A 144,179-nucleotide genomic window follows, 5' to 3' on the forward strand; every position below is an offset into this window, starting at 1 on the left:
CATTTCGAGTCAAGTGCGCCTCTTCTTCAGACCTTCTTCGAAACGTTAATTGTTTCTCTCTCCACAGATGCTGCCAGATCTGCTGAGGACTTCCAGGACTTTTTTGTTATTTCCAATTTCCAGCATCTGCAGTATTTTGCTTTTATTGTTATTCTCTGACAATGAACGAGAGACAATGGCTGGAATATTTTAGCCCCTCCCACTGGCGCAATCCTCCGGTCCTGCCAAAGTCAACGGACTTTTGGCTGGCTCGCTGCATTTTCCGGACAATATGTGCTAAATACTGTAGTACAATTTTCCAATAAAAGAGAGCTGGGGGTGTTTGTGTACAAATATTTGAAGGTGACATGATGGGTTAATAAAGCAGCTCATAAGGCATTTGGAAATAGAGGTATAGAGTACAAAAGCCAGGAAACGACTCTAAGCCAGTATAAAACACCAGTTCGATCCCAACTGGAGTATTGTGTCCATTCTAGACACCAAACATTATGTGAAGTCTTTCGACAGGGTATTGAAGAGATTTAACAGAATGTTTACAGGATTGATCGATTACAGTTAGATGGGTAGGGCTGGACAAGTTGAGGTTGTTTCCCTTAGAGCGGAGAAAGGTAAGGTATATCGTCTACGAGGAAAGAATGAGTCACTGCTCTAAAGACTGTGATGTAGTCATTACAAGTTTAGTGGATTACAATGGATGACCAAAGAACAAGGTCAGTGTAACAAACTACTTAATTACATAACCACATTACAATGTTAAATATGTTTCCACACTTAATCAGCTTTGGTTCAACTTTCTTAACTTATTCCAATTGTTCCACATGTCAAACTAATTATTTTAACTGCTTCGGGGTCCTGTCATTTTGTTTCTTTCTGCTTTCTCCTGACAGCACTGACTCTTCCTTGAATAAAATAATTCCTCTAGGCACCAACAGGCCCCTTGTTATTCATGCAACTAGTTAATTACGTTTAACTCCTCAATCCACTCCCATCCATCGTGGTGGGGTAACATTGAGGCCTTGATTTCCACAAGATTGTGCACTTTGGGAATTTAGAAGGTGTTGCTTGGCTGTTAAAGAAATTCAAAACAAACCCAGGATGTCATTTAATTCTAAAGCCTATTTTTATAATGTATAAGAAATGATTGTTGTAAATGGAGGTTAGTTGAGCTCATTAGTGAATCGAGCTCAAAAGGTTCAGGACCAATGCAGTGAAACAATATACAGCCGACAGTGTATTGGTTTGTATTTATAGGACACTTTAATATAAGGCAAAAACAAACTATTCTGACCTTGGACATGCCTCAGTTTCCAGCATTTCATATGGTGGTGAAATGAAAGCTTTGGAAATGCTGCTGGAGAGGAACAAAATATTAATTCCCAGTCTGAAACACCTTCTTTATTAAGGTAGGTTAAAAGTAATTGTATGCTGGAGAGAATTGTAGACATATGGATGATTTGATCAAGATTTATAATATGATAAAGAGATTAGGCTGTGTTTGAGAGATAATTGTTTGGATTAAATGGTTAAGGGAACCGGAGATCACAGTTTTAATTTGTGAAGCCAGATCTAGGGTGGATATCAGGAGTCGAATCTTTTCTGAGAATAATGAACCACTGAAAAAGGTGGCTGGCTTGAGACGGAATTGCTCCAAATGAGCGCTAGACTTGTTTCTTTTTTATAAATATATTTTAGAGTACCCAATCCTTTTTTTTTCCAATTAAGGAGCAATTTAGCGTGGTCAATCCACCTACAAGGCACATTTTTGGGGTGAGACCCAGGCAGGCACGGAGAGAATGTACCAACTCCAAGCGGACAGTGACCCAGAGCCGGGATCGAACCTGGGTGCTCAGTGCTGTGAGGCAGCAGTGCTGACCACTGTGCCGCCCGCTAGACCTGTTTCTGGCCGGGACAGCAATCACCTCACTCATTCATTGCGTTGAATGATCAAGGCCAGAATGATCCTGATTAGTTCAGATCATCTTCGGGAGTTGGAGAGGGTGCACTTTCAGGGAGGGTAGTAAGTGTATGTTGCGAGGGGCAGTCTGAATGGGGACAAAAGGGTTTCCCCCTGTCTTGGTATATTTGTAGAAGTTACTTGTCATGGCATACAGTCACATCTCCATTAAACATTATCCCACTCTTCATCCCTCCATGATAATATTTGTTTCTTGGTTAACCTTTGGCAACTAGGCTTACAGCCATTTTCTCTGGAATTCCTTATCGCGATCCCTCCATCTTGCTATCTCCCTCACTCCTTGCTTTCAGAAACTTCCTCCAATCGCCTTCTCTTTAGCTTTGTTCCTGCAGCCCCAGCAACGTCTCACTACAATGGGCAAGACACATGGCTAGAGATTCTGATGTTTTCCTTGAAATGTTTACAGTCACCACTTCACAAGGCAAACTTACAAGTGGGAGAAATGCACTTTGCTCTATTTCCTTACTCCTTCTCCAGCCCCCAGTTGCCCTCATTCTCTGCATAGCTTCTTGCTGCCCCACCCTATCCAAACTCACGGTACCCAGGATATCTTATTCCTGCTCCACCCCTCCCCTCCCCATTAAATTACTGACTTCTCAATTTCCCTTCCTGGTCCCCATGCTAGCTGGCATTTTAATGGCTTCCTTTTCTCAGGTATTTTTCAATTCCCCTTCAAAAGAACAATCATTATTGCCATCCTCAAGAAAACCACCTATGCTGCTCCCTCACGATTGCTATAATCTTCCTTTCCTCTCATTAAATATGTTGCCTGGCAGATTGGTGCTCCCGCTGTACTGGCACTCTCATTTAATTCTCTTCAGTCAGCTTTCTGGCTGTCTGAAATGGCCCTAACCAGAGCCACACACGATATCCACTATGGTTGCGGTGTGTTAGGCATCTTTGTCCTCGGAGTTTTCGGCAGTCGTTTGATTATTCTTGTAAGATTTGAGTCTGGGAGACACACATTACTCAAAAAAGGGTCTTGAGCTCAGAAGGATTTTAAAGTAGCTTTAAAAATAAATAAACAACCTTTATTGTCAGAAGTAGGCTTACATTAACACTGCAATGAAGTTACTGTGAAAAGCCCTTAGTCGCCACATTCCGCTGTTGGAGGGGGGCAGCGTGAATCCTGCCCCGCCGCCGGCTGCCGAATTCGCTGGCGCTGGATTTTGGGCAGGGGCGGGGATCGCGCCGGTCAGAACCCGTTGGCAGTGCCCCCCCGGCGAGTCTCCAGGCCCCAATGGGCCGAGCGGCCGCCCGTTTTTAGGCCAGTCCCGCCGGCGTGGATTAGACAAGGTCCATACTGGTGGGACTTGGCTTTGAGGGCGGCTTGACTCGGGGGGGCATGGGGGAATCCGACCCTGGGGGGGGGGGGGACCCCCACGGTGGCCTGGCCCGCTATCGGGGCCCACTGAGCTGCGGGCGGGCCTGTGTCGTGGGGGCACTCTTTCCCTCCACGCCGGCCTGTGTAAGACTCCGCAATGGCCAGTGCGGAGAAGAAACCCCCTGCACATGCGCAGGAATCACGCCAGCGGTTCTCCGCATGTGCCAGAACACGCTGGCGCTCCTGCGCATGCGCCAACTCGCGTCGGCCAGCGGAGGCCCTTCGGCAGCGGTTGGCGCAGCACCAACCACTCCAGTGCCGGCCTAGCCCCCGGAAGTGCGGAGGATTCCGCACCTTGCGGGCGGCCCGACGCGGAGTGGTTCACGCCGCTCTTTGGCGCCGGTACGGCCCGCCCAGCCGATTGCGGGAGAATCCCACCCCAGAATTCTCAGCTGGTACAGGAATTGAACCCGCGCTGCTGGTCTTGTTCTGCATCGCAAACCAGCTGTCTAGCCCACTGAGCTAAACCAGCCCTGGGAGAACCAGCCCTATTGAGAAGCAACAGTTTACATGTAATGCATAATTTAAATAGACAGAAAGAAAATGTGGCCCGTGACAGGTGAGGGCGGTTTACCCATCAAGGTGGACGAATGAACGGCTGACGCAGACTGAGTGATGGTCTCTATAGCTGATCGATGGTGGTGGCAGCCTGTTCTACTTTTTATCAAAGTGTTTGGGGTTCGTCTCTGATTTTTTTCTGTCATAAATGTTTGGAGTCATAGATATTTACAGCATGTAAACAGCCCTTTGGCCCAGCTTGTCCAGGCCGCCCAGTCTCTATCACTAAGCTAGTCCGATTTGCCCGCATTTGGCCCATATCCCTCTATACCCACCCTGCCCATGTAACTGTCCAACTGCTTTTTAAAGGACAAAATTGTACCCGCCTCTACCATTGCATCTGGCAGCTCGTTCCAGATGCTCACCACCCTCTGTGAAAATATTTCCCCTCTGGTCTCTTTTGTATCTCTCCCCTCTCACCTTAAACCTATGCCCTCTAGTTCGAGACTCCTCCATCTTTGGGAAAAGATGTTGACTATCTATCTTATCTATGCTCTTCATTATTTTATAGACCTGTCTGACAAAGGCTGCAGCCAGTATGAGCGGGATCCTCTGGTCGCGTCCGGCAGCGACCTGAAAATCCCATCCGAGGTCAATGGACTCCTCCATTGTCCGCTTCTCGGCCGTGGCATTCTTGCGATGGGCAGGGCGGAAGAAGCCAGCCCTATGTTTCACTTTGAAAAAACTCCTTTCTGCCAAAGTGATCTATTTTTCTTAAGAGCCTGGTTTCAATCTTTTCTCAAATTTGTCTTTATGTATTGATCGTGAGATCCAACCTTGTCAGGAATGTCTGCGCTCGAGACATGCCCTTTGCCAAGATAGTTGGCCTCTCCGGTTCCGCAACCAACAAGCTGCGGTGGGATCTTTCTTCGTACGATTTGTACAATATATTCTAAATTTCTTAAGATCTTATCGTTATTATGCAGCAATTCTGGTAAATGCACATTGTGCACTCTCTCAAGGGCCTTTCAACCTTTCCTAAAGTGTGGTGAACGGAACTAGAATCCTTGCTTTTTGCTGACATTTTGTTGATGCATTTGGTGTTCTTATTATTCCAAATAATGGTCAAAGGAGTCGAGGTGATATGAGGAAAGGAATCTTCACCCAGAGGTTGCTTGGAATCTGGAACGACCTTCCTGAGAGGATGGTGGAGGCAGGTTTGATCGAGGTATTCAAAAAGGAATGTGCAAGGTTACGGGGGACGAGGTAAAATGCTCTTTTAGAAAGTCTGTCCTCATGGGCTGAATTGTCTCGATCTGCACTGTCAAGATTCTGTGATTCTGATTCTCCAGTGCTCAGTTTGTGGCACTGCATCTGAAGGAAATGGATTCAATTCCTACTGCAGAGACGGGCACAGAAATCTAGGATGACACTCCATCGGAGTACTGAATGCGTTCTGTCTTGCTGTCTTTTGGGTGTGCTGTTAAGGCCCAATCTGCTGTCTCAGGTGGACATAAACAAACTCATGACACTATTTTGAAGAGCAGAACAGTTATTTCCAGTGACTTGGCAAGTATTTATCCCTCAATTAACATCTCAAAACACATCCCTGGTCATTTTCCCCTTGCTGTTTGTCAGCGTGCTGTTTACAAATTGTGTTTATTACATTACAACAGTGACTACTCTGTCAAAAATACTACATTTGTTGCAAAGTGCTTTGGAACATACTGAGGTCGTGAAAGGTGAGGTGTGTTTGTGTGGCACGGACTGCGCCCTGCAGCAATCTGCTCTGAGACTTCGCCAGGTGTCAGTGCAACTTTTTATTTGAACAAACGCTCTGCCAATACACCTGCTGTATGTGTGCCTTCTTGGACTGTATTCATTCTTGTTACGTTCATTGTTCATTGTAACCGAGAATTAAGCACTTTGTCTCAGATCAGATTTTAGGAAGGCTTTCGAGAGGGTGCAAAAAAAACATTTACGTGAATCCTTCTGGGAACGAGACTTCAGCTATATGACTTTCTTTTTATTCTGTCACGGGAGGTGGGCATCGCTGGCTGGGCCAGCATTTGTTGCCGATTCTTAATTGCCATTGCGGTTTGCGAGGCTATTTCAGAGGGCAGTTAAGAGTCAACCGTATTGCTGTGGGTCTGGAGTCACATGTAGTCCAGACTGGGTAAGGATGGCAGATTTCCTTCCCTAAAGGACATTAGTGAAGCAGATGAGTTTGCATGACAATTGATGATAGTCTTGTGGTCACCATTACTGGGACTAGGGGTGCGATCTACCAGCCTCATCACGCTGGGTGCAAAAATGAGGTTGGATAGTGGGAGAGGCCGAAATCGTGAACCACGCTAGGTGCTGACTGGTATCCAATCTAACCGTCCACTCCCTTTGGCAAGATCCGGCATGGCGATTGATTGATTGATATTTATTGTCACATGTACCGGAGTACAGTGAAAAGTATTTTTCTGCGGCCAGGGGAACGTACACAGTACATACATAATAGACAAAGGAATAATCGACAGAGTACATTGACAGTGGTGCATCAACAAATAGTGATTGGTTACAGTGTGGAACAAGGCCAAACAAGAGCAGCATAGGGCGTCGTGAATAGTGTTCTTACAGGGAACGGATCAATCCAGGGGAGAGTCGTTGAGGAGTATAGTAACTGTGGGGAAGAAGCTGTTCCTATGTCTGGATGTGAGGGTTTTCAGACTTCTGTATCTTCTGCCTGATGGAAGGGTCTGGAAGAGGACAAAGCCTGGGTGGGAGAGGTCCCTGGTAATGCTGTCTGCCTTCCTGAGGCAGCGGGAGGTGAAGACAGAATCAAAGGGAGGATGGCAAACTTGTGTGATGCGTTGGGCTGAGTTCACCACACTCTGCAGTTTCTTGCGATCTTGCCGAGAAACCAATAATCACCAATGAAGCCCAATCTCCTTACCATTAATGGGAAGGACCCCTATTGAACGGCCACCCGTGATTTAACCATCTCCCCAGTGAGCGGGCATGTGGGTGCCGTATAGTACACCTTTTAAAAACGTGAAGCTAGCAGAATGGCTGCTGTGAGGATCCGAAGAGGTGAGTAGCCATCTTTGAATTTGGGCAGTCAGCCCAAGGGCACTGGGGCCCCTGGGCTGGAGGGCAAGGGGCTCAGCACCCGCGAGTCCAACATGCCATGCCCCGGGTTGAGTATACCCATAATGGGGGTAACTCTAGCTGCTGCCTGTCTGTCCCATCGAACACCCCCATGACAGAGCCCCATCCGTGGTAATATGGTGAAGGTCACTTTAATTCCCACTGACAGTGGTGATCGCTGGCTGCATAGCTGAAGGCTATTACTGTGGTGAATGTGATTCACACGGGATTATAATCTGTATATATATATGTGTCTATATTGTAAGTGCAGTTGCACTACCCGACCACCAGGGGGAGTAGCTCTGGGAATACTTGAGAGTTGTACTGGGCTTCTCCCTTGGCTCCGCCCAGGACACCTCCCCCGGGAGCTGCTGTATAAAGATCAGTGCCACAGGGTCAGCCGGCCAGTTCACCGAAAGTTCAACGGCTAACAGGCTGGCTCTGTTGTAAGTATATTAAAACTGCTATTCTAATCCTACAAGCACGTGTCCGTAGAATTGTTGGTTCCAACAATTTAATATACTTGGGAAACAGTCGAAGAAAATCATGGAAGCAGCCCTCAAGCCCGGACGCCTAGAACTCGACCCACATGATGCAGAGCTAAGGACATTTTTTCCCACTGGCTGAGATGTTTTAAAGCCTACCTGGCAGAAGCCAGCACCGCCGGAACAACGGAGGAACAAAAACTCAGCCTACTGCACGCGAGGGTAAGCCACAGAATCTCCACACAGCTAAATCCGGCCGGTTCTTACACCGCAGCGCTGGCAATATTGGACAAAATGTACGTTAGGCCCATTAACGAGGTTTATGCACGCCGCGTGTTTACGACTCAGCGGCCTACAGAAACGCTTGCTGAGTTTGTACGGGAACTGAACAATCTTTCCAATGACTGTAATTATCAAGCCGTTACCGCGGCTGAACATAAGGAGCTTGCTGTGCGGGACGTTTTCGTAGCGGGCCTTAGATCTAACTATGTGCGCCAAAGACTGCTAGAAAAGGGGGCCCAGGACTTAGACACTACTGTGGAGGCTACTACCACTATGGAAGTCTCCTTCCGCAGCCTCGCCTCGTTTCCCGCAGACCCCGCGACCTCATCGTGGTCCCCCGTCCAACAATCCCCCCAAGTCTGTGCCGCACGGCCCCCCCAGCTACCGCGCTGCCAAAGCCAGTTACTCTGCTGCCCCAGCCAACTACTCAGCTGCCCCAGCCTGCCATTTCTGTGGCCAAAGCCAGCACCCGCGGCAGCACTGCCCAGCCCGATCCGTGACCTGCACCAGCTGCGGGAAGAAAGGCCACTATGCCAGAGTGAGCCTCGCGAAAAGGGCCCCAGTTTTTAACTCCACAGAAGAGAGAACAAATCGCTCCCAACACCAGCGGGGCCCGAAACGCTGCGGCCTATGCCCCGACTCCACCCCCTCCCGCCAAGTGCGATCCATGGGGGCCGCCATCTTGGCAAACCCCCATCATGTGGCCGGCCACGTGTGACTCATGGGGTCCGCCATCTTCCTCGCCGCTCACCACATGCGATCCACGGGCGTCATCTGCATCGGAAGGCTCAAAGCTCATCTGAAGACTACGACTTCCCCGGGCAATCATCACGCGGCCAGCAACTCAACGCGGTCACCCTAGATCAATCCCACCCCAAGCACCTACGAAGTTCGATGGCGGAGGTCCAGATCAACGGGTACAGCACGCCATGCCTCTTTGACTCCGGGAGCACCGAGAGCTTTATACATCCAGAGCTGGTAAGACGCTGTTCGCTTTCTATTTTTCCGGTGAGCCAAACTATCACCCTCGCTTCGGGCTCCCACTCAGTCCAAATCCAAGGACGCACCGTCGCTATGCTCACAATTCGAGGCGCTAGTTATTCTAAATTTAAACTTGATGTCCTGCCCGACCTCTGCGCGCCACTCTTATTAGGCCTGGATTTCCAGTGCAACCTCAAGAGCCTCACCCTCAGCTTTGGCGGGCCCCTGCCCCCACTCACTATCTGCAGCCTCGCCACGCTGCGCATCTCCCCACCTCCTCTCTTCGCCAATCTCACTCTAGATTGCAAACCCATAGCCACTCGCAGCAGGCGATACAGGATAGGGTCTTTATCCGATCGGAGGTCCGACGGCTGCTCAGTGAGGGGATCATAGAGGCCAGTAATAGTCCCTGGAGAGCTCAGGTGGTGGTCGTCAAGACCGGGGAAAACTTTTGCATGGTCGTCGACTATAGCCAGGCCATAAATCGCTTTACGCTTCTAGACGCATATCCCCTCCCCAGAATTGCAGACATGGTTAATCAGATCGCCCAATATCGGCTATTTTCCACGGTGGATCTGAAGTCTGCATACCACCAGCTCCCAATCCGCCCGGAGGACCGCCACTACACGGCGTTGGAGGCCGATGGCCGCCTCTTCCATTTCCTCTGGGTTCCCTTCGGCGTCACTAACGGGGTTTCGGTGTTCCAACGAGCAATGGACCGAATGGTAGACCAGTACGGGCTGCGGGCCATGTTTCCGTATCTGGACAATGTTACCATCTGCGGCTATGACCAGCAGGACCACGACGCCAACCTCCACCGTTTTCTCCAAATGGCACAGAAATTAAATCTCACTTATAACAAGGAGAAATGGGTTTTCCCCACAAACAGACTGGCCATCCTCGGCTACGTCGTGGAGAACGGAGTCCTGGGCCCAGACCCGGACCGCATGCGCCCCCTCTTAGAACTCCCCCTCCCTCATTGCCCCAAGGCCCTCAAACGGTGCTTGGGGTTCTTTTCATACTACGCCCAGTGGGTCCCTCAATATGCGGACAAAGCCCGCCCACTCTTTAAGGCCACACGATTTCCCCTGTCTGCTGAGGCACGCCAGGCCTTCAGCTGCATCAAGGAGGACATCGCCAAAGCAGCCATGCGGGTGGTGGATGAATCCACTCCCTTTTCAGGTTGAGAGCGACGCCTCAGAGGTAGCTCTAGCAGCCACTTTAAATCAGGCAGGGAGGCCCGTTGCATTTTTCTCCCGTACCCTATCCGCTTCAGAACTCCGACACTCCTCACTCGAGAAGGAAGCACAAGCCATCGTGGAGGCTGTTCGTCACTGGAGGCACTACCTCGCAGGTAGGAGGTTCACCCTCATCACCGACCAAATATCGGTTGCCTTTATGTTTGACAACTCTCAAAGGGGCAAAATAAAAAATGATAAAATCCTTTGGCGGAGGATCGAACTCTCCACCTATAGTTACGATATTAAATAGCGACCGGGGAAGCTTAACGAGCCCACGGATGCCCTATCCCGCGGGACATGCGCCAACGCACAGATCCGCCATCTGAAAGCCATCCACGTTGACCTGTGCCATCCAGGGGTCAACCGGCGCGCCCACTACATCAGAGCCCGAAACCTGCCTTTCTCCAACGAGGAGGTAAAAGCGGTCACCAGGGACTTGCCCGATCTGTGCGGAGTGCAAACCGCACTTCCATAGACCAGACAGGGCCCACCTGGTCAAGGCTTCTAGGCCCTTTGAACGCCTTGTGATCGATTTCAAAGGGCCACTCCCCTCCACTAACAAGAACATTTATTTCCTCAACGAGTTCTCCCGATTCCCTTTTGCCATTCCATGCCCTGATATGACCTCCCACACAGTCATTAGGGTCCTGCATTGTGTCTTCACCCTGTTCGGTTTCCCCAGCTACATGCACAGCGACCGGGGTTCATCCTTTATGAGCGACGAGCTGTGTCAGTACCTGCTCGACAAGGGCATCGCCTCGAGCAGGACTACCAGCTATAACCCCAGGGAGAACGGGCAGGTGGGAAGGGAGAACGCGACGGTCTGGAAGACCGTCCTGCTGACTCTCCGGTCTAGAAAACCCCAAGTCTCCCAATGGCAAGATGTCCTCCCAGACTCACTCCACGCAATCCGATCCCTCCTCTGTACAGCTACAAATCAAACCCCTCACGAGCGACTCTTCATTTTTTCTAGGGGCACTACCAGGGGAGTCTCACTTCCGGCGTGGCTGAGGACACCAGGCCCGGTCCTCCTGAGGAAGCACGTCAGGGGGCACAAAACTGACCCCCTTGTTGAAAAGGTGCGCCTCCTCCATTACAACCCCCAGTATGCATTCATGGAGTTCCCGGACGGTCACCAGGACACAGTATCCCTTCGGGACCTGGCACCCGCTGGATCCAGCCCCCCCCCCTACCCCCCACTGAGGAACCCCTTACCCCGTTCCCTATGCTGCCGCCCCCTCGCGCCCCCGATTCCGCAAGCTCACCCCACCGGTTCCACGCGCCAGAACCAGCCCGCCCCCAGCGCCCCCAGTCTCCGGTCGAGCCAGAGGTGTATAAAGTTCAGACGAGACCCGCCTCGGAGTCTGCGATCGTACCCCAGCTCTCAACACCCACCCAGCCACCGCAAGAGGCTGCAACCCCGGTGCTCCGTAGATCGAAAAGAACAATTCGTCCACCGGACAGACTAACTCTGTGAGCCACCACCCCCGCTGGACTCTATTTTTTTCACAGGGGGTGAATGCGGTGAATGTGATTCACACGGATTATAATCTGTATATATATATATATATATATATATATATATATATATGTGTGTGTCTATATTGTAAGTGCAGTTGCACTACCTGATCACCAGGGGGAGTAGCTCTGGGAATACTTGAGAGTTGTACTGGGCTTCTCCCTTGGCTCCGCCCAGGACTCCTCCCCGGGAGCTGCTGTATAAAGATCAGTGCCACAGGGTCAGCCGGCCAGTTCACCGAAAGTTCAACGGCTAACAGGCTGGCTCTGTTGTAAGTATATTAAAACCGCTATTCTAATCCTACAAGCACATGTCCGTAGAATTGTTGGTTCCAACAATTACAAATTGGGAATGGGCAATTCTAGTAATGCGAGCACTGCACAGCTCCCAAGTGGATTCCCGTGGGTAGGCAGTTGTTACTGCCTAGCATCTCAATCAGACTGTTATACCTGGACATTCTGCTTGAACTTTGGAGGCAGCAATACCACAGAGGCAACAGCCAACATTCAAACACCCAAGAGCTGGGCCACAGCACTGGCGACATCCCTGCGACCAGAGGGTGGGTGTGTGGACTGGGGAGGGAACCAGTGCTTGGTGCATGTAACGTATCCTGCGTGTGTCTGGGGTACAGGGCCTGGGGCCCGGTGCCAAGGGTGCGTGTGCAGGCTGTGTTGGATGGTGCCATGAGAGATAGCAGTGGATGTGGGGGTGGGGGAGGATGGAGGGATCTGTGGGTTTGGGATGCAAGCCATAGTTGATTGTCTGTTCCTCACCCTCTTGACAGATATGACATTATGGATGATATTGTGGACCCCACGGAAGCTGTCCTCGCAGTGCTGCTGGCAGGCCAGGCGGTCAGATGCTGCAGAAGATTGCGGCAGCAGTGTTGACAGAGGCCCGAGGCTGTGGCCCATGTGCAGGGCCCTGCCCCACACTCTGATGACCTGGCTGCCCACCAGGCCAGGGAGGGAACGAGAGGGGGAGGTCAGCGACGGCCCAATGTGTGCATGAAGCCACAGATGCCCTGTTTGCCTTTGTTGCTAGCTACATAAACTTTGACCTGGACCAAGCCCAACAAGATGCCCGAGCAGTAGGATTCCCTCTGCTGGGATGCCCCAGGTCCAGGGAGTAATAGATGACATGCACACCGTCTTGCACACACCGGGCTTTCTGGGAGCCCCCTAAATCAACAGGAAGGGGTTCCACTCTGTGAACATCCAACCTGTGTGTGACCATCACTTGAAGATCACGAACATGTGTCAACACTTTCCAGGGATTGTGCATGACAGCTACATCCTGGGACACTCGGAGATTCCCGGCATCTTCGAGTGAAACCCCAGGGTGACCAGGTGGCTTTTGGGGGATAAAGGGTACTCGCTTAGGACCTGACTAATGGTAACAGTATGGAGGCCGGTGACTGATATAATGGGACTCATGTAGCCACCTGGGCTGTCATTGAACAGTGCATCGGACTGTTGAAAATGCCGTTCCGATGCCTCGACCACTCTGGTGGTGCACTTGCAGCACACCCTCGGGAGGGTCGCCCACTTTGTGGTGGTCTGCTGTGCCCTCCACAACCTGGCACAGCAGTGGGGCAATGTGCTGGAGGTGGAGGAGGAGGAGCATGCGGCCACCTCCAAGAGGGAAGGCGAGGAGCAACTGGACCAGGAAGGGCTGGAGGATGAGCCCGCGAGTACCCACGAGACCAGTTGGAGGGTGGGGAACAGGTGGCGGAACCGTCCATCATGCCCAGATGACCAAGGAGGCCCTCATCCTCACCCACTTCTCATAGGATGTGGCTTCACCTACCCTTCATCTTCATCTACCCTTCATCTTCATCTACCCTTTTCCCATCCCTCCCCCACCCCCATTGCTCTGTTCCACCCTCCAAGTGTCTGTGTTACATCACTCCAGGGTGATGGGCCTGTGTCGGCACTGTCAGTGGATCAATATGCAAGGTGATGATAACCCACCGTGAGCTGAGCTCTGGTGCTCCTCAATCTGTGCCACAGTCTGACTCCTGTCTGTTTGCTGACAGTGCGCACACACCCATCACCTGCACATTGAATGCTTGGGTGGGGAGGGGAGAGACTGGTCCAGTAGCAGGGAGCCTGTGTGGCGTGGGCCTGGGAGTGTGGGTGGTAACTGGGGAAGGGTGGGGGAGGGGTGCAGGTCGGCCCACAGTGCAGAATAACCTGACAGAGTCTTCACATGTCTCTGGTGTAATATTTCACAATGTTGTACAATCGAGACCCCAACTGTCCCTCGCCCCTGATGCTGCCGATGGGAGGCGGCCTCCCACTCCATGCCCTATCAGTGATCCTCAATGTGCTTGGCCCTCTGTGCTCTACCACTACGTCTAGGTGTGTCCCCAGGATGCACTCAGGTGGTAGAGCCAGGCTGCTGTTTGCTACGTTCTGTGTCCTTTGGTACCCTTGGGGCCCTCTGGAGAGCCTGGGGCTGAGGTGCCCCTGCCAACTTGGCTGTGGCACATGCCTGGCCGTGCCACCCTGTTCCGCACACTGACCCCGAGACGTGCCCTTGTCGGGCGGTTCGACTCGGGAGAGCTGGTGACTGGCATTGTCTCCCTGTAGGGAAGCTCCGTGTCGGCCTCCAATGCTTCCTTCTCCCGATTGGTGCCCATAGGACCCTGGGGGTCACCTTGAGACGGAGGGACAGCTGGATGGAGCTCCGGATGCCCTGTGTCATTTGGCTCTGGCAGCTCCCCAACGTCCGCACGATAATGTCAATGCCCTCTGCGATGCCCCTCTGTGAACGAGCCATGCTCTGCAGCACCTTGCCAATGTCCATCTGCACCTGGGACACTGTCCTCAGCGACTGGGATATACTCTGGAGCGCCTCAGCAATGCCTAACTGAGACTGGAACATGACCTGCAGCACCCGGCAAGGTTTTTACCTGAAACTGGGACAGTCCCCCAGCGTCTGGGACATGCTCCACAGCGCTTCAGCAATGTCCATCTGAGACCGGGACATGATCTGCAGGCATGTCCCCAGCATCAAGGACATGCTGTCGAGTCCCTCAGCCATGGCCGTAACTGACTGAGCAATGCCTTGGACACCACCACACATGATGCTGATGTCATGCACCAGGCTCTCCATTGCGGTTGCCACCCTAGCAGCACTGGCGGCCCAATCTCCTGTGCCCTTACCCTTTGGGAATCCTCCAATCAGCTATTGACTTGCTGGAGTGTCACTGACATCCCCCTCTGAATCTCACGGCTGTACCATCTCAGCTGTGGGATAGCCTGGTCCAGAGGCTCGGCATCTGACTGGCACCCAGTTGGGTCCTGGGATACAGCAGACCTCCGACTGCTGTCTTCCCGGACATTCCTACCTCCATCTGATGTGTATCTGGTGTTCACCAGAATGTGCTCCGAAGCTAGTCCACTACTTTTGCCCACCGAAGTGTCTGTCTCTGCGCTGGTGAAGGTGGGGATGACGGCCATGACTCATCGAGGGTGGCATTCTCGGAGCTCTCCTTTTGAGGTGTTCTCTTAATCAGTAGGGGATGGAGCTACCCTGGATGGGCTGGCTATATCCAATGGAAATCCTGTGGGAGAAAGGACACATGGTAAGTGAGAGGAAAGGATCATCATGCTTACATGAACAATTCACGTGTGACAGGTCATCTGGGTAGGGGCCGGTGGATGATCACCTCTGTGGCGTCGGTGACTGATCAGTCCTCAGCCACACCCACAACATTCAGGTCTTATTCCTTGTAGGGGTTGAGGACCCAAAGGTCTGTCAATCGCCCCTCCAGCCCCCTCCCGGCCTGGGACCGTTCCCGACGATTATGCACTAACCACTGTGGTGATGAGCATTATGAGCCGAACTCTGCATGCTTCGCTACTGGGTGGGGGAGGCATGGTGGGTGACTTGCGTGGGAAGCACTGCCTGGCATAGATGGGTGCGCTGGTATGTACTATGTGGTGCTGATGGGCACGTCATTGTGCCGGGGAATGGTGCCTGGCGCAGTCACTGGGAGACTGGTGCCAGGTGCAGAGTCGCTGGAGTGAGATGGGGTGGGGATGGTGGGCGGGGCCGGTGCCAGGGGGCCGATGTCAACTCATCATGTGGCCTGATGGAAGTCGTTGAGCTTCTTGTGGTACTGGGTGGGGGTCCTCCTGGTGTCATTCTCTGAGCTGACGACCAATTCCACTGCCTCCCAGGTGTCACCAACTGCCCTGTGGCTGACCCTCCGCCTTCCTCAGGGAAACAGGGTGTCCCACCTGGGCTCAAACATGCCAGGCCAGGTTGGCATCCCTGAATTGTGGGGCTGGTCTACACGGTGGCATAGTTGTGTGCTGTATGGGGTTTGCACTGCGGGATTGGTTTAAGTGCTGCTCCCCCTTGTTAGCCAGGTGCTGCCAGACGTGGGCTCGGCAAGTCAGTAGGCGGTACAGACATTTGCAAGGTAAAGCCTGTGGGGCATTGTTAAGTGGCTTAATCAACATTAGATACTGGTGCCAGCCTCGCCGCATTGGCCATCGGGAAACACCTGGCGATTGCCGCTCGCTACCACACTGAGAACGAGTTTGCACTCGGGTTTCAATTTCAGGTTTTTATTAATTGAACTTTAAATTCCACCAGCTTCTGTGGATATATTGGGGCAGTTCTCTTTAGAGAAATGAAGGTTGAGGAGAATTGATGTATCTAAAATCATGGGGGATCTGGACAGATTGGGAGAAATTGTTCTGATTGGTGGCAGAGTCATAGGCCATAGGACATTGATACAATGGGGCTGGTTTAGCACACTGGGCCAAATCGCTGGCTTTGAAAGCAGGCCAGCAGCACGGTTCAATTCCCGTACCAGCCTTCCCGAACAGGTGCCGGAATGTGGCGGCTAGGGGCTTTTCACAGTAACTTCATTTGAAGCCTACTTGTGACAATAAGCGATTTTCATTTCATTTTCATATAAGGTGATTGGAAAGAGAACCAAAGGTGATATAGGTAAAACTTTTCTACGCTTTGTATGTTTCGGATCTGGAATGCACTGCTTATGAGCGTGGTGAAGGCAATTATGGTTTTCAAAAAGGAACTGAAAATAAAATAAAATTGCAGTGCTATGGGGAAAAGGCAGGGGAGTAGCTCTTACAGATAGGAATGCTAACTACGATTAGATGCTCTTCTGGAGATTTCATCACACCACTTGCCCTGTGCTCTAGCCAAATGTCACTCAGCACATCCATCCTTGTGATCAGCTGCTTTCCTACACCAACTGGAAAGCATTACCCAATTGGATGATGCTTGACTGTCAGCCGAACAGTCCACTCCGCCCTCTGCATTTTCGATATATTTATATCTGGTCTCGAGAAATGTTTAAAGAAAGTGAGAATGTTAAAACATTTTTTTAAATGTCCGGAATATTTTTCTCCAGCTTATGCACAGATTGATCTTCAATTCCTGGAGACTCTCGATCAATATTGGAGGATTGGCAACCCTAGTTACAGAGAACCAGCACAGGCATAATGGGGAGCACAAGGGCAGAACGGTAGAACAGTGGGTAGCACTGTTGCTTCACAGCTCCGGGATCCCAGGTTCGATTCCTGGCTTGAGTCACTGTCTGTGTGGAGTCTGCATGTTCTCCCCGTGTCTGCGTGGGTTTCCTCTGGGTGCTCCGGTTTCCTCCCGCAAGTCCCGAAAGACATGCTCGTTAGGTAATTTGGATATTCTGAATTCTCCCTGTGTACTCGAACAGATGCCGGAGTGTGGAGACTAGGGGCTTTTCACAGTAACTTAATTGCAGTGTTAATGTAAGCCTACTTGTGACAATAAAGATTATTATTATTATTAAATGGCCTCCATCAGCACTGTAACCATTCTATGACTGTGCTTTTTATTCCCCATATGCCAACATTGCTTCATTGCATGAGATTTTTGTTTCCACATCGGCTACATTTACATTTTTTTGAAGAATAATTTAACACACAGGGTGCAGTTGGAAAGCTGACATGGCAAATAAATGACTAAACTGCACTCAAATGCCAATTTAAAAAAGATTGCACCCAGTTCACCTTTAAGGGAAACTGACGTCTGATTGGCACTCGCTTGATCCAATCGGAAAGCCCGTGACGACAAACCATCAATGCCCAATCAGCGACTCCGGAAGGCGGGTCCTCAGCCTCTGTGACGCAACACGCAGCAAGATGTGATTGGCTGCGTCCAGAAGCAGTGACGCCATTGGCCGATGGAGTAACGTTGTCATTTGCGGTAGATTTAAAATCCATTTGGAGGCGGAAGTGGGGGAACACGGGCTGGTGTTAGCAGCATGGGGATGGATATGGATTGGGTAAGAGAGGGAGACTAACCGTACCGAATACCACCAAGGGGGAGGGGAGTCAGAGGCTTTGAACACCGAGAGTTAGGGTAAGAATGAAAGGGGCACTGTGTACTGTGAATTAGAGAGAGAGAGAGAGATACCCAGAGCCAGGATACTCGGAATTGGGGTGAGAGAAAGAGTGTGACTGGACCCTGTGTACTGGGAATTACTATTTGAGATAGAGAACGAATAAAAAAGTGATTTCACCCTGTCTATTAGGAGTGAGAGAAAGACCAGGATTAGACCCCAGATATTAGGATTGAGAGAGAGACTGGGATTAGATCCCAGATATTAGGAGTGAGTGAGTGAGTGTGTGTGAGAGAGAGACTGGGATTAGATTCTGGATATTGGGAGTGAGAGAGAGACTGGAATTAGATTCTGGATATTGGGAGTGAGAGAGAAAGATTGGGATTGGGCCCTGGATATTGGGAGTGAGAAAGACTGGGATTACACCCTGGATATTGGGAGTGAGAGAAACAAGAAAGAAAGATTGATTTGGCCCTGCATACTGGGGCTGAGAGGGAGACTAGACTGTATACTCTGAGTCAGGATGTTTGAGAGAGAGAAACGGTAGATCCAGTTTACTGAGAATTTGAAGGAGAGAGAGTGTCCTGTCTACTTGGAGTTGAGCTGAGAGAGAGAAAGAAAGAGCCCTGCATGCTGCTGGCAGTTTTGATTGGAAAGGGAAAGACCAGACCCTATGTATTGGGAGTTAGACAAAGAACTAAATGAAACGTGTTCACTTGTAGGGATGGGTATGTGAGAAAGGAAATTTAAAAATCACTCCTTGAATTCAGTCATTGACAAGTGGAAGCAACAGCATCTTTTTAATTGAGTTCTCAAGTGCTGGATGGGTGCTATTTAGATGAATAGGCAATAACCCTGGACAGTTCCAAGCTCTGCCAGCTAGACTTGGGTTTAGTGAATCATCGGTTTGGGGAAGCTATGCCATCTGTTTGACCGGTTTGAGCCAGAAAGAAATCCATGGATCTGTAACCTAAACGCAGCCTTGGTATTTGACAGCTTTCGCATTCACAAATCCTAAGTGGTAAGTGAACATACAGTGAGAATCCAATATTTGTGTGGTTTTATTTTGACCACTTTTAAAAAAAGGAATGGACTGATTGTATTGGTATTGAGTGCATTGGAATATTGGTATCTGGTTTTATGATGGGGATTGCAGATTGAAATGGCCCCATGCAGCTTTTAGAGCTGTAGTCCATGCTCCACATTCATTAAGTATATTTGTTTCTGTCCTTCAAATACAGTGTTATTTGTGATTATCTAAACTATCTATAATTTAAACTGTTCTCATTTATCTATGCCTTACTCTATGATTAGTTCACATGACTATCTGTGTCGATACATTAATTACAGGTTATCTGGTGAATATTCCACTAATCAGTTGGTGACCATGTGACAAGCCCAATGGAGCCTCTACAATTTTTTAAACTAAATTATTTCTCCAGTTTTATCATCGCTCTCCTGATGTGAGCGTTTCCTGTTGACGTGCTGTTCCATCTGTGTTGTCCAGCATTTTACCCAAATTGCTGTTTTTTATTTGTAAGGGTATTTGACATGGGTGGAAAGCACCTTGGCTGAGCCCAACCTGGGCTTCAATGAGATCTACCCTTGTTGTATTTTCCATTGAAGCCATTGGCCTTCAGGAACTGTGATTAATTTGCATGTTCCTGATCCAGGGACAAATCTTCCTACAGCTCCTGATGCCTCCTAGTTGAGGTCTCGCAATCCAGCAGTTTGATCTCTCTTGCTCAGATCCAAACTGGGTTGTGGTTAACTCGCTGTCCAGTTGTTTTTTATTTTGTTGGCCAGTTTAGCGATCATTGAAAAGTAGCTGTTTTAGATTTAGCCTAGGTTTTAACTTGTGGCCACTGTTTTAAAATTCTGAGTCGCCCTTTTTAGGACAGATGAAGGGAATTTTCTTTCTTGACTAATTCAGCTTTGGAATTAGAACATAGAATTCTGCCTCAAAAGGGTGTTTGGGGGAGGGGGGGGGGGGGGGGGAGAAATGTCACTGAATATTTTTAAGGTGGAGGTAGATGGATCCTTGTTAGGCAAGTGAATAATTGTGGGTATATGGTAATGTGGAATTGGGAATACAAAGTGATCAGTCGTAATCTTAATGAATGGTGGAGCAGGCTTGGGGGGGGGGGGGGGGGGTGGTGGCTGAATGGCCTACTTCTCCTATTTCGATTGTTTAGTTTTAAACGAAGTTACTTCAGTATCTAATGACCCGGTAACAACCTTGTCTGCTTGTGTATGACTGCTGTACGTGAAGTTACTTTCACTGTGCCAACAGTGCACTGTTCTCGTGTCCTGGTAGTACTTCACATATGTGAGTGCACAATTGCATTTTGTAGAGGCTGGAGTGGATAGTACAAGCGAGCCCTGAGATCAAGTGTGGTGTCGAAAGAGTCAAAACTTGTAACAGTCATGGGTTCAAAGTGGTGGCCACGTTGCACCTTATGAAGGAGTACGAATGTGGGATGCTGCATTTTTTGCTGTCACTGCATAGGAGTCTTACTTTATTCCACATCTCGTACCAGGACATTGTGTTTTCATGTTACATTTATACTTCTGGTTATAAAAAAACATAAACAACAAGCCATTCAGACTCCCGTGTAGCTGAAGCCAGCAATTGATCCATCTCCGGAGAACCAATTGGCTGCTCTCCACACAGATGCCAGAATAAAGTAAACAAACTGAGATTGGAAAACGGGCAGAGGAATATTTGTGGATATGTTGGAGTGGTTCTGGAGTTAATTGGTCAGTCATTGCAGCACAGAAGGAGGCCATAGTGCCCATAGAGACCATGCTGGTTCCATGCAGCGCAATCAGTCTCTTTTTTTTTAAAACAAAAACATTTAAAAAATTTTTTTAAAAGGCATATATTTTTAGATTGGCGTTAACTGAGGCAGCACAGTGACACAGTGGGTTAGCACTGCTGTCTCATGGTGCCGAGGTCCCAGGTTCGATTCTGGGTCACGGGTTCGATCCTGGCTCTGGGTCACTGTCCGTGTGGAGTTTTCACATTCTCCCCGTGTTTGTGTGGGTTTCACCCCCACAACCCAAAGATGTGTAAGCTAAGTGGATTGGCCATGCTAAATTTCCCCTTAATTGGACAAAAATAATTGGGTACTCTACTCTAAATTTATTAAAAATGAAATCCAGTCCAGAGCCAGAACCGGGGTGTTGGGAATGGGTTAAGAGACATTCCAATTACATGTCAAATTGATGTTTGTATGCAATAATTGACACTGATATGTAAAGTGGTTGCAGGTGGCACTTCTGGTGTGTAGTGATGGGAGTTCTGCATAGAGTGCGTTAACGGAAAATGAAGGTGTTTTGGGAAAGGAGCAGAACTCTCAGCAGCCAGAAGCTAACACAGGGAAGGTTAGCAAGTTGTCCAGAATGATCAACTATTCTGACTTGGTTGAAGTAGCTCATCATGCGATGACTGTGGGTGAAGATGGACATCTCCCTTTCTGATGTTGTAATTTGGAATGCTCCAGGGACAGAGTCTGGAACTGCACCTCGAACCCCCAACTTCATCCCCAGTTACTACTATTTTCAGTTAGCCACATTGATTAACCGCTTTGCAGGACTGAACATTATTGTATGCGGCTTGCATGTTTTACAGAATAATCTCTTTAAAGGGTGATACATGTCAACAGTCACATCCCAGGAAACTTTGGGTGAATCCATCTCTTAGAGGAGCGGGCTTCATAAAACCTCATCTTTTTACATTTTTTTGGTGGCATGGAACAAATCTTGCTGAACAGAGAGATGTGTTTCAGAACCTTTTCATCTTGCACTCATCAGATCAAACTTGAGTGTTTGCAATTTGGCAATCAAAACAATTTGTTCAATCACAACAATTTATAACACAGGAGGAAAGGAGTGCTTGCCAATAAATTAGCACCCTTTCTCCTATGGTACAAATTGTTGTCATCGTCTGAAATTTGGCACTCTTTTGTCCTAATGAGTGCAAGGTTAAATGTTTTGGCAGCATGTCTCTCTTTTCAACAATATTCCAAGTTTGACATTTTATTTTCCAAGCGATCATTTCTTTCTCTGGTAGAAACCTATTGATGCTATGTTTCCCCAGCACCCGTGAATGAATTGTATCACTGAGATCAATGAAACTTTGCCTCACCACCTTTTTTCTTTTTCCTCCCCCAGGTTATTGGAATCTGTACTGCAATGATGGAAGAATGTGAAGATATTTCCATGGCTCTCAGTCCTGACTTCTGTCCAAGTTTCCGACTATGTTCCAAGAAGTTATTGTCTGTGATCCAGGACACCAACTCTTCCATGTCCTTCTCTCCTGAGCCCATAACCTCGCCTAACTGTGCGCTCAACATGAGTGCTTTGAGCTCTTGCGATGGGTAAGCAAGTGGTGTGAGGGATCTACTTTCTCTTCTGACATGCCAACGCACAAAGATGGAGTTGTGAGGGAACACATTGATTGTTTTGTTCCACTTTGGTATATGTGAGAAGTCCGGGAGGAGGGGGGGGGGGGGGGGGGGAGAAAGAGATGGGGAGCTGGATGATATCTCTTAGAATCTGCAGTACACTCTGCCAGTTGAATTGGATTTTTTGGCAGGTCTAGGATATAAATGGAATAACCATAGAGGTCTACCGCACAGAAAAGGCCCTTTGGTCCATCGTGTCTGTTCCAGTCAAACTATTCTAAGCCCATTTTCCAGCACTTGGCCCATAGTCTTGTATGACCTGGCATCACAAATACACATCTAAATACTTCTTAAATGTTATGAGGGTCCCTGCCTCCACCACCTATTCAGGAAGTGAGTTCCAGACTCTCAGCATCATTGCCTGAAAGGGTGCTGTTAGCTTCTGGCTCCCGTTGACCCTCCTAACCTTTAAGAAGTATTTAGATGTGCACTTGTGATGGCAGGCCTGTAGTTTCCTGGTTTATCCCTTCCTCCCTTCTTGAATAATGGTACCGCATTGACATCCTCCAGTCCTCTGGCACCTCTCCTGTGGCTCGAGAGGATTTGAAAATTATTGCGAACCCCAACTATTTCCTCCCTTGACTCATTCAACAGCCTAGGACACAAAATGTTCATTTCAAAACCTACCTACATCCTCTGGCTCCACGCACAAATGACCACTGTGGTCCTTAATCGGCCCTACTCATTCCTGAGTCATCCTTTTACCCTAAATGTACTTATAAAACAACTTGGGATTTTCCTTTTATTTTACCTGCCAGTATCTTTCATGTCCCCTAATTTCCTTTTGCACACTCTATATGCCTCTCGGGCTTCTGCTGTTTTGAGCCCTTGATATCTGCTGTAAGCCTGCCATTTTCTCCTCACCCAATTCTGTAAACCCCTCAATATCCAGGGTAAACTGGATTGGTTGACCGCACCCTTTTTCTTGATTGGAACATGTTGGTCCTGTACACTCCCTATTTCTTTCTTGAATGTGTCCCACTGTTCTGTCGCAGATCTGGCCAAATCATATCTGATTTTATTCAAATAGGCCTTGCCTCAGTTTCGAACTTTGATCTCAGGCCCATCCTTGTCCTTTTCCATTACAATCTTGAATCTAATAGAGTTATGATCGCTGTCTGCAAAATGCTCCCCCACTGATACTTCAACCACTTGCCCGGCTTTGTTACTTAAGTCCAGACCCCTCTCTTGTAGGATCTTCTACATACTGACTTGAAAAGTTCTCTTAGATGCATTTTTAAGAATTCCATTCCCTGCAAACCGTTTATGCTATGGCTACCCCAGTTAATGTTGAAATTCCCCACTATCACTACCCTGTTACTTCTGTTGCTCTTTATCTTTATTAATAATAACCACAAGACGCGAGTATGTTTGGGCAGCACGGTAGCACAAGTGGATAGCACTGTGGCTTCACAGCGCCTAGGTTCGATTCCCCGCTGAGTCACACTCTGCACTTTCTCCCCGTGTCTGCGTGGGTTTCCTCCGGGTGATCTGGTTTCCTCCCACAGTCCAAAGATGTTCAGGTTAGGTGGATGATACCATGATAAATTGCCCCTTAGTGTAAAAAAGGTTAGGAGGGGTTATTGGGTTCCGGGGATAGGGTGAAAGTGAGGGGGTAAGTGGGTCAGTGCAGACTCGATGGTCCGAATGGTCTCCTTCTGCACTGTATGTTCTATGTTCCATGTATTGGACAATGACCACACAACTAGTATATTATTGTCTATTATTAAACATAGGCTTGGTTCTATACGTAATAATCTACACGCTCCTACACATTAAACTATACCTAACAGGTTAAATGACCTTTACTTAACTTTCAAGTGACTGGCTCTGTGCAGGTTAGATAAGGCCTTTATCTGGTTCCCCACATGTGGCAGCTGGAAGTTGTCAGGTGCGCCTGGTCTGCGGCTCGTCCTTCTGGTAATGATCGTGATTCCTTGAACTTGGCTGATCGATGTGCTACAATTGGTGGGGCAGAGGCTACTCCCAAAAGAGACATAAATCATGGCTTCATTGTCTTTTAGCTGGCTTGAATTTTCCCCGTCCCTTTTGTGGGCAGTTTCTGGGTCGCTGTCAATCGATTCCGCAGGGCTCCACCATCTGGTCACATCCAATCAGGGGTGGGCACTCAATGGCCAATCCTGGGAGGGCTTCGAGCAGGAGTTCAGTGCCGCCTAGTCTGGAAGATGATGCGATGGACCTAATGGTCCCATTGTTACTTTAATCATCCTGAATGGTCCTGTGATGAATGTTATCAGTAGCTGATATAATGGTATCTTACCTTTAATGCATTGGCCCTTTAAGACCGGTCTTGGAACCCTCCAGGAAACGGTATAGAAGATAAGGCTCACTCAGGCAACATGTGATGAGCACATTTCTCGGCTGCTGTACAGTTCTCAGATGATTAAAGCCCTTGAATCATCTATCTTCTCTCCTGTGTCGTGATTGAGGGTATCACGGGTCCATTTGCAGGTGTGAATTCCTAGCATACTTCTGGGCTGCAGTTTGCAAAGATACATGCTGCAATTTGTCTGTGTCCCAAACCTGACCACAATTTCCATCATTCTTTGTGGGTGGCCATTTTAGATGGCCACACTTCTCTGAAATTTGATTACATAGTTGCTCTTCTATTTCTCTCGGACTGTTAGGGGGCCTGTGGAGCACTCCCCCTCCCCACAGGCACAAGGTTGAAGAGCCTTCGAAGATGTCATCCCTCCTTACTGCTGTAATTGATTCCCTGATCAAAATTGCCACACACTCTCCTCTTTTACCTCCTTGCCTATCTTGTCTGAAGATCCTGTATCCTGGAACATTGAGCTACCAATCCTGCCCCTCTCTCAACCATGTCTCAATGACAGCAATGATGACATCATATGCCCACGTTTTTAAAAAAATAAAATAAAATAAATTTAGAGTACCCAATTCATTTTTTTTCCAATTAGGGGGCAATTTAGCGTGTCCAACCCACCTACCCAGTACATCTTTGAGTTCTGGAGGCAAAACCCACGCAAACACTGGGAGAATGTGCAAACTCCACACCGACAGTGACCCAGAGCCGGGATCCAACCTGGGACCTCAGCGCCGTAAGGCAGCAATGCTAACCACTCCGCCATCGTGCTGCCCCTTATGCCAATGTTTTAATTTGTGCCCTCAATTCAGCTGTCTTTTTTGGCAGACACCTTGCATTAACATACATACCATCCAATCTTGTCAAACTCCCTTGTGACTTAACGTAGCTGGACATTCTATACCTTCCTGACTCACTAGATGTCTCTTCTAATTTTGGCCATGCATCTATCCCTGCTGAACTTTCTCACAGGATCACCCTCCCTAACAGTACTAGCAAACTTCCCTGCAAAGACACTGGTCCCATTTTGGGTTCTGAAGTAAACCATCTGCCTTGCTCAGGTCCCACAATCCCCAGAAATAGTCCTAATGTCTCAGAAATCTAAAGCCCTCCCTCCTGCGCCATCTCTCCAGCCACGCATTCATCTGGTCTAACCTGCTATTTCTATACTCACTATCACATGGCACCGGAAGGAATCCAGAGATTACTACCTTCTGGGTCTTGTTTTTCAATCTATTTCGTGGCTCCCTAAATTCTATCTTCAGGACCTCATCCCTTTTTCTGCCTCTATCATTGGCCCCAGTGTGTACCACAATATCTGTCTGTTTGCCTTCCCCCTCAGTATGCCCTGCAACCATTCAGTGACATTCTTGACCCTGGTACCAGGGAGGCAACATACCATCCTGGAGTCTCTTTTGCAGCCACAGAAACACCTGTCTGTTCCCCTTACAATTGAATCCCCTATCACTACAGCCCTGCCGTTCTTCCTCCTCCCCTCTTGTGCAGCACATTCACCCATGATGTCCTGAAGTTGGTTGTCACTGCGTTCCCCTGCACAGTCAGCTCCCTCAACAGTATCCAAAATAGTATAATAGAATCTACAGTGCTGAAGGAGGCCATTCAGCCCATCGAGTCCGCACCGGCCCTTGGAAAGAGCACCCTACCCAAGCCCACACCTCCACCCTATCCCAGTAACCCCACTTAACCTTTTTGGACATTAAGGAGCAATTTAGTTTGGCCAATCCACCTAACCCGCACAGCTTTGGACTGTGGGAGGAAACCCGAGAACCCGGAGGAAACCCACGCAAACACTGAGAAGAGCAGACTCGGCACAGACAGTGACCCAAGCCAGGAATCAAACTGGGACCCTGGAGCTGTGAATCAACTGTGCTAACCACTATGCTACCATGCCGCCTGAGGTGTGACCACCTCACTGAATGTGCTAACCACGACTTGTTCAGTATCGTGGATGCTCCACAGCGAATCCACCCTCTGCTCCAGCGCCAAGATGCGGTTAGCCAGTAGCTGCAGTGATGGACACTTCTGGCACATGTGGTCATCAGGGACAACTGAAACTTCTCTGATTTGCCGTATAGGAGGAACATAGCTCAGGTGCGTGATCACCTGCCATGACTACTCTTAAGCCCCTTGTTTACACCTTTATTAACAGAAAATGAATATCTATAAGAACACTATTTACTTGCTTCCCTTGCAATAACTTCATTTCCAATACCCTACTTTGTTTACTTACTTAATTTTATTATAATGACCCTGACTTTCACTTATTTGTACTGTTTCTCAGTTAATCCCCTCTTTCCACCGCTCTGCTATCCCGGTTGCTGCTCTGCAATCCTACTCCCATTATTTAAATGGTCATCGCTCTGTCACCCCCGCTCTTTCAGTCGTCACCGCTCTGCCGGTCCCAGTATTTAAACTGAATGATGGTGGATGCTTTGTGTAACTTCGCAGCACCAGGCCAAAGTTCCCGATCTGCTGGGGTTGTTGAAATCTGAGAAATGTTTAATGTAACATTAAAGTGGGAATGGTGCTTTCTGTGGATCGCTGATTTTCCCCTTGCAGGGCCCAGCTGGGGAAAGGTGATATGGAAGACCATGATTGATGTGGAGACAGGAATGTGTAATGATCCTTATTAAGCTGTTCAAATACCTTATTTTCAGAGCTCCATGCGGCTACAGTGACATTTCCCCTCTTTAATCTTTTCCCATCCTGTGCCCTAGCTTGACCTTTGCTATTTTGATTTCAATCAGCTGTATGGTGATTGAGGTGACGGTTCTGAACATAGAACCCCTACAGTGCAGAAGGAGGCCATTCAACCCATCGAGTCTTCACTGACCTTTCAAATGAGCATTCCACGCGCAACATTCTTGCAACCCCATAACCTAACCTGCACAGCACTGGAAACTTGAGGGGCAATTTATCATGGACAATCCACCTACATCTTTGGACTGTGGGAGGAACCCATGCAGACATGGGGAGAATGTACAAACTCCCCCTGTTACCAGTAACCAAAGTTTCAGTACCAAATCCTCGATTCTGGAAATCTCTTCCTAAAGCGCGGATTGTAATCATCTACAACTTTTGGTCTTGCTCTACTTGTCTTCGGAAGCCTCCTCAAAAGTTCCTTCATGAATTGAGCTGCAGCTCACTTGCTGTAACTGCCCCCTCACTTCCTTTTTAAAAAAATAAATACATTTAGAGTACCCAATTATGTGTTTTTTTTTCCAATTAAGGCGCAACCAGCGCATCTTTGGGTTGTGGGGGACGAAACCGACGCAGACACTGGGAGTATGTGCAAACTCCACACAGACAGAAGCCCGGGTTTGTACCCGGATCCTCGGCTTTGAGGCAGCAGTGTTAACCACTGCGCCACCGTGCTGCCCTTCCCTCTCTCTTCCTGTCTGATGCCAAGTGCTCTTCCTGTAAGGAGTTCTGGGGACTTGGGTCAAGTGCAAGATGCTAGCTAAATGTAACTTGCATTTTTGTTGCACAGGTTATACATTTTGATTGATTGTTAGACAGCCGTCACAGCAGCTTCATACCGAAGTGGTTTGATAACTGAATTGGAGCATCTCCCACTGAAGGATAGATACTGGTTCAAGGTCAGCAGTTAATGCACTGATTTTTAAAACCATAAGGATGGTATTGAAGAAAAGAGAAAGGGAGCTTAGTGTAGTTGACTGGCAGAAGGATTGTGTTTTGAGATAAATAAATAACACTGAAGATTGGATTATTTAATTAAACCCGTGTAATTGAATTTCCTGAAGACAAGGACATTATGAAGTGTGCTTCAAAATTGCCCAGCTGTTAGGTCCTCTGGGATTGCTTTAATGAACAAAAACTGACAAAATAAATGTTATTACATTCCTGGTGGGAGCCCTGTCGGTTAGAGAAGTTTTTTTTTGTAACACCAAATTGTACATGACTGAGGGCCATCACCTCACCTGTCACGAGGTGAGAAAATGGAAGATTCAATTAGCATCAAATTCCAAGTGAGCCCATCTTAGTTGGGCACCTTCTGAGTAATATTACTTTTGGCCTAGTTCAGGATTAGCTTCTGTTTTGGGGAATCCTTTTTTGAAATGTGGGCATTTGTTGTGGTTTGGTGCCTGGCACACTTTAGTGCCTGAGGTGACTGGGAGAAATTTTAAAAGAGGAATATGTTTCAAGTGGAAGGCTGAGGAGAATATGCAGAAGCTGTTTGGAAAAGAGGTTGCAAGCATTTGTGTGGCCTGCTTGTATTAGAGAAATGCAACCGGTAATGATGGCAGCTTTCAAGTGAAAGAAAGAAAGAAAAGCTTTGGAACAAGAGATATTATTACAGGTGTTTTTATCAGGGTGAATAATTTTACACAAGGATTCTAGCAACCAAGGTTAGAAAATTTATATACAGGCTTTTTACCGAAAGCTCAGCAATAGATAAACTTAAAAATCGGAGGTTGTTTTGAACTGGCCGAGAAAATTAAAGATTGATTAACTTCCCCTCTGGCTGAAGTCAAAGTCCTCCAGACGCTGCATTTTTTTTTTTTTTGAAAAAAGGAAAAATTGTGAACAGATGAGTGAAATTTACGGGTAGTATGACAATCTGGAATTGATGTTCCAGGTGTGAAACACTGGTTTTGGGGAGTGGGCAGAAGTATCCAGTGTTGAAAAGAATTGTGTTTCCACTTGAGTCGAAGGGATTCAAGATCGTGACGGTGTGGTTTAAAGACATTTCTCACTCGGCAGTAAATTGGCAAGAAGTAAGTAGTTTTTGTGAATGAGGGAAGATCTGTTTGGAAAAAGTTGAACTTTGGTGCAGCAATTTATAATAATCTTTTAGCATCACAAGTAGGCTTACATTAACACTAATGTTTAGAATATGCTACAGCAAAATGGCATTGGTTTTGTTCCCTGTTTTGTGGTTCAATTGCCCATAGCCAAAAGCTTCCAATGATGAGATGCTCAGTCATCATTTATGAGCGAGAATTAAAAATTGACGGTGATGGTCAAAAACATAACAGCAAAGTTATTGTATGAATTATAGCTAAATGGCATTTGTTCTCTTTCAGCGAGACTCCAAGACGTTGCCTGGACATGTCAAATCTGAGTAATGGAGTGGAACCGTCTGCATCCCCAGAGTTTATAAGCAGGGGTCAGTACTATTTTTCTTCAACTTTTATTGTTCCTCATGCAAAATTCCAAAGCACATGTTCCTGGGGCTATAATTATCTCTTCGGAACAATAACAGAGAACACCCAGGCAGAATCTGTGGAGAGAGAATCTGAGTTTAAGAACAAATGCGCTTTCATCAGAATATACCTTTTGAGCTTCTTTCTGTGCCCGAATTTTCAGAAGAGGATTGGGTGATGCACAGTGCAAGTTGAGGTTTTAAGACTTTACAGAAAAGAAAAAACGGCTTTCACCTCTGTCTTAATTCTCAATGATAACAACTTAAAGATTTATTTATGTTGACATTTAATTTTGCGGCGCGATACCTATTTATCCAACTACAATGAGTAGAATGCTAACTTATTGTTTTTCAGAAATAAATCCAATGTCATTGCTTTGCTGTTTTAGGGCTGAAGGGCTATTTTCACACTACGGCAAGCTTTCCTCAGCCCCGAGTCAGCATAGTATATTGCACCTCACTCGATTAGCTTGTGTGGGCAAGAGCAGAGACTGTAGGGAAAATGAACAAACAGTACACAGTACCATGGTGCAGGGGGGCATTCAAATGGGAGAAGTAAAAAAGAATGTAGTTGTTAGGGAGATAAATACTTTTTTTTTTGCGGCTGCAAAGGTTTATCCTGAAGACTGTGGTGCCTGCCCCAGGTGCCAGTATTAAGGCCATCTCGGGGTTGGAGAGGAACTTGGATTGGAAAAGGAAGGATCCAGTTGGTTGCGGCACACGTGGGTACCAATTACATGGGTAGGACCAAGAATGAGGTTCTGCTTGGGGAATATGAACAGCTAGGGGTTAAATTAAAAATCCGATCCACAAAGCTGGTAATTTCTGGATTACAACTGTGCCACATGTATATTTGTATTGGATAAATAGAATCTGAGGGAATATGTGACTCGTAGATTGGTGTGGGAGAAATGGGTTATGATTCATGGGGCACTGGCAACAGTAGTGGGGAAAGTGGGAGCTGGACAGTGGGACAGTCTTCACCTGAACCGCACTGGGACTGGTGTCCTGGGAAATTGTCAACCAGGGCTGTAGAGAGGGCTTTGAACTAAATAATTGGGGGTTCACATGAGGGGACATTTGGAATGTTAAAGAGAAAGGACAAGGAAATAGTGCAGGGTAGCAAAACGGGCAAACATAACCAGACACTGAAGGACTGAGTGTAAAAACCTAAGAGCGTACCAACAAAAGTTCAGAGTAAAAATTGTTAAAAAATTACAAAATTGGAAGCTCCATATCTGAATGCATGTAGCATCGCAACCAGATGAATGAATTAATAGCACAAATAGAAATAAATTAATATATGATAACCATTGCAAAGATATGGTTGCAAAGTAACCAAGGCTGGGTGCTGAATATTAATAATGATGATAATCGCGTATTGTCGCAAGTAACCAATGAAGTTACTGTGAAAAGCCCCGAGTCGCCACAGTCCGGCACCTCTTCGGGGAGGCCGGTACGGGAATTGAACCCACGCTGCTGGCCTTGTTCTGCATTTCATGTCAGCTGTTTAGCCCACTGTGCTAAACCAGCATCTAATCAAGGATAGTTGACATTTTTGGAAGGACTGAAAAGAAAGAAAAAGGTGGGGTTGCTCTGTTAATAAAGGATGAGATCAAGAAAGTCATGAAAATTGATTTTGGCTTGTAAGATCAAGATGCAGAATTAATTTGGTTAGCAATAAATAGCAAATGATGGTGGGAGTCAATTATAGGGCTCCTAACAATGCTATACTGTAGAACAGATTATAAATCATGAAATAATGGGGGCCCATAAGAAAAGTACTGCAATAATAGTCGGCAATTTTATTTTAATGAGTGAACTAATCAAATTGGCAAAGGTATCTTGGAAGATGATTGTAGAGCGTATTCAGGACATTTTTTTGAACAATATGTTCTGGAACCAACCAGAGAGCAAGTTTTATCAGACCTGGTAATATGTGAATGGGTTAATTAACTACTTCATGGTAAGTGGTCCTTTTAGGTAAGAGCAATCATAACATGATAATACTTCAGATTCAGTTTGAAGGTGAAAAATGTGAGTGTGAAACTAGTGTCTTTAATTAAAAGGGCATAAATGCAGTTTGCTAAAATGGAATGGTAAATATATTAAAAGGTGGAGAAACAGTACCAGATGTTTAAGATATTTCATAATTCTTAACAAAAATATATTCCATTGAGAAAGAGAGACTCTGAGAAGAGGGCATCATCCATGGATGACTAAGGAAGTTAAGGATGGTATCATTGAAAGAAAAGGCGTACAATGCTGTGAAGTTTAGTGGTAGGCCTGAAGATTGAGAATTTTTTTTGAAAGCAGCAAAGATTGACTAAAAATAATTAAAGAAGAAAACATGAAGTATGGGAACAAACTAACAGGAAATATGAAAACGGACAGCAAAAGCTTCGATAGTATATAAGGGAGAAGTAGCCAAATGATTGAGCCTTGGGAGAAAAGGGCTGGGAAATTAAAAATGGGAATAGGAATCAAGAAAATGGCAGACTTTGAAAGCTATTCTATATCTGTACTCTCAAGCGAGGACACAAAATCTCATGAATAGTAGAAAATCGAGGCAAAAGGGAGGGAAGAATTTCAAGCTATCCCAGAAAAAAAGTAAATGGAAAACTAAAGGGCCTTGATGCGACCAAACCTGGAGTATGTGTGCAGTTTTGTCGTCTTATACTTGCCATGCAGTGAAGGTTCACCGGAATAATTCCTGGGATGGCAGGCTTGTCACGCGAGGAGAGATTGGGTTTTCTGGGCCTGTGTTCACTGAAGTTTTAAAAAATAAATAAGTGGGGATCTAATTGAAACGTATAAAATTCTGACAGGCTGGACAAACTGGATGCAGGAATGATGTTTCCCTTGGCCAGGGGGGGTCTCCAGAACAAGGGATCACTGTCTCAGGATACGGGGTATGCCATTTAGGGCTGAGATGAGGACAAATCTCTTCACTCAAAAGGGGGGTGAACTTGTGGAGGCCAAATCACAATGTATTTAAGAAAGAAAGAAATAGATAGATTTCTAGACATTAAAGCTGTCGAGGGGTATGATGAGAGCAGGGGAATGGCATTGAGAAAGCAGATCAGCCGTGATCACATTGAATAGTGGAGCAGGCTTGATGGGTTGAATGACCTACTCCTCATCCTATTTTCTATGTTTATAAAGGTTGACAAATCCTCTGTCGTGAGGGCCTGCATTGCAGGGTCTTGAAAAGAAGTGGCTGGAGAGATAATTGATGCATTGGTTGTAATCTAATACTGTAATGACCTCTAATTAGCATTATTGGTTGACCAATTGGAGTATGAGCTCCCTCAATGATAGCTCTTTGAGGGGGCCCATATAAGCACCTGTGTAGGCTTTGTGATCCAGTCTTAAGTTGACTGGACTGCTAGCAGCACTGTTTGGAGCTGCTCTTTTATCTAGTTATTGGAAATAAATATTGGTGTGGTGACGGGACTCCTGCCTACTGTGGATTATTACAGTGGCGACGAGGTAAACAAAGAACTTTGCGGAGACCAGCTGCCGCACTCTGAGGGTAAGCCTTGCTATTTCAAAAATGCCGTTTTTTGGGAGGTTGGATGCATTCGACCCGACTATTGAGGACTGGTCCCAGTATGTGGAGAGAATGTGTTACTTCTTCCGGGCCAATGATATAATTACGGACGAAAGGGGATGGGTTATCCTGCTGTCGGCGTGCGGACCCTCAGCTTTCGCCATTATACGTAGTCTAACTTATCCCGATGCGCCGGACACTAATTCTTTCCAAGAATTAACGGAATTGGTGAAAGAGCATTGACAGTGATAGGACTCCTGCCTCCTGTGGATTATTACAAATACAATTCCCTAGATTCTGGAAAGTTCCCAGCAGATTGGAAAGAATCAAATGTAACATGACTGCTGGAAGGGAAACCAAAGGCAGGAAACTAGGCCAGTTAACTTACCGTCTGTCATTAGGAAAATATTGGAATCTATTATTAAAGAAGTAGTAGCAGCACAGAGTACAAATACAATCAAGCAGCATCAACATGGTTTTATGGAAGGTAAATATTTGAGTTCTTTGCGATGTAACTAGCTAGGTGGAGAAAGGGGAACCAGTAGATGTATTGTATTTGGATGTCCAAAAGGCATTTGGTAAGATGCCACAAAAATGATCACTAGACAAGCTAAGAACTCATTAAGTCGGGGTAATGTATTGGCATGAAGGTCTGGCTAACTAACAGGACACAGAGTAGGGATAAATGATTGGTTAACTGTGGAATGTCACCAGGAATCAATGGTGGGGCATCAACTATTTACAATCTACAACCACATTTTCTGACCATTCGAAGATTCTCCACTTTACACTCCATCCATCTTGCAATAAAGTCTAACGTTTCATTTGCCATCCTATTTGCTAGATGTACCTGCATGCTAACTCTATGGGTTCACAGAAGGTTCACAGCTGATTCCTGGGATGAAGGAGTTTAGAAGATGAGAGGTGATCTTATTGAAACATAAGATTCTGAGCGGGCTTGCCAAGGTGGATGCTGGGAGGATGTGTCCCTTCAAGTGGGAATCTAGAACTTGGGGGGCACAGTTTTAAAATAAAATAAGGTGTCTCCTATTTAAGACACATGTGGAGGAAGGGTCGTTAATCTTTGGAATCCTCTTCTCTAGAGAGCAATGGAGTTGAGTTGGACCGGTTTTTGATTGGCGAGCAAGTTATGAAATGTGGAGTTAAGGCCATGATCTTATTGAATAGTGGTGCCATCCCATGGGGCTGCACAGCCTACTCCTGCCAGATGATCTTATGAAGGTCTCCTAGTCTTTTAAAAAAAAATTATTTACAACAGGGTCCTTTTTGCACATCATATGAGGCACAAACCAATCTTAAATTGTTGAGTCTTCTAGACTCTGGCCTAAAAAAGGCAATTGTATTCTAATCTGAGAAGTAATTGTTTAAGAAGGGTAGCAAGGATGATCCAAGGAACTACAGGCTGGTGAGCCTTGTGTCAGTGGTAGGGAAATTACTGGAGAGAATTCTTCGAGACAGGATCTACTCCCATTTGGAAGCAAATGGACATATTAGCGAGAGACTAAGCGAGTTTTGTGAAGGGGAGGTTGTGTCTCACTGACTTGAGAAGAGTTTTTCGAGGAGATCACAAAGATGATTGATGCAGGTAGGACAGTGGATGTTGTCTAGATGGACTTCAGTAAGGCCTTTGACAAGGTCCCTCACGGCAGACTGGTACATAAGGTGAAGTCGCATGGGATCAGGGGTGAGCTGGCAAGATGGATACAGAACTGGCTAGGTCATGAAAAGCACAGAGTAGCAATGGAAGGGTGCTTTTCTCATTGGAGGGCTGTGACTAGTGGTGTTCCGCAGGGCAGGACCTTTGCTGTTTGTAGAATATATAAATGATTTGGAGGAAACTGTAACTGGTCTGATTAGTAAGTTTGCAGACGACACAAAAGGTTGGTGGAATTGCGGATAGCGATGAGGACTGTCAGAGGGTACAGCAGGATTTAGATCGTTTGAAGACTTGGGCAGAGAGATGGCAGATGGAGTTTAATCAGGACAAAGGTGAGGTAATGCATTTTGGAAGGTCTAATGCAGGTAAGGAATATACAGTGAATGGTAGAACCCTCAAAAGTATTGACAGTCAGAGAGATCTAGGTGTGCAGGTCACTGAAAGGGGCAACACGGGTGAAGAAGGTAGTCAAGAAGGCATACGGCATGCTTGTCTTCATTGGCCGGGGCATTGAGTATAAAAATTGGCAAGTCACGTTGCAGCTGGAAAAAACCTTAGATCAGCTACACTTGGAATATAGTGTTCAATTCTGGTCGCCACACTACCAGACGGATGTGGAGGTTTTAGAGAGGGTGCAGAAGAGATGAAAATGAAATGAAAATCGCTTATTGTCACGAGTAGGCTTCAATGAAGTTACTGTGAAAAGCCCCTAGTCGCCACATTCCGGCGCCTGTCCGGGAGGCTGATACAGGAATCGAACCGTGCTGCTGGCCTGCTTGGTCTGCTTTAAAAGCCAGCAATTTAGCCCAGTGAGCTAAATCAGCCCCCTACCAGGATGCTGCCTGGTATGGAGGGCATTAGCTATGAGGAGAGGTTGAATAAACTTGGTTTGTTCTCACTGGAACGACAGAGGTTGAGGGGCAACCTGATAGAGGTCTACCAAATTATGAGGGGCATAGACCAGTGTGGATAGTCAGCGGCTTTTTCCCCAGGGTAGAGGGGTCAATTACTAGGGTGCATAGGTTTAAAGTGTGAGGGGCAAGGTTTAGAGGAGATGTACGAGGCAAGTTTTTTTTACACAGGGGATAGTGGGTGCCTGGAACTCGCTGCCGGAGGAGGTGGTGGAAGCAGGGACGATAGTGACGTTTGAGGGGCATCTTGACAAATATATGAATAGGATAGGAATAGAGGGATACGGACCCTGGAAGTGCAGAAGATTTAAGTTTAGACGGGCAGCATGGTTGGCACAGGCTTGGAGGGCCGAAGGGCCTGTTCCTGTGCTGTACTTTTCTTTGTAAGGCAATTGCCTTCTAATCTGCAAAGTTTCCTGACCACACAACTAACCTGCGATTGATCTGAGCTTCCATTGGCTTCCCAACAATTTAGGATTTGGGGGTGGCACAGTGGTTAGCATTGCTGCCTCACAGCGCCAGGGACCTGGGTTCAATTCCGGCCTGGGGTGACTCTGGAGTTTGCACGTTCTCCCAGTGTCTGCATGTGTTTCCTCCCAGTGCTCCGATTTCCTCCCACTGTCCAAAGATGTGAAGGTTCGGGGAATTGGCCATGCTAAATTGCGCCTTAGTGCCCAAAGATGAGGTGGAATTACAGGGATAGGGCAGGTCTATGGGCCTGTGCCTCGGTAGGGTTCTCTTTGAGGGTAGGTGCAGATACAATGGGCAGAATGGCATCCTTCTGCACTGTAGAGATTCTCTGATTTTTGTCCTTTTACATATCTTTATTTTGCTTTAAACCTACTAGAGTTTATCCAGCAGTGTAATTGCTTAAATCACTGCTGCTATCATCTGTCAAGATGTCCTGCATTGTTCTCATTAAGCTGAGGGGATGAAGTGATGATTCCATAGGTCCCTGCAGTGTATTGAGCTGGAACTAATGTTCAACACTGACCTAAAGTCATGAGTATGAATGCTTCAGTTTTGTGCTGTGCTGGCCTTCATCTTCTCCAAAGCTGGTCCTGCGCTGGTTCTCACTGTAACCTGATTCGAAGAACAGTAGAGTCTGACTCTGACTAGCTAATTCTAGCAGAATTGCAACTGCTGTCAGAAAACTGAGGACAGCTGTAACTGTAAGTGGGGATAAGAGGTTGGGGAATGGGGGGGGGGGGGGGGGGGGGGGGGGGAGGAGGAGAGGGGGGCGGGGAGGAGAGGGGGGATGGCAAAGAGGTAATAACTATATCCAAGGCACTCTCTTTCTTTGTTTCAGGTTTGTGCCTTGACTCACCTGGTCTAACAGATGCACAGTGTGGTGAATTGTAAGTAATGTTCAAAAGCATTGCCGCTGACTAGATGAGACTTTGAACAGGATACACAATAGGAATCAACATAGATGGGATACTTCGATCCACACGCAAATGATCATGGACATAGCAGCATTCTGGTTGTACAGCCATTAGAATTAAACAGTTTATTTGCAAAAAGAAAATCCATTTGTTTTTCCCTTGTATAACAAGAGACGCTAAAGATGGAAAAGTGATTTGGAGCATCCAAGTTTCCAAATTGACCACTTGCTCACAAAACCTTGAATTTGTTCAAAGACACTTTTTTTTTGGAAAATATTTTATTGAGGCATTTGTAATTTTAACATTTTGAACCGAGATCCAACACGTACAAAAACCCCACAGTAACATACCCAACTCCCCGAAGCATAAACCCCAACTATCATGGTCCATGTACCTACTCCATCCCACGGTTCTCCCTCCAATTGATTTCCTACCCTTATTCGTTACTTCCACACACACACACACACACACCCACACCTCTGCTGATGGTCAATTCTCTTTCTCTTCCCCTTCCCCGCCTCCTGGATCTTAAACACTCCAAATATTGCCACCTGTGCACTCGGGACCTTTGACATGACATCCAAAATTCCCTCTGCCTATGACATGCCCAAAATGTACATGATTCGGAGGACCCCTGCCCCCACCCACACCTGTCCTCCACCTCCTCAAAAAACCTACTTATTAAGGCCACAGTCATATGAGCGCTGTGGACAACTTTGAATTGGATCAGGCTAAGCCTGGCACACAACGAGGATGCATTGACACTCCTCGGGGCCTCCTCCCATAACCTGTGGGCAGCATGGTAGCACAGTGGTTAGCACAGTTGCTTCGCAGCTCCAGGGTCCCAGGTTCGATTCCTGGCTTGGGTCACTGTCTGTGCGGAGTCTGCACGTTCTCCCAGTGGCCGCGTGGGTTTCCTCCGGGGGCTCCAGTTTCCTCCCACGGTCCAAAGATGTGCAGGTTAGGTGGATTGGCTACGCTAAATTGCCCTTAGTAACCAAAAAAAGTTAAGTGGGGTAATGGGGTAGGGTAGAGCCTTGGGGTTAGGGAAGAGGTATGGGCTTGGGTAGCGTGCTCTTTCCAAGGACCAGTACAGACTGCACTGTAAATACTATCATAACCCAACTTCCAACTCTTCCTCCCACTTCCTCTTCACCTCCCCTATTGGAACCCCTTCGCACTCCCATCAGTTCCTTATATATTTCCGAGAACCTCCCTTCCCCGACCCCTGTTTTTGACATTACTTTATCCTGTAGCCCCCTTAGTGGGAGGTGAGGGAAGCACAGGACCTGCCTCCGGACAAAATCCTGCACTTGTAAGTACCGAAACCCATTTCTCCCATTGCAACTCAAACTCTTCCTCTAGCTCCAAACTCTGGGGAAATCCTCCTCAATGAAAAGATCTCCAAATCTCTTGATCCCTGCTTGCTGCCACTTCCTAAAGCTTCCGTCCAACCCCCCTGGTGATTATCACAGATCGGTGACCACACCGACGCCCCCTCCATATGCTGCCTCCATTGCCCCATACTCTCAGGGCTTCCACTACCATTGGGCTTGTGGAGTACCGAGCCGGCGAGAACGGCAGAGGTGCCATTAACAAAGCTTTCAAACTCGTGATGCCGCATCCACTCGCTCCCACACTGACTCCTCCCCCACTACCCACTTCCTAACCATCGATATATTAGGCACCCAGTAATAGTTAACTAAATTCGGAAGGGCCAACCCCCATGCCCCCCGTTCAAGTAGGACCTTCTTCACATGCAGGGCTTTCCCAGCCCATATAAAACCTGAGATCGACACATACATCTTCCTAAAAAAGGCCTTGGGTTTGAAATTGGGAGACACTGAAAAACGAACAGTAATCTCAGGAGGACTATCCTTTTCGCAGTCTGTACCTTCCCCGCCAAGGACAGCGGGAGCATGTCCCACCTTTGGAAGTCCCCTTTCATCTGCTCTATCAACCTGCCCAAATTTAATTTATGAAGCTGACCCCAGTCCCTTGCCTCTTGAATCCCCAGATATCTAAAACCCCCTCCCACCACCTTGAACGGCATCTCCCTCGGTCTCCTCTCCTGCCCCCTTGCCTGGATCGCAGAAACCTCACTCTTGCCCATATTCAGTTTGTAACCTGAGAACCGGCCAAATTCCTCCAATATCCCCATAATTGCTGCAATCCACCCCCGCCAGCGGGTCCATTATGTAAAGGCGCAAATCGTCTGCATAGACCTTGTGTTCCACCCCCCTCTCACTATCTCCCGCCAAATGTCCAATGCTCTCAGTGCTAATTGCCAAAGGCTCTATGGCTAGGGCAAACAGTAGTGGGGAGAGTGGACACCCCTGTCTCATCCCCTGACACAGGCTAAAATATTCTGATCGCACCCGGTTTGTCCTTGCATTTGCCACCGGTGCCTGGTATAGCAACCGGACCCAATCCACAAATGTGTGGCCAAGATCTTTGCCAATAATTTTGCATCCACATTTAGCAGGGAGATTAGCCTATTCGACCCACAGCTCTCCGGATCTTTATCTCGTTTCAAAATAAGGGAAATCGATGCCTGCGATAACGTTGGGGAGAGCACTCCCAGCTCCTTTGACTCAGTAGAAGCCTTTCCCAAAAGCGGCCCCAACAGCTCTGAAAACTTTTTATAAAACTCAACCAGGTATCTGTCTGGTCCTGGGCCTTTACCCGATTGCATCACCCCCAACAAGTTTATAACCTCCCCAAGCCCAATTGGAGCTCCCAGATCCTCCATCAACTCCTCATCGATTCATCCATCCTCGGGAACTCCACCCCCCCCCCCCCCCCCCCCCCCCCCCAGAAATTGCTTCATCCCCGGCTGTCCATACCGATTTATATAATTTTCTGTAAAACTCCCAAAACACATCATTCACCCCCACTGGATCCAGTATCCCTCACTTTTCCGGTCTCTCTTGGTGCCTCCTGTTTCCTCAGTGGTGTGCCAGCATCCTGCTAACTTTTTTTCCCCGTATTCATAAACTGCCTCCCTTGCCCTCCTCAGCTGACCTACCGCCTTACCTGTGGACAGGAGCCCAAATTCTAGCTGCAGTCTCTGGCGCTCTTTCAAAAGACCGTCATCCGGATACTCCCCATACCTCCTGACACATGTAAAATTTCACCTACCAGCCTGTCTAATTCCTGCTCAGCCTTCTCCTTATGGGCCCAAATTGAGATGAATTCTCTCCTGATATCCGCCTTCAGTCTGTCCGAAACCACCCCTGCCGAAACCTCGCCGGTGTCGTTCATCCTTGTGTATCCCCGAATGGCCTCTCTCACCCGCTCTCACACCATCACCACCGCAAGCAGCCCCACATCCAACCTCTATTGTGGGCGCTGGGCCTTTCCCTTGCTAACTTGCAAGTCCACCCAGTGCCGGGCTTGGTCTGACACCACTATTGCTGAATAGTCAGCATCTACCACCTCAGCCAGCAGCGTCTTGTCCATAACGAAAGTCTATCTGGGAGTACACCTTATGCACATGGGAGTAGAACGAAAACTCCTTACTACCAACACCATGGCCATTCCCTCCAGTTTCCCACTAACCATAACATATCTACCCCCCCGCCCCGGGTCCGCTTCTATATTCCTCACCTTGAACGCCACCCGATTATTAACCACGATCGCCATCCCCCTCGTTTTTAAAGTCTAACCCTGAATGGAACACCTGCCCAACCCATGCCTTCCTTAACCTAATCTGATCCCCCACCTTCAAATGTGTCTCCTGCAACATGGCCACGTCTGCCTTCAGTTGCCTCAAGTGTGCAAACACACGGCGCTTTAGACTGCCCCATTCAGTCCCCGAACATTCCATGTGACCAGCCTGGTCGGGGGCACCCCTCCCCTGCCAATCATTCATAGCCTCTCCAAGGCCAGTCTTCAGCCCATGTCCCGCACCTCGTCTGGCCTGCCCTCAACCCTCCTCCACCTTGAAAGTCCCCACCCCGTCAACAGTATAATATCCTCCTCTCTTTCCTCCTCCTCCTCCTCCTCCTCTCTCCTCTCCCCCCCCCCCCCCCCACCACAAACCAAAGATCTTCAGCTCACCCCTTACTTCGCTTCTGTGAACTAGCTAGCCTAGCAGCCCCTGCCCATGGTGCCTAGCATCCTACTCCCCACTGATTCCCCTCCCCCTGCTCTTAATGCAAACAGTCAAAACAAAGGTAAGAAGTAAAAACAAACAAACAATCCCTCCCAAGGTCCGAACATCAGGACCCACCCCTCAACCCTTAACAAAGACTGTAAAGCAGCCTAACCCAAAAAGAAACAGAAAACATAAAAATGAAAGGAAACCCAAACGCCAAAAACCCAAAGTTTTTCACAGTACATGCACTCCACTTCTCCTCCATCAAAGTTCAAGGTCCTCCTACTCTTGCAAGTACATTCGTTTTCATGAAGTCCACTGCCTCCTCCGCTGAGCCAAAGTGAAGCTCCTGGCCCCCATAGGTCACCCATAGGCGAGCCGGCAAGAGTAGTCCGAACTTTGCACCCTTCTTGTACAGGGCCGACTTGACCTTATTAAAGTTCGCCCTCCTATTCACCAGGTCCTGATGCACACTAATCTCGACTCCTTCCCAGTTGCATTGCCTCGTCTGCCTGGCCCACCTCATAATACGTTCCTTCTCCAGGAACCGATGCAACTGTACCACCATTGCCCACGGCCTGATCCACCTCCAACGGCTGGTCAAACTCACCTTCCCCAAGCAGCTTCTCCAGCATCTTCCCAACTTACGCACCAACATCTGTTCCTTCGCTCCCCTCTGGCAGGCCCATGATTCTGACGTTCTGCCTAAGAGAACTGTTCTCCAGGTCCTCTACTTTCTCCAGCAGTCGCTTCTGCTGGTGTAGCATCAGTCCCATCTCCGCTGCCATTGCGGTGGACTGTTCCTCGTGCACCCCCATCAGCTCCTCCAATCTCTGGATCGCCTGTCCCTAGGCTGCCAGTCTCGTCTACATACGGTCAAACACCACCTTGATTGAGTCCACTGCCTGGGCCAGGTCCTCCAAACTTTCCTTCCGCTGCTGGGTGAACTTCTCGTTCAAGAAGCTCACCAACTGCTCCATCGATCGCAGGGCTGGACCCTGCCCCTGCCCATCCGCCATCTCCGCCTGTGTTGCCAGCTCTACCTGACTCAACCAACTGGTTTGCTTTTTTCCGGGCACTTCTGGTCCGCCACGCCACAAACTAGGGCTCACCCTCTTCTGGTCTCACTGCTACACCTTTTTCCTCCAAAATTCCTGCTGCAAGCTGGGGTAAGGGCCACAAAAAGACTACCGCGAGTGGGAGCCACCAAATATGCGACCACTCGCTCCATGGCCGCCACTGGAAATCTAAAGACATACTCCTGGATGCAAACCAAACTCCTATTCCCTTTGGAGGCAGGAATCCTGAACAATTGAACCAAATTCATGTGTTGGGAAAGCTGATGTGGAATTCTCGCACTTCAACTGTGGGTGGCACAGTAGTTAGCACTGCTGTCTCACACACCTCTGGACCCTGGTCAATTCCAGCCTCGGGTGACTGTCTGTATGGAGTTTGCACTTCCTCCCTGTATCAGCGTGGGTTTCCTCCAGGTGCTCTGGTTTCCTCCCACAGTCCGAAGATGTGCAGGTTGCGTGGATTGGCCAATCTAAATTGCCCCTTGGTGTACAAAAAGATTAGGTGGGGTTACGGGTACAGGGTGGAGGTGTGGACTTGTAAGTAGCGTGCTCTTTCCAAGGGCCGGTGCAGACTCGATGGGCTGAATGGTCTTCCTGGATTGGATTTGTTTATTGTCACGTGTACCGAGGTACAGTGAAAAGTATTTTTCTGTGAGCAGCACAGCAGCTCCTGCACTGTAAATTCTATGATTCTGTTTTCTAATTGTTGCGCAGTGGTTTTTTTCGGATGTAAACTGTTACCACCCTCGTTCGCTTTCAATACTGCTTCCTGGCCACTGCCTCCTCCAAGAAATGAAATGCTGACAGTGAAATAAGACAACAGACCCTATGGACTATTCACCAGGTCAGGCCCGCATCTGTGGAGAGAGAAATGGAGTTGAAAGTCATCAGAGCTGGGAAAAGTTAGAAATGCAATGGAGTTTGAGGAAAGGGGGAGGGTGGGGTTGGGGGGGTGGGGGGGGAGAATACAAAAGAGAAGGCCTGATAGGGCAGAAGATAAATTAAATGACAGAAGGTTTTGTGGTGCATGGCCAAATGGAGTGGTAATTGGACAAGTAAAGATACAAAAATTGTGGGAGGTGTGAATGGCAGAATGAAGAACAGCTGCTGTCTGAATGTGAGAAAAAGAGCTGAGACCAAAAGATGCAAAGAAAAGGAAGCAAAAAGGCGCAGAGATTATGATCTGAAATTGTTGAACTCCGCATTGAATCCTGAAGACTGTAAAGTATCTAATCAAAAGACGAGGCGCTATTCCTCAAGCTTCACTCTAAGATTGTGGTAGGCAGAGGACCGATGTTCACATAACAGAAGAACAAGAACCAGAATTAAAATGACGGGCCACAGGAAGCTCAGGGTCATGGTTGCGGACAGAATAGAGGTGTTCTGCAAAGCAGCCACCCTGTGTGTTGGTCTGCACAGTGCAGAGCAGACTGCGTGGTGAGCAGCGAATACAGAATACTACACTGAAACCACGCTAACTTCATTGTTTCACTTGGAACGGGTGTTTGGGGCTTGGACATTGAGCAGGAAACTACAATGCTGTCATTGATGCACTTTTTATGTTAATATTAGCTAATGTCAATTTGTTTAAGGCCTGGAAGAAATTATTCCCTCTCTCCACCTACCCTAAGTAGCTACTTCATTTAAAAATAATGCAGTTTTTTTCATTTTCATCTGCTTAATGACCCTAACAGCAGTTTCTCACCATCAATGAACTTGTGTTTCTGCTGTGATGCCATTCCTGGATTTTGTTTCTATCTCGACTCTTGTGCATCTTTGTAACTCCTGGTCTCCTTCTCAGCAAACCGGCAGTAATTACCCTCTGCCCCAGCTGCACTCTGTGCCGACTGCCCTGAATAGGCCTCTGCAGTGGGTCCCCAGAGCAGGCTAAAAGTCATGTTTGGTTTACTGCCTGTACCTCTTTAGAGAGCCCTAATGTGATTCAGAGCTAACTTTTACTTTGTTACAATGCAGAAGGAGGCCATTTGATCCATCGTGTCTGTACTGGCTCTCCAAATAAGTATCGTGACTCTGCCATTTGGTTGCCTTTTCTCTGTACCCCTGCGGATTGTTTCTATTTAAATAATCATCTATAATACCCTCTTGAATGCCTCAATTGAACCTTCCTCCACCACACTTCCAGGCAGTGCATTCCAGACTCCAACAACTCATTGGGTGAAAAAGTTTATTTTTCTCTCATCACATTTTCTTCTTTTGCAAATCACTTTAAATCTTTTGCTCTTGAGTTGGTGATCCTTTCACCAGCAGGAGCAGTTTCCCCTTGTCTACTCTGTTCACTCCCTTCAGGATTATGAACCTCTCTATCAACTCTCCTGAGCTTCCATTTTCTGCAAGGAAAAGTCCCAATCTCTCCAATCTAGCCTCGTAAAAGTTTCTCAGCCCTGAAACCATTCTTGTAAACCTTTTCTGCACTCTCCACAATGTGTTCACATCCTTCCTATAGTGTGGCACCCAGAGCTGTACCCAGCTGAAGTCTAACTAGTGTCTTGTACAAGTTCAGCATCACCGTCCGGCTCTTGTACTCTATGCCCCTATTAATAAAGCCCAGAATACTATATGCTTTATTAACTGCTTTCTCCACCTGATCGTCCACCTTCAATGGTTCAAGTAGATATACATCCAGGTCCCTCTGTTCCTGCACCACTTTAAATTTTATCCTTTTATATTGTCTGTCCCTATTCTTCCAACTAAAATGCATCACCTCTTACTTCTCCGCATTGAACTTTATCTGCCCACTCCACCAACTTGTCAAAGTCCTTTCGAAGTTCTACACTGTCCTCTTCACAGTTTACAATACTTCCAAGTTTTGCACCATCTGAAAAAATTGAAACTGTCACCTGCACACCAAGATCTTGAGAATGTCCACCCCTGCTCCCCTCTCCTCCTGCCCTTCAATGCTTGAGGCAATCTGATTTCTCCTTTGCCAATAAAGAAGCGTTGAGGAGATCAAGACACCTCTTCACTGCAAGTGGGGCAGAACTTGCCTCAGAAGCTTGTATGTTCAGGTCCAACGCCAGACATGACCACGCCTTGGCTAACATCATGCAGTACTGAGAGATCATCATGATGGATCCTATAACGCAGTCTCCCTAGATTGTGGGGAACAAAGCATTTTATTTGACCATAGTTACTCTTGAACCATCTGTGAAATGATTCTGCAACTGTTCCCTACTGCTGGCTTTTGTCTCTGGTGTAAAGTATAGCTGTATCTCTTCTGATATTTGTTTTTTTTATATACAGCAAGCAGCCCATAGGAAGAACGCAACTACTTCTGGTAAGAATCTGCATTGCTAGTGATAAATAACTCTTGGGGAGGGGCAAGGAGCAGAGTTGTTTCCTCCTATAGAAGCAAATGGCACAAGAGCTGTTGAATTTGGCGATGGCACTGTTTTGAGAGGTGGGCATTGACATCTGGATAAGAGTGGTGTGAGATGGGAAGAAGTCATTTTGAAATTTAAATCCTACCTTTGTATTTAAGCTTTCCCCTCACTTTCGGTTTTGTCTTTTGAATTGAAAAGAATTTCCCAGAAAGCTATTATTTTATCCATGGGTTTTGGAATGTAGGATTAGATTATTTTTTTTTAAAAAAACTGGCGGTTTCGAATTTTCCTGAAAAAAAAAAATATGTTTCTGGGGGAGGGGGGAACCCTGTGTAGTGCAGGAATAATCAGAAGATGGGGCTGCATTGGTGGCCTTGTTCTAGCCATGTCTTCCAAACAAATAAAAGCCCCGGTTATCTGCGCATGGTCACTCGATCAAAATGGCTTTTGCTCTTTAAGGGGAGGGTGAAGCAGAAAGAAAGAAACTGAAACCGATTATATTTTAAGAATATGTCCTCCAAGCAGTTGACCCTTGTCCCGGAACCTGGCTCCTTACTCTACCTGTGGTGGAGAGTGTGGTTCAGACCTACCTTCGAGGAGAGAAGAATAGTTGCTGTAGTATTTATTGCTCATACACTGGGAATTGGGTCAACACTCTGACAAGCAAAATCCCACTGGGGATTAACACAGTGGTGTGGTGGTTGTGACTCAAGAGATTGAGAGTTCAGATCTCGCCTCCGATCTAACCACAAAGTTAAATCTGGTCATTTTGGGTTGGGATCCAAAATATAACCTTTTCAAAACAACCCGACTGTCACTTTTTAAAAAACTCAATGGTCTTACTAATGTCCTTTGTGCGTCACAGACTTCCACAGCATATCCCATGCGCAATGCCTCTGCAACATATAAAAGGTTAACTCAGCTCTAAGGTTAACCTGGTGGAAAATAAGGCATAAAAACACAGTTAACTCCAATTCTGCTTTGTTTAAAAAGTATATGTATATATTTAATACATTTGCTTTTGCAGCCAAAGGTTCTCTGCAGCAGTCCTATGTTCGGAATGTCTGTCCCTCGGAGCCTAGTCCAGAACAGCATGGATTTCGGAAGTCTGGGATACAACAAGGAAAATGTAAGGAGTATATTGCTTCTGAATTTATTTTGTTGGAAATGTTATAGTACAGCACAGTGCACATCAAGTTGTGTGTGTGTGTGTATATACTGATTTTCTTTTTGGACTATTACTGCAGTTAGACTGTCAAGGTGATAATTTGGAGCATTTGTCTGTAGCTGTCTAAATGAATGAAAGCAAACGGCAGGTCTGGCAACATCTGTGGAGAGAGAAACAGTGTTAATGTTTCAAGTCGGCTAGTGCAAGTGACAAGTGCCTGCAGGATAAATAGCTTTTTTTTTAAATTTAGAGTACTCATTCTTTTTTTTTCAATTAAGGGTCAATTTAGCATGGCCAATCCACCTTGCCTGCACATCTTTGGGTTGTGGGGGTGGGACCCATACAAACATTTGGAGAATGTGCAAACTCCACATGGGCAGTGATCTGGGGCAGGGATCGAGCCTGGGTCCTCAGCGCCGTGAGGCAGCAGTGCTAACCACTGTGCCACCTACGTGCAGGATAAATATCTGTTTGCATTTTAGTTACAGGTTGTAGAGACATAGGAGTTTACAGAACAGGAGGTTATTTTGCCCTCTATCCCTGTGCTAGCATTTTTGAAAGAGGTGTTGATTCAGTACCAGTCAGCTGGTGGCAAAGTTGGCAATGATAATTGGGGAAAATTGAGCTAAATTTTATAGTTGATGCTGAAACAATAAAACTAAGAACAAAGAAAATTACAGCACAGGAACAGGCCCTTCGGCACCCCCAGCCTGCGCCGATCCAGATCCTTTTATCTAAACCTGTCTCCTATTTTCCAAGGTCTACTTCCCTCTGTTCCCACCCGTTCATATACCTGTCTAGATGCTTCTTAAATGATGCTATCGTGCCCGCCTCTACCACCTCCGCTGGTAAAGCGTTCCAGGCACCCACCACCCTCTGCATAAAAAACTTTCCATGCACATCTCCCTTAAACTTCCCCCTCTCACCTTGAAATCGTGACCCCTTGTAACTGACATCCCCACTCTTGGGAAAAGCTTGTTGCTGTCCACCCTGTCCATACCTCTCATAATTTTGTAGACCTCAATCAGGTCCCCCCTCACCTCCGTCTTTCCAACGCAACAATCCTAATCTACTCAACCTTCTTCATAGCTACAACCCTCCATCCAGGCAACATCCTGGTGAACTTCCTCTGGACCCTCTCCAAGGTTGGGCACACCAGCCCCCTCCCTATCCCTGCCCTCGTTCCAGGAACACTCGTCTCACCCTCGGAGTCCCTGTGCCCACACAAATCCCGTGATACTCCTGTTGACGCCTCCTAAAAAGGCCCTTCGGGATAAGGATTGGAAGACACTGGAACAGGAACAAAAACCTCGGGAGCACCGTCATCTTAACGGACTGCACCTTCCCCGCCAGTGACAGCGTAACATATCCCACCTCTTAAACTCCCTCCTCCATCTGCTCCACCAACCTTGTGAGGTTGAGCTTGTGCAGGGCCCCCCAGCGCCCAGCCACCTGGACCCCTAGGTACCTGAAGCTCTTCCCTTCCTGCTTCAGTGGGAGCCTACCAATCCCTCCTCTTGATTCCCCCGTTGCACCACAAACAACTTACTCTTGCCCAGGTTCACTTATACCCAGAGAAACCCCGTATTCACTAAGAATCCTCATCACCTCCGGCATCCCCAACCCCCCCCCCCCCCCCTCACCACCGGTCCGCCACATACAGCAACAGGTTGCCCGCATACAGCGACACTCTATGCTCCTCCCCACCCCCGCACCAGGCCCCTCCAGTTTCCTGACTCCCTCAATGCCATGGCCAGGGGCTGAATCGCCAATGCGAAGAGCAAGGGGGGGCAGGGGGCACCCCTGTCTCGTCCCCGGTACAGCCGAAGTACTCCGACCTCCTCCTATTTGTGGCTACACTTGCCATCGGGGCCTCGTAGAGCAGCCTCACCCACCGGATAAACCCCTTCCCAAACCTCTCCAAACACCTCCCACAGATACTCCCACTCAACCCTAGTCAAAGGCCTTCTCCGCATCCAGTGCCACCACTATCTCCGCCTCCCCTTCCATGGCCGACATCATAATGACATTGAGGAGCCTTCGCACATTCGATTCAACTGCCTTCCCTTCACAAAACCCATCTGGTCCCTCATGAATGACCCCGGGCATGCAATCCTCTATTCTAGTGGCCCGGATCTTTGCCAGCAGCTTAGCGTCGGTGTTTAGCAATGAAGACGGCCTATATGACCCGCACTGCAGAGGGTCCTTGTCCCGCTTTAGGATCAAGGAAATCAGCGCCCGTGACATAGTTGGGGCAAAGCCCCCCCTCCCTTGCCTCGTTAAAGGTCCGGACCAACAGAGGGCCAACAGGTCCAAATACTTTTATAAAATTCCGCCGGAAACCCATCCGGCCCCGGCGCCTTCCCCGACTGCATGCTCCCTATCCCTTTGACCACCTCCTCCAGCTCGATCGGCGCGCCCAGTCCTTCCACCTGCTCCTCCTCCACCCTCGGGAATCGCAGCTTGTCCAAGAAGCGCCCCATTCCACCCCCCTCCACCGGGGGTTCTGACCGGTACAGTTCCCCATAGAAGTCTCTGAAGACCCCATTAACATCTACTCCCCTCTGCACCACCTTCCCAGCCTTATCCGTCACTCCCCCAATCTCCCTGGCCGCGTCCCGCCTTCGGAGCTGGTGTGCCGGCATCCTGCTCGCCTTCTCCCCATATTCATACACCGCCCCCTGTGCTTTCCTCCACTGAGCTTCCGCCTTTCTGGTAGTCAATAGGTCGAATCTGGCGTGAAGGCTATGCCTCTCCCCCAGCAATCCCTCCTCTGGGGCCTCCGCATATCTCCTATCCACCGGCACCATCTCCCCTATCAGTCTCTCCCTCTGCTCCCCCCTCTCCCTTTGGGTTCGAATGGAGATCAATTCCCCCCCTCATCACCGCCTTCAATGCCTCCCAGACCATCCCCACTCGGACCTCCCCGTTGTCATTGGCCTCAAGGTACCTCTCGATACACCCCCAAACCCTCTCGGCCACCTCCTCATCTGCCAGCAACCCCACCTCCAAGCGCCAGAGCGGACGTTGGTCCCCCTCCTCCCCCAGCCCGAGGTCCACCCAGTGCGGGGCATGATCTGAGATGGCATCCTCCACCCTCGAAACCAACCCCCTGCTCAGGACAAAAAAATCAATCCTTGAGTAGGGACCTTATGTACGTGGGAGAAAAAACGAGTACTCTCCCTGCCCTTGGCCTTGCAAAACCTCCAGGGATCCACCCCCCCCATCTGGTCCATAAATCCCCTCGACACCTTAGCCGCCGCCAGCCTCCTACCCGTCCGGGACTTGGATCGATCCAATGGGGGATCCAGTACCGTGTTGCCCCCCCCCCCCCCCCCCCCAATGATCAGGCCCCCACCTCCAGGTCCGGAATGCGACCCAACATACGCCGCATAAACCCCACATCGTCCCAATTTGGGGCGTAAACATTCACCAACACCACCCGCTCCCCCTGCAGCTTGCCACTCACCATCACATATCTCCCGCCACTGTCAGCCACCACATTTAACGCTTCAAGCGACACCTTCTTCCCCACCAGGATCGCCACCCCCCCTACTCTTCTCATCCAGCCCTGAGTGAAATACTTGGCCCACCCATCCCTTCCTCAGTCGAACCTGGTCCACCACTCTCAGGTGTGTCTCCTGGAGCATGGCCACATCCGCCTTCAGGTGCGCAAATACCCAGGCCCGTTTGACCGGCCCATTCAGCCACCTCTCATTCCAGGTTATCAGCCGGATCAGAGGGCTCCCTGCCCCCCCCTCCCCTGCCGACCACCGGCCAGCGTCCCCCACTGTGCCAGTTTCCCACGGCAGCAAACCCCCCCCTCTCCAGCACCCACTGCATCCTCCAGCTCCTTCCTGACCGTTTCAGCAGCAACCCGGTCACCCCCCCCCCCCCCACCAAGGCTAGGACCCCTCCTATCAACACCCCTCCCTCCATAGCACTCCCATGAACCAGCTAACTTCTGCTGACCCCGACTCCTCCCCACGTGGGACTACCCGTCCTCCATCGTGCCCGTCAATGGGTCTCTCCCCCCCCCCCCCCCCCCCCCCCCCCCTCTTGCGAGGGAAAGGAAAACAGCCAGGAACGACCCGCGGTTTCGCCCTGCCCGGCCCCGCCTCCTCTAGGGCAACTCCCATTGTCAGCCCCCCCCCTCACCAGCTTCCCGAACTCCCCGTTTACCCCCCTGCCTGAACCCGTCCACCAGACTCCTACAGAAAAACCCATACAGAAAAGACAAATTGACATGGCCAACCCACATCTTACATTAAACCAAGCAAATACAAATACAGTATTATACAGCATCCCCCATCTTAGACCCTCAGTTTGAGACCCTCAATTTCTCGGCCTGCACAAAGGCCCACAAAGGAATCAAAATAATGGTGCCGATCCTTACAGGTGACGCGCGGACGCGCCGGCTGCAACATGCCGAACTTCACACTCCGTCTATGGAGCACCGCCTTCGTCCGGTTAAACCCGGCCCTCCGCCTCGCCACCTCCGCACTCCAGTCCTGGAAAATCCGCACCTCCGTGTTCTCCCACTTGCTGCTCCGCTCCTTCTTGGCCCACCGGAGCACGCACTCACGATCCACGAACCGATGAAACTGCACCAACACCGCACGCGGCGGCTCGTTCGGCTTGGGCCTCCTAGCCAGAATTCTGTGGGCCCCCTCCAACTCCAGGGGCCCCTAGAAGGACCCAGCCCCCATCAGCGAGTTTAACATAACCGCCACATAGGCCGCCAGGACCGACCCCTCCAGCCCCTCCGTTAGGCCCAGGATCCGCAAATTCTTCCTCCTCGACTGGTTGTCCAGCTCCTCGAACTGCTCCTACCATCTTTTATGGAGTGCTTCGTGCATCTCCACCTTCCCCGCCACGGCCTCATCCTCCCTTTCGGAGGCCTGCTTCTGCAGCTCCCGGATTGCAGCCCCCTGGGCTGTCTGGGTCTCCATCAGCTCCCTGGTGGTTACCTTCAACGACTCCAGCAGCTCCAACTTAAGCTGCTGGAAACAGTGCAGCAGAGTCGCCTGCTGCTCCTGAGCCTACTGCCTCCAATCCTACGGGTCTCTGCCTGCCGCCATTTTGTCTTCCTTCCCCCGTTTTTTCAGGGGTGCTTTCTCCGTTTTTCTCCTTACCCCACTGCTGGTCCGGACCATAGGACCATAGAGGTCGACTCCTGTCCTCTTCCCACGTCGGGATTTGCCGACACAGCTCCGTAGGGGGCCCTGAAAAGAGCCCCAAAGTCCGTTTCAGCGGGAGCTGCCGAATGTGCAGCTTAGCTCCGCATTGCCGCCACCGGACGTCTCCTGCCTGGTGATTGTTGCACGATGCCCGTTCATTCGTTGTTGCAGTGTTTGCACGGTCTCACCAACGTACCACGCTTCAGGACATCCTTTCCTGCAGCGTATGAGGTAGACTACATTGGTCGAGTCGCACGAGTATGTGCCTGGTGGGTGGTGTTTCCACGTGTAATGGTGATATCCATGTCGATGATCTGGCATGTCTTGCAGAGATTGCCCTGGCAGGGTTGTGTGGTGTTGTGGTCGCTGTTCTGAAGGCTGGGTAATTTGCTGCAAACAATGGTTTGTTTGAGGTTGCGCGGCAAGTAGTGGAGGTGTGGGGATGACCTTGGCAAGATGTTCATCTTCATTGATGATGTGTTGAAGGCTGCGAAGAAGATGTCGTAGTTTTTCCACCCCAGGAAAGTACTGGATGACGAAGGGTACTCTGTCAGTTGTGTCCTGTGTTTGTCTTCTGAGGAGGTCAGTGCGGTTTTTTGCTATGGCGCGTTGGAACTGTCGATCGATGAGTCGAGCGCCATATCCCGTTTGCACGAGGGCATCTTTCAGCGTCTGTAGATGTCTGTTACGTTCCTCCTCATCTGTGCAGATCCTGTGTATACGGAAGGCTTGTCCATAGGGGATGGCTTCTTTAATGTGTTTCGGGTGAAAGCTGGAGAAGTGGAGCATCGTGAGGTTATCTGTGGGCTTGCGGTAAAGTGAAGTGCTGAGGTGACCGTCCTTGATGGAGATGAGTGTGTCCAAGAATGCAACTGAATTTGGAGAATAGTCCATGGTGAGTCTGATGGTGGGATGGAACTGATTGATCTCATCGTGTAGTCGTTTCAGTGATTCTTCGCTGTGGGTCCAAAGGAAAAAAATGTAATTGATGTATCTGGTGTATAACATCGGTTGAAGGTCCTGTGCGGTGAGGAAGTCTTGTTCAAACTTGTGCATGGAGATGTTGGCATATTGAGGTGCGAATTTGGTCCCCATGGCTGTTCTGTGCATCTGGATGAAGAATTTGTTGTCGAAGGTGAAGACGTTGTGATCTAGAATGAAGCGGATGAGTTGCAGAATTGCGTCTGGAGATTGGCAGTTCTCGGTGTTGAGGACTGAGGCAGCAATGCCGTTGTCATGGGGGATGCTGGTGTAGAGTGCCGAGGCATCCATTGTGACGAGGAATGTTCCTGGTTCAACTGGTCCATGGTTGCGGAGTTTCTGTAGGAAGTCCGTCGTGTTGCGACAAGCTGGGTGTACCTTGTACGATGGGTTTCAAGATGCCCTCGACGTGGCCAGAGAGATTCTCACACAGGATCCCATTGCCTGAAACAATAGGATGGCCTGGTGTGTTGGTCTTGTGTATTTACAGGAGGCAGTAGAGATCTCCAATGCGGGGAGCACGTAGGGTGCTCTGAAGGTCTGGATCCAACGTCTTGATCAGTCTGTGTTGGCGGATGTGTTCCTTGGTTGGATCTGCGGGTAACTGTCTGTCGTGTTCCTGGTTGTTGAGTTGTCGGGTATACTTTGCAGTAAACTGTTCTGTTCAGTATGACGGTGGCCCCTCCTTTGTCTGCTGGTTTGATGACGATGTTGCGGTTGGTCTTGCGAGCATGGATGGCGTTGTGTTGTGCTTGGGTGACGTTCGGGGCTGCCTTGTGAATGCGACTGATGAATCTGGCATTGACACGACTCCTGATGGCTTGAGCATACATGTCGAGTCTAGGGCAGCGGCCTTCCGGAGGGGTCCAATTCAACTCTTTCCTCTTCGGTTGCCGCATCACAGATCTCGCGGTCTGCTGTTCCGGTTCATTGGTCGTCTCCTTGGGTTCGCTGTTGGCCTCTTGGGGTCTGTGGAAGAATTCCCGGAGCCTCATTCGCCTGATGAATTCCTCTGTCTGCCGCGAGACTGATGGGGTCCATTTTGGTGGTGGTGCAGAAATTGAGCCCTCTGTTATGTGCCGCGTACCTGGTGGGTGGTGTTTCCACATGTAATGGTGGTATCCATGTCGATGATCTGGCATGTCTTGCAGAGATACCTCTTCATTCACCTGAGGAAGGAGCAGTGCTCCGAAAGCTCATGTTTGAAACAAACCTGTTGGACTTTAACCTGCTGTTGTAAGACTTCTTACTGTGCTCACCCCAGTCCAACGGTGGAATCTCCACATCATGGCCATAAAATAAATCTAATTTTCTGCCTTGCCCCTAATTCCTCGATTATCCCTTCCATTCTATTGTTAATCTACTTTTTGTTGGCTTTGAGAGCTGAGGTGGCTGAGTGCGTCTCTACTGATAGAATCTAAATTCTGAGGTAGCATGCCAGCCTCAAAGTTGTCAGCGATGTGGTGAAAACTGTAGAAATGCCTGACCGAATTCTTGTAATCCTTTATTTCTAGGAAGGTGACAGGTCTAAAAGACCACTTTCCCCCGCTCCCAGGACAACAATGATCCACTCACAAGATCCAGATGTCTGTGGAACAACATCTTCCATGTCATCTGTGGTAAGCCCTAACTTAAACAGGTTTGCTTACAGGAAATTGAGTAGTTTGTTTTTAACTCTTTTTTGCATTGTCATTATGTTTTTTGTTATTCCTTGTCTTTCCCCCCCTCATTGCTGTTCTTTGAGGTTAATAAGGGTCATTGAATCACATGACTATGGTTGAATATGCACTCTTTCTTCGCTTGAGGCCAGCTGGGGCAGCTCCACTGAGATGCACTAATTCAGCCCACATCAATGATGGAACCTTCCTGGTCCCGATGGGCCACCAAGTAACCCAGAAATTTCCTGGTCAGTGAATTGTAGCTGCTACTTACAGTCTATTTAATGACTAGTGGACTTTAAAACCTGGTTACGATGTGCATTTTAAAAAATTGATTCTCGGGATATATCCATCCCTGATTGCTTTTGGGTGGTGTTGGGCCACCTTCTTCAACCACTGCGCTGTGTGGTGAACGACACCCAGACTTGTGTTAGGGAGGGATTTTCGGGGTTTTGAGTCAGTGACGACGAGGAACAATAATATATATTGCAGCCAGGAATGTTTGTGATTTGGAGGTGTTGGTGTTCCTAGGTACCAGTTGCCTATGTCCTTCAAGATGCTTTAGGTGATGGGGTTTGGGTGCCGTAGTTGCAGAAGCCTTTGTGAGTTGCCACAGTGCATTCTCTAGCTTGTATAAAATGTGGTGTTTCGTAGGTGAAGGGCATATGAAATAAAAAATGAAAATCGCTTATTGTCACGAGTAGGCTTCAAATGAAGTTACTGTGAAAAGCCCCTAGTCGCCACATTCCGGCGCCTGTCCGGGGAGGCTGTGACGGGAATCGAACCATGCTGCTGGCCTGCTTGGTCTGCTTTCAAAGCCAGCGATTTAGCCCTGTGCTAAACAGCCCCTCTATGTTTAAGTTTAAGATGGTGGATGATGTTCTGGTCATGTAGGCTGCTATGTCCTTCTTGAGCATTGTTGGAGCTGCAATCATCCAGACAGGTAAAAGGTAATCCATTATGGTATTGACTTGTGCCTTGTAGATGGAGGAGAGGTTATGCAGAGCCAGATGGTAAAACCCCCGCCCCCTCACAAAATACCCATTCCAGTAGCTTTTTTTACGTGCTTGATCCAGTTAAGTTGTAAGTTAATAGTGACTCTCAGAATGCTGATGCTAGAGTATTCAAAGATATTAATACTGTTAAGGAGAGATGATTCGGTGATTGTCTTTTGGAAATGGTCCTTGTCTGATTTATTGATTGTCTGGCACAAATGTTACTTGTCATTTATCAGCCCCAGCCTGATTGCTGCAGAGAGGCCTGGCTTCCGTATGATATTATAAGTTAAACTGAACACTGCAATCATCAGTGCACGGCCTTGTTTCTGACTTTGTGATGAAGGAAATCTCATTGAGGAAGAAGCTGCCTTGGGGATTTCCTGCGGCATTGTCCTGGTTTGAGATAGTTTGAGTCCCAACAGCTCGAGCTATAATCCTTTGCGTTGAGTGTTGCTCCAGCCACAGTGTTACTGGGACTCCTTGATGTCACACTCAGTCAAACTTCGCCTTTATTTCAAGGGCATCTGCTCGCTCCTTAGTTAGTGCCCATGTTTGGATCAAATCTGTAATGAGGGTGGTGCAGTGGTTAGCACTGCTGCCTCACGGCACTGAGGACCCGGGTTCGACCCTGGCTCCGAGTCAGTGTCAGTGCGGGGTTTGCACATTCTCCCCGTGTCTGCGTGGATCTCGCCCTCCCAACCCAAAGATGTGCAGGGTAGGTGGATTGGCCATGCTAAATTGCCCCTTAATTGGGGTAAAAACAGGGGCGCTATTTTCCGCTGCCCACAACGGGTCGGAGAATAGCGGGAGGGCGTCCCCAACATTTTTCACGCCCTCCCGCTATTCTTGCCACGCCCGGCCCACAACACGAATTGCTGCTTGCCGTTTTTTACGGCGAACAGCGATTCTCCCCAGGCTGATGGGCCGAGTGCCCAGGCCTTTACGACCGTTTTTACAGCAGCAAACACAACTGCTTGCTGCCGTCGTAAAAACGGCAGCAACATGCCCGTTCTGGGCATACAGGGCCCCGATTGGCACAGCCGTGTCAAGGGGGGCATGGGCCCGCGATCGTGGGCAGTGCGTCCGTAACAGACGCACTCTTTCTCCCTCCGCCACCCCGCAGGATAAGTCCGCGGGGCGGTCGAGGGAGTTGACTGCCCCATGCATGCGCGGGTTGGAGCCATCCATCCTGCGCATGCGTGGTTGACATCATCGTGCGCGTCAGCCACCGTGACGCTTGGCGCGCGGACTTGGCGACGGTCGCTAAGCCCGCGATGCCGTGCTTCACGGGGCCCCACTCCTAGCCCCGCCCGGGGGGGAGAATCGGGTCCCGGGAGGGGGCGCGGAGGCTGCTGTGAAACACGGCCAGTTTCACGGCAGCCTTTACGATTTGCTGCATTTGCGGAGAATCGTGCCCCAGGTCTGTAATGAGGCTTGGAGCTAAGTCGTCCTGAGTCAGCAGGTTATTGGTGAGTATTTGCACTTGATAACGCAGATGCTGACTCTACTTTACTGCCTGTCTGTGTCAACTTGAAGGTTTGATTTAAAAGTGAGACTTTTTTTTACTGAACTGCAGGTTTAAGGTGAGCAATCAATCTTGCTGCTGACTGAGTTGGGTACGATTAATGTGTAGTCTTTATTCCTGTGACTCGCTCCAATGTTGTTTTATATTTTAAAATTTTAGTATGACTTGGAGATGGAGGGAGTCAATAGTCCTATGTCAACAGAGTCTCTATGCCTGGATGATTCCATGAACACAGACTACATTTTATCAGAGCTGGTGCAGAATGAGGCAGAGGTAATGCAGAAAACCTTGTGTTAAAAGTCATTGTTCCCTATGGAAGCATCTTCATTCTTTTTCCAGTTGGTTGTTAATTACCTACTGACCTGGTCACCTGCTAATTGTGCTGGTTAATGAAAAACCAGACTTGTTTCAGTTGACCGTATTATTTCAAGTGAATGTCAGAAATTGTCAGCCATGATCCCCACCAACTAGGGTACCCAGTCTCTATTGGGTAGGTAGTTGGGTTGCCCCAGTAGGCTCCTGAAGAGAGGGAAAGAGAGTGGATACTGCTGGGAAGTGTAAATGTGGGATGCAGAGTGAGAACAGGAAGGCATTCAGCTGGGATGTCCTGGACTGACTCTTTGACTGGTTCACCCATGAAGAATGGGCTGAGGTGCCACAGGGCTCCTGCCAACTGGGGAGCTGCAACTCTGGGTCAGTCATGATTGGAGAGGTGAAATAATAAGCCTCCATTTATTTAAAAAAAAATGATCTCCACTATTTAAATTTCAAATGTAAATAATTTGATCCCAGATTTGTGATCATTGCAATTCAAATTAGGATTAGAATGGATAGGCACTTGATGGCCAACAAGGGCACGATGGGCTGAAGGACCTCTTTCTGTGCTCTAAAGCGCTATGAAGGTCATTTTAGACAAATTGAGATTTCAGTTGCATGCAAGTGACAGAAATGGTATTGAAGGTATTTTGTTACAATTCAAACTAAGGTATTTCACTCACTACTTGCGTTGTGAATTTCTGCGTCATGGTGGAAGGTTCTCTTTGACCTTGATTTGCAGTCACCAGAACTAGAGGACCCCAGCTATGTAACGTGTTGTAAAATGCACCGCATTGGTAAATGAGCAATCCGTTTTGATATTTTTGACATTTATCCCACAGGGAAATAAGAACATGTCTATGTCATCCAGCATGGCTGCTCTTCTCACCAGCAATCTAATGAACCAGGGGATAGACATGAGCATGGTAAGAATTTTGAGTGTTGAGGAAACTCTGGATGGGGGGGAAGAGCCCCTCTCCCTCCTGGTTGCCAAAGTCTTTTAAGCCATTTGTTTGAGCTGTGTGATTGTTGTTTGGGGTTTTCACTGTTAGTGGCCTGGTACTTCTCTGATAACAATCCTGATGCGATCAGCATTTCACCCATAAACTCGCCTCTGGGGCAGGATTCTCTATGGCGGGACTAGTTAATAATAATCTTTATTGTCAAAAGTAGGGATCAACACAGCTATGAAGTTACTGTGAAAAGCCTCTAGTCGCCACAGTCCGGCGCCTGTTCGGGTTCACTGAGGGAGAATTCGGAATGTCCAATTCACTTAACAAGCACGTCTTCCGGGACCTGAAAATTTGGCGTTCCAGCCAAAATTCCACAGTGGCTCCAGAAATACCAGCTGCAAAGCGAAGACGGAAAATTTCAGCCCATGTCTTTACTCTGCGATTCCAAGTTTCTGTGATGCTCAGCGATCTCTTGAAGATTAAAGCACAAGGCAGGCTTGCTCCTAACTGTTAATATTTATTTGTACATAGATGATTTAAGGCCGTATTTATTGTTCACTCCTTCTACCCTGAAAGAACAGATGTCGCACCCTTCTTATTCTGTGGTTGCGCTGAGCTACTATGAAGTTAATCACTTCAAAAGTGTACAAAATAAACCTTGTTCAAAAAAAAGTGTTAGGATTAACCTAGTCTAGTTTAACCTCCGTGATGGGCGGTTGATAATCCAGGGCAAAATTAAGTCATTTTGCCAAATGCAGAGTCATTCGGGGAAGTCGGCACAGATTCATTAAAGGGAAACCACATTTAGCTAACTTGATTAAGGATTTTGTTTTGATGCGGTATCAGAGGGCTGATGTGGCAGTTATGGACTTGCAAAAAAAATGTTTGATAAATAGACTTGCCAGCAAATTTGAAACCCATGGTATAAATGGAACAGTCGCAACATGGATACAAAGCTGACTGAGTGACAGGAAACGGACAACGGTGATGGTTGCTTTCTAGACTTGAAGAAAATCTCCCCCCAGGTGGGCACGCAGCAGATGAAACTCAATGCAGTGAAGTATGAAATGGTGCATTTTTTGAGGATGAACAAGAAGAGACGATGGGCAATAAGGGGAACTAGAACAGGAGGTATACATCTACAAATCTTAGGTGACCAGGCAAGATGAAAGTTAATACAGCATACGGGTTCATAGGCGTTGTAAATTGAGGCAAAAGAGTGCAAAATCAAGGAAGGTATGGTGAAATTTTTGTAAAACACTGATTCAAATAGAATATTGTGTTCAATTCTGGGCACTGTCTGCAAGGAAGGATTTGCTGGAATAGTTTCTGGAAAGGGAGACTTGTGTGAATAGATTGGAGAAGTTGGAGTTGTTCTCATCAATTGAGATTTGTTAGAGGTGTTCAAAATCACGAGGGGTGTAGACTGTGTGTAGATGGAGTGAAGAGCGAAGCAGCTCCCATTGGTGTAAGCGTCGATAACCAGAGGACACTGATTTTAGGGGGATTGCCAAAAGAATGGACAATGTTATGAGGACACTTTTTTAAAAAAAAATGCAGTGAGTGATAAGGACCTGGAATGCACTGCCTGAGCGTGTGGTGGAGGCAAATACAATCAGGGTTTCAGAAGGGAATTGGATATGGACCTGAAGGGAGAGAATTTGCAGGTCTATGGGAAAAGGGCGAGGAAGTGGGGCCAACTGAGCTGCTCCTGCAGAGAACTGTCATGGGCACAATGGGCTGAATGGCCTCCTCTGCTGTAACCATTTTGATTGTTTGAAGAGCATTCACTGTTATAGAGGGAAATGTGGCAGTACATATAATGCTGATTGAGGAATAAATATTGGCCAGAGCACTTTGAGCTTTTCCGCAGTGCTGTGTGATCTGTTTTTTAAAATAATATTTATTCAGGTTTTCACAAATTGTCAACAATACAAATAACACAATGAAATAAGAACAACCCCCCCCCCATATACACAAAGAATAAATTAACAAAGATAAACGATATAAACGCAAATATACACACCCAATCAAGAAAAACAAACAAACCCTCATTAATCCCCCCCCCCCCCCCCCCCCCCCCCCGGTTGCTGCTGTTGTTGACCATCGCCTACCGCTCCACCGGAAAGTGTAGGAACGGTTGCCACCGCCTGAAGAACCCTTGTACCGATCCCCTTAAGGCAAACTTGACCCTCTCCAATTTGATGAACCCCACCATATCATTGATCCAGGACTCCACGCTTGGAGGTCTCGCATCTTTCCACTGAAGAAGAATCCTTCGCTGGGCTACCAGGGACACAAAGGTCAGAATACCGGCCTCTTTCGCCTCCTGCATGCACAGCTCCTCTACCACCCCAAATATTGCGAGCCCCCAGCTCGGCTCAACCCTGGATCCAACCACCCTTGACATTGTCTCTGCTACGCCCCTCCAACACCCGGGCCTGCTTGAACGGCCCATTCAGCCCCCACACATTCCAGGTTAGCAGCCGGATCAGGGGGCTACTCACCCCCCTCCCCCGCCGACTAGCCATAACCCCTTCTTGGCCAGCCACGTGCCCGCGCCCCCCGCATGGCCAGTTCCCCACAACGGCAGACCCCCGACCTCCTCTACCACCTCCAGCTCCCCCTTGGCCATTCCAGCAGCAACCCGGTCCCCCCCCCCCCCCCCCCCCCCCCATAGCTAGGTCCCGCCCTAGCTGCGTTGCACCCCCCAATTGTACTCCCGTGAGTCAGCTGACCCCGGCCACTCCCGCCGCACCATCGACCCCCCCCCCCCCCCTGTGTAAAACTTCCCCTCCCCTCCCTTGCCCGCAAGCAGGCTCACGTCCTTCCACTTCCAGAGCGGGAAAACGCCCGTGCTTCCCAGCTCCGGCCCCGCCCTCTTCAACCCTTAGCTTGGGAAAAAGCCTGCGCTTTCTACTCTGCCGGCCCAGCCTCCCCTTTTCAAGCCCAGTCACACTAGCCCCATCTCAAGCTACCCTCCCCCCTCACGAGCCCATTCGGCGGGCCTAATCAGAACAATGCCCTATCAACCCCCAGAAAACAAAAAGAGCCCCCCCTCGGAACACAACAATCCCCAACCATCCCCCGACCCTCGGTCTGAGTCCAGTTTTTTGGCCTGAACAAAGGCCCAGGCCTCCGGGGACTCAAAATAATGATGTCGGTCCTTGTGGGTGACCCACAGACGTGCCGGCTGTAGCATGCCGAACTTCACCCCTCTCCTATGCAGCACTGCCTTCGTCCGATTGTAACCGGCCCTCTACTTCACCACCTCCGCACTCCAATCCTGGTAGATCCGGACCTCCACGTTCTCCCACCTGCTGCTCCACTTCTTCTTGACCCACCTTAACACACACTGTCGATCAGCAAACCGGTGGAACCGCACCAGCACTGCCCGTGGCGGCTCGCTGGGCTTGGGCTTCCTCGCCAGCACTCGGTGGGCCCCTTCTAACTCCAAGGGCCCCTGGAAGGCCCCCGCTCCCATCAACGAATTCAACATGGTGACCACATAGGCCCCCCATGTCTGATCCCTCCAGCCCCTCTGGGAGGCCCAGAATCCGCAGGTTCTTCCGACTCGACCAGTTCTCCATCTCCTCGAACCTCACCTGCCATTTCTTGTGGAGCGCCTAGTGTGCCTCCACCTTCACTGCCAGGCCTAGGATCTTGTCCTCGTTCTCCGAGACCTTTTGCCGGATTCCCGGATCGCCGCCCCTTGGGCCGTCTGGGCAGCTTGTTGAGTGAGGCCTCCAGCAGCTCTGCTTTTAGCTCCTTAAAGCAACGCTGAAGCAGCTCCTGCTGCTCCTGCACCCATTGTGTCCACGCTGCCTGGTCTCCGCCCGCTGCCATCTTGGTCCTCCTTCCTCTCACCTTTCTTTGCTGCAATGCTGCTTTTTTAATTGCCCCGCTCCTGGTCCAATCCGTGCACCAGCAGGGGAATGTTGCTGTCCCCTTCCCACACCAGGAAATGTCGAACAAGCGCCGTTGCGGGCCCTAAAAAGAGCCCAAAAGTCCTTTGCTAGCAGGAGCTGCCAAACGTGCGACTTAGCTCCGCATAGCCGCAACCGGAAGTCCTGTGTGATCTGTTAAGCCAGTCAAAAGAGGTGAAGCATCTGTTTAACAACTGAGCCAAAACAAAGCACCTTTGACCATACCGCCTCCGTATTTCCCTGAACGTTGTGCTCAAGTCTTTGACGAGGGATGTCAATTCAGAACTTTCTGACTTGCATGTTAACCTTTGAACGAAGGCTTACACCTATACCAAGGTTGTTAAAAGCTACATGTAAGCCAGACGAGAGAGAATTGGCAGGTCCCCTCCTTGAAGGACATTAGCGAGCCAGTTGGGCTTTTATGACAATCTTATCACTTTCATTGCCATTTTGTCTTGTGGCAGTGCATATTGAGATCTATTAAATTAAATCTCTCAGCTGGTACATTGATGGGATTTGAACTTGTGGCTGGTGCAAAGTACTGTAATTGGTAAAGACTGTTTTTTTACTCAAACAACGGGAATTCTTATCAAGCCGGGAATGAGAGAAGAGTAGAAATGGCCTGTGTTTCGGATGCAAAGCATAAGTATTGACTGAGACCATAAGCATTAGTTGCCTCTGTCTCCTGTTGCTATCATGCCCAGGATAATTCTCTGTTGGCTATTTGTGAAAGTAAGTGTTGTCTATTCCAATATTGTTCTGATTTTTGGAGCAACAACAGCTGTTTTTACTGATGACTATATTCTGTCCCCTGGGGTGTGATAACAGTCATGGACTAATTAGCAGTTGTTCCTTGATGATGTGCCAATAATTCTGGCATATTGTGAGGGCAATCACTGGGAAGTCTTGTTCCTGTGCACACGACTGTATTAGTCTCTAATTAAAAAGAGGTTAAGAGTTTAACTCGACAGCTCTGAGTTGAAAGATCCATCTCCTTAATCAGAAGAACTCTGCAGTAATGAGCTTCATAGATACTTGCATGAAGGAGATGGCTGGGCTGAATGATAGTGATCTTCCTCGTGGGGAAGACTCTGTAGAAAATGGGGGCTCAGTATGTGCAAAATCATTTTTAAAAAATCATTGTTTTGTTAGGTGCCAGTCCGCAAGAGTAGACCAGGCCTGTTTCGGTCACCCTCTATGCCGGAGAGGTTGCACAGACCATTCCTGAAGAGGTTGGAGCGATCTCCGGAAATTAATACTCCAGTAAAGACTAAGCGACAGAAGAGCTTTGGAAGCTCCTCAAAGGACGAGGATCAGGAAAGACTGGAAAACCAATTCATGGTAATGAAACCTTCTGATTGCTTGTTCAGTTGAACTTGTTAAGTTCACAGCGAAATGAGAAGCCATTCGGCTTATTGTCTACATGCTAAATCTTTGCTGGACAATCCAGATCTATTCCCATTGTCCTGGTCGTCTTCCACCACATTGTGCCTTCCACTTCACATCGTTATTTAATTTTTATTTTGGGTGCAATGCCCTTCTTCTCACTGAACCCTGCTGCAAAGAATTCCATGCTTCAGTGACATTCCCGAACGAAATTGCTCCTGAACCCTTTTTCCACATCCTCTTAAGGTCCAGTTTGAATTGGTGCACCCTGATCCCCGAAGTAGAGGTGCCATTCGGTCCTGGTCTGGATTGGATTGAATGTCATCATGAAAATAATGTGACCTATTCATAACACTGTCTACTCCACATATAAAAAAAGTGAAATGATGTGAATTCCCAGCGGCTTATCTGGGGGAAAATGCACCAACTTCTTCAGCCGTGGAAGTTGCCATTTGTTCCCTGCTGAATGTAATTGAAATGGCTGGTGTCGGTCTGATTTCTCTTTTAGTATTTGGGGGATTCTACTTTGTTTCATGTTGTTGACCTTTGGAGGCTGGGTTGCTGAGTGACGGGGGCTTTGGACATCCTGAATAAAACTTGGTAGTTTGCTTTTGATCTTCGAGGGGGGTGGGGTCTTCAGAATTGGTTTATGTCCAATTTTGTGTGATTGAAAAGAAATCCATGCAAACTCATAGAATTTGCAGTGCAGAAGGAGGCCATTCAGCCCATCGAGTCTGCACCGGCTCTTGGAAAGAGAACCCTACCTAAGCCCACATCCTCATAACCCAGTAACCCCACCCAAAACTAAGGGCAATTTTGGACACTAAGGGCAATTTATCATGGCCAATCCGCCTAACCTGCACATCTTTGGACTGTGGGAGGAAACCGGAGCACCTGGAGGAAACCCACGCGCACACACTGGGAGGATGTGCAGACTCCGCACAGACAGTGACCCAAGCCGGAATCGAACCTGGGACCCTTTAGCTGTGAGCAATTGTGCTATCCAAAATACTACCGTGCTGCCCTGTTGTTGACAACTGTTGAACATTTTTTCCTTCCTCTACAGAGACGAGCCAGGACCTGCAGCAATATTGACGTGACAAACGTTTTGGATGAGGAGAGGAACACAGAGCTGATAGGGAACTTTTCCAAAGTGAGATTTTCAACATTTGATATAACATTACAAGTGGGTAGTGGGGAGGGGTCGGTGTGGGAGTGAGTGGAGGCGGCATCTTGCAAGGGCATGAGCCTGAAGGCTTTGTGAACGGCTCCTCTGCCGTTCTCACCGCTCAATACTCCACAAGCCCAGTGGTAGCCCTGAGTGTGGGGTCATTGGAGTCAGCACATGGGACTGGAGGGATCGTTGGTATGGTCACTGATCTGTGACAGTCACCGGTGGGGTTGGGGGGGTGGCTGGCTGGGGTCTTCATTGGGGTGGGTTTCTTGAGCTTGGAGGAGCTCGAGGAGGAGTTGAGTTGCCTGGGGGGAATGGGTACTTACGGTATTTACAAGTGTGGGATTTTGTCCGGAGGCAGGGCCCGGGCTTTCCATGCCTCCCACTAAGGGGACTGCAGGATAAGGTGATGTCAAAAACCGGGGTCGGGGAGGGATGGGGTTACAATAGGTGAGGTGAAGAGGAAGTGGGAGGAAGAGTTGGGAGGGGAGTTGGAAGTCGGGTTATGGTGGGAGGCCCTGAGGAGAGTCAATGCAACCTCGTTGTGTGGCAGGCTTGGCCTGATGCACAGGGCTCCTATGACTGGTCCGGATGAGTAAGCTTTTTGAGGAGGTGGAGGATAGGTGTGGGCAGGTTGGGGGAAGTGCTGCGAACCATTACATATGTTTTGGGCCTGTCCAAGGTGGAGGGGATTTTGGCACGGATATTCAGATGTCCTTTCAGAGGTCCGAGGTGGCAATATTTGGAGTGTCGGAAGGTCTGGACGAATATTCATTCTGCTGCCTGTGATACTCTTGTACTATCTGAGAGGAAGTATTGGTAATGAGATCTTCCACTACAGACACTGGGTCAGACCAGGAGTCTGGCTGACGTGATAGTGAAAGTTTGACCCATCATTGTGGTACTTACTCTGATGCTAATGATTTATTTTTTGGCAGGTGCATGCATTGCCCACAATAATGGGGAAGCATGGGGATCTGAAGTACATCACCTCGGAAACGGTGAGTCCCCCTATTTATCAAGAAAATGAGCATCTTGCAGAGCACCAAAAAAGGAACTTGCATTGAGAATAGAACATTCCTTGAGATACAGTCTGTCACTGTTTAAAGCTATTGTATGGGTATCTTATATTGCCAATGCTGGAGGCCACAGTACTGTGATCTCCCCTAGATAGCCTGATGGAGACCAGTTCTGAGTGACCAGTTGTTGAAGGTCTGGAAGCAGGACAATATGCATCGCCTTCTCCTCAAAGGCATTGCCTGTGAGTGACAATGTTGTTCAAGTCCATTGGTGAAGTTGGGGCCGTGGGTTCTTGAGGCAAGTCCACAAAACTGCCCAGAGTGTTGGCATCAGAGTGCCAGATCACAGCAGGGTGTACCCAAATCCTTGCTGGGCCTTCTGCCTATGCTCCATGATGTGGTAAACCTTTACAGCGGAAGAGCGATGGCTTGCTGCAATACACTGGCATAGTTCCAATCATTTGCGTATCAGCCATCGATCTCAGACTCTTGGTGAACCTGTGGCCCAAGTGCTGATTTTTGGAGGAAGGTACTGATGCTATCATGCGCACACATTCATTAGTATTTTTGATCCCCCCCCTTTGTTATTTTCTTTTTGTTGAGCACCTTTACCGAGCAGCATTGTATTTTAGACAGTGATTCGCTGGCATCAAGATCGTAGAATGGTTACACCACAGAAGGAGGCCATTTGGCCTGCTCAGTCTGTGCTAGTTCGCTAACAAAGGACTAAGTTGTCACTGCGGTGAAATATTGCATTTCCCTCCAATGTTCCGAGGTCTGGATTTGCTTTTCCCCGTCCCTCAGAAAAATGCAAGCCTGTGTTTTGTGCAGAAATGATTAATCGGGTGTAGCCTAGCATTAGTCTTATCTCTGAATGCTACAAACCAATCCCTGGAATCTTTCAGCTGGCAGCCCATGTACGAGTGTGTGGGTATTTTAATTCCAAGAGCAAAGTAACCATAAACGGTGTAAAATCAGACTTTTCTTTCACAGATGGCCAAGGTGCTAGGTGGAGAATATGATCACCTTTTAGAGGGAGTCTATATTGTTGACTGCCGCTACCCTTATGAGTTTGAAGGAGGACACATCAGGGTAAGTGCAGTGGATTCAAAATTATCAAGTTTAAATTTTTTATTTATTTATTTATTTATTTATTTATTTATTTTGAATTCTACTCTATCTGCGCTCGTACCATTCCCCAGATAGATGGAAACCCGCTGTGACCTATTGCAAAATCAGTGCTTCCTTCCTTTGATTCCATACTTGCCCACTCCTTGCCACATGAAGCAAATGATAAGTTATCAAATAGGAACTCTATTTCTTCTCTGCAACCAGAGTTTCCTTCCTCATGTGTCTCATTTTGAACATGTTCAGTGCTCTGAATAAAAATATACCAGTCGTGCGACAATCTTGAATTCATTGCAAAAGTGCAGTTTCTCGTTAACAATTGTATTTTGCAATGCATTTTTGGCCTGTTGGCAATTGGTCGTGAAGTCCCAGTCTAGGAATACTGAGACCATAAGAAATAGAAGCAGGAGTAGGCCATTCAGCCCTTTGAGTCTGCTCCGCCATTTAGATGATGGCTGATCTAATGCTCACTAAGACCATTTTCCTGCCTTCTCTCCACAATCCTCAATTCCTGTACTGACTAAAAACCTATCGATCTCAACCTTGAAATGTTCAGGGACTCGGCCTCCACAGCTTCTTGGGGTAAAGAATTCCAAAGATTCACCACTCTTGAGAGAAGAAATTCTTCCTCAACTCCATCTTAAATGAGCACCCCTTTATTCTGCGACTTTGCCCTCTGGTCCTACACTCTCCCATGAGTGGAAACATCCTCCCAACATTTACCCTATCTAATCCCCTAAGAATCTTGTATGTTTCAATCATATCGCCTCCCATTATTCTGAACTCCCAGAAGTACTGAGCCAATCAGTTTAATCTTTCCTCATATGGCAGTGCATCCACCCTAGTAAACCTCCTCTGTACAACTTGCAGTGGTAATGTATATTTCCTTTAAGAGGACCAAAACTGTACACAGTATTCTAAATGTGACCTCACTAATACCTTGTACAGTTGCAGCAACATCTCTTTATTTCAAGGGGGCTGGAGTATAAAAGTAAAAGCCAGCATTCCATTTGTCTTCCCAATTATCTGCTGCACCAGTATGGTCGTTTTCTGGGTTTCGGGAGCAAGGAACCCCATGCCTCTTTGTGCTACAGCTTTCTGCAGTCTCCCTCCACTGAAATGATAATCCCCCGCCGTGTTCTTTCTTCCTAAATGAGCAGTCTCACATTTTTCCCCACATTGAATTTCATTTGCCGATTTCATGCCCACTCACTTAACCTGTCAATATTTCTCTGTGAACTGTTTATATCCTCCTTACAATGTGCCTTCCCTCCCACCTTTGTTGCAACTGCAATTTTGGTGACCGTATACTTCGTTCCTTACACCAGACAATCATTAATATATATTGTGAAGAGCTGTGGTCCCAGCACTGATCCCTGTGGCAATCCATTGGTTGCTGCCCTCCAACCTGAGAAAGAACCCCCTTATCGCTACTTGCTTCATCCTGTTAGTTAACCAATCCTCTCCTCTTGGCAGAATATTGCCTCCAACATCATGAGCTCCTACTTTGTGTAGTAGCATTCCTGGCACCGTATCAAATGCCTTTTGACAATACAACATCGACTGGTTCTCCTCTATCTACTCTGGCTGACACCACCTCAAAGAACTCTAGTAAATTTGTCATAAATAAGTTTCTAGTTCTAACTAATCTTGCCAATTCATTATCCAAGCTGATATTCTTGCGACTTCTACTTTCCTAGGGTGCCCTGAACCTTCACAGAGCAGATGATGCCATTGACTATTTCCTAAAGGAGCCCATTGTTCCCAAATCCAGAGACAAGAGATTGATCATCATTTTCCACTGTGAATTTTCATCAGAGCGAGGACCAAAGATGTGAGTTGTAGGAATTATTTTCCTAATCTCCACTGAAAGAGTATTAAATGTATACCGAATGTTGAGGAAGGACTTGTTGGCACGGTTACAAACAGTCTCATACTTTCCAGCATCTAGAACTGAAGTGAAACCTCTGAAGAAAATTGACTTGTGTAATTCGTGAGCTAGCCTCTATAACAGGGGCCTAGCTGGCATGATTTTGAGCCTTGTACTCTACTATTTAATGTGGCTCGGGGCCAGATATGATTTTCCTCTTGCAGATGGTTCTAGCAGCAGAGATTTGTTTTTAATTTTTCATCTATGGAATGTGAGCGTTGTTGATTGCCCATCCCTGAGGGCAATTGAGTTAACCACTTTGCTGTGGGTCTGGAATCACATGGTAGGCCAGATCAGGTAAAGCTGACAGATTACCTTCCCTAAAGGACAATAGTGAACCTGATGGGTTTTTTTTGTTTTTTACGACAATTGTCACATTAATCCCAAATTTTTATTGAATTACAATTTCACCATCTGCCATGGCGGGAGCAGAGCATGACTCTGGGTCTCTGGATTACTAGTCCAGCGACAATACCACTATGCCAATGCCTCCCCTAATCACAGACAGTACGATATAGTTATACTTGTGATGTTACAGCCAGAGCCACTGGATATTCTCAATGGGAAGGATTATGCATTAGGGTCAGGAGTGAAATGTAAGGTGGACATTTACAAGATAAAGGTTAAAAACACAAGAAAGAACAAGGATTGGTGAAGAAAATAATTTGTTTAAAATTTTAGCAGAGAATTTGAAGAAATCCCTTTTAAGCATGGAGGTTTTCCATGATTGTTTGGTAGCTGTGTGCACTCTCCAATGTGCTTCTTAGCCACAGACACCTACAGTGACCTGGGCTCAACCTGCTTTTTACTTCCTGGATCAAGAGGAGGAAAAATTCCTTGCAGTCCTACACAGAGAAAAAAAACACATTTGTATCCTGCTTTTCATGACATTCTTGAGCATTTTACAGCCAATGAAATAATTTGTAGTGTAGCATTTTGAAGTGTTGCCACTGTTGTGATGTAGGAAACATGGCAGCCAATTTTTGGGCATGGCAAGCTTCCACAAACAGATGATGGCTAGATTGATTTTAGATTTATTTATTGTCCAGTATACCGAGGTACAGTGAAAAATATTGTTCTGCGTACAGTCCAGGCAGATCATTCCATACTTGAAAAACATAGGACATATGATAAAAACACACTCATTTTAAAAAAAAATAATCATTTATAGGATGTGGGCGTTGCTGATTAAGCCAGCATTTATTGCCCATCATTAGTTGTCCTTCAGAAAGTGGTGGTGAGTTGCCTTCTTGAACCGCTGCAGTCTTTGTGGTATAGATACAACCACTGTGCTGTTAGGGAGGGAGCTACCGAATGCTTCCCCAGTGACAGTGAAGGAACGGCGATTATATTTCCAAGTCAGGGTGGTGAGTGACTTGGAGGGGAACCTCCAGGTGGTGGGGTTCCCAAGTATCTGCTGTTCTTGTCCTTCTAGATGTTAGGGGTCATTGGTCTGGAAGGTGCTTTCTGAGGAACCTTGGTGAGTTACTGCAGTGCATCTTGTAGGTGGTACACATGACTGCCACTGTTCATCGGTGGTGGAGGGTTTGAATGTTTGTGGAATGAGGAACAATCAAGCGGGCTGCTTTATCCAGTATAGTGTTGAGCTTGTGTTGCTGGAGCTGCACTCAAACCAGGCAAGTGGAGAGTGTTCCATTATATTCCTGACTTGTGCCTTTTAAGTGGTGGACAGGTTTTGGGGGTCAGGAGGTGAGTTACTTGCTGTAGAATTGCTAGCCTTTGACCTACTAGGGCAGGTCAATATTAATGTGTCTAATCCAGTTCAGTTTCTGACCAATGGTAACCCCCAAGATGTTGATTGTGGAGGATTCAGTGATGATGATCCCATTGAATATCAGGTGGTTAGATCCTGTGGTAGGAGATGGCCATTGCCTGGCACTTGTGTGGCACGAATGTAACATGCCATTTGTCAGCCCAGGTCTTGCTGCATTTGACCCTGGACTGCTTCATTATCTGGGGAGTCGTAATTTGTGCTGAACATTGTGCAGTCATCAGCAACCATCCCCACTTCTGACCTTGTGATGGAAGGGAGGTCATTGATGAAGCAGCTGAAGATAGTTGGGCCTAGGACACTACCCTGAGGAACTCTTGCAGTGATGTCCCAGGCCTAACATGATTGACCTCCAGCCACCACAACCATCTTCCTTTGAGCCAGGAATGAGTCCAACCAGTGGCGAGTTTCCCCCCCCTGATTTGCATCAACTCCAGTTTAGCTAGGGCTCCTTGATGCCGTACTTGGTCAAATGCTGCCTTGATCTTAAGGACAGTCACTTTCATCTCGCCTCTGGAGTTCAGCTCTTTTGTCCATGTTTGAAGAAAGGCTGTAATAAGGTCAGGAGCTGAGTGACCCTGGCGGAACCCAAACTGAGTGTCTGTGAGCAGGCTATTGCTGCGTAAGTACCATTTGATAGCACCGTTGGTGACACCTTCCATTACTTTGCTGATGATGGAGAGAAGACCGATTTATGTTGGTAACTGACTGGGTTGGATTTGTCCTGTTTCTAGTGTACAGGGCATATCTGGGCAATTTTCCACATTGCCAGGTAGATGTCAGTATTGTAGATGAACTGGAACAGCTTAGCTCGGGGTGTGGCAAGTTCTGGAGCACAAGTCTTCAGTACTATTGCTGGAATATTGTCCAGGCCCATAGCCGGTGCAGTATCCAGTGCCTTCAGCTGTTAGGTTCGGGTGATAGACTGGGCTGTGTTCATGACTCTGTAGTTTCTTACGTGACAACATCTTTGTGATGTTTAGGAGATGCTGGGCATAACTCCTGGTTCCTCTTCAAAACAGTACCGTAAGATTTTTTTTTTCATCCTCTTAAAAGGGCTGCCTTCCTGGTAGTGCAGCACTCCTTCAATACTGCACTGGAGTGTTGGTTTAGATTTCCTTTGGAAAGTGACTTGGACCTGCAGCTTTCTTACTCTGGTGAGAGTGCTACTAGCTGGGACATGGCTGAAACATGATCCTGATTCCTATTTGATGGCACCTGCAGGAACGTAGGTGTATGTGGATTTGGGGTGAGGATTAAACCTAGCTTGGCTCCGGGGTTCAATAAAATGTGCAGTTCACTGCCTAGCCTCTTAAGGGAAGGTACTGTCGGTATCTGTCCAGTCAAATGGCTTGTTTCTGTACTGTAAAACTCTATGCACTAGTGGTTTGTCAGCACCCATGGGACTGTACCATAGTGTTAATCACACTCTTCACCAAGGGAGAGGTGGGCAAGAAATATCGCCAGAGAAAATTTAAATGAACTGACTTCACAAGTTGTGAGGTTTCAATGTGCACTGCATTTACCTACCTGTCGTCTTCATCAAAGGTGTCGCCTGTTGCGGGAGGAGGACAGAAGTGTGAACGAGTACCCGAATCTAAACTATCCAGAGCTCTACATACTGAAAGGAGGATATAAAGCTTTCTTTCCTCAGTTTCCGGTAAGAAATTGCTCCCTATCTCTCTAGGACAATGCTTGCATGGTGCATTGTACAAACTGTTTCTTTAGGATTTTCAGGCAGTTGATTTAAGCAGGAAATTAATTCTGAATGCCGAGACACGAATTGAAGTGTCTTCATTTACCCTTTTTAAGCTCTGCTCTGTTGTCCGAGTTGAAAAGCCCACGTCAGACTTACACCATCATCGAGGCTGAAATCTCAATGCAGAATTGAGGGACTGCTGCGCTGTTGGAACTGTCGCCCTTTTGAATGTGACTCAAACTTTTGGTGTTTGCTGGTTTGAGTGGAAGCCAAAAGATCTTGTTCGCTAATTGAAGAGCCGCAAGTTCTGCCAGCATCCATGGCTCCATTGTTTGGTCAATCAACATTTATTAGGAGGTGAATTGCAATTGGCATTCTTCCTACCCTCCCTGCACCCTCATTGCCTCATGCCGACCATCAACTTGGATTGCTTCCAGCAGTTATCCACAAAGTGGAAATGGAATAAACCAGATTAATTCTGCCCACCATCAATTGCCCTTTGTTGACTTCGGCTCTGAGCAAATTCTGACCTTTCATGGTCTCTAACGTGGGGATCAAGAATCGGTGTAATGATGCGATAATGGTGCACCAGCTCCCTGTAAAATTGGCTGCAACCAGTACTCCAGTCTTCGCCTTTTTGTCATTCCCAACCCATGGCCGGCACAGATTCATTTTTCAGAGGACTTGGCAAGTTGCCTTGATGTTGGATGGACTTTACAGACAGGTACACAAATTCAGGTTGACATGAAGCATCTTTCTGGAGTTCATCTTTACTACTGTCCGATTTAAATATTTTAAATGTTTCTGAAAGGGTGGATCTTTATAGTAGCAGGGCTACTCTTGTGACTTTTTGAACATGCTTACACAAACTTAAGCAGTCAAAATTGCTCTGCTGCTCTTTTTTTTTTCCTAATGGTGAACAGAAAGCCTCTAGCTAGTGCTCAGCCCATGAGAACTCTCATTGCTAAAGGTGATGCGTGGTACGGTTCATCTCTCGATGAACCATTGCTTTGATTTTGGGTTTTTCAGGATGTGGCAGGGTCTTGACCACAAAGGCAAATGGTGTGCTGGTGACCTGCCTCCCCATGATCTGACTCTCTAGATTATGGTCTGTTCCAAAATTATTGTCTGGCTGATTTTACTGCTTTGCGTGTTGTCCTGCAGAATTACTGTGACCCACCGAAGTACTGTCCAATGGACCATGAAGACTTCCAGGAGGAGATGTTGAAGTTGCGGAAAAAGAGTAAATCCTGGGCAGGCGAGCGTCGGAGGTGGGATCTAATCTCGAGATTGAAGAAGATATGATTGGACGTGAGAAAAAGGCAATGGGATTCTCTCTCTTGCCCAAGTAGACACTGCCTTTTTACAGGTTACCTCATTCTGGAATGTTCCAACTCCACCATGCTCGTGTAGCAATGTTGTAGAGAAAGGTTCAGCTTCCAACCGAATCGTGGGATGTTGTGACATCAGAAAGCACAGACTATTCTCCATGTGGAACTGAAACAAAATGGATCTAGAATGCAAAGAGGTTTATTTTAGCCACTATACTTTTTAAAGAATTTATTTTAAGGATAATAATCTTAATTTTATAGAAATCCCCTCCACTGTTTTTGAGAAGTGATTTAACCTTCTGACATTCTCCTTCTTTCCACCCAACCAACATGGGCACAGATGGGCAGCAGAGATCATTAGTTTTATCAGTTTGCTGCCCTGCTGACTGTTAGCTGGCATGTTGCTCCAATAATTCCTTTGTGCTGTACATTCGCAATCTTGTGATCACTTGGTAGAGGCCTGTGAGCATGTCAGTCTGTCCACCTCCTCTATCTTCCATCGCACCCTTGCCTTGCGCAGGGAGGGAAACTAATGTGAGAATAATGACAAAATAACGTTCAATGCCCCATTCTATGCATTGCACTATGAACGGATGCTGTGAACCAAGTTTTTGTCTTGTTGATGTCTGTAGTATTGCAAGGTGTTTGCTGGTGAAGTAATCAAGTGACACGCACTGAAGAGCAATTACATGTGGTAACTACCCCAACCCTCCCTTTCTGGTAACAGCAGTACCTAGAAATGCCAATGCCAAATTGAGATTAAGGATAAAGCAGATACTTGATTGGTTAAGAAGCATTGAAAAAAGGAGTGACTGCCAGCTGCTTATTTAGTCCATGAACCTTTTTGCTCTTCATCAGAGCTTGTGCTGGTCAGTAAGTTACAGCTTACTGACAGAAGTTGCAGACTGAGCAGTAGACAAAAGCCAGAACGTCTTCCTTTACGATCGACAAACACGGTCAAGGGTACAGTTTTGCTCTGTTCAAATGTGTAGGTGAATGACAGAGGTAGGTGTGACCGCAATACAATAAGCATCAACCAGGATCGAATGCATTCATAGTCTCTTGGGCAGCTCTGCTTTCTCCTATCGCACGCCATTGCTAAACCAGCTATTTCCTGCATTGAGTCCCTGTTGGAAGTGTGAAGAGATATTCTGGGGAAGAATGCTGTGCTATATTGGGGAATGATGTGCAACACCAGGGTCAGGAACAAAAACGAATGTTTGGAAACACTCCAAGTCTGGCAGAAGATGTGGAGTTAATGTTTCGGATCTTGCGACTCTCCATCTGAACAGACCTGAAGTTAACTCTTTTTTTTTTCGCTCTTCGAACAAAAGAGAAAATGCTGGAAAATCTCAGCAAGTCTGGCAGCATCTGACATCCATCTGTTTCTCTTTTCCCAGATGCTGCCAGACCTGCGGAACCTTTCCAGCATTTTCTGTTTTTATTTCAAATTTCCAGTATTTACAGTATTTTAATATTATGGTTTTATAAGACCGGGTCAGGTTGCAATACTATTTATGACAAAATAGTGTACTACGATAACTTTACTTAGTAGGTGCCAGCATGTTGTTTGACTATGAAGGACACCACAGTAAGGCCTGATGACTCCAGCCAAATACCTATTCTCGCTTTCTGAGTTTTGGGAGTGAGTGCTGTTAACTATTGGGCTGTGGATGCCAGCACAACCTCCATGCAGTTGAATCGCCTTTCCACAAGTAAACTTGGGTGAAGTTTGGACCCTGGCTTCATCTGTTGTACATACACACATCTTTTTGTAACAGTAGTGGATGGCGATTTGCAATTCAAGCCCTTTCAGCCCTGAAAAGAGTTTTTACTTTAGGAAGAAAAAAATAACATCAGTGTTTTTAAAGGTATTTAATAATTTGATATTTCCTTTTTGAGAGATGTGTATAGTCATATTTTAAAAACAGGTTTTAATAAATGAGTAGGATATTGAGAGAATTGATCAGAAAAGAGGATGTTGTTCGTGACTAGCTAGTCAGAAAAAAACACATGTAGATTAGACTGTGATGAAGTGTCTTCACCCAGGCAGTGGTGAAGTTTGTGGTGAACTTATTGGGAATGCATATAATATTGATCATTTTTCTCTACATTGAGCTTCATTTGTAAGAAAGCCACATTAGACGTTTGCAAACGCGCTTACCGTGAGCACCTTAGCTACGGGAATCCATCGCACGCTCTTAATACTTTCGTCCTATAAAGATGGTACTACTTTATTTGAAGGATATAAAAATAAAAATAAAAATCCCCTCCATCCTTTCGCTCATCTCCCACACCAATCGGAAAAGGAACCAGAGACTGATATTCTGAGCCCTCCCACATATGATTCTGGCCAAGGGTAAGAATGTGTTGGATGTGGACTCCTTAGAATCTGGCCAACATGGACCACACGTGACTGTCAATCATCTTCAACCTTGAGCTAATTTGATTGCACACCAACAAATTTAAAGCAATGCTGCATTCTTCAATGCTAGTAATGAACGACACATCACCTCGTGGGTAATTTTATTATTATTAACCATGGTAAGAACTGCAGTCGCCTGTTGAAAGCCTCAAGGTTGAGGAGCTGGTGATTGAGCTGCACTTAGTTTCCAGTAAATTATTCTTGGCTGCGATTGTTCATGTTCAGCTAGTGAAAGGATGGGTTGGCATAGCTGTACTGTCAGATTAACGTTCATCGCACTTTGAAGTGGAGCTAACTAAACAAAGAATCGAACTTGAGCAGGTTCAACAACGGGCAGTATTGTTAGAGACCTGGCGCGGCCCTTGACCTTGATGTGCGGAGGGGTGGAAAGAGGAGCAAAAATAGTTGGTACGGTTCAAACTGAAAGCTGGTCCAAATATTTTTACTTTATTCTTTCATGGAATGTGGTCATCATTGGATAGGCCAGCTTTTATTGCTCATCCCCAATTGCCCTTGAGAAGGTGGTAGTTAACCACCTTCGTAAACCACTGCAGACCATGTCTTCTAATTGTCATTCCACATAAATTGGATCTAGCTCATGGAGTGAGCAAGATATTCCTTTACATGGCAATGATTAGATTTCCATCAATAAGGCTGATATTTTTTTCCCCCTCAAATCAATAATGTACTTGGTCAAATCCCTTTTATGTACTACTTACTGGTGGTAAGCGACCTTAATTGTTCAGTGCTTTGTTGAACTCGCCAATTGCATGGGGTGACAAAATCCAATCTTCTATGTATTTTTTTTTTTGCAACAGTGGTCTGTGGGAGGTAGGGGAGGGGGGCGGTTATTGTGGGCGGACTTTCCCGTACTTTGCACCCACCTCACTGTTTCTGTGTGATTGGTCAGTTTTACAGAATGCTTTGCTTTTGAGTAACTTTTTCAAAGCTGGAAGAGATCTCTTAAAATAACCCTATCTGCACCGTTGGAGGCAGTGCTACTCGTGAAAGAGCTGGAACGGAGTCAAAAGGGGTCTGGAATCTGGGCCACTAATAGTTGGAAAGCTATTGAATGCAGATGATTGGCTCCTTCTCCATACCTCAACCCCCTCTAACTGAAATAAAATAGTTCGCCCCTCTGAACATGGACCTGCTCAATACATTTAGTCTCTCATTTATCTGTGGGCGATTTACTATCACTCCCAAAATGTCACTTTTACATTTTAGAAAGGAAAGGCACCTATATCTGAAATGGAGAGGACATGTTATTCCAAATGTACCAAAATGTTATAATTGACACTTGCTAACTCTTGATATTCCTGCCTGTGCAGTGTTGGTTTGAAGTTGTACTCCAGTATTTGCACTGATATGTCGCACAGTCTTAAAATGTATTTTTATTAGTAAACATCATTTGTGTTGGGCTTTCTTACGCAGTGATCAAAGTTTATTTTTAAGCCTTCATTTTAATTTTCACTGCCTTTAACAGAACCTCCTAATCTCCAATGTTCCTGTTTGATGCAATACTGAGCCCATTAGAACCACCAAATGTCTGCCAGTAATTCAATTCAATATCTGTGTGTAAACCACTTTAATCTAAATGTAACTTGCTGCCTAGGGACAGTAATACATTTTAATCCAACACTGTAATAAAATCTGAGCATTCTACAAAGAGCCTGTTTCATTTCGATAAGTGAGTTTTAATGCGCATTATTATAGAAAATCACTTCCAAGAGCACAATTTGATCTCATCCCCATTCTCCTGATCCTTGCCATATGAGTGTGTTTCAGTTGGGGGAATGTGACGGTTGTGGTTTCTCGAGTGTTTTCCAACTTTTTTTTTTAAACCACCCTGGAAATGTTTAGTAAACGTTTGGTCAAATGTTCCAGGCATTCAGTGTGGGGAAATCTCGATGGAGCTGCTCCTCGTTTCCAACCTGCTGTTTTCAAACGTACAAGACCACGTGTGGAGCTAGAAGTAACGAAAAAGGAAGGAATACCCAAATCTGAAATGGAGTGGACACCTTATTTCAAATGTCCTAAAGCTTTATAATTAACTTTACACTGTCACAAACTCTTGACATTCTTGCCTGTACAGTGTTGGTTTTTTTGTTGTGCCCCAGTTTTTACACTGATGTGCAGCACAGTCTTAAAATGTATTTTTATAATTAAACAGTTGGTGCACAGGGTGTTGGCTTCTGGAAACTTGGTTTGCATCAGTTTGGGGCAGGACTGGGTGAGATTGCTTTAGTTTGCCAGCTATGGGTATCACTTGTAAATGCTGTGGGTTCATGAATTACTGACCAGGACTTTTAACAAAGAATATCTTGTTCACTAGCTTAGCAGGTACTTCAACACACACTTGTGCTCTGCGCGCACTTCCTTTGTTAGCACGTTGTCATGTGACCACTCTCTACAACTTCCCCCGTTTAGTTGGAACACCCGGTGGCATGAGATGTGGCAGTGTGTGTGTGTAGTGAACCACTGTGCACCTGTATTCGGGGATGTACGGTAGGACCTGCACTACAGGTTCACCGGTAGCCCCTGCCGACTAGCTCCGCCCACAAGGAGCCGTATAAATATGTGTGTACTCCTCCTAATCAGCCATTTCGCCAGCTACAGTAGGAGGCCACGCATCTGACTGTAATAAAGCAACAGTTGTACCAATCTGAGTCTTTCGTGCAATTGACCGTGCATCAGTGTGACAAAGAGCAAAGACAAGTACAGCACAGGGACAGGCCCTTTGGCCCGCCGACCATGCTGCCCATCTAATCTAAAACCTTCGACACTTCTGGGGTCCGAATCCCTTTATTCCCACCCTATTCATGTATTTGTCAAGGCGCCCCTTAAATGTCACTATCGTACCTGCTTCCACCACCACCACATCTGGCAGTGAGTTCCGGGCACCCATTACCCTCTGTTTTGAAAAATAAATAAATAAATTTGCCCTCGCTATATCCCATAGTAATTGACTTATCCCTGGGAAAAAGCTTCTATATCCACTCTGTCCATGCCCATCATAATTTTGTAGACTTCTATCAGGTCGTCCCTCGAGCTCCTTTGTTCCAATGAAAACAACATCTCCAACATAGCTAATGCCTTCTATACCAGGCAATATCCTAGTAAACCTCTTCTGTACACTCTCCACATCCTTCTGGTAGTGTGGCAACCAGAATTAAACACTATATTCCAAGTGTGGCCTAACTAAGGTTCTACATAGCTGCAGCATGACTTGCCAATTTTTATACTTCATGCCCCAGCCAATGAAGACTAGCATGCCGTCTGCCTTTTTGGTTATCTTCACCTGTGTGACATACTATATACAGTCCATTGTGTGACATACAAATTTAATGAGCTAACAATGCGTAACAACTTGCAAATACAGTGAGACACGGATTTAGCCGTTGCAGCATAGTCCATTGTGTCTCCTTCCCCCACCCTCTATCTAGTAGAAAACTGAAATTCGAAAGCCAGTTCTAGGCTAAGTGGTAATGAAGTTCTGGAGCCTTGTTTGGTTTACTTGGGCACCCTGAGCATGTGGTTACGGTCACGGCAGTTGATAGTGTTTGTATTCTTACTCTAACCAGTATCCTTGGTGTGGACGACCCAGAATGTTCCGTGGGTGCAGGGCTCACTCTATTGACCTCTGGAATAAAATACATGTCCATTAGTGTAGGGGAGCTGTGCCATAAGCCCGATACCTGAAGTACTGTGTCATCTGTTGCTGGTTCTAATGCCTGTAGAATGTGCTGGTGGGTGTACATAGTGGGCATCATCTGAGGCTACCATGTAATTGTTTGTTTGGTTGCAGGCCATGTCTGTGCACCGCTACCAACTGGTCATGGCTACTTGCGATCTTGATCCTGACTGCTTGACCAGGTGTTAAGCTGAATCTGTGGATATCAATCATAGTGTATTTTGCTTCTCAATCTGTGTTGCAGGAGGACATGATTCACATTAGTTTCAGGTTTGGGCTGCAGCAGTAGGAATCGTGTCCTGGTATATCTGGAAAAGAGTCGTGCTGACGAGTGCAGTATGGTAGTCTGTGTAATCTCGTGCACATTTCTCTCGAAGTCGCTTGGCTGAGCAAACCACCTGTACCGCCAAACCATTTAACTGTGGATATAGGGGGCTGTGCAAAGTCCTGTGTGTATGTAAAGTTATGAAATTCAGTATAAACGAATTGGCGAGTATTGCCTGCCAAGAGTCTCTGAGGGATGCAGTGTGTGGTGAAGTGTTTCTACTCATCATGTTGGGCAGGTAGTCAACTTCAAACCACCCAGCCTACAAATCAACTTGGACTAAATATTGTTTACTATTCCTTTTGAAATATCTGCTGCTGTGAATGACCATGGGAGGTCTGGGACCTCGTGTAAATGTACCAGTTCCTTTGCTTGTGCATATCTGGAAACTTCCCTTTCCATATCTGCCTACATGGTGGGCCAGCACAGTGATTCCTTGTCCAACCCACGGTACCATTGGTGATGTTGGGTGCAGGACCTCTGAAAATATATGTCTCTAATTCAGGATGCGTTCTCACTATCCTCCCTTTTTTAATATCATTTCTTGTACTATCCCCATCACGGAATCATTTCTGGTATGCTGTTGGACCTAAGCTGTAGTCACTGGAACGTGTTCTAACTGCACACAATAGAATATATTTTCTACTAAGTGGTATCTGACCAGAAGGCAAAGGCAAATGTGACAATTCTTCAGCATTGGCATGGCTCTCTGACCAATGCTATTTGATCTTGTAGGGATGTGCAGATAATATTAAAGACCATCCTTGGAGCCTACTTGCTTCCAACAAAGGAATACCTTTCTGTGTCCCAAAAATGTGTTAAGGGCTTGTGGTCAATCAGCAATCTGACGTGATGAGCAGATAAGCATTTTCTCACACCAAAAATAATACTCCGTGCCGTCTCTGCCAACCGACCATAGTTTGATTCAGCACTTAAGGTATGTGATGCAAACGGTATGTGATCCCGTACCAGCCTTCCCGGACAGGCGCCGGAATGTGGCGACTAGGGGCTTTTCACAGTAACTTCATTGAAGCCTACTCGTGACAATAAGTGATTTTCATTCATTTTTTCATTTCATTTCAAAAGCTTATTGATGTGTCTTCTCCAGAAGGTAGTATATGTAATACCACCACACCAACTCTATGCAGAAAGCATCAAGGATAACTTTGAATTGAAATGTACCAACACTTCTGATTTCTTCAGTGCTTCTCTAATTGACTGGTATGCTTATTCGCATTATGGTGTCCATTGCCATGCTTGTTTTATGCACAACAAAGTACGTAACGGTTTAAGAAGGGCTGCTATATTCAGGACTAATTTCCCACGTTAGTTAATTCGCCCTAGGAATGAGCTTAACTGTATTCCATTGGTCGTGGAGCCTCCATACTAGCCTCCATCTTCTTAGGTACTTTATATAAGCCCTTTCTATTGATCATATGGCCTAAATGTTGTATTGATGTTTGAAAGAGGTCACACTTCTCTTTCCTGAAGCAAAGATCATGCATCTGACCGTTTCAATGTGGCTTCTAAGTGATGCAAGTGCTCCTGTTCATTAGTATTAGTGATCAGTATATCATCGTAACACTGAACCCTGCAGACCGCTAAGGATATGGTCCATTGACCATTGAAATAAAACGGGTGCTGACGATATTCCAGAAGATATTCTGTTTTAGAAGAAAAGGCCTTTGTGCGTTATAATGGAGAGCAAGTGTTGCGATTCAGCTGCAACATTTGCAGATAAGCCTGTGATTGATCAATCTTGCTGAACGTCTGTCCTGCTCGGCAACAAACAAATAGAATTGGAACAGAATTAGGTTAATCGGCCCACCAAGTCTGCTCCGTCATTCGATCATTGCTGATACCTTTCTCATACCCGTTCTCTTGCCTTCTCCTGGTAACCAGTTTATTCCCCGCTGTTACCAGACTCTTAATCAGATCAGTCCTTAAGAAGGTTTTTAACACTACACCCCTGTATACTTCACCCAATGGTGTTATTTATGTAATTACATTGTGTACCTTGTGTTGCCCGATTATGTATTTCTTTTTATTTTATTTTCATGTACTTGATAATCTGTTGAACTGCTCGCAGAAAAATACTTTTCACTGTGCCTTGGTACACGTGACAATAAGCCAAACTAAACCCCTGATCCCCTTGTTAATCAAGAACCTGTCTATATCTCTCTCTTAAAGATACTCAGTGACTTGGCCTCCACAGCCTTTTGCAGCAATGAGTCCCATAGATTCACCACACTCTGGCTGAAGAAATTGCTCCTCATTTCAGTATTAAAGGATCCTTCCTTCAGTCTGAGGCTGTGCTTTTGGGTCGAGTCTCTCCTAGTAGAAACATCTCCACATTCACGTATTCTGTAAGTTTCAATGAGATCCCCTCCTCGTCCATCTAACCTCCATCAAGTACAGACCCAGAGTCTTCATTCCCCCAGGGACCATTCTTGTGAACTTCTTCTGGACCCCCTCCAAGACCAGCGCATCATTAGGCCAAAAACTGCTCACAATATTCCAAATGGAACCTGACCAGAGCTTTATAAGCCTCAGCAGTAAATCCCTGCCCTTGTATTCTAGCCTTCTCGACATGAATGCTAACATTGCATTTGCCTTCCTAACTATCAACTGAACCTTAAAAGAATCCTGAACTGGCACTCCGAAGTCCCTTGTGTTTCAGATTTCCAAAGCCTTTCTCCATTTAGAAAAAAAGTCTATGCCCCTTCTTCCTATCAATGCGCATAACCTCACACATTTCCACATTGTATTCCATCTGTCACTTCTTTCCCCACTCTTTTAGACTGTCCAAATCCTTCTGCAGCCTACCCACTTCCTCAACACTACCTGTCCCTCTATATATCTGTATCATTTGCAACTTATCAACAATTCTCTCAGTTTCTTCTTCCAGATTACTAATGTATATCATGAATAATTGTGGTCCCATTAATGCCCCCTATGGAACAGTACTAGTCACCAGCTGACATCCTGAAAAAGACCCCTTTATCCCCACTCTGCCTTCTGTCAGCCAACCTCTATCCATGCCAGAATCTTGCCCTTAACACCATGTGTTCTTACTTAGTAGTTTCCTACATGGCACCTTGTCAAAGGAAATCCAAATAGATCATGTCCACTGGCTCTCCTTTGTTTACCACCTCAAATCATTCTAACAGATTTGTCGGGCATGACCTCTCCTTGATGAAGCCGTGCTGACTCAGCCCTATTTTACCAAGTACTCTGCAATCTCATCCTAATAATGGACTCTAAAATCTTACCAACGACCGATGTCAGGCTAACCGACTTATAATTTCCCATCTCCTGCCTCCCTTAAACAGGGATGTTACATTAGCCACTTTCCAGTCCTCTGTTGCCCTCCCTGCTCCAGTGATTCCTGAAAGATCACCACCAATGCCTCCACAAGCTCCTCAGCTATCTCCTTCAGAACCCTGGGGTGTAGTCCATCCATCCGGGCAATTTATCCATCTTCAGACCTTTCAGCTTCCTCAGGGCCTTCTTAATGATAGCCACTACATTCACTTCTGCCCCTAACTGTCGCAAAGTTCTGGTATGCCGCTGGTGTCTTCCACTGTGAAGACTGATGCAAAGTAACTATTCAGTTCCTCTGCCATTTCTTTGTTCCCCATTACTACTTTTCCAGCATCCATTTTCTCATGGCCCAATGTCCATTCTTGCCCCTTTTTTTTATATATCGAAAATCTCTTGCAATCTTATTTTATATTACTAGCTAGCTAACACTCCTATTTCATCTTCTCCCCTCTTAATGCTTTTTTAAATTCCTCGGCTTACTTTTAAAGGCTTCCCATTAAACTTTGGCAAATTGTATGCTTTTTTAATTTTCTTTCTTCCCTTGTCAGCCGTAGTTGTCTTGTCCTCCCCTTGGCATGTTTCATCGTCCTTGGGATGAATTTCTGTTGTGCATCTTGAATAACCCCAAAAAGCTCATGCCATTGCTGTTCCATTGTCTTCCCTGCTCGGCTCCCTTTCCAATCAACCTCCAGGTGCTCCGGTTTCCTCCCAGAGTCCGAAGATGTGCAGGTTAGATGGATTGGCCATGCTAAATTGCCCTTGGTGTCCGAAGGTTAGGTGGGTTACAGAGATAGGGTGGAGGTGTGGACCAATGCACACTCGATGGGCTGAATGGCCTCCTTCTGCACTGTAAATTCTATGATTCTATATAATAACTCTGGTCAGCTCCTCCCTCATGTCGATGTAGTTACCTTTATTCAATTGTAATACTGTTACATCTGATTCTAGCTTCTCCCTCTCAAACTTCAGGGTGAATTCTATCATATTGTGGTCACTGCCCCTAAAGTCTGCCTCACTACACCACCAAATTCTGAATTGCTTGTTCCCTCATGGGCTCTACCACAAGCTGCTCCAAAAAAACATCTCATAGACATTCTACAAATTCCTTTTCCTGGGATCCGATCTGCCAACCTGATTTGTCCAGTCCACCTGCATATTGAAATCTCCCATGATTGTTGTAATATTGCATTTCTTGTATGCCTTTTCTATCTCTTGATTTAGTTTCTGCCCCACATCCTGACTACTGCTAGGGAACCTGTACATAACTCCCATCAGGGTCCTTTTTCCTTTACCATTCCTCAACTCTACCCACACAGATTCTACGCCTTCCGGCCTGATATCACTTCTTTCTAACAAGGCAACCCCACCCCCTCTGTTCATCTGCCTGTCCTTTCGATAGGACACATTATCCTTGGATATTTAGATCCCAGCCCTTGCAGCCACATTTCTGTGATGCCCACTACATCATACCTGCTAATTTCAATGTGGGCTACCAGCTCATTTGCCTTGTTTCATTTACAGCGTGCATTTATGTACAACACCCTCAGTCCTGTGTTGACCAACTACCTTTTCATTGTTGTCCCCTCACCTGCTGTGCCTGAACCTGCTGCTTTCCGTACTCTGTTCTATTACTTGATCTGGAAACTTTACTAACCTCTGCTGAGCTCTGCCCTGGTGATTTGCCAGGCCTCTGGTCCCAGCATGATTCAGGTGAAGACTGTCCCAGCAGAACAGCACACTTCTTCCCAGTACTGGTACTAATGTTCCATGAATTCAAACTCATTTCTCAACCTTTGAGCCACGCATTTACCATAGCATATAGTGGAAATGGCTGACTCGAGGGTAAAGGGGGGGTAGTGAGACACCCCCGACAGGGTTAGTCACTTGGAATGTGCAGGGCCTAAGGGGACCAGTAAAAAGGGCAAGAGTTTTCTCCCAATTAAAAGGTTGTGGAGCCAATTATGGTATTCTTACAAGAGACTCGTTTGCAGGTGCAGGACCTGACCAGGTTGCAGAAGTGCCTGGGTGAGCCTCATCTTTCATTTGTTCAGGCTTTGATGGCAGGGCCTGGGGCGGGGAAGGGCGAAGAGAGCGGGGGGGGGGGTGGGGGGGGGGGGGGGGGTGGTGGTGGAGGGGGAAGAGAGTGGGAGCAGGAGCAGAGGTGGGGGTGTTTCTAATCAACAAAATAATCTGTTTCCAGGTGGGGAAGTTCTTGGCTGATCAGAGGGCCAATATGTGCTGGTTGCAGGCACATTGGAGGGGGAGGTGATAATAATGAATGTATATGCCCCGAACTGGGATAATGTAAAGTTTATAAGGTGGTGGTTGGCTGTAATACCTGATTTTGATACACACCGACTGATTTGCATCGAACAACCCAACAACAATCTTGCAATGTTGGCCAGCAAAGGGTTGCTCCATGCACCGCTGGAAGACCTCGCTGCCCACGGAGATCCCATCGGGCATACTAAGAAAATTAAAACTGCCTTTCAGAGTCATGAATGTGGTTAGTTTTGTGGAATCTTCATTATCTAATTGGATCTGCCAGGACCCGCATTTCACATTGAGAATGCTGAACACCTTGGTATTTGGCATGCCTGCTATCACCAGTTCCACTGGCTTCATAGGGTGGTTGAGGTCTGAGCAGTGCCTTGTTCAAGTGCACTGGGTCGATGTATATCCTGACTGCCATTTTTCTTTGCCACAGCCACCATTGCTGAAATACATTCTGTGACCTCTTCTTTCGGAGTTATGCTGCTGTCATCCAATGCAGGCCTATGTCTACTTTCTGCTTCATGACTACAGTACTGGTACTCTTCTTGGAGCACAGACTTGGTGCTACCGAATCATCTGGTCTCATGGTGTACCACTGGTAGCTTACCAATGACTTTGCAGTTGAAAAGGTTTATGCTGTCACCCCTGCAACTGCAGAGCATGCATCTCTGGACCAAGTTGAATGAGCCCCAATGTAGCGTTGATCTGAAACCCTAATAATGGCTTTACATTCTGGCCATCTATTTGAAACTGGCCTGTGTGTTTTGGAGGTAGTTACTCCTTCGGAGGAGATGGTTTGCCAACCATTCGTCAGGAGGTCCACCTGGGTTCCTTCTTTTAATTGTTCATTTAACATACAGGTACTCTTAGAATCATAAATTTTACAGTGCAGAAGGAGGCTATTCGGCCCATCGGGTCTGCACCAGCCCTTTATAAAGAGTACCCTATCCCCGTAACACAGTAACCCCACATAACCTTTTTGGACACGAAGGCCAATCCACCTAACCTGCACATCTTTGGACTGTGGGTGGAAATCAGAGCACCCGGAGGAAACCCACGCACACACGGGGAGGATGTGCAGACTCCACACAGACAGTGATCCAGGCCGGGAATTGAAACTGGGAACTTGGAGCTGTGAAGCAACGTACTAACCACTGTGCTATTGTGCTGCCCGTACTAATGGCTGATTGCAATGTTTGGTTTTTTCCTTGTAGCAACTGCTTTCATACTAAATTACTTTGAATTCCACACATTACGTCTATCCCTGATTAATTCCTCAGTGAGAATCCCAAATGCATCCTTTGCCAATATTTCCAGGGTGGTTATTGTATTGATTCATCTGCTTTTTGATTTGTTGAAGTAAACGCATGTCTATCTTGGTATATTTTTCACTGGGTCTCAGATATTTTTGAACTCTCTTAGGATTAGTTCAGGGTCCTCTTTTTGCTCCTCCATTTGAAAAACCAACGACTAGAATATTTTTATACGCCTGTACCTTATTTGACTTATCAGGCAATGCAGCACCGCAGTAAATAAGCCACTCCTCGAACTTTCCCCAACTATCTGCAATACGTTTTCATCAAAGATGAGTGGGTTGATGTGGCAAAATCTTTGTGCCCGGTTGCCAACTTCGGACACCATGTGGGTTCCCAAATCACTGACAGTAAAGACTTTCAACAAAGGATATCTTATTCACTAGCTCCGCAGCTACTTCAACGCTTGTGTTTTGCCTGCACTTGCAGGGATAACTCCTGTGGTCCCGTCACGTGATCTCTTATGTAGCCGCATCATCGTTTTTCACGTGACAGTTGTTCTACATTACTCATAAGGCAAACATCCACTGCCCATCCCGAATAGTTTTTGAGAAACTGGTGGTGAAGAAGGGCACAGTGGTTAGCACTGCTGCCTCACAGCTCCAGGGACCTGGGTTCAATTCTGGCTTTGGGCGACTGTCTGTGTGGAGTTTGCACTTCCTCCCCATGTCTGCATGGGTTTCCTCCGGGTGCTCTGGTTTCCTCCCACAGCCCAAAGATGTGCAGGTTAGATGGATTGGCCATGCTAAATTGCCCCTTAATGTCCAAAAGGGTGGGGTTACTGGGTTATGGGGATAAGGTGGAGGCGTGGATTTAAGTAGGGTGCTCTTTCCAAGGGCTGGTACAGACTCGATGGACCGAATTGCCTCCTTCTGCACTGTAAATTCATTGAATAGTCTATGAACTGCCTTTTGTGAACTGCTGGAACCAGTCCATCTGGTGTAGGTAGACCAGAGTGCTTTTAGGTAGGATGTACATGATTTCAACCCAGTGACTGTGAAAGAATAGTTCCAAGTCTGGATGGCGTGTCATTCGGTGGAAAACTTGCAGATATTGGTGTTTCCTTCTTCCTATTGTCTTTGCCCTTCTAGGTAGTAGAGGCTTGGTAGTTGCTGTCAAAAGGGACTTGATGAGCTGCTGCAGTGCATCTTGCAGGTGGTCTTAATTGCTGTATTTCTGTCACTATGTGGCAGTGGTGGAGAATATGAATGTTGAAGGTGGTGGACTGGGTGCCACTCAAGCGGGCTGCTTTGTCTTGGATGCTGTTGATCTTCTTTGTGTTGTTGGATGGGGCTGCATTCATCCAGGCAAGTGGAGAGTAGCCCATCACTCAGTGGTGCCTTGTGGATAGTAGACCAGCTTCAGGGAGTCAGGAGGTTCATAAGTTCATAAGATATAGGAGAAGAATTAGGACATTCGGCTATTGAGTCTGCTCCGCCATTCTATCATAGCTGATATGAGATACTCACTGCAGAGTACCCAGACTCTGACCTGTTTTATTACCTCCTCCAGCGCTACGACCCTCTGAGATCTCTGCATTCCTTTAATCCTGACCTCTTGTGCAACTCAATTTGAAATTACCCCAACGGTGCCAGCTGTAGCCTTCAGCTGCCAAGGTCCTAAGGTCTGGAATTCTCACCTTAAACTCTCTGCCTTTCTTATCTTCTTTAAAATGTTCCTTAACATCGACAATGTTTTGAGTTTCTGTCCCACTATCTCCTTGTGAGACACTCGAGAGCATTCACTACTTTAAAGCCACTATATAATGAAAGTTCTTATTGATGTTGGGATTGACCTTGCATTTTAGAAAGAACATGATTTGATGGAGTGTGTGTCCTAGTTATTAGAAAAAGGAAGAAAAAATCAATGCTGGTTATTAGGAAGGAATCCAGAATCCAATATTGACCCATGAAGCTAATCCAGTTAAACGCCACATCAAATAAACATGATTAATGTCTATTCAGTCCGACCAAGTTGCTTTCTAGGCAAATTTTCATAGTTTACCCAGCACACGATTCAACTTTCTCCTACACCACAGATGAGATGAAAATTCAGCTATATTCTTCTAACCTTTTCCATCGGACAGGGGAAACAAAAGTCTAACAACATGCATTAACAGCTTCTTCCTCGCTGTGACGAGACTCCTGAATGACCCTCTTATGGACTGAACTGATCTCTTCACATATCTTTTCTACTGAGTATAACTACACTCCGTATGCTTCACCCGATGTCTGTGTCTATGGGTGGGATTCTCCTCTACCCGGCGGGGCAGGGGGGTCCCGGCAGGACGGAGTGGTGTGAACCCCTTCAGGGGCTAGGCCCGCCCTGGAGTGGTTTGCACCCCGCCGGCCGGCGTGAGTTGGCGCATGCACGGGAGCGCCAGCGTGTGCTGGCATAATCCCCGCGCATGCGCAGAGGGATTCACTTCTGCACCGGGAATGGCAGACCGGTACAGCTTCCGGTGTGGAAGCATAGAGTGCCCCCACGGCACAGGCCCGCCCGCAGATTGGTGGACCCCGATCGCGGGCCAGGCCACCGTGGGGGCACCTCCCGGGGCCAGATCCCCCCTCCGCGCGCCCCCCAAAAACCCTGGAGGCTGCCCCCGCCGCCAGGTCCCGCCGGTAAGGGACCTACTCCAATTTACTGGCAAAAAACGGGTGGAACTTTGGCCCATCGTGGGCCTGAGAATTCGGGGAGCCCTGGGGCCCATTGAGGCGCGCCAGTCCCCGCCATTCTCCGAGGCGGGCGGCACGACTCACGGCGGGCCAATTTTTGGGGGGCGGGAGAATTTGGAGGATGGTGGAGGCGGGATTCACGCCGACCCCCAGCGATTCTCCGACCCGGCGGGGGGTCGGAGAATCCCGCCCATGTATTTACATTGTGTATTTATGTATGTCCTATGGTTTTTTTTTCATGTATGGTACAATCTCTATGGGCTGTACGCAGAATAATACTTTACACTGTACCTCAGTACACATGACAATAAATCAATCAATATGCATTCCACCCTTCAAGACACAGCATGTCAGTACATCACAGCCATCAACCTAACTCCCACATTCTTTTCTATCACTGTGGAACAGAGGCTGTGGCATCTATCTGTGTCCATTGTAAATTTCAACCAATATAAAGTCATTGCTTTTTAGCTTCCTCAAAGCAACAGTGGCAAAAACGACCGAGCGTAATCGGTTCACAAAAAGTCATAACCTATCTCCGCTAAATCACCTGCATGAGAAATATAATCAGACTACCGGCTGACCAGACATTCTATCCCTACCTTTTCAATTGTATTGTTCAGATCAGCAGTCATTTTCATACTCAGGGTCACAACCTGAGGGTGAGCCGTGGGCGGGTGTTGGGAGGGTCGCGGAGCGATCCGTTGCAGTGTTCCAGGTAGTGGGAAGAAGTGCCCAATGGCTACGAAAGGCGTTTAAAAATGTGTGACGCTACCGCTTTCAAGAATGTCGGCCAACCCGCACAGTTCATCCCCTCAGCCGGATGTATCAGTGTGGAGGCGCAGAGCCCAGCGGTGCAAACCATCTCCTCCGGGCATCAGTGCACTGTCCCAGAAGCAGATTTTTAAAAAATCAATGGAGTCTTTCCACCAGAATCAACGGCAAAGAGCAGGTCACGCACCCCGTACACTGCTGTCATGTGCTCTGGACTCATAGAACATAGAACGATACAGCGCAGTACAGGCCCTTCGGCCCTCAATGTTGCACCGACATGGAAAAAAAACTAAAGGCCATCTAACCTACACTATGCCCTTATCATCCATATGCTTATCCAATAAACTTTTAAATGCCCTCAATGTTGGCGAGTTCACTACTGTTGCAGGTAGGGCATTCCACGGCCTCACCACTCTTTGCGTAAAAAACCCACCTCTGACCTCTGTCCTATATCTATTACCCTTCAATTTAAGGCTATGTCCCCTCGTGATAGCCACCTCCATCCGCGGGAGAAGGCTCTCGCTGTCCACCCTATCTAACCCTCTGATCATTTTGTATGCCTCTATTAGGTCACCTCTTAACCTTCTTCTCTCTAACGAAAACAACCTCAAGTCCATCAGCCTTTCCTCATAAGATTTTCCCTCCATACCAGGCAACATCCTGGTAAATCTCCTCTGCACCCGTTCCAAAGCTTCTACGTCCTTCCTATAATGGGGCGACCAGAACTGTACGCAATACTCCAAATGCGGCCGTACTAGAGTTTTGTACAACTGCAACATGACCTCATGGCTCCGGAACTCAATCCCTCTACCAATAAAGGCCATCACACCATAGGCCTTCTTCACAACCCTATCAACCTGGGTGGCAACTTTCAGGGATCTATGTACATGGACACCGAGATCCCTCTGCTCATCCACACTACCAAGAATTTTACCATTAGCCAAATATTCCGCATTCCGTTATTCTTTCCAAAGTGAATCACCTCACACTTCTCCACATTAAACTCCATTTACCACCTCTCAGCCCAGCTCTGCAGCTTATCTATGTCCCTCTGTAACCTGCAACATCCTTCCGCACTGTCTACAACTCCACCGACTTTAGTGTCGTCTGCAAATTTACTTACCCATCCTTCTGCTCCCTCCTCTAGGTCATTTATAAAAATGACAAACAGCAACGGCCCCAGAACAGATCCTTGTGGTACGCCACTCGTAACTGAACTCCATTCTGAACATTTCCCATCAACCACCACTCTCTGTCTTCTTTCAACTAGCCAATTTCTGATCCACATCTCTAAATCACCCTCAATCCCCAGCCTCCGTATTTTCTGCAATAGCCGACCGTGGAGAACCTTATCAAACGCTTTACTGAAATCCATATACACCACATCAACTGCTTTACCCTCGTCCACCTGTTCAGTCACCTTCTCAAAGAACTCGATAAGGTTTGTGAGGCATGACCTACCCTTCACAAAACCATGCTGACTATCCCTAATCATATTATTCCTATCTAGATGATTATAAATCGTATCTTTTATAATCCTCTCCAAGACTTTACCCACCACAGATGTTAGGCTCACCGGCCTATAGTTACCGGGGTTATCTCTACTCCCCTTCTTGAACAAAGGGACCACATTTGCTATCCTCCAGTCCTCTGTCACTATTCCTGTAGCCAATGATGACCTAAAAATCAAAGCCAAAGGCTCAGCAATCTCTTCCCTGGCTTCCCAGAGAATCCTAGGATAAATCCCATCAGGCCCCGGGGACTTATCTATTTTCACCTTGTCATTATATATTTTCACCTTGTCTTATCTATTTTCACCTCACTCAAAGTCACTGAAGAGAGAGTCTCCATTTTGTCAGCAGCAAGCAAGCAAGCAACAGGACTGAAGAATTTAAAATGGACCGTTTCGTAATAAGGAAGAGAGGGGCAGGATCTCTCAACTAAATCTGCTGGAGAGAGCTGGTCAAGAGAATCCACAGCAGGCCAAAGCAATGGTGGTGTGAGCTGCTCAGGAGATTCCACAGCTGATGTGAGCTCCAGGGCTTCTGGTGGACAGCCCATTAAGAAGAAACTGAAATCGGGAACAAAGCAGTATAAAGATGGTTTCTTGAGGTTTGGCATTGTTAATTTTGCCAATGCAAATCAGGATGCAAAGCCCATGTGTGTTATATGCAGGGAAGTGCTGGCAAATGAAAGTTTAAACCCTCAAAATCTCAAAGGCATTTGAAGACTAAGCATGGCGAGTTCGAGGACAGACTTCTAGATTTTTTCAAAGGATGCAGCGAGAACTTAAATAATCAGCTGAAGCCCTGAGCAGAAATGTAACATTGAATGAGAAAGGAAGTGAGATCATTGGCAGCACGGTAGCATTGTGGATAGTACAATTGCTTCACAGCTCCAGGGTCCGAGGTTCGATTCCGGCTTGGGTCACTGACTGTGCGGAATCTGCACATCCTCCCCGTGTGTGCCTGGGTTTCCTCCCACAGTCCAAAGATGTGCAGGTTAGGTGGATTGGCCATGATAAATTGCCCTTAGTGTCCAAAATTGCCCTTAGTGTTGGGTGGGGTTACTGGGTTAAGGGGATAGGGTAGAGGTGTTGACCTTGGGTAGGATGCTCTTTCCAGGAGCCGGTGCAGACTCGATGGGCCGAATGGCCTCCTTCTGCACTGTAAATTCTAAGGTTCTATAAGGACCAAGCAGGCTCACCTGTCACATTAAAAGTAAACAAAAATGATGTGTTGTGAAGGTTGGCAAGCGTGGGTCCTGAAGTTCGGCCAGTTGGTAAAAGTGGGTCTAGGAAAAAAAGTTTTAAAAACACCAATTCAGATAATTTCCTCGAGATGAGGGACATCAGAGCTGTTGTTGCTGTGACTATAAAGATTAGCAGTGCATTTTTGGTAAGTTCTTAAATTCAATTACTTTGCCCGAAACCCTACTATATATGTTAGATGGAAGATATGGGTCTGTTCATTGACCCCCTTGGTGTATTATTTGCAGAAAGCTCCTTCCATCTGAAGAAACTCCCCTAACTTTAGACAAGCATTGCCCCTGCAGTCCTTTTGACTGATTTTGTTTTTGTTGTACATAGCCTTGCCTACTCTGGATAATGGGATGATTTGTGAATCACCTGTGGAAATGTGTCTGTGAGCATTAAACGTCTCTTTAGGAGTCATCTTGATTTAAGAAGATATGCCAATTGACCTCTAATTTAGGTTAAGGTTTTCTAGACAATAATGCCCCAAAATTGCTGTTTAGTATGCATCTGTTAACCATATTCTTTTGATCTTCTGCATTGTAAAATGTTATGATCATCCTAAAAGCAGCCATGTACTTTTAATCACCGTATCCCCTTGCTAGTAACTACTAGCCTTGTACGTTCCATCTCTGCACCCCTTGCTAATAACCAGGAAGAATGTGTATAATAACGCAGCATCCCTTCACCAGTAGCCAGTATGCATGTATATTCATTACCACATCCCCTCATGGGCAATTTACAGCAGCACCAATGAGCTGTAATCATTCCAATTCCATCACTATTGAGCCAGTTACACTACCATTGCTGAAATCTGTTACGGATGGTAGAGAAGTGGGATAATTTCAGAAGAAGTGTTTTAACTCTCTGAAGGCTCTGACTTTCTGGCAAATTTAAATCAAAGGAGAGGATAAATGTTTATTTCCTCACAACACACAAAAATATATGCAACAAGCACCAATCCCTATTCTCTCTCTATTACAATCCCAGACTAGATGCCAACAGTGGCTAGGGTACTGGACAGAAACCCCAATATTTTATTTTAACTTTGTAAGACTGTGAGGAAAAGATACTTTGCAAGATTGCAAGAAAAAATAGGGATATAGTATATTAAAAAATTCTTTATTATTAACATAAAAGCTTTAATGTTGCAACATAAAATAATCCGTAAACAACACTCCTTAATACAGTGAATACATATACTTCTCTTTATTCCCGCTCTCAATCCACTATTAAATACCACTGGCACATAGGAATACTTGCGTTACATAGAAGTTCTTTGAGAAAGAGAGATCTCTTGACATTGCTTTAAAGACAAGATCTGACTCCTGTCAGACCCATGCAGAAATTATGGCTCTATATCTTTGGAAGATGCCTCCTGGCTTGTTTCAGCACCCCCTTGTTCTCAGACAAGTCTGCACTGCTTTATAGACTGTTAATCTCTTTAACTGAACTGCAGAGAGAAAACAGCCTGATTTGTGGTCACAGCTTCATTCTAGAACTGCTCTGACCTGCTTTTCTACACAATGCCTGATGCCTTAGCTCCACCCAGCAAAGGCATTACCTTACCAAGCTGTAACTCCATTTAATCAGAACAAATCTCTCTCTCACTCACTCACTCACTCACTTACTCACATGATTTCCAAAGATGTAACATGTATTTAGATTAAGTCCCAAAGGTCAATATTATGTTATTTCTCCAAGAAGGTCCTCAACAGCATGGCAGGCCTGGAAATGCCACCTGTGTCAGAGGCCTTTTGTTCTTCAGCTGTCAGGTGGCCTCTCCCACCTGAAGAGGAGCTGGGGTTGCGTTGTGATGGTGCGAGGTGTAGTGTGTTGCTGGATGGTGGCGAGGATACTTGTATTGAAGGGTGTGTCTTGGCGGAGGAGGTCATCGAAGTGCACCCTCCAGCGGGCAATGACTGCCTCTCTGTCTTTGATGAGTGCTTCTCTGTTTTTGACTCTCAGTGGCGTGAGTCCCTGGATAATCAGACCACAGATGATTTTGATTATGCTGAAGAAGCTGCGCACATCATGGTTGTTGACAAGTCTCCTGTGCTCTTCACACCCACCATCTGCTCCTTAGGTCACAAGTTATTTTTTGCACCTTAGTCTTCAGTTGCCTGTAGGCTTGTTTCCTCGCACTCGGGTTTTGGGGGAGCCGGCAGTTCAGGAACAGCTTCCGTTTGCAGTCAAGGAGATCCTGGATCTTCTGATCATTCGCGTCGAACCAGTCTCGGTGTTTCCTGGTCGGGAGCCCGAGCATCTCCTCACAGGTGCTGACTATGGAGCACAAATGTGGGGGGGTGGGGGGGGGGGGGGGGGTGGGGGGGGGGGGTGGAGGAGCACAAATGGGGGAAGGGGGTGAGGAGCAGCACAAACAGGGGGAATGACCAGCTAAGGTAGTGTTAAGGCACGGATTTTCTGATTGTGAAATTGAAAATTAGATTTTGTTTATAGAAGTATGAGAACCATCGGGCAGCACAGTGCACAGTGGTTAGCAGAGGTGGCGGCATGCAGTCCTGTGCTTGTCTCTCTGGTGGAACAGTGTGTTTGTTATGACAGGTTCATGTTCTGGGCATTTCATCAGGGAGAGGACTGCGTTAGGGTTTGTTTTCCCTGCGCCTCCCCTGCCTAACATGCCTTTCCAAAGGTTTGCGTCACTCCCGACTTGAGCATTTCATGTCGCCAAGCAGAATCTGCTTATCACCCTTTGGGATGTTTGACAGCGTTTGGTTGAGGCTGGAGTAGAATGCCTCCCTTGTCTCTTCTATTGTATCTAGGGTTGGGGCATAGGCACTGACAGCTGTGATGTGCTGCTTCTGGGCCAGGGTGAGCTGCAAAGACACGAGGTGCTCACTTACCCCTCGGGGGCATTCATTCAGACAATTCCTTTTCTACGGTGAAGCAAACCCCACAGAAACGACGTTCATCTTCTGGTTTGCCTTTCCAGAAGAGAGAGTATCCGCCACCTTGCTCTTTAAGCTGGCCTTCTCCTGCCAGCCATGTCTGGCTCAGGGCAGTGATGTCAACGTTGTAATGCCTGAGTTCCCTGGCTACGATGACGGTGTGAAATATCAGGTCTGTCGCTGTTGGCATTGTCCATAAAGGTCTTGACATTCCAAGTCCTGAAACGCATTTGGGTGGGTGGGATGGGGTTGGGGTGGAAGATGCCATGTGGATTCTTTTAACATGGGGTGGTCGTAGCCCACCAACCACCACACAGTCCCAATAGAGTAAGGTCTTGGCCCAATGGCAGGGAAATCTGAGATGACTGGAGACTAGGCTCTGCTGTAGGACAGCGAACAGCAAACTCATCATCCACCAGTCATCTGCCTGCCTGTCAGTGACACCATCTTTGACTGCGATGTTACTCTCTGGGCACAGCCAGCATTGGTGATCTATTTGCTCTTGCCACTCCCTCGGTGCTCCTAGTCATAGAACCATAGAAAATAGGAGAAGTAGGAGGCCAGTTGACCCTTCGAGCCTACTCAGCCATTCATTGTGATCATGGTGGATCATCCAACTCAATAACCTACTCCTGCTTTCCTTCCCCCCCACCCCCCTCCCCATATCCTTTGATCCCCTTTGCCCTAAGTGCTATATCTAACTGTTCTTGTAAACATACAATGTTTTGGCCTCAACTACTTCCTGTGGTAACAAATTCCACATGCTGACCACTCTTTGGTGAAGACATTTCTCCTCACCTCTATCCTAAATGGTCTACCCCGTATCTTCAGACTGTGACCCCTGGTTCTGGACACACCCACCATCAGGAACATCCTTCCTGTATCTACCCTGTCCAGTCTTGTTAGAATTTCATAGGTTTCTATGAGACCCCCCTCATTCTTCTGAGCTCCAGTGAATACAATCCTAACCGACTCAATCTCTCCTCATTTCTCAGTTCCGCTATCCCAGGAATCAACTAGGTAAACCTTCACTGCATTCCATCTAGAGCTAGAATATCCTTCCTCAGATAAGGAGACCAAAACTGCACGCAATATTCCAGGTGTGGCCTCACCAAGGCCCTGTATAATTGCAACAAGACATCCCTGCTCCTGTACTTGAATCCTCTCTCAATAAAGGTGTGGTGAATGTAATATATATATTTGTATATATGATAATTCACACTGTCTTTGTAAGCGCAGTAGGGCTATCCTCCCACTAGGGGGAGTAGCTCTGGGAGTACTCAGGAACTTGTACTGGGCTCCACCCTTGGCTCCGCCCACGACTCCTCCCCCTAGTGCAGCTGTATAAGTACCCTTGCTCAGAGTCAGCCTGAGTTTACTAAGAGTTCATCAACGGGTAACAGGCTGGCTCTGAAGTAAGTCGATTAAAGCCTAGATTCATATCGGAAACACGTGTCTGGTGAATTGATGGTTCCATCAAAAGGCCAACATACCATTTGCCTTCTTTACTGCCTGCTGTACCTGCATTCTTACCATCAGCGACTGATGTACGAGGACACCCAGGTCTTGTTGCACAGTCCCCTCTCCTAATTTATGGCCTTTCACATAATAATCTTCCTTCTTGTTTTTGCTACCAAAGTGGATTACCTCACGTTTCTCCAAATTATACTGAATCTGCCATTCATTTGCCCACTCACTCAACTTGTCCAAATCACACTGAAAGATCATTGCATCCTCCTCACAGCTTGGTGTCATCTGCAAATTTTGAGATGTTACATTTTGTTCCCTCATCTAAATCATTTATATATATTGTGAATAGCTGGGGTCCCAGCACCGCTCCTAACGGTACCCCACTAGTCACTGCCTGCCATTGGAACAAGACTCTTTTATTCCTACTCTTTGTTTCATGTCTGCCAACTAGATTTCTATCCATCTCAATGCACTTCCCCTAATCCCAGGCACTTGCAAGGGACCTACATTTGTCTTTGCCAACTTTTTCTCTAAGCATACTCCCTTTCTCTTGCTGCTCTTGCTGTTCCGCTTGCTGCTCTTTCTGGGCCATTCTGGTGGGCCCTGCGCTGTCTGACCTTGCCCAAATCAGATCTCCAGTACTCATGCTGCTCTCCTGGTTCTCCTGCTCCTTTCCATGCTCCTACTGGGCCTTTTGTAGGCCTCAGGCACTGTTTGGCCTACTGTTAGGCAATTTCTCCTGTGTACACCGATTTCTCCTGTGCTACGTCTAGGTGCCTGGACCGCTCTGGAGGGGCCCTCCAGTATGATGCTGAGAGGGTTTCCCGTGTCTCAGTGGCCTGCTGTGTCCTCCACAATATGGCACAGCAGAGGGGTGATGTGTTGAAGGAGGAGGAGAAACGTCAGGCCTCGTCTGATGAGGATGATGCGGAGGAGGGTGAGAGTGTGCAAAACACGGAGCCCAGGCAGGCACGGGAGGCTGCACGACGTGTGCGCCAGGGCCAATTCGCACGGGACACTCTGAACGACTCCAGGTTCACTGACTGGGTGGGGGGGGATGCTGGCCATTCCATCAGATGCTCCTATCGGATCCCTGGGGTGGCGGTGGTGGGAGGGGTGGCGGTGGTGGGAGGGGTGGCGGTGGTGGGAGGGGTGGCGGTGGTGTGGATGGCCATTGGGGGGATGGGGCGGTGAGGAGCCTGACCCACCCACAAGGTCACCCAATCCCTAACCCTCTGGCCAGCCCAGACAAGCCCACCCCTCACACCCATCAGGCAGAGCACCGAGGAAGTTTGTAACGGTGGCAACAGGTGAACGAATATAGCCCCAGAACTAAGTTGTGCCCTGCACCAGCACCGATGCCAACTCAACTAGAGTCTAGCTTCCTGGCCTTACGGGCACTAAAGGTACGTCTAGGTGGATCCCCAGATGGTACAGCAGGAGTGGAGGCAGCCTGCTGTGATTCCTGCCCTGTGACCTGGGTCCCCATTAGGATGCATCTTCAGGGCGACGGGGCCTGGTTGAGCTCGGCTGCTGCTCGGGTGTCCTGGGTGTCGTGGCGCCGCCCTGTTCTACCCGCTGCCTACCAGATGTACCAGAGACAGGAGAGGGTGCATGGGGGGTCCGATGTGCTGCAGTGTTCTGGCACCTCCCCTGCAGGAGTCACTGGTGTGGGCCCCATCACCTCCTCATCCCTCAGAGTGCCTGATGGTCCCCGAGCTACTCTATGGTGTTGCGTTTTGTCTTCTATACTTTACAAAGGAATCCACCAAATACATAGACCTGTCCAAACCAGAATCTTTATTGAGTCTTGTGTGGTAAGAAAGCAATCTGTTACAGAGCACGTTATCACAGAGTCTGCTTATTACTCCTCTGGAATGTGCACCTTGCACCGACCATTCTCTTGTATGTCTTATTACCTTCTCAATCTTCTTCTGAAGATGGCCGGATGTGTCTCCCCTTATATGGGAGTCACTGGTCACTTGACCTTGGTCACTTGACCTTGGTCTTGAGACCGCATGGTGTGTCTGCACTGCCACCTGCTGGTTGGAGGTTGCACACTATCCATCTATGATATAGCCCATAGGCATATCACCACACATGGGACAGGGTGCGAGGGGACCTATCCCCCAAGGCCCCACTGCCAGTTGGCACTGCCAGTCCTGGAGGCCGGCTCTGATCTCGACCAGGGTCCGCACGCTGGTGGCTATGGAGCACAGGGTGTGGACCACCTCCGTCTGGGACTGCGCCACATCACGTTGCGACTGTGCCACCACCTTCTGGATTTGTGTCACATCAGCCAGTGACTGCGCCATCACCCTCTGGGACTGGGTCAGCTCCCTCTGTGTCTGCGTCATGTCGGCCAACACCTGGACAATGCCTCTGATGTTCCCAGCCATGGCCTGCTCTGACTGGGCCACGCTCAGTATCGTCGCTTCGATTTCCAGGTGGCTCTGGGACATGGTCGCCTGTGAGGCAGCAACCCTGTCCTGGGCCTCGGTCAGACATGCTGATCCATAGCCACAACTGTCACCTTCAATGCCTCCACTGCGGATGCCACCCGTGTGGTGTTGACCTGGGTGGCACGCATGGTCAGCACCATCCCCTGCTGCTGCATATGGGTTGGAGTCCTCCAACTGCACCTGCAGGTGCCGGATGCTCGCCGACAACTCCTCATGTAGCCCCTGCTTCTGCGACTGCATCTCCACTATGGATGGTGGTGATTACCTCCAGATTACAATTGTATGTTAACCAGTTCTTGCAGTTGTTTAAAAAACAAGTTTTTTTAAAATTAGAATTAGAATAGTACAGCACAGAACAGGCCATTCGGCCCTCGATGTTGTGCCGAGCAATGATCACCCTACTCAAGCCCACGTATCCACCCTATACCAGTAACCCAACAACACCCATTAACCTTATTTTTTTAGGACACTACGGGCAATTTAGCCTGGCCAATCCACCTAACCCGCACATCTTTGGACTGTGGGAGGAAACCGGAGCACCCGGAGGAAACCCACGCACACACGGGGAGGACGTGCAGACTCCGCACAGACAGTGACCCAGCCGGGAATCGAACCTGGGACCCTGGAGCTGTGAAGCATTTATGCTAACCACCATGCTAGTTTGTTTTATAATTTATCATTCTGAGTTTATTGAAAGGAGCTTGGTCAAAATCTCTTTTATTCTAGGTCTAACAGTAGTGAAGGGGATAATTGTCCTTTTCCTCAGTGAATTAAACTTTTAAACTAATGGTCCCTGTGCATTCCTCCCATCCCGGCCCATGCAGTCAACTCTGGCCACTCATTAACTCTGAGTTCTGGAATCCAGTGGATGGGCTGTCAATGTTATGTTTTTAAAGTTTCCAGGCTTCACACTGAGGTTGCAACCAAGTGGAAGCAAGGCCAAATAAATTCTGTGGAGCAAGGGGATAGAATTGGAGATTATTTGGCACATCTTTTGCAGGGATGGTAGTAATGGGTAATTGTAGCCAGCAGATGGCGGTGATGTTTTGCTGTGAGCAGGAGCAGGCTGAGAAGCTGCACAGCTCACTCTATTGTTTCTGCTTTTCACAACCCTTTTAATTGCCTTTCACTCAACCAGACAGGCTGGATTAAGGCAAAGAACAAACCCTTTTCTCTGTCTCATTGCAGCTGCAACTAGCAACTGAACATCCTTGGAGCATTGGGATTAACCCTTCCATGCACATGCATAAATATAACCATTTTCTGGCATAGGTTACGTGGCCCCCCCTCCCAACCTAACCTCTGTTTACAATGGTGTGAGGAGGTTAAAGTAATAATGTAACAGCTACTGCTAAGTCAGGCAGAGGTTCACAATGAGATAGATCATCAGGCGCAGATTTCAGTATCCCAGATAGGAGACAGCGGGCTTGGGAGGGACAATATCTGGCTGCATCACAGCCTGGTATGGCAACTGCTCGTCCCAGGACCACAAGAAACTTCAGAGAGTTGTGAACACCGCCCAGTCCATCACACAAACCTGCCTCTCATCCATTGACTCCATCTACACCTCCCGCTGCCTGGGAAAAGCGAGCAGCATAATCAAAGACCCCTCCCACCCAGCTTACTCACTCTCCCAACTTCTTCCAATCGGGCAGGAGATACAAAAGTCTGAGAACGTGCACGAATAGACTCAAAAAAAGCTTCTTCCCCACTGTTACCAGACTCCTAAACGACCCTCTTATGGACTGACCTTATTAACACTACACCCTGTATGCTTCATCCGATGCCAGTGCTTATGTAGTTACATTGTATACCTTGTGTTGCCCTATTATGTATTTTCTTTTATTTCCTTTTCTTTTCATGTACTTAATGATGTGTTGAGCTGCTCGCAGAAAAATACTTTTCACTGTACTTCGGTACACGTGACAGTAAACAAATCCAATCCAATCCAATCCAATAGGAGAAAAACACTTTCACCGTTGCAAATCAAAAGTGGTAATAACTGACCTTAAGGAGTCGGGACGAAAATGGGATTCTCCTCATGGTCAAACATCCATTGTGCATTTGAGAAGATGCTGTCCCAGGCCAGGGGAGGATCCCAGGCCAACTGTGGTACAAATGGGTACACTAAGAAAAGAAGTGTGTGTGAAGGATCACGTGCTGTAACACTACACCTTACTTCTCTGTTTTTGTGTCTACCAGGGACTTCCTGTTGCCAGCCTTATATTTGTGAAAGCTGACTGTTATATTGTTATGTTATCGGTAAAGAAATAGTTGTTACGGATACATTTCACTGCTACACTGCAATTACGTGCCCAGTAACAATGCACCAGTCACATGGAGAGATGCACAAAATGTACTTAATGAAGCTCCATATTTTGAGCCTAAAGTGCCTTTATTTTTAACTCATGGAAACCAGAAACCATAAATAACAGAACCACAGAATGGCTACAGCACAGAAAGAGGCCATTCAGCCCAGAGTGTTGTGGCGGTATGGATATGAGCACTGCCATTGGTGCAGAGCACTGGCTTCCCATTGGCTCTGGCTGGTCATGTGCCTCTCGTCCGATTGGTTGGTACCAGTCATGTGACTGCTCTCCAATTGGTCGAGAGGCAAGTAGGCCCCGCCTCCGAGGCGGGGTATAAGTACCCAGTGTTCCCGGCGGTTGGCCATTCTCTGTCGTCGACCACCGGGCTAACAACTAGCTGATTAAAGCCACAGTTCGGATCCTAAATGTGTCTTGAGTCGAATTGATGGTACATCAATTTAATCAGCTAGAATTTTGGAATGGAGCTTCGCATCAAGCCCGCATGCTGCAAATGCATCTGCAATTTTTAAACACTGGCAGGCGTGTTTTAATAGCTACCTGACGACTGCAGTCGGCAAACCCACCAAGAAGCAGAAACTCCACATCCTCCACTCATGCGTGGGCACATCGGTCTACGCAATGATCGAGGACGAAGGCGACTTTGATGCGGCCATGGAGATTCTCAAAGGACACTTTCTCCGACCGGTAAACGAAGTATACGCACGGCATCTCCTGACGACCAGACAACAGTTCCCTGGTGAGTCCCTCGACGAGTTTTACCAGGCCCTCGCAGCTCAAGGGAGAACGTGCGCATGTCTCCAAGTTTCGGCGACGGAGCACATGGAACTTCCAATCAGAGACGCATACGTTGCTGGCATGCCGTCTCCTTCTATCCACCAACGATTGCTGGAGAAGAACGCCCTCAGCCTAGCTAAGGCACGAACTCTTGCAACCTCCCTGGAGGTTGCTGACCTGAACGCCCAGGCATACGCCCCCGGCCGCGCAGCAACCCCCTGGACTTCATGGCACGCGCCACCCTCATCCTCCGTGGACCCCGACCCCCCCCCCCCCCCCCCCAAGCCCCCCCAAGGTTGCTCCGACAAACTAGTGGGGCCCCGTTGCTATTTTTGTGGCCTCTCAAAGCACCCCAGCCCGCGCTGCCCGGCCCGCTCCGCTCTGTGTAAGAGCTGCGGGAAGAAGGGCCACTACGCGGTGGTCTGCCAGACCAAGTCGGTCGCTGCTGTCCCGCGCAGCGACCGCGGATCCCCCCCCAGGGCCCCACGCCGCGCACCAACCTCTGCGGCCCACCTCCCGGCTCCCGCAACGGCCCCACGGTCCTCCCGACCCGCGCTCCCAGCTGCCCCGACCGGCCCACAGATGCCGCTGACACTGCCCCCAGCCGCCACGAGGCTCCCACGGGCACCGCCATCTTGGGCCCCAGACGCCATGTGCGGGCCATGGGCGCCGCCATCCTGGGACCCCGACTCCACGTGCGGGTCCTGGGCGCCGCCATCTTGGGCCAACACGGAAGGCCCTGCAAGCGACTACTCTGCCACTGAAGAGGATCTGGAACTCTCACCACGACTGGCTTCCGTCAAGCTCGACCAGTCGCGACCACGCACGCTCGCCAAGACTACAACAACGGTTCAGCTCAACGGACACAAAACAAGGTGCCTGCTGGACTCCGGGAGCATGGAAAGTTTCGTCCACCCCGACACGGTAAGACGCTGCGCGCTCCCCATCCACCCAGTTAAACATAAAATTTAATTGGCCTCAGGTTCGCATTCCGTCCAAATCACCAGGTGCTGCATAGTGGACCTCACAGTCCAGGGGAGGGTTTTCAAAGATTTCAAACTCCTCATTCTCCCCGTCTATGCGCTCCGGCACTCTTGGGCCTGGACTTCCAGTGCAACCTGCAGAGCTTGGCCTTTCAATTCGGCGGCCCTATTCCCCCTCTTACTGTTTGCAGCCTCGCTTCCCTCAAAGTGGACCCCCCTTCCTTGTTTGCTAATCTCACCCCGGATTGTAAACCTGTCGCCACTCGGAGCAGACGATACAGTGCCCAGGACCGGACCTTCATCAGGTCCGAGGTCCAGAGGCTCCTTAAGGAAGGTGTTATCGAGGCCAGCAACAGTTCCTGGGGAGCCCAAGTGCTGGTAGTTCGGACTGGGGAGAAAAACAGGATGGTCATCGATTACAGTCAGACCATCAACAGGTTTACACAGCTGGACGCGTATCCTCTCCCCCATATTTCCGACCTGGTTAACAGGATCGCGACGTACAAAGTCTTCTCCACGGTGGACCTTAAGTCCGCCTACCACCAGCTCCCCATCCGCGCGAGTGACCGAAAGTACACCGCATTTGAGGCAGATGGGCGCCTCTACCACTTCCTCAGGGTTCCATTCGGTGTCACAAATGGAGTCTCGGTCTTCCAACGGGAGATGGACCGAATGGTTGACAAGCACAGTTTACGGGCCACCTTCCCGTAGATCGATAACGTCGCCATCTGCGACCACGACCAGCAGGACCACGACATCAACCTCCAAAAATTCTTCCGAACCGCAAAACTCCTTAATTTAACTTACAATAAGGATAAGTGCGTGTTTAGCACCGACCGTCTAGCCATCCTCGGCTACGTAGTGCGGGCCCCGATCCCGAATGCATGCGCCCCCTGATGGAACTTCCCCTCCCCAACTCCCTCAAATCCCTCAAACACTGCCTGGGCTTCTTCTCCTATTATGCCCAGTGGGTCCCCAACTACGCCGACAAAGCCCGCTCCCTCATCCAGTCCACCTCCTTGCCCCTGTCGATGGAGGCCCGCCAGGCCTTTAGCCGCATCAAAGCGGATATCGCAAAGGCCACGATGCATGCTATCGACGAGTCCCTCCCATTCCAGGTCGAGAGCGACGCGTCTGACGTAGCTCTGGCGGCCGCCCTGAACCAAGCGGGCAGACCCATGACCTTCTTTTCACGAACCCTCCACGTTTCCGAAATCCACCATTCCTCGGTGGAAAAGGAGGCACAGGCCATAGTCAAAGCTGTGCGATACTGGAGGCACTATCTGGCCGGCAGGAGGTTTACCCTCCTCACAGACCAACGGTCAGTAGCTTTCATGTTCGACAATGCACAGAGGGGCAAGATCAAGAACGACAAGATCTTGCGGTGGCGGATCGAGTTGTCCACGTACAACTACGATATCGTGTATCGTCCTGGGAAGCTCAACGAGCCTTCCGATGCCCTATCCCACGGTACCTGCACCAGCGCGCAGATTGACTGCCTCCGCACCCTCCACACGGACCTCTGCCATCCAGGGTCACCCGTTTCTACCATTTTATTAAGACCCGCAACCTGCCCTACTCCGTCGAGGAAGTCAGGACCGTCACTAGGGACTGCCACGTCTGCGCCGAGTGCAAACCGCACTTCTACCGCCCCGAACGAGCGCATCTGATCAAGGCATCCCGCCCCATTGAACGTCTCAGTATAGACTTCAAGGGTCCCCTCCCCTCCAACAACCGTAACACCTATTTCTTGAGTGTTATCGACAAATACTCTCGATTCCCTTTCGCCATTCCCTGTCCCGACATGACCACAACAACTGTCATAAAGGCCCTCCTATCCATTTTCTCCCTGTTCGGTTACCCCGCGTTCATCCACAGCGACCGGGGGTCCTCTTTTATGAGTGACGAACTGCGTCAGTTCCTGCTCAGCAGGGGCAGAGCCTCTAACAGGACGACCAGTTATAACCCCCGGGGTAACGGTCAGGTCGAGCAGGAGAATGGCACCATTTGGAAGACCATCCTGCTGGCCCTACGGTCCAGAGATCTCCCTATTCCCCATTGGCAAGAAGTCATTCCCGACGCCCTGCATTCAATCCGGTCTCTCCTCTGTACTACCACTAATCAAACACCTCATGAACGGCTTCTTGTTTTCCCCAGGAAGTCGTTCTCAGGGTCCCCTCTCCTGACCTGGCTGGCCACCCCCGGGCCCATCTTGCTCCGGAAGCATGTGCGGGTGCACAAGTCCGACCCGTTGGTTGAGTGAGTCCAGTTACTCCACGGCAACCCGCAGTATGCGTACGTGGAGTATCCCGACGGTCGTCAGGATACGGTCTCGCTTCGGGACCTGGCACCTGCCGGCGTGCAGCCTTCTCCCCCTACACGAACACCTCCCCCCCCAACCCCAATTCCCCCCAGCGCCCCCCGCACCCCCACGACCCAGCGCACATACCCCCTCTCCCCTTTACAGCGTCTCCACCACCGGCCCGGGGTACGGAGACACATCTCCGACCAACGCTCCCGGAGGCAAGGACGACCATCGGCCCGACGTCACAGGTTCCACTGCGACGGTCCTCCAGAACACCACGGGCACCCGACAGGCTGATCGTCTCCATCTGATGCGGCCATGGGACTTTTTTTGGACATTTTTGTGTTATTCTGTTGTTATTAGTAGTAGTAGTATGGTTTTGCCACGAGCCAGTGGGCAGCTCACCCCTATCGATTTTCGCTGCTCATACCACCAGTCCTCGGAACCCCCCCCCTCTCTCTCACTTACACCCCCCCACCTTCTTTCTCCACAAGGGGTGAATGTGGTGGTACGGATATGAGCACTGCCATTGGTGCAGAGTACTGGCTTCCCATTGGCTCTGGCTGGTCATGTGCCTCTCGTCCGATTGGTTGGGACTAGTCATGTGACTGCTCTCCAATTGGTCAAGAGACAAGTAGACGCCGCCTCCGAGGCGGGGTATAAGTACCCATAGTTCCCGGCAGTCGGCCATTCTCTGTACTCGACCCCCGGGCTAACAACTAGCTGATTAAAGCCACAGTTCGGATCCTAAATGTGTCTTGAGTCGAATTGATGGTACATCAAGTGTCTGTACCAGCTGATAAAGAAAATGTTATAAACCAGGTACCCATTCTAATCCCACCTTCCAGCACCCAGTTTAGAGCCTTACGGGTCCAGGTTCCTTTAAAATGAGATGAGGGTTTCTGCCTCCACCAAAAAACCAGGCAGCAAATTCCAAACACCCACCACACGCTGGATGAAGAAGCTTTCCCTCATGTCACCTCTAATCTTTCTATTAGTCATCTTAAATCTGTGCCCCGGTAATTCACCTTTCCATTCTGGAGATAGCATATGTCTTCTTCGCTATCAACTACACGACCAATTTTTGTGTTATCTGCAAATGTCCCAATCATGCCACCCATATTTAAGTCTAAATCATTAATATTTACAGCAAACAGCAAGGACTCCAACATGGAGCCTTGTGGAACACCACTGGAAACCATTTTATTCGCAAACACGTCCATCAACCATTACCCTTTGTTTCTTGTCGCTGAGCCAGTTTTGGATCCAATTCGCTACGTTCCCCTGTACCTCATGGAATTTTGCTTCTCTGACCAGTCTGTCATGTGGAACCTTGTCAATTGCTGTACTAAAATCCATGTAAATGACATCGACTGCACTACCCTCATTAATCCTCCTTGTTACTTCCTCAAAAAATGTGATTAAAGCAGGAAGACATGACCTTCCCCTAACAAAACCATGCTGATGACCCCTGATCAATCCATTCCTTTCTAAGTGACAGTTTCTCCTGTCTCTCAGAATTGATTCTAATGGCAGCAGCAGTTGTCTGTGAGTAAAAAAAACCAAACATTTTAAACAAATTTAATGTTGAGTGTGGTCGATGAATACTCAGATTCCCCTTCACCATCCCATGTCCCGATATGATGTCTGCCACCATCATCAAGGCCCTCAACACAATCTTCACTCTGTTCGGATTCCCCGCCTACATCCACAGTGACAGGGGATCCTCATTCATAAGTGATGAGCTGCGTCAGTTCCTGCTCAGCAGGGGTATCGCCTCCAGCAGAACGACCAGCTACAACCCCCGGGGAAACGTGCAGGTAGAGAGGGAGAACGGCACGGTTTGGAGGGCCGTTCAGCTGGCCCTACAGTCCAGAAACCTCCCAGCCTCTTGCTGGCAGGACGTCCTCCCTGATGCACTACACTCCATACGGTCTCTACTGTGCACCACCACAAATAACACACCCCATGAACGTGTTTTTACCTTCCCTAGGAAGTCCACATCCGGGGTTTCGCTCCCGACTTGGCTCGCAGCTCCAGGACCGGTCCTTCTACGTAGGCATGTCCGACTCCACAAGGCGGACCCCTTGGTGGACAGGGTACACTTGCTCCACGCCAACCCCCAGTATGCCTACGTGGAGTTCCCCGACGGCCGCCAAGATACTGTCTCCCTCAGGGACCTGGCTCCCTCAGGTTCCACTCCAACACACTCCCCTACCCACGCGCCACCCTCCAGTCACTAAAACAGCCGTCTGTCATCACCCTCTGTCTCCTACAATTAAGCCAATTTTGAGCCCAACTTATCAAATAACCCGACTGTGGTGAATGTATTCACCTAATGCATGAGTTGTCTGTATAATGATGTGACCTATGACCTTGAAGTGACGATACGGGCTACTTCCAGGTATTGCACTGGAACCCCGGTGGGCTCCGCCTCTGGCTCCGCCCTCACCGGGGACCATATATACACCGGCCACCTGTGGGTGCCATTCATTTGTGCAGCCGACTCTGGCAGGCGAGTTCAAGGATGATAAAGTCTAATGTTCACTCGTTCTCATGGTCTCACAGTGAATTGACGGTACAACAATTTATGTCCATCGACAGCACCATGGAAGCCGCTCTACTGCCAGATAAGTTCGAACTCGACGCGCACGCGTCAGAGGCCAAGGAGATCTTCAAACATTGGCTTCGCTGTTTCGAGGCCGACCTCGACTCCTCCACAACGCCTCCCTCTGAAACCCTCAAGCTGCGACTCCTCCACGCTCAAGTGAGCCATCGAATCTCCTTGATGATAGAGAAAGCTGCCACGTACGAGGCGGCGGTTGCAACTCTCAAGGCGCATTTCGTGAAGCCCGTAAACGAGGTGTTCGCCCGACACCTCCTCACTACTCGCCGCCAACGCGCCGGGGAATCGCTAGACGAGTACCTCGAAACCCTGACCCTACTCGCGAGGAACTCCAGCTATCGGGATGTGACGGCGGAGAAACACATGAACCTACAGATTCGGGACACCGACGTGGCTGGGGTCCGCTCGAACTACATCAGACAGCGCCTGCTGGAAAACGGGACCTCTGACCTGCGGGACACGGTAAAGCTAGCCAGCTCATTAGAGGTGGCCTACCAGAGCCTCAGTGCATTCCCCGCGGGCCCAGCAAACCCCTTGTGGACACCATCGTCATGGCCCCTGTCGGACCCGACGACGTCACAGGCCTGTGCCGCGCGGCTGCCAGTCCAGCCCGGGGAACCGCAGTGCTACTTCTGCGGCCAGGGCCAACACCCCCGGCAGCGCTGCCCAGCCCGCATAGCGACGTGCAGCAACTGTGGGAAAAAGGGACACTTTGCCAGAGTCTGTCTGGGCCGACCTAAAGCCCAGAAATCCAAAACTCACCAGGCCCGACCTATGGACTCGCAGGCCCGCAGACTCCGCAAAGTGGCTGCGTGCCTGCCTGGAACGCCCCCTTCAGACCAGCCTCGTGCAACTCATGGTGGCCGCCATCTTGGCTGCCGGCATCAACACCGGCCAACACGTGCGTCCGATGGGGGCTGCTATCTTAGTCGCCATCTTCGACCCAGCCGACACGTGCGACTCATGGGGGTCGCCATTTTGTGACCACGATACCGCCGACCACGCTGGCTACCCGCAGCTGGGCGCAGTCATCCTTGACCAGTCGCAACCAAAGCACCTGAAAAACTGAATGATGGTCGCCCGAGTCAATGGGCACGAGACCCCCTCTCGTTTCGACTCCGGGAGCACGGAGAGCTTTGTTCACCCTGACATGGTAAGGCGCTGCTCCCTCCACATCTAACCCACATCCCAAACAATGTCCCTTGCCTCCGGTTCCCATTCAGTTCAGATCCGGGGGTACTGTATCGCTAATCACGTGATGCAGGGCGCAGAGTACGCTCGTTTTAAGCTGTATGTCCTCCCTCACCTCTGCGCTCCCCTACTGCTCAGATTAGAAGAATGCAGTCACCGAAGCCTGACCCGACAGTTCGGTGGACCCTTGCCCCCCTCACAGTATGCAGCCTTGCGACCCTCAAGGTCTCCCCCCCCCCTCCCTTCTCTCTTTGCGAACCTCACTCCCGACTGTAAGCCCATCGCCACCAGGAGCAGGCGGTACAGTTCCCAAGACATGACTTTAATCAAGTCGAAGGTCCAGCAACTGTTGAGTGAAGGGATCATCGAGGCCAGCAACAGCCCCTGGAGAACGCAAGTGGTGGTCGTCCGGACCGGGGAAAAGAATCAGATGGTTGTGGACTGCAGCCAGACCATCAACCAGTTCACGCAACTGGATGCGTACCCCCTCCCCCGCTTAGCAGAGATGGTCAACCAGATTGCACAGTACCGTGTGTTCTCAACGGTCGATCTGAAGTCGGCCTACCACCAGCTCCCAATCCGCCCAGAAGAGCGCCCTACACTGCCTTTGAAGCAGTCGGCTGACTCTTCCACTTCCTCAGGGTCCCCTTCAGCGTCACTAACGGGGTCTCGGTCTTTCAGAGAACGATGGACCGAATGCTGGCTTGAACAGCACGGTGTGCGGGCTACATATACGTACTTGGACAATGTTATCACCTGCGGCCACGATCAGCAAGACCATGACACCAGCATTTAGAGATTCCTCCAGGTTGCTCAATCCCTCAACCTCACGTATAACAAAGAGAAGTGCCTAATTGATCCCCTATACTATATTCCTCTAACCCTGCCTACCCCCCCCCCCCCCCCCCCACCCCCTGCTGATGATTAATTCTCCGCGAAGAAGTTAGTGAATGGTTGCCACCTCCGGGCGAACCCTAACAATGACCCTCTCAAGGCGAACTTGATTTTCTCCAAGCCCAGGAAACTCGCCATGTCTGACAGCCAGGTTTCCGACTTCGGGGGTTTTGACTCCCTCCAAGCTAGAAGTATCCGTCTCCGGGCTACCAGGGAAACAAAGGCCAAACCGTCGGCCTCTTTCTCCCCCCTGACTTCCGGGGCCTCTGAAACCCCAAAAATCGGCACCTCCGGACCCATTGCCACCCTTATGCTCAATACTCTCGACATGACGTCCTTGAACTCCTGCCAGTATCTCCTAAGTTTTGGACACGCCCAAAACATGTGGACATGGTCTGCCGGTCCTCTCAGACACTTAACACGCCTGTCCTCTACTCTGAAGAATCTGCTCATCCGGGACACTGTCATGTGGGCCCTGTGGACGACCTTAAATTGAATCAGGCTGAGCCTGGCACATGTTGCAGTCCCATTAACCCTGCTCAGCGCGTCCGCCCACAGGCCCTCCCCAATCTCCCCTCCCAACTCCTCCTCCCATTTATGCCTCAGCTCCTCGGACTGCGTCTCCTCCGCCCCCATGAGATCCTCGTAAATATCCGAGACAATTCCCTCCCTCACCCATCCTCTAGACAGTACCCTATCTTGGATCCCCCTTAGTGGCAAGGGTGGAAAAGATGGCACCTGCCTGCGTAAAAAGTCCCACACCTGAATATACCAGAATTCATACCTCCTCGTCAACCCAAACGTGTCCTCCAGCGCCCTCAAGCCAGGGAAGCTCCCTTCCAAGAACAAATCTCCCATCCGCTCAATCCCCGCTCTCTGCCATACCCGATACCCCCCGTCCAACCTCCTCTGAGCAAACCGATGGTTGTCACATATTGGGGACCAGATCGATGCTCCCGTTGCTCCCACATGCCTCCTCCACTGTCCCCAGATCCGAAGGGCCACCACCACTACAGGACTGGTGGAGTACCGTGCCGGTGGGAACGGCAGAGGCGCTGTCACCAACGCCCCCAGACTGGTGCCCCAATATGAAGCTGCCTCCACCCGCTCCCAAGTCGACCCCCCCCCCCCCCCCCCCACCACCACCACCCACTTCATTATCATGGCTATGTTAGCCTCCCAACAATAGTTGCTGAAATTCGGCGGTGCAAGCCCCCCTTCCCCCCGGTTCCACTCGAGCATCACCCTCTTTACACGTAGAGACTTGCCCGCCCATACAAAGCTCAAAATGATCTTGCTTACCCTCTTATAAAAGGAACGTGGAATGAAAATGGGGAGACACTGGAACATGAATAAGAACCTCAGGAGGACCGTCATTTTAACTGTCTGTACTCTCCCAGCTAACGACAGCGGGAGTGCATCCCACCTCCGGAACTCCCCTCGAATTTGATCTACCAGCCGGGACAGGTTCAGCTTTTGCAGTCGACCCCAATCCCGCGCCACTTGTTTTCCCAGGTACCTGAAACTGTCCCCAACCAGCCGGAACAGCAGCTCCCTCAGCCAGTCCCCTTGGCCCCTCTCCTGAACTACAAACATTTCACTTTTTGTCATATTCAATTTGTACCCCAAAAACCAGCCGAATTCCCCCAGGGTTGCCATGATTCCATCCATCCCCACCATTGGGTCCGAAACGTACAAAAGCAGGTCATCTGCATACAATGAAACCTTATGCTCCATGATCACATTGAGCAATCTTCTTATATTCGCCCCCAGTTGCCTACCTTTAACAAACCCTGTTTGGTCCTCTCTAATAGCACTCGGCACACAATCCTCAATCCTAGTGGCCAAAAGCTTTGCCAGCAGTTTGGCATCCACGTTAAGATCAGCTTATAAGACCCACACGACTCCGGGTTCTTGTCCCTTGCCTCATTAAAAACCTCGACCAGCAGCGGCCCCAGTATCCCAGAGAACTTTTTATAAAATTCTACCGGGTACCCATCCGGCCCCGGGGCCTTACCTGACTGTATGGCCTTTAAGCCCTCTAATATCTCCTCAACTCTGATCGGGGCACCCAGCCCTTCTACTAGCTCCCTGCCGACTTTTGGGAATGTCAGGCCGTCTAAGAAGCATCTCATCCCCTCCAGCCCCGCGGGGGGCTCCGAGCTATAAAGTTTGCAATAAAAGTTCTTGAAAGCTCTGCTCACACCCGCCGCATCCCCTACCAAGTTACCGCCTCCATCCACCACTTTACCTATGGCCCTAGCCGCCTCCCTCTTTCTGAGCTGCTGAGCCAGCATCCTGCTGGCTTTCTCTCCATGCTCATATATCGCACCCCTCGCCTTTCTGAGCTGCTGCACTGCCTTGCCCGTGGACACCACCCCAAACTCCGCCTGCAGCCTCCTCCATTCCCTCAAGAGCTCCGCACTCCGAGTCATGACATGAGTCATCGGACTTGAAACGTTAGCTCTTTTCTCTCCCTACAGATGCTTCATCATCAGTACGTGTGTCGAGAACTGTGTACCAAAGAAGACAATACGGGTGTTCCCCAATCGGAAACCCTGGCTCAACCAAAAGGTCCACTCCCTGCTGAAGTTCCGGACAGAGGCATTCAAGTCTGATGACCCTGACCTTTATAAGAAATCCAGGTACGACGTACGGAAATCCATCAGCGATGCAAAAAGGCCAATACCGCATCAAACTAGAGTCCAGGCCAACGATACTAACCCACGATGACTATGACAGGGCCGACGCAAGATCACAGGCTATAAAGCAAGGCCAGGCGGAATATCTGGGGCGGGAGCATCCCTACCCGATGATCTGAACAAGTTCTATGCCCGCTTTGAGCAGTCAGCCAATGCATCAGTGCCACCCACCCCAACAGCCCTGGACACACCCATACTCACTATTACAGCCTCAGAGGTAAGAGCTGCCTTCTTGAAAGTGAATCCACGGAAAGCGACGGCCCCCGACGGAGTCCCTGGCCGAGCACTCAGAGCCTACGCAGACCAGCTGGCGGGTGTATTCGCAGATATCTTCACCGCCTCACTCCTCCGCTCTGAGGTCCCCACCTCCTTCACGAAGACCACCATAATACCAGTACCAAAGAAGAACAAGGTAGCCTGCCTCAACGACTACCGACTGGTGGCCCTAATGTCTGTTAACATGAAATGCTTTGAACGGCTAGTCATGAGACGGATCACTGCCAGCCTCCCAGACGATCTCGATCCACTGCAGTTTGCCTATCACCGCAACCGGTCCACAGCAGATGCTATCTCCCTGGCTCTGCAATCAACACTCAAAACACCTCGACAACAAGGACACCTATGTAAGACTGTTGTTCATCGACTACAGCTCCGCCTTCAACACCATTACCCCGACAAGACTAATAACCAAACTCTGCAATCTTGGACTTGACCCCTCCCTGTGCAGCTTGATCCTCGACTTCCTCACTACAGACTGCAATCTGTCAGGATAGGCAACAGCACCTCCTCCACAATAGTCCTCAACACCGGGGCCCCGCAAGGATGTGTGCTCAGTCCTCTACTGTACTCTCTATACACACATGATTGTGTGGCAAGATTTAACTCCAACTCAATCTATATCATAGATTATCATAGAATTTACAGTGCAGAAGGAGGCCATTCGGCCCATCGAGTCTGCACCGACTCTTGGAAAGAGCACCCTACCCAAGGTCAACACCTCCACCCTATCCCCATAACCCAGTAACCCCACCCAACACTAAGGGCAATTTTGGACACTAAGGGCAATTTATCATGGCCAATCCACCTAACCTGCACATCTTTGGAGTGTGGGAGGAAACCGGAGCACCCGGAGGAAACCCACGCACACACGGGAAGGATGTGCAGACTCCGCACAGTGACCCAAGCCGGGAATCGAACCTGGGACCCTGGAGCTGTGAAGCAATTGCGCTATCCACAATGCTACCGTGCTGCCCTCTCTATATGTTTGCGGATGATATGACTGTGGTAGGCCGTATCTCAAACAACGACGAATCAGATTACAGGAGTGACTTAAATCACTTGGTTGCATGGTGTACCGAAAACAACCTCTCTCTAAATGTTGGAAAGACCAAGGAACTGACCATCAACTTTAGGAAGTGCAGCACGACACACACTCCCATCTGCATTAATGGCTCAGAAGTGTCGATGGTCGATAGCTTTACGTTCCAGGGGGTCACCATCACCAGTAGTCTGTCCTGGTCCACTCAAGTTGATGCAACAGTCAAGAAAGCCCAACAACATCTCTACTTCCTACAGCAGCAAAATAAATTTGGCATGTCTGCATCAACTGTCACAAACGTCCATACATGTGCGATAGAAAGCATCCTTTCCGGCAGCATCACAGCCTGGTATGGCAACTGCTCGGTCCAAGATCACAAGAAACTGCAGTGTGGTGAACTCAGTCCAACGCATCACATAAGCTTGCCATCCTCCCATTGCTTCTGTCTAAACCTCCCACTGCCTCAGGAAGGCAGACAGCATTATCAGAGACCCCTCCCACCCAGGCATTGCCTTCTTCCAGACCCTTCCATCAGGCAGAAGGTGCAGAAGTCTGAAGACCCGCGCATCCAAGCATAGGAACAGCTTCTTCCCCACAGCTACAAGATTCCTCAATGACTCCTCCTCAGACTGATCTATTTCCCTGTAAGAACACTATTCACGACTCCCTAGGCTGCTCTTGCTCATGTATTTGCTTTGTTTGGCCCCTTGTTCCGCACTATAACAAATCACTGTTTGTCGATGTACTATTTGTCAATGTTCTCTGTTGATTATTCTTTTTGTCTACTATGTACGTACTGTGTATGTTCCCTTGGCTGCAGAAAAATACTTTTCACTGTACTTCGGTACATGTGACAATAAAGCAAATCAAATCTAATCAAACCACATTAGCTGTTCTCCAGTCCTCTGGCACCTCCCCTATGAGAAGAGAGGAATTAAAAATTTGGGTGAGAGCCCCTGCAACTCCTCCCTCGGCCCTCACAGCATCCTGGGACACAATTGATCTGGACCTGGAGATTTGTCCACTTTAAAGCCTGCCAGCACCTCCAATACCTTGTCACTCCCTATGTCAATTTGCTCAAGAACTGCACAGTCTCTCTCCCTGAGTTCCATACCTGCAGCCGCATTCTCTTGGGTAAAGACAGGTGTGAAGTATTCATTCAACACCCTACCAATGTCCTCTGGCTCCACCCACAGATTGCCTCTTAGTCCCTGATGGGCCCTACTCTTTCCCAGGTTATCCTCTTCCCATTGATATACTTGTGGAATTCCCTACTTTACCAGCCAGAGCGTTCTCTTATCCCCTCTTTGCTCTCCTTTTTTTTTAATTTAGAGTACCCAATTCATTTTTCCAATTAAGGGGCAATTTAGTGTGGCCAATCCACCTACCCTGCACATCTTTGGGTTTTGGGGGTGAAACCCACGCAAACACGGGGAGAATGTGCAAACTCCACACGGACAGTGACCCAGAGCCGGGATCGAACCTGGGACCTCGGCGCCGTGAGGCACAGGGCTAACCCACTGCGCCACCGTGCTGCCCCCCTCTTTGCTCTCCTAATTGTTTTCTTAAGCTCTATCCTGCACTTTCTAGACTGCACTAATGCCTCCGCTGATTTGCTCCCCTTGTACTTGCTAAAAGCCTCTCTTTTCCTTCTCATCGTATCCTGAATATCTCTCGCGGCATCCATGGTTCTCTGGGCTTGCTGCTCCTTCCTATCACCCTGGAGGGAACAGGTTTGGTCAGTAACCTCCCCATTTACTTTTTGAATGCCCCTCACTGCTCTTCAGTAGATTTCCCCACAAGTAACTCTTCCCAGAATACCTTGGCCAGATCCTGCCTTATTTTACTAAAATCTGCATCCCGAAACCTTTTTTTGCAACTTGTCTATTTCTTTGTCCATAACAAGCTTAAAGTTTACCATGTTGTGGTCACTATCACTGAAATGCTGCACAAACAACATTTCAACCACCTCTCCGGCTTCATTCCCAGAATTAGGTTCAGTACTGCGCCTTGTTGAACCCTCTACATGTTGGCCTCAAAAGTTACCCTGTATACATTGTAAGAACTCCACACTGTCTTAGCATTAACACTATGACTATCCCAATTAATGGTGGAAAAGTTGCAATCACCTAATATAATCACCCTATTGTTATTATTTTTGCAAATTGTGCCCATATTTGCTCCTCAATTTCCAGCTGACTATCTGGGGATCTATAATAGAACATAGAACATACAGTGCAGAAGGAGGCCATTTGGCCCATCGAGTCTGCACGACCCACTTAAGCCCTCATTTCCACCCTATCCCCGTAACCCAATAACCCCAATAACATGTAGACTCCGCACAGACAGTGACCCAGCAGGGAATTGAACCTGGGACCCTGGAGCTGTGAAGCCACAGTGCTAACCACTATGCTACCGTGCTGCCCTACCTAGCAGCTAGGAATATGGCTGACCCATTTTTATTCCTAGGCTCTACGCAGAAAGCTTCGTTTGATGCCCCCTCCGAGATATAATTTCTCCTTCCTGCGGTAACTGACTCCTTAACTAATAATGCAATGCCCCCTTCTCTTTTGCCCCCTCCTCTGTCTTGCCTGAAGATTCTACAGCCAGGGATGTTGAGCTGCCAATCCTGCCCCTACCGCAACCACATCTCTGTGATGGCTACGATATCACAATTCCGCATATGTCCGTCCTTGCCCTGAACTCATCCGTTTTACCTATAATACTCCTAGCATTAAAGTAGATGCCATCTAGCCTTGCCATACTCCCTTGAAACGTAATACAGCTGTATTCCCTCTGACTGGATTGCTTTACTGTGTCTCTATTCTGCTAACAGCCTGTGTCCCCTCTCCCTGCCAAATTAGTTGAAACACCTCCCAACAGCACTAGCAAACCCGCCGGCAAGGGTGCTAGTCCCGCTCTGTGCCACCGTGCTGCCCTGTTTCCCATTTTTCCCATTTTCCTGAGGGCAGGATAAGTGGCAGGGTATGTTTCATGCATCTGCAATTTATGGAGCCAGCTGGCTATTTAAATCATTAGCTTCCTCCACTGAAATGGGATTTTGGTCCCAAGTTACATTTTAGGGAATGTATGGTGTCCTTTAGTGACAGTCAGGTGCCTTTTGGGTAGATCAGATACTTTTGTCAGTGTTAAAAGAAGGCAGAAATGTGCATAAAGAGTGCATAAAGTCATTACTGTCAAGTTCATTGGAACTGTCAACAACCCTGTCAAAATCACTGCCAAAAAATGTAAGTTCTATGATTCTATGAAAACCATCGGAAGCACCTGTCAAAGGGAACTGTCAAGATGTCATTTAAAAGTTCAGCTTTCCAAAACTTTGAAAATACGTCTGGAGTGTCACAAAAAATGATTGCTTGCCATTTCATTCGACCATTTATTTGTGCTTGAGGATTTTCATTACTGGATTAATGTTGCTTGACTGATTTCGCAACCATGCATTTGCACATCAAGGTGCTTGCTATTTCACAGCTTGACTGGCAACTCCAAGTAGTTGTAGACTCTTTGATGTGGAACTGTGAAGTCCAACACTTAAGAACGTAGAACATACAGTGCAGAAGGAGGCCATTCGGCGCATCAAGTCTGCACCGACCCACATAAGCCCTCACTTCCACCCTATCCCCGGAATCCATAAAACCCCTCCTAACCTTTCTGATCACTAAGGGCAATTTATCATGGCCAATCTACCTAACCTTGTTGTTACAATCCAGCTTGTTGTTAGAAAGGATTGTGCACATGAATGAAATGTTTGCTATTATAAGGCTTTATAAAGTAGTTGAAGGCATGTAAATGTGGTAAATGTTTTTTTTATGAATGGGAGTGTTCTTTCAATGTAGGTAAGTTTGCAATAGACACGTAGAACTTTATTTCATCTCATCTTAGCATGGGTCTTGAGGTCTGCCTGTGATGGACACCAGGCCATTTGGCATGGATCTGTAAGCACAAAGGGTGGTGAGAGAGTGACATGGGTTGACTTGAATTGGCACTAAGTTGGCATAGGAGCTATAAAGGACAATGGGAGTGGGTGGAGGAGCATAGTTTAGCATGGAGGGCATGAGGAGCTTGGGTTGGTGGGTACAGGATATGAGGTTTCATGTGTTGGCATGGTAGAGGTATGAGGAGTGTCTAGGGGAATGCGGGGCAAGGGCTGGATGGATATTTTCAGTTTTAATCTTTTTTAAATTATTTCTGGACATGATGCTGGAGCCCTGTGGCAGGCATTTCACCAGGTCTGCCTCACCTGGCAGTCTCCCCACTTTAAGTGTGATGTACACAGACTTGTTTGAGCTGCGTTTGCATCACAGAATCCTGACAGTGCGGAAGAAGGCCATTTGGCCCATCAAATCTACACCGACTCTCCGAAAGAACACCCTACCTAGGCCCACCCCCCCACCCTATCCCCGTAACCCCATAGACCCATCCAACTTGCACATCCCTAGACATTAAGGGGCAAATTTAGCATGGCCAATCCATCTGACGTGCACTTCTTTGAACTGTGGGAAGGAACCGGAGCACCCGGAGGAAACCCATGCAGACAAGTGAAGAAATTGCAAACTCCACACAGTCACCCAAGGCCGGAATTGAAACCAGGTTCCTGGCGCTGTGAGGCCACAGTGTTAACTACAGTGACACCTTTTGTTATATTTTTTCATAACTAAATAGGAACTAATTGTCATGAGAATATAAATCCAGAGTGCAGCTGCGCCGAATACATAATAATAATCTTTACTGTCACAAGTCGGCTTACATTAACACTGCAATGAAGTTACTGTGAAAAGCCCCTAGCCACCATATTCTGGCACCTATTCGGGTACACAGAGGGAGAACTCAGAATGCCCAATTCACCTGACAGCACTTCTTTCGGGACTTGTGGGAGGAAACCGGAGTACCCGGAGGAAACCCTCGCAGACACAGGGAGAATGTGCAGACTCCGCATAGACAGTGACCCAAGCCGGGAATCGAACCTGGGACCCTGGCGCTGTGAAGCAACTGTGTTAACCATGGACTACCATGAGTCACATGGAGAGATCCAAGAAATAACTCAATGAAGCTCCAGGGCGAGATTCTCCGCAAATGCCGAGAATCGTAAAGGCTGCCGTGGGACAGTCCGTGACCCACGGCAGCCTTCACGCCCACTTCCGGGGCAGATTCTCCCCCCCCCCCCGGGCGGGGCTAGGAGCGCGGCCCCATGCGTCACGCCGGCGGAGCCTTGACGACGGTCGTCAAGGCCGCACGCCAAGCATCACGCCGGCTGACGCGGCCGATGACGTCAGCCGCGCATGAGCAGGTTGGACAACGCCAACCCGCGCATGCGCAGTTGGCGTCTTTTCCTTCAGCCGCCCCACAAGTCGTGGCGGCTTGATCTTGCGGGGCGGCAGAGGGAAAAGAGTGCGTCCGTTATGGACGCATGGCCCGCGATCGGTGGGCACCGATCGTGGGCCTATGCCCCCCTTAGCACGGCCGTGGTACTGCCGTGCCAATCGGGTCCCCAGATGCCCCAAACGGGCATCTGGCACCCGTTTCACAACGGCAGCAAGCAGGTGTGTTTGCTGCCATGTTGAAACGGGCGTGAAGGCCCGGCCGCTCGGCCCATTGGCCTCGGAGAATCGCCGCTCGCCGTGATTCGTGGCGTGGGTCGGGCGTGGGGGGGGGGGAGAATAGCGGGAGGGCGTGAAAAATGTCGGGAGGCCCTCCCGCTATTCTCCCACCCGACGTGGGGGGCGGAGAATCGTACCCCCAATATTTGAAGTCTAAAGTGTGATTATTTCTAATTTATAGGAGTGAGCAGACTTAACACTGACAATGAATCTTCAATCTGAAGTAACTTTGAATGGAAGGTGTGAGTGCATTACACTGAGCAGAGACGCACTCGAAGGTAAGATTCAGCACGCACCATTAACCACAGCGGTCACGCTCCCCAAACTAAATAGTAAAGGTCAAGGTAGCTCTGTTGACTGGAGTGTGTGTGCACGTGCAGATTTCATGGTAACTCTTCAGAGACGGTGATGAAAATGGAAAGGAAGGAGATGTCATCGCTTCTAGTAGATAGAGCAGCTTGCAGGAAGCATGTCAATTAACAGGTCATGTTGGCCTGACACAGATAGTTTTCCACTCACAGCTTAATTGTCTGACTTTCATTCGCACTGAGCTTTACCCTGAACTTCATTTTGCTGCTGGCCCATTGCTCATTTTAAATGGAGCTGCAGCTCCCGGCGAATCAGACTTGTAAAGCATGGGGTAGAAAAAGCAAATTTCCGCAAACTGAGCCACCCTAGTATTGAGAAATGTGTGGTGTCTCAGTGTGGCATTGCGATTCGGATTTTTGAAGGAATATTTTGCCTGTGTAGGGTTAAGATTGGGATTCTTAAAGGGATATTTTCCCTGTGTAGGGTTAAGATTGGGATTCTTAAAGGGATATTGTGCCTGTGTAGCATTAAGATTGGGATTCTTAAAGGGGTATTGTCCCTGTGTAGCATTAAGATCGGGATTTTTAAAGGGGTGTAGCATTAAGATTGGGATTCTTAAAGGGATATTGTTCCTGTGTAGCGTTAAGATTGGGATTTTTAATGGATATTGTCCCTGTTGCAGAACCTCTTTTAATAAGGACACGGGGAGTCCACACCAAGTGAAATAAAGAAACTTAGTTTTATTTACACACAATATTTACACTGCCCAGGTTCCTGTTCTGGTCGGTGCCTTACTGGCCGATCTTTTATGCAAAGGTTAATAGAAATCTCCCGCCCCTAGCAAGGACCAAGGGAAAGATAATCATTCCCACCCCATAGGTCTCCTGAAGGTTATTACATCTCTGGTGGCAGAGGTCCTGAGCACAGTAGGAGCATCTCCTGGTGGATGCATGGACTGGTGTTATAAAGGTACCGGTCTCCTTTGATTGTGGTTATTGGCGGATTAGAAGAAAACTATTATGCAGGGGTGAGAGTGGTCAGCCGCAGTGATATAAAATATTGAATAAAATTATGAATTGCATTTATATAGTGTCTTCCACAGGTTTGGAGTGTCTCAAAGCGCTTGATAGTCAATAAAGGAGGTAGTGTCACTGTTGCCAAATTCATCTGAGGGAGTTTTCTTTTATTCGTTCATGGGATGTGGATGTAACTGGCTGGGCCGGCAGCTATTGCCAATCCCTGAGGATAATTGAGAGGGAATCTCATTGCTGTGGGTCTGGAGTCAATAGAGGTCAGACCAGGTGAGGATGATAGATTTCTTTCCCTAAAGGACATTAGTGAACCAGATGGGATTTTATGATAATCGATTTGCGTTAATCTTTAGTCTTCTGATTCAAATGTCACCATCTGCCATGGTGGGATTCGAACCCGGGTCTCCAGAGCATTACCCAGGGTCTCTGGATTACTAGTCCAATAGCAATACCACTACACCACAGCCTCTCAGATAGACAGGGCTTTGGTCTAATCAACTGGGTCCGCAGCCCCCACTCCAAGCTCCAGCTGGGTGGAACCACACTGGCTGGGTGGAACCACACCGGCCAGTTGTTGGCGGAGAATCACCGTGGGGGCCTCTTCAATGGCCCCTGACTGGCACTGCGTCGACTGTGGGCGCACGATAGGCGGTGATTCTCTGGTCCCCGGAGAATCGCGGTTGCGGGTCTGACTCCCATTCTCCGCCCCGGCGCCGAGCCCGATTGTAACGTGGAGGCTCGGAGAACCCTGGCCACTGTGTATTGGCCTGGTATAAACAAGGATATATAAGACATGATAGAGAAATGTGAAACGTGTCAAAAGTATCAGCACCGGCAATCAAATGCACCAATGAACAAAGCTGAAATGCCATCAGCTCCATGGCAAAAAGTTGGAATGGATTGATTCTACCTCAATGGCAAGGAATATCTGATAGTCGTTGGCTATTATTCGAATTTTCCAGAAATAGCACTTCTGTCAAGCTCCTTGGCAAGTTGAGAGATAATGCATATGAAATTGACATTTGCAAGACACCGCATACCTAAAACTGTGGTGAGTGATAATGGTCCATGTTTTAATTGCAAGTTCCAATAAAGTGTAAATGTCACTGCAGTCCCCGAGGACCATAGGCTGCTCACTCTTTTGAGAGAGGGGTGACTGGTGGTGACTTAACCTGAGGGTCACCACACTTCAGGTGTGGGGTAGGGTTGAAAGGGCGGGGCCTTCATGGATAACTTCAGCTGGTATGAGAATTGAACCCACGCTGTTGGCATCGCTTTGCATCCCGAACCAGTCATCCAGCCAACTGAGCCAACTGACCCCCGATACACTCCTTGAAAATGTAGATGAGTTCTTTCTGCTGACTAGATTGGGTTTGATCGTGATGGCTTGGACAATCAAATAACCTGCCCTTACTTACCATGTGTGCCCACATCATGGTGGGATAAGGCCCACCAAAGAGAAAAGCAAAGAGGGGAGAGAGATGAACGGAGGTTACAGTCTCCTTTTGAACACTGCCCATCCACCCTCTCCACCCCATTGCCACTGCTAGGAGCAATTTTCAAGGGTAAAAGTGAAGTAACAGCTAAACCTCTTTCTCTCACGCCAATGATGGAACAGCAACATTTATTATCCTTGAATAGCATTTTTTCAGTTTCTATTTTAATTAGTTTCCAACAATGTGCAACAAGTTTGGGAACAAAGAGTCCGCCTGTGTCTTTCCGTTTGTCCATTGCTCTTAGATTGTGCTTGGAGTTGGATAATACAAAGGTGATAAAATGTGTTGTTTCAATATTGTATCACTGTTGTTTGTGTACCCAGTCTCCCAAGCAGAGCGTGCGGGCAAATATTGGCAGTAAATGGGCAGCTGACAGTGTGCTCTTGTTTACATAACCGTGTTCACCTTCTGTGTTCTTCTGTTGCCCTTATCTTTTACGCAAGCGCCTTTAGATGGTTCTTGGCATGTTGTGTGCACAGAGCAAATAATGGATTGATTTTCTACACCGAAATAAAGGGTTTCCAACTCTTAGCGAAAACCACATCTAATTATGTTAATAATAATGATAATCTTTATTATTGTCACAAGTAGGCTTACATTAACACTGCAATGAAGTTACTGTGAAAATCGTCACACTGGCGCCTGTTCAGGTACATTGAGGGAGAATTCAGAATGTTCAATTCACCTAAAATAAGGTAAGGAAATAGTTAGGAGCAGGTGTCAGCCTTAACACTCGGATATATTTTAGGATTATTGAATGAAAGACAAGATCTAGCAAAGAATATGCTGGTCTCAGTATCAAATTATGGGTTCAGTAAATGTTCGGCATTATAAAAGGCCCTCTTATTATCTTCTTATCCCCACTTGTCCTACTACAGGTTGATGTACCTGATTATACTGTCCCGATACGGCCACTATCCTAGTGCTCGATAGGTTCTTACAACATGACGTCGAAATAGAGGTGGGCATTGCTAACCATTTGCAACAATGACCAGCATGCTTAAAAGTACTTTGTAGGCTGTAAAATACTTGGGTCACCCTGTGGCCATGGAACAGGCTATGGGCGCAATTCTCCCCCCCCCCCCCCCCCCACGCCGGGTGGGAGAATCGTGGGGACGCCGGGCGAGTCCCGCCACGCCGCCCCGGCACCCGCACGCAATTCTCCCAACCCCCCCCCACCCCTCCCAAAACCGCCGCGGCGAGATTTACGGCTGGCCGCTCGGAAAATCGCCGCTCGCCGTTTGTAACGGGTGAGCGGCGATTCTCCGGCACAGATGGGCCGAGCGGCCTGCCTAATACGACATGTTCCCGCCGGCGCCGACCACACCTGGTCGCTGACGGCGTGAACAGCGCGGGAACGCTGGGGAGGCGGCCTGCGGGGGGGGGGGGGGGGGGGGGGGGAAGAAGGGGGATCCAGCACCGGGTGGGGCGCTCAAAAGGGGTCTGGCCCGCGATCGGTGCCCACCGATCGGCGGGCCGGCCTCTCTGATGGAAGCACTCCTTTCCTCCGCTGCCCTGCAAGATCACTCCGACATTACTTGCGGGGCGCCCGCGGGGAGGACGGCAACCGCGCATGCGCGGGTGACATCATTTACGCGGTGCCGCTTTTACGCGGCGCCAAGGCCCGGCGCGCGTAAATGTCACGGCGCCGCTCCTAGCCTCCGGGCGTGGGAGAATAGGGGGCGAGGTGAGGCCTCCGACGCCGGAGTGAAACATTCCGGTTTTCACTCCGGCGTCGGCACTTAGTCTCCCGATGGGAGAATCTCGCCCTATATTTTTATTCATTCTTTTTCCTTTCAAAATACAGAACAGCCAGTTTATTCGTAAAGAAAATGGATAGGTTAACATTCAGTTAGATGTGTTGTCTGCTGAAGAGTTCCGATTTGCAATGCTGGCCTTCCTTTCTCTTTCTCAAGATTTTTTGTCACTACAGCAAGATCACCAAAACAGATGACCTGTTTGCTTTCATAATACTGTTTGTGATATCTTTTCCCACCCTTCTTCTTTCCCTAACAATCTGTTACAACCTTAACGCAATAGCAGATACGGAAAAGATTCGCAAGAATGGTTCCAAGGGTGAGGAACTTCAGTTACGTGGACAGATTAGAGATTGGCCGAGTCCTCAGGCTGTGGGGCGGGGTCCGGCACATGGACTGCTGCCTCGAGCATCTGCTGCCGCTGCTGCTGCTGCTGCCGCCTTCTCCAGCCTCTGGCTGCATCGTGTAGCACCAGCACCACTGGGGCAACATCTGCGTTCAACATCCCTGCCATAGCATTCAATATCTGTCAGGAATTGGGAGAGGGTGTTAGACTGACAAACACCAATGGCTCCCACCCTGGGACCCTCCATTCCCCCACTCACCCCCACCATGAATGCTCTGCCCACACACTCCGTCCACTGCGGGACACTCTCACTGGACCCCAGACCCTGCACCCCGGACACCCACTCACAACGTCAACTGGACCGGGCGCCGGTCTCCTCCCTATGGTGCTCACCCATCCTCCGACCGTGGACATGTCCCCGGAGCTGTGTCCCATCCCCTGGCTGTTCGGATGTTCGCAGCTGTGTGTGTGGTGTTGAGGCATCACAGTCTGATTGGGATGCTAGGTAATGACTCCCACATGCTATATGGCCTACCCACCGACGGGAATCCACTTGCCTCCGGAATGGGTGTCCTCAGGCATGGTGGTGCCGTGAGCAGTTGCCTCCTGGTTGCCCCCCCCCCAGGGCCCCCCTGCCCACCCTCCCATGGCTGCCGACCCCCAGACGAGGGAGACCCCACCCCCAGCCAAGTGTCCCCCAGCCCCAGCCAAGCACAAGGGCTTAAGTGGTGATAATTGGTTTCTCGCCTCGCTACGGCGAGATCCCAGTTTTGCCTATGGGAGCGGGCTGGTTGCACCTCAAGCTGTTTGATGCTTGGTGTGGATGTCGTTTTTGGCCTTTCCTGTTATTCACCGGCCTCGTTTCACTGGAGCAAGAGCGTAGCGAGGCTGAAAAATCGCACCCAAGGACTATTATTTTCCAGTTTTGGTGAAAGTTTGAGACCGGGCTGAAATAATCTGGGTTTTTAAAAAATCTTTATTGTCACAAGTAGTCTTACATTGCAATGAAGTTACTGTGAAAAGCCCCGAGTCGCCACATTCCGGCCCCTGTTCGGGTACACAGAGGGAGAATTCAGAATGTCCAAATTACCGAACAGCACGTCTTTCGGGACTAGTGGCAGGAAACCGGAGCACCCGGAGGAAACCCACGCAGACACGGGGAGAACGTGCAGACTCCGCACAGACAGTGATCCAAGCCAGGAATCGAACCTGGGACCCTGGCGCTGTGAAGCCACAGTACTAACCATTGTGCTACCGTGCTGTCCATTCTCCCTTCACAGATGCTCCCTGACTTGCTGACCATCTCTCGACTTTTCTGTTTATATTTCTGATTTCCAGTACCTGCTGTATTGTGTTTTGTTGTTTGTGGTGCCTTGCAGATTAGTTGCTGATATACACAGTGACTATACTTGAAAAAGTACTTGATTCATTGGAAACTACTTCAGGATGTCCTAGACTTTCTCTTTTTTTTGTGGTTGGGGCATTCAGCAAATTCCCCTGGCCACTCTCACCACCCAGAATTTCAGTTCTAGTAACTATAATTGGCCTTCTGTGTGAGGCTTCAGCAGACAGCTATTCAAATAACGGCCCATTCTGTTGAATAAATATTGTTAAGCTGTTCATTTCCTTCCAAGAGCAATGGTGGAGCTGAGTGACAGGTTCAGGCTCGCTGATCCTCAAACATTCCCTTCTTTATTGCTTGAAACAAAGTGGTTCAAGCTGTGGACAGTTCAGTCCATGGTTCATTCATTGAAGGTTGTTTCAGTACTGCATCTAATTGAACCTAAAGCTAAATATCAACTGGCCAAAGTCTTTGCAGTTTCTGTGGTGGTTAACGTCTGCTCATCAACGTCTGTGGAATGTTAACGCTGGCAAAGTGACATCAGATTGTGTGCCCTTAACACCAGATGCATGTGATTAGTTTGTTTGTTTATTTTTATCCCCTTGATATTCTGTGCCGATAAAGTGTTTGAGGCATGGAGGGCTCATTAACAAATTGCATTTCTATTTAATGCCCTTGATTAGAAAAATAACCTCCTGAAGCACTTGCGGTGCAAGGGAAATATGAGCACCAACCACGGAGAGCAATGAGGGATGAGTTTTGAGAAGGGTCTCAATGGAGGAAAGGTGGGTGAGGGGTGAAGGAGTTTCAGAGCATGGGGCCTATGGGTGTGATGATGGAAGTGGTGCTTGCTGAAGAGGCTGGAGTGAAGGAAGGCAGAGTTTTCGAAGGGTTGTAGAGTTGGAGGTTACCGCGATAGGCAAGGAAGATGCCTCGGAAGGAATTTGAACACAATGAGAATTTTTAAATTAGGGCATTAGAGGACAGCGAGCCAATCTGCAAGAGGCCAGAGTTGGAGGAATGAAGAACCAAACATACATTTCTTTCAGAAACTTGATAGTGGGTTGACTAGGATTCACTCCTTGTGTCACGTCAATGGTTAACGCTCTTGTCTCAGAGTCAGAAAGTTGTAGGATCAAGCTCCACTCTCGGTGTTTGAGCACAAAAAACAAGGCAGACATTCTATTTGCAGTGCTGAGGAAGTGCTGCACTGCTGGAGGTACTGTATTTCGAATGAGATATTAAACCCAGGTACCATCGGCCTTCTCAGATAGAGGTAAAACTCCTATAACATTTTGCGCAAAAGAGCAGGGGAGTTTTTCGGGTGTCTTGGCCAATATTTGCCCCTCAGTCAACATCACAAGAACAGAATATCTGACCATTATCACATCACTTGATGTGCACAGACTGGCTGCTGCATTTCCTACATAACAACCATGACTACACTTCAAAGGTATTCTGTTTGGTGCAGATCACTCGACGAGGTCTTATAGCCGTGAAAGGTATATAAATATAAACTTTATTTTCTCCCCTGGCTTTGGATCCAAAGCTATCAGTGGGATGAATGGGGAAAATTATTTTAGGGGAGGTGGGAGAGAAAGCATCCCAGAAACCATATAGAGTACAGCGGCATTGCTCATCGCACAGATAATTCCCGGCACTCAGTTTTAACTTGATCCTGCTCCTGTAAAGCACCATGAGTCATTTTCTACTATAATGGTATGTACAAATAAGGAGTCGCTCATTTAAGACAGAGATGAAGAGATATATTTTTTCTCAGAGAGTTGTGAGTCTCTGACACTCTCTTCCTCAAAACGCAGAGGAAGCAGAGTCTTTGAATATTTTTAACGCAGAGTCAGATAGATTCTTGATTAACAATGGGGTGAAAGGTTATCAGGGATAGGCAGGAATGGTGGGGCAGGCTCAAAGGGCCGAGTGGACCACTCCTGTTCCTAATTCGTATGTACGTCTCTTCGTACGTATGTTCCTGGATAAATGCAAGTGTTTGTTGTAAATAAAGAAGGGCGTGGTATTTTTGAAGGATAGGCTTACCAGACCATGAAGGTGCAAACAAGCAAGAGCTTTATTGGAAAGGTATTTACTCTACAGGCAGTTGGGATAGACTGCCCACATGCCCATGCAAATGGCCAATGATATCATCAATATGCCATGTGGATTTGGATTTGGATTTGTTTATTGTCACTTGTACCGAGGTACAGTATTTTTCTGCCAGCAGCTCAAACAGATCATTTAGTACATGAAAATAAAATAAAAAGAAAATACATAATAGGGCAACACAAGGTACACAATGTAAATACACAGACACCAGCATCGGGTGAAGCATACAAGAGTGTAATATTAATCAGGTGCCGTCTTCGGCCGGTGGGATGTCTTTCACATTCGCCTCGCCCACCGAGGTGTATTATATGGAAGCCAATGTGAAACAAGTTGATGTTCCAACAATGACCGGAAACTTTGGCATTCTACCGGCCCATGTACCCACGCTACAGGTGCTAAAACCTGGAATTGTAACCGTGTTTGATGAAGAGGGTGCACAGTCCAAGTATTTTGTGAGCAGTGGTTCTATGACAGTGAATGCAGACTCATCAGTTCAACTCTTGGCTGAAGAAGCAGCAGCTCTGGATGAATTAGACATAACTGCTGCAAAGGCTAACCTGGACAAGGCTAATGCTGAACTATCATCAGCCTCTGGTGAGATAGAACGGGCTGAGGTCTTAATTAGTATAGAAGCTCATGAAGCAATCATAAAAGCCCTGGAGTGACTTGATCAATAGGGCGAACTGTGTGTCCTGAAGCGGATTACTTCACCTTCATTTGGGAAGACGACAACACTGTACAGTAAAGTGGGATGAATTCATAAAAATAAATATATGACAACCAAAAAAAAAAATTTTTTAAATTAAAAATCAGGTCAGTCCATAAGAGGGTTATTAGGAGTCTGGTAACAGCGGGGCAGAAGCTGTTTTTGAATCTGTGCGTGTGTGTTCTCAGACTTTTGTATCTCCTGCCCAATGGAAGAAGACTTGCCTGATGGAAGAAGTATGTGACCGAAAGTGACCTTGTTCCAACTAGGAATAAAGATCATAACACAACACTTTTCTCCGCCTTGACATTAGAGGTTACTGCAATGAAACACAATATAATGTTAACAATTAAAATTTACAATATGAACAATTAATAAACACAATAGTCAATAAGTTTGATGTTTCAGAGGATGTTGATTCCTGTGTGGTTTTCGGTGAACCTCAGGTATTTGCTTTTTCGTGTTGACTGCAACCTCTGGTGCTTTTGGTTTAATTTGGACATTGTCCACAGTTGTCTCAACCGGAGTCGATTGATTGTTTGGAGGTTAACTCGATATTGAAGTGTCCTCAACTGAGGTACTGTCTTCCACAGTTGTTTCTTCTATTGTCAGGTTCTCAGGAATATCTACTGTGATGATGTGCATAAAGACATTCTGTATATAATATTATACACGACCTCTGACCAGTTGGTGGCAGTGTGGCAATGTAAATCCACCATGCGGCTCTGTGCCTCGAGGCAGTTGGGAGTAAGTCGTGCTGGTGGATAGATGTATTTTGCAGGAGCTCTCTGATAGTTAGTTAGTGTTAGTAGATTGTTATTTACTTATTCCAGTTATCTTTACCACGCAGTTGTTTCATTATAAATGATTTAAACTAGATGTTTTGTCGTGCATCATTCATAACGGCCAGGGTGCAGAACATGCCATCTACGTCTTCACCTGGCACAGTTTGTTGCAGAATCTTGGTCGACTCTGTCTCTTTCAGGCTAGTTCTAGTTTTTAAGAAGTTGATCTGTGTTTCTCCTCCACACTACATTGTCCTGAGTTTGAATGGTGTAGATTGGTCCTGTCTGTGCTGAGATGATGGCAGATATCCACTTCTCACTGGTGGTATAGTTCCTCGCCAAAACTTCCGAACCATGCTGAAAATGCACAGCATTTAGCCTTGTTCTCATGTCGCAAAAACTGATTTTGCTGTTTCTTCTCAATAATTTCTCTTGACTTAGGCATCTTCAGCAAATCAAACCCTGTGCATAACTGATGTTTACCATGAATAATGCTCGAGAACTTTGGGTTGTCAATCGTGTTGTATTCCTGTACGCCCTCAAGAATTGACTTAGTCTTTTAGACAATGATCCTTGCTCACAAGTTTCCTTCAATGAATGCTTCATTGCCTGAACAAACCTTTCAGCCAGCCCATTTGTGAAAGGATAAAAGGAGCGTATCAGGTGTTTTGGATTCCATTCTCAATTTGTGAACTCTTGCGAAATGAGCAGTGGTCTAGTGTTGCTAATAAGTTGTTCAGGGGAACTGAAGCTTGCAAAAATCTAACCCAGTCTTTTGATTGTTCTCTCCAAGGACATAATCTTTATAATGGCGACTTCAGGCCATTTTGAGTGCGAGTCTACCACAATGAAAAACATTCATCCTTTGAATGGTCCAGCATAATCTATATGGACCCATTGCCATGGTCCTTCTGGTAAGTTCCATGGGTGTACTGGCACTAGTGGCAGCAGGCTTTGAACCTTTGTACAAACACATGCCCATCTTTCCTTGCATTTGTTATCAAGTCCTGACCAGCAAGAATAGCTTCTGACTATCTCCTTCATCCTTACTATCCCACAATGACCTTCATGAAGTTGATTCAGGACACATTTCCTCAACAATTGTGGAAATATGACCCTCATTCCCCAGAGGAGACAATCTTGTTTGGATAGTTCAAATCTTCGGGTAACAGGGTAACTCACGTTTGCTCCCCTGGTCTTGCCACAAAGTACCATGTCCATAACTTTCAACAGTAGTGAATTATTTCTAGCATACTTTTTGTATAGAGGAGGATTATCGACTACTTTGAAATGGAAAGTATTACCACTCCAAGTATTCATAAATGGCTCGTTCAGTAAAGGTAATCTGGAGAGCACATTAGCGTTCCCATGGAGATTTGATTTACGATATTTTATCGTGCTGACAACAGCAATGCCCATCTCTACATCCGGTTCACCACTAGAAAGGGAATATCAGTGTGCAGCCCGAGTATCATTGTCAGTGGTCGATGACCTGCAGTGAAGTAAATTTCTTTCCTTATTAGGTATTGGTAAAATCATTTGATTCTGAAAATTATGCCTAGAGCTTCCGTCTCTATCTGGGCATTGTTCATTTCTGCTTTGTTCAGGATTTTGAGACAAACACTATTGGCTTCTCTTCACCATTGGGCATCATGTGAGAAACCACTGCTCCCACCCCATAAGGTGATGTGTCGCAAGCCCGTTGCAAGGGTAACTTCGGATCAAAGGGTGTCAGAACTTCTGACTTTAGTAGTTCCTCTTTGGCTTTCTCACTCTGATCCACCCATTTCCTTTTCCTGTTTTGACACAATAAGTTGTGTAAAGAACAAAGAACAAAGAAAAGTGAAGCACAGGAACAGGCCCTTCAGCCCTCCAAGCCTGCGCCGACCATGCTGCCCGTCTAAACTAAAATCTTTTACATTTCCGGGGTCCGTATCCCTCTATTCCCATCCTATTCATGTATTTGTCAAAATGCCCCTGAAATGTCACTATCGTCCCTGCTTCCACCACCTCCTCCGGCAGCGGGTTCCAGGTACCCACTACCCTCTGTGTAAAAAACTTGCCTCTTACATCTCCTCTAAACCTTGCCCCTCGCACCTTAAACCTATGCCCCCTAGTGATTGACCCCTCTACCCTGGGAAAATGTCCCTGACTATCCACTCTGTCCATGCCCTCATAATTCTGTCGACCTCTATCAGGTCAGCCCTCAACCTCCTTCGTTCAAATGAGAACAAACCGAGTTTATTCAACCTCTCCTCATAGCTAATGCCCTTCATACCAGGCAACATCCTGGTAAATCTCTTTTGCACCCTCTCTAAAGCCTCCACATCCTTCTGGTAGATTGGCGACCAGAATTGAACACTATACTCCAAGTGTGGCCTAACTAAGGTTCTATACAGCTGCAACATGACTTGCCAATTTCTATACTCAGTGCCCCGGCCAATGAAGGCAAGCATGCCGTATGCCTTCTTGACTACCTTCTCCACCTGTGTTGCCCCTTTCAGTGACCTGTGGACCTGTGCACCTAGATCTCTCTGACTGTCAATACCCTTGAGGGTTCTACCATTCACTTTATATTCCCTACCAGTATTAGACTTTCCAAAATGCATTACCTCACATTTATCCGAATTAAACTCTATCTGCCATCTCTCCACCTTGAGGCTAAAGGCTTAAGAACTAAAAGCTTAAGAACTAAAGGCTTGAGAACTAAAGAACTAAAGGCCCAAAGGCTTGAGAACGGTTGCTAGATTAAGGACAAACCTTCCATAATAATTTAATAAACCCAAAAATGATCGAAGTTGATTTACATTTTGAGATGCAGGTGCCTCAGATATGGCTTTTACTTTTGAAGGTGTTTTGTGCAGTCCCTTTGCATCTATGACGTGCCCCATGGATTCAATAGAAGATTTGAAGAATTCATATTTATCCTTCCATCTCGTAGTTGGTAATCTTCCAGTCTCAAGAGTGTAGTATCTAAATTTCGAAGATACTTTTCTTCATTCTTTTCAATAACTAAGATATCGTCGTAGCACCGGACTCCTTCTGGTTCCTTAGAACTTGGTCAATGGCACGTTGGAACAACGCATGTGAGGACATGATGTCAAATGGAAGTCTTTTATCTCTGAATAGTCCTTTAGTTTATCACAGTGGGCTAAACAGCTGCCTTGTAATTTAGAACAGCGCGGATTCAATTCTCGTACCGACCTCCCCAAACAGACGTCCGAATGTGGCGACTAGGGGCTTTTCACAGTAACTTCACTGAAGCCGACTTGTGACAATAAGTGATTATTGTTATTGTGTGTAACGGTTGTCAAATATTGTTGTGAATCTGGATCCATATTTATCTGGAGGTAAGCTTGACTAAAGAATACTTTACTGAAATGCTGGCCTCCAGCCAACCCAGTAAATATATAACCAATAGAAAACAGAGGTTCTGCACTCAGTACCAAATTGTAGTGACTTGAAAAACATCTGCCATCTCTCCACCTTGAGGCTGAAGGCTTAAGAACTAAAGGCTTAAGAACTAAAGGCCCAAATACTCGAGAACGGTTGCTAATTAAGGACAAACCTTCCATAGTAATTTAATAATAATAATTTAATTTAATTTAATAATAATTTAATAATAATAATTTAATAATAATAATTTAATTTCATTTTCATTTTTCATTTTGAACACCACATATGCATACCAAACCATCTTTCTTCATCACGTGTTCTATCACTTACATGAATGGGTTTAAAGACCCCCACCGTGACCAACTTCTCTAATTCTGCCTCTAGAACATAGAACAGTACAGCACAGAACAGGCCCTTCGGCCCTCAATGTTGTGCCGATCCATGATCACCCTACTCAAACCGACATATCCACCCTATACCCGTAACCCAACAACCCCCCCTTAACCTTACTTTTTATTAGGACACTACGGGCAATTTAGCATGGCCAATCCACCTAACCCGCACATCTTTGGACTGTGGGAGGAAACCGGAGCACCCGGAGGAAACCCACGCACACAGGGGGAGGACGTGCAGACTCCACACAGACAGTGACCCAGCCGGGAATCGAACCTGGGACCCTGGAGCTGTGAAGCATTTATGCTAACCACCATGCTACCCTGCTGCCCCTCTATCATAGGTTTGAGGGCATATGGCACTGACCTAGCCTTTAAGCATCTTTTATTTAAATAAATTTAGAGTATCCAATTTTATTTTTGCAATTAAGGGGCAATTTAGTACAGCCAATCCACCTATACTGCACATTTTTGGGGTTGTGGGGGTGAGACACATGCAGAAACGGGGAGAATGTGCAAACTCCACATGGACAGTGACCCAGGATCGAGATCGAACCTGGGACCTAGGCGCCATGAGGCAGCAGTGCTAACCACTGTGTCACCATGCTGCCCAGCCTTTAGGCATCTTGAGTGGCTATTATCCTTAATCTGTAGCTTGACTGAGATCTCTTTCATGCTTCCTAGCTCTCCATTAAAAATAATAGTATGTTTCTTTAAAATTTTCAACAAAACCTTAGACCTGCTTCGGACTCCGACATGAGATTCACCTGGGTGCAATTTAGCGTGATTCTCTCCAGCCAGGTCCTCTCAGCTAGGGCTGGATAGTTACCTTTAGTGACATACATGAATATGTCTGTGGTGACAAATACATGGATAGGATGTGTATGGAGGGATATGGCATCAGGAAGTGCTGAGGGTTTTGGCAAAGGTTAGTATCATGACCGGTACAGGCTTGGAGGGCCGAATGGCCTCTTCCTGTGCTGTATTGTTCTTTGTTGTTGTTGCTGTTTGTCTGTCCATTTAACTGCACATTTATAGCAAAGCAGCCCCTCAAAGGAACCACTTCTCCAGTATAGATTTTTAATATGTTTGAGGGTTTTAAGATGATATGTCATAGTTTCTCATGGTAAACAACTTCTGGTACCAACGAATCTGCTGCTCCAGTGTCCATTTTCACCGGTTTTCCGGCCAGTAAAGAAGTGATCCAGTAATAGTTTGTTGGGCCTGTAGTGGCCAGTACGTTCAATGACAGTTCTTCATCTGGCTGTCAATCAGGTCCTTTATCACCCCCTTTTTGTACCATGTGGATCCTTTTTCCTCTATTCGGTTTTCCATTTGACACACTCTTGCTCTTGCTTTTGATATTCCTTATTTGGAACTTCTTGTTTCTTCCCCTAACATGCACATGCGATGTGCCTCTTGTTACCATAATTCCTGCATTTTGTGACTCTGCACCAGCAGCCTGCTGTTGCCTGTCCAGTTTTTGCACACCGGTGGCAATTTCAAACGTGTTTTCGGGTCTCAGTCGACATTTTATGGATTCTGGTGATCAGTCTTAACGGTTGGGCTTCCTTATATGCTAATTCCATTGAGAATGTGACTTCTCGAGCCTTTTTTAGGTTTAACTTGCTTTCAGTGAACAGCCTTTTTTGGTTAACTTTGCTTCTTAACCCACACACTAGTTTGTCTCTAAAGGGATCTCCAAAATCACAGAAATTCAGCTAATTTCTTCAAAGCAGCTACGGACTCTGTGATTGATTCACCTTCTTCTTGGTTCAGTTTATGGAGCCTGAAACTCTCGGAAAATCCAAAGGTTTCGGTGAGAAGAGGCTGTGCAATATCTTCACAATCTGATCATAGATTTTCAAGCTTGGTGTTTCTGGCAGGAGGTTTAATGTCCCCCCCCCACTGTATTCAGGAAAGTTGGGACCACAATATCTGTTGCAATTTTATTCTCTTGGACAAAGTAACCAAATCTTTCTGTGTATAAGCAATACCACTTGGTGAACTCTTCATAAGGTCCCACAGCGCCAAGAATTCCCATAATCTTTACCATGGAAAGGGCTTGTGTAAGCACAATGTGCCACAAAGTCTTCAGCACTGCCTCGGTTGTCTTTTTAAACAAGATACCCTTGCGCTCAGCCGGATCATTCCAAGGTTTTGAACACCCCCAGCTCTAAACAATCATTGCAGGGCACTTGGTACTCACAGAGCGCTCTGTACTGTTCCAAATCTTTCCGGGCAGGGCATGTGATGAGCTTCTTTTTGATGTTGTTTCCTCCAAAATCTACATTTAAATTTTGGTTCCTTGATGGCTGCTCCCAATGCCAGTTTTGGGCGGCAAGGTGGCACAGTGGTCAACACTGCTGCCTCACAGCTCCTGGGTCCTGGGTTCAATTTCTGCCTAGGGTGAATGTCTGTGTGGAGTTTGCACTTTCTCCCCGTGTCTGGGCAGGTTTCCTCCGGGTGCTCCTTATTCCTCCCACAATCTGAAGATGTGGAGGTTGGATGGATTAGCCATACTGAATTGCCCCTTAGTGTTCAAAAGATTAGGTTGAGTTACGAGGATGGGATGGGGCCGTGGGCTTAAGTGGGTGTTCTTTCCAAGGGCCGGTGCAGGCTCGATGGGCCGAATGGCCTCCTTCTGCATTGTAAATTCTATGATTCTATGGTAGCAAAATGTTTAGCTTCTAAATCGTTTTCGCATGACTGCGCACCGATCAATGATTTTTCTTTACTTTTTTTTAACTCCGAGTCTACCAGTGTGGTTGCGACCTCCTCATTGCCAGTTTTCTTTGCGGTATTTTTAAAGGATAGGCTTGCAGATCACAAAGGTACAAACAAACAAGGGCCGGGATTTTCCCCTACCCGGCGGGGCGGGGAATCCCGGCGTGTCGGAGTGGCATGAACCACTCCGGCGTCGAGCGCCCCAAAGGTGCGGTTTAGGGGCCAAGCCCTCACATTGAAGGGCTAGGCCTGCGCCGGAGTGGTTCCCACTCCGCCGGTTGGCGTGAACGGCCTTTGGCGCCACGTCAGCTGGGGCCGAAAGGACTTCGCCGGCCAGCATAAGTCCGCGCATGTGCAAGAGCGTCAGCGGCTGCTGATGTCATACCGGCGCATGCGCAGGGGAGGGGCTCTCTTCCGCCCCTGCCATGGTGAAGACCATGGCGAAGGCAGAAGAAAAAGAGTGACCCCACGGCACAGGCCCGCCCGCTGATCGGTGGGCTCCGATCGCGGGCCAGACCAACGGGGGAGACCCCCCCCGGGATCAGATCCCCCCCGCCAGGACCCCGGAGCCCACCCGCGCCGTCAATCCCGCCTGCCAGGTAGGTCGTTTAATCCATGCTGGTGGGAGAGGCCTGTCAGCGGCAGGACTTCGGCCCATCGGCCGGGGAATCGCTGCGGGGGGCCCGCTGACCGGCACGGGGGCCTGCTGACCGGCGCGGCGCGAGTCCTGCCCCCACCGAATCTCGGGGGGGCGGAGAATTCGGGACACGGCAGAGGTGGGATTGACGCCGGCCCCGGGCGATTCTCCGACCCCCCCGGAGGGTTGGAGAATCCCACCGAAGTGCATTATTGGAAAGGTGTTTACTCTACCGACCGTTAGGATAACTGCTCGTTTGCCTGCGTCAATGGCTGATGACACCATCAGTACGGCGCGTGATCAGACTCTTAAAGTGACCTTGTTCCAACCAGGAACAAATATGAATACACAACAAAGGACATGTTGTTTTTGTAGGGCACAGTTGATTTCCTAGTTACCACTACTCACCTGCTTGCAATCTGATAAACAACAAGACCGAAATCTGGCAAATGAGCTACCTTGGCCCTGCGCCACTACCTGGGAAAATACTCTGATTACATTTTCATTGCCACCTTTCATTTTGTCAGTGATATGTAAATAAATCAGTCAGGTGGCCATAAACACTCCTTGGCTGTGAGAAGCTTGATACTCTGTACAGTGTGCTGAAGTGTTCTCTTTTTTTCTTCCAATTCCTCTCTCACCTTTGTTTGTGGTGATTTTTAAAGTGAGATTCTTGAGAAAATAGATTTTATAAAGTTGTTACACATATCGATGCAGATCACATATGTCATGAAGCCCTTGTACAATTAATTGTACGGTCACATGTATACTTCACAATTGCACAATTATACACATATATTACATGGAAACCCGCCCCCACCTCTTTTAGAGTTACTTATCCTACTGAGAACCTCTTTCAACTCTGTTCAACTTTAAAAGGAATGAAATGGGTAAGTTTTACTCATTAATGGGATGTGCGGGCAGCACGGTGGCACAGTGGTTAGCACTGCTGCCTCACGACGCTGAGGTCCCAGGTTCGAATCCCGGCCCTGGGTCACTGTCCGTGTGGAGTTTGCACATTCTCCCCGTGTCTGCGTGGGTTTCGCCCCCACAACCCAAAACAATGTGCAGAGTAGGTGGAGTGGCTACGCTAAATTGCCCCTTGATTGGAAAAAATAATTGGGTAATCTAAATTAACAAAAAAAAAAATTAATAGGATGTGGATGTTATTGGTAAGGCCAGCATTAATTGCCAACCCCTAATTGCCCTTGCGCAAGTGGTGGTGGTGAGCCACCTTCTTGAACCATTGCAGTCTATGTGGCATAGTGCTGTGAGAAAGGGAGGTCCAGGATTTTGACCAGCAACAGTGAAGGAACGGCAAAATAGTTCCCAGTCAGGCTGGTGTTTGGCTTGGAGGGGAAATTGCAGCTGGTGAAGCTTCCATGTGCCCACTGCCCTTGTTGATAGAGAACATAGATTTATTTGGAAGGTGCTGTTGAGGGAGTCTTGATGAGTTGCTGCAGTACATCTGGCAGATGGTACACACTGCAGCCACTCTGCGCCTGTGGTGAAGGGAGTGAATGTTTAAGGTGGTGGTTGGAGTGCCAATAAAACGGGCTGCTTTATCTTGGGTGGTGTCGCACTTCTGAGAGATGTTGTAGCTGCACTCATCCAGTATTCCCTCACACCCCTGACTTGTGCCTTGGAGATGGACAGGCAGACCTTGGGGAGTCAGGAGGTGGTTTACTTTTCACGGAATTCCCAGCCTCTGGCCTGATGTTTGGGCTTTGTGGTGAGTTAGCTTATATAAGAGCAACAGTTAAAAGCTCTCCAATTTGTCTTTGACGCCTCAGGTTAAGCAGGTGACAAAACAAATACGTGCGGACATCATGTGAAGTCAGCATTAGGCTCCCCTGTGCTTTCCTCCATGGTCAAACATCCGTTTTATAATTATCTGCTCATTTATAACAATCCGGATGAACCGTAAGTACAAATAGAAATAAATGAGTATGCTATCGTATGCCGTCCATTTCAGAGACATGGGCCGGGATTCTCCCCTACCCAGCGGGGGGTTCCCAGCGTGTTGGTGTGGCGTGGACCACTCCGGCGTCAGGCCGCCCCAAAGGTGCGGAAGTCTCTGCACCTTTAGGGGCCAAGCCCTCACATTGAGGGGCTAAGCCCACGCTGGAGTGGTTCCTGCTCCGCCGGGGCCGAAAGGACTTTGCCAGCCGGCGTAAATCTGCACATGCGCCGGAGCATCAGCGGCTGCTGACATCATACCGGCGCATGAGCAGGGGAGGGGGTTTATTCCATCTCCGTCATGGTGAAGACCATGGCGAAGGCGGAAGAAAAAGAGTGCCTCTACGGCACAGGCCCGCCTGCCGATCGGTGGGCCCCGAGGGTAACCCTCGGGGAATCACAACCATGCAGGAGACGCTGCTGGAATTGAAGCTACTAAAGCAATGGAGAAAGTGAAAGAACATGCGATGAATAGTCGAGATACACCGCAATATATTGTATCATGTGCCTCAATAGAGGTAAGTGGTGCTGCAGCTGTGAAGCTCCCTTCAGTAGAAAATATGAAAAGAACCATACGCAATACACGCGCAAGAAAGAATGTTGGACATGCTTTGCCTACTAGTTACCTCGATCTTGATATCCCTGAAGAGTTTACAAAAACCAGCAAAGGAGATTTATTCCTTATTTATGACTCTGGTCCCACAAATGGTCGTATATTAATTTTTGCAACCCAAAAGAATCTCGATATCTTAGTACGTTCGGAGCACTGGTATGCTGATGGAACATTTAAAACTGTGCCCTCGATTTTTGCTCAATTGTATACAATACATGGTGTGAAATCAGGTAATGTTATACCCCTTGTATATGCACTGCTACCTAACAAGACTGAAGAAACGTATAGGAAGTTCCTGATGGCTTTAAAAGAAAAAATCCCTATATTCCAGCCATTGACAATAATGATTGATTTTGAAATGGCCATGGTTAAGGCCATAGAACAAGAATTTCCAATGTCTAAATGTCGTGGGTGTTTTTTTCATTTTTGTCAAACCCTTTACAGAAAAATTCAAGGAAGTGGCCTAAAGCTTATATACGACACCAATGCCGAATTTGCTTTTAAAGCTCGTCTCTTATCTGCATTGGCATTTATACCGATACCCAATGTTGTGGCAACATTTGAATCTTTAACTGAAAATGAGATTTTTCCAGATGAACTTCAAGGAGTAGTGGATTACTTTGAAGATACGTGGATTGGTCGGCCGTATAGACGCAACCGTAGACGTACTCCTATATTTAAACATGAAATGTGGAACTGTTTCGATTACGTCAAAGAAGGATTGCCGAAAACGAACAATTCTATTGAGGGATGGCACAACAGTTTCCAACATCAACTAAGTGCTTGTCATCCGTCGATTTGGAAGTTTATAGATGGCTTAAAGCGAGAGCAAAGTTTACACGAGTTGCAAATCGAACAATTTGTGGGAGGTGTGAGTACAGCTGTGAGCAGAAAAAAATACCGTGACTGCGCACAACGATTACAGGATATTGTATCAAAATATAACGAAACGGGAAATGTAGAAGAATATTTAAGAAGTGTTGCACACAATATTGCATACTAATGGAGTAGCCAACATATATTGGCAATCCTGAATTTTAACTTTATTTTTTTCTTACTAAAATCTTTTAAACTTTTTATAAATTGTAAAGACTAATAAAATTATGAATTGTAATTGTTGGTTTTTATTAGTTGCTTTTTTATGTAATGAACCTTGTTAATCTTGGGTATACCTTTTTTGAAGTACTGCTTTTCGAGCAATCTATCATTCGATCAATTGATAGTTCGAGAAATAATTTTTCGATCAACTGACTTCGAGCAATTAGCTTTCGAGCAATTGATTTCGAGAAATTTACCGGATACCCGGGGTCAGATCGCCCCGTGCCCCCCCCCCCCCCCCCCCAGGACCCCGGCACCCGCCCCCGCGCTGCCAATTCCGCCGGTCAGGTAGGTGGTTTTATCCATGCCGGCAGGAGAGGCTTGTCAGCGACGGGACTTTTGCCCATCGCGGTCCGGAGAATCGCCGCGGGGGGCCCGCCGACCGGCGCACGCGATTCCCGCCCCCGCCGAATCCCGGTTGGCGGAGAATTCGGGACATGGCGGGGGCGGGATTGACGCTGGCCCCGGGCGATTCTCCGACCCGGCGGGGGGTCAGAGCATCCCGCCCATGGTTGCAAAGTGACCATGGCTGGGACCTGAACGTTCAAAAGTATTTGACCTTTTGGAAGGACAGGAAGAAAGGAAAAGGAGCATTGCTGAAACAAGAGACATGCTGTTGAAGCTTTTCCTCTTGCACTCATCAGGACAGATTAGCAAGAATACCAATTTTAAAGGAAACAACAATTTATGCTGCATGAGAATAGAGTGCTGATTGGTTGGTCAATGGATTCTGATTGCTAGAGATGTTGTCAAGGAGAATGCACCAGGGAATAGTTAAGTGCCAAGCTTTTGTTTAAATTCAAACCAAGCAGGTCAACTCTGATTGATCATGGTATTGCCGTGATGAATGAACCAGGGAATGGCTGTCCCTCAAACTTTTGTCTTTTGCAAGCAGAGAGAGCATGCCCACAGATTGCACCTTTTTCAATCAAACACTGTCACAAGAGAAAATGTACTAATGAAGCCAAAGGCTAACAAGTCCCTGTGATCTTATGGTCTACACTGTAGTGTCTTGAAATATGTGGCTGAGAACTGGTGGATGCATTGATTGTAATCTTCTAAAGTTTGCCATATTTTGGAACGATCCCAGCAGGTTTTAAAATTGCAAATGTAATGTCCCTGTTGAAGAAAATTGGGAGACAACAAGCAGGAAACAATAGGCTAGTTAGCTAAACATCAGTCATTAGGGAGATTCTGGAATCTATTTTTAAGGAAGTAGTAACAGCATATTTGGAAAATCATAATAATATTAAGCAGTCACGAGAGTTTTATGGTAGAGAAATTATGTTTGTCAAATTTATTAGAGGTCTTAGAGGATGTAGCACCCAAGGTGGATAAAGGAGAACAAGTACTCTAATGTATTTGGATTTCCTAAAGTCATTCAATAAGGTGCCACATAAAAATTTCCGATGCAAGATAACAACTGATGGTATTTCTTTCTAAATGGATGATATCTTTGTTGAAAGTTATGAAATGCCATTGCTTCCCTTTTAACTTATTTTCTCAGCCCACTTTAGCCTACTCTGTCCATATGTCTTTGTAATTCCCTATATTTAAACTTAATTTACTAATTTCAGACCCAAGTTTCTTACCCTGAAACTGAATGTGAAATTCTATTATATTATGATCGCTCTTCCCTACATGATCCTTTACTAGGAGATAAAAAAAGTTGTCAGTTGTCACTGTCAAAACTGCAATCTGATTGTCCGCATACTTTATGTGAGCTCAGCCATTTTGTTGCTTTATAGTCATATCTAAACTTGAGATAGAATTCTGATTAGTCCACGTCCAGGAGAACAATTGGGGCAGTATGTGCGAGATTGATATTAGGTGGCAGTTTTTCCACAATGGGTGGTACAAAGGTGGAATTCTTTCTCCTAAAAGGCTGAGGATGCTCGGACAACTGGGGTTTTCAACAATGAGACTGACACATTATTTCCCGATGTTGAGTAGCGCGCGCTCTACAATGCCTCATCAAACGCTCCCAGGCCAGGCATCACAGAGGTTATATAGAATAAAGTTCACTCTACATTACCGGGTCAGATATAATATGGTTGAAATTTGGTTTTAAATTGTTTTGCTTTATGGGTTATGGGGTATTTCAGCATGTTTCTAGTTCCTACACTGCCCATTACATTCAGAGAAGCAATGACCACCATAGTATTAATAAAAGAAAGAATGGTAAGAATGGCTTCCACAAAAGCTAATTGACCAGAAATGAGAGAAACGTGATCTATCAGACAACTGGCTTT

General features: G+C 47.8%; 2 protein-coding genes across 5 annotated transcripts; both read left to right on the plus strand.

The window, feature by feature from the left end:
* The first annotated feature begins 1,312 nt into the window (after nucleotides 1-1,312).
* On the plus strand, nucleotides 1,313-78,643 carry LOC119965080 (M-phase inducer phosphatase 1-B-like). 4 transcript variants are annotated; one of them, XM_038795356.1, is made up of 16 exons: nucleotides 1,313-1,403; nucleotides 22,047-22,252; nucleotides 29,756-29,838; nucleotides 37,326-37,374; nucleotides 45,838-45,871; nucleotides 46,945-47,046; nucleotides 54,761-54,865; nucleotides 57,587-57,700; nucleotides 58,585-58,668; nucleotides 63,774-63,962; nucleotides 65,074-65,160; nucleotides 66,120-66,182; nucleotides 67,194-67,292; nucleotides 69,029-69,162; nucleotides 72,599-72,710; nucleotides 73,914-78,174. In XM_038795356.1, the coding sequence occupies exons 2-16, from the start codon at nucleotides 22,068-22,070 to the stop codon at nucleotides 74,052-74,054; spliced, it is 1,581 nt and encodes a 526-aa protein (XP_038651284.1). In that variant the 5' UTR covers nucleotides 1,313-1,403; nucleotides 22,047-22,067; the 3' UTR covers nucleotides 74,055-78,174. The 4 variants fall into 4 exon arrangements, with proteins under 4 accessions (XP_038651284.1, XP_038651285.1, XP_038651283.1 ...); XM_038795357.1 differs by lacking the exons at nucleotides 1,313-1,403; nucleotides 73,914-78,174 and adding exons at nucleotides 17,747-18,891; nucleotides 78,393-78,643; XM_038795355.1 differs by lacking the exon at nucleotides 1,313-1,403 and adding an exon at nucleotides 17,747-18,891.
* A 50,911-nt stretch (nucleotides 78,644-129,554) lies between these two features.
* On the plus strand, nucleotides 129,555-130,407 carry LOC119964263 (ATP synthase subunit delta, mitochondrial-like). Its single transcript, XM_038793540.1, has 2 exons — nucleotides 129,555-129,590; nucleotides 129,863-130,407. Exons 1-2 carry the CDS (start codon nucleotides 129,555-129,557, stop codon nucleotides 130,277-130,279), a joined length of 453 nt encoding a protein of 150 aa, XP_038649468.1. The 3' UTR covers nucleotides 130,280-130,407.
* The last annotated feature ends 13,772 nt before the right edge of the window (nucleotides 130,408-144,179 follow it).

This window comes from Scyliorhinus canicula, chromosome 4, assembly GCF_902713615.1.
Source record: "Scyliorhinus canicula chromosome 4, sScyCan1.1, whole genome shotgun sequence".
Lineage (NCBI taxonomy): Eukaryota > Metazoa > Chordata > Chondrichthyes > Carcharhiniformes > Scyliorhinidae > Scyliorhinus > Scyliorhinus canicula.

Bases quoted from the DNA above. Each gene is read 5' to 3' on its own strand.
- LOC119965080 (XM_038795356.1), top strand. From the start codon at position 22,068: ATGATGGAAGAATGTGAAGATATTTCCATGGCTCTCAGTCCTGACTTC. The intron at 54,866-57,586 runs GTAAGCCCTAAC...TTAAAATTTTAG, and splicing joins CATCTTCCATGTCATCTGTG to TATGACTTGGAGATGGAGGG. The intron at 66,183-67,193 runs GTGAGTCCCCCT...TTTCTTTCACAG, and splicing joins AGTACATCACCTCGGAAACG to ATGGCCAAGGTGCTAGGTGG.
- LOC119964263 (XM_038793540.1), top strand. From the start codon at position 129,555: ATGAAGGTGCAAACAAGCAAGAGCTTTATTGGAAAG. The intron at 129,591-129,862 runs GTATTTACTCTA...AATATTAATCAG, and splicing joins GCAAGAGCTTTATTGGAAAG to GTGCCGTCTTCGGCCGGTGG.